At 43.0% G+C, this 144179-nt stretch overlaps 1 protein-coding gene across 1 annotated transcript; it reads right to left on the minus strand.

Annotated features, from left to right (window-relative positions):
• Positions 1-26633: 26633 nt before the first annotated feature.
• Positions 26634-105353, minus strand: ELOVL6 (ELOVL fatty acid elongase 6). Its single transcript, XM_058803560.1, has 4 exons — positions 105152-105353; positions 55806-55937; positions 34733-34884; positions 26634-32841 (listed from the first exon to the last, which is right to left on the minus strand). Exons 1-4 carry the CDS (start codon positions 105238-105240, stop codon positions 32417-32419), a joined length of 798 nt encoding a protein of 265 aa, XP_058659543.1. The 5' UTR covers positions 105241-105353; the 3' UTR covers positions 26634-32416.
• Positions 105354-144179: the final 38826 nt, after the last annotated feature.

Here is a 144179-nt window from a genome sequence, read left to right on the forward strand (position 1 = left end):
AAGTATCATTGCTTCCCCATGTCACAAACTCTGCTAGTCTCTAGGATATTAAGTCTCTCTTCCTAGTAATTTAAAGCAACCCTTTTACATTAACTTAAACATATCCCACTGTCAACCTTTTGAGTGTCCTGCATCCAGGTATCAAGCTGGGGTGGTGTTAAGAGCAGGATCTCAAGGAGAGGATCTTCACATTCTTCAAACTCTTTCTGACTTTGGCCTTAACAGTCAAAATGACCTGAGGGACTGCCTGAATCAATGTGAACTAGCAACTCTCTGTTCTGGTTCCAGGTTCACCACTTACCTGCTCTTTGATGCTGGTCAATGAGGTGTTTTATCTCTGAGTCTCTTGTTTGTACCTCTCAAGATAATCAGCTCTGGTGCACAGCCTGCCCATGCCATGCCCATGCCCTGCAGTCCTGTGCCCAGGGACTTGTCCGTGTCAGCCAAAGCCAGGGCCAGAGGGAGATCACCCAGCTGCTGTGGCAGGCAGGGCATGAGGCTGGGCCATGCCTTTTCTGTGCTGAAAGCAGAACAGAAGGATCTGAATGCAACAGGGAATGGCCTAGTAATTCCCTTGCTGATCCAGAAATGGTAAGAATAAAAATGATGGGGTTGCTGCAGGATGCAGCACGAATGTCTGTGTAGAAAAAAGATCATGTGGGGTTTGTTATCTCTCACTGAAACTGACAGATATGTTCTTGCTAGGAAAGAAGTGTACCAATGAAATACCTACAAAATGATCATTTGCACCAGCTCACCAGTCATTTTGCAAGTTCCAAAATACATTAAAATTAATGTATTTTGGGGAGTGTCAGCTGCCAGCATATTTTTCATTAGTTTGTAGGCTGTCACTTATTGCACTCAACACTAGAAAGTGATGGCATTCTGAGGCCCATGGAAAGCTGCTGTTTGTCAGCCTGTCCTTCCCCACAGAAGGTCCTTTTCCATTACATTGTACCATTTGAACTTGGGAGCTGTGTTTTACCTTGCTATGGATTTACTTAAGGCAGACATTGGTGTGATGGGCATCAGTGACAGACTCTGCTCCAACTGTGATGTCACAGCAGCTTTGTCACTTCACTTCTGTTTTCAACTTCTCTGGCATCACTCTTTAGGATATACTGGGGAAAAATAAACCAAATCTAACCACAGAGTTCTTGTGCAAGCAAAATAAGATACTGGGTTAAACTGCCTGCTAGATCTGGCTGAAAACTTTGCAATAAGGGGCAAGCTGCTTGTTAGAGGAAGTTGGAATTTGCAGAAGGAGACTGTACATCTGTGAGCTCTGTTCAGGCTTCTGGAGGGAGGAGGGAGGTCTCCTCTTTTATTATCTGATGAACATCAGTCCCTTTGGTCAGACTGCTAGGCGCCTCCTGGAGCTTAACCTCAGATTAGCATCTGCTTCATTTCAGTGTCTGTCTGATAGGGATATCAATAAACATCATCATCTTACAGTAAAAACTGATAATTAAATCTGTGTCTGCTGACTCACTATCTATTGTACCCTGGGGAATAATTCCAGATAGGGAAGATTTAATAGATAAAGAAATGTATTTTGTATATCACTGAGTAATGAATATGAGGCTCTTGTAAGCACGATTAACTGCATATAATATGTATCTATAAATCATATGAAATACAGCCAGAAGCAGGCTGAATATCCTTGTGCTGGTGTAGACCTGCTGTAAGTGGGTAATTCCTGTTAACCAGAGTTGGACCTGTTACACCAGGATGGTACCCTCAGGCCTGATCCATCTCCTTTCTGCTTTGCAAAGATCCGTGGCAACTAAAAGGAGTACAGGAGGAAAGCCACAGATGAACCCCCTGTCACACTGCATGTACATTTGCATGTCCTTGTCCTCTCTTACCATCAGACTGTAGTTGGACAGACCTGCACTTGAGCTACAAAAATCAATTTTCATGATTTTCCTCTAGAGTGCCCCGTGGTGTCTGGTGAACAGCCTCTTGAGGTGATGCAGCTGCACCTCCCACAGTGACAAGGAGTAAGAAACATCCTGAAGGAATGTGTGAGGCACGAAATGCCGTGAGCAAGGACAGGGCTTACAAGCACTTTCTAGGGTTACACGTGAGGCCCTGTTACAAACCAAGCCTGGTTCAGCTGGCAGCAACAGCTCTCCAAGGGGCAGGGCACAGCAGTGCTGAGCATCCTGCTGAAAGAGGGCTCAGCCCCAGGAGAGTGACGGGGCTGTGCTTCTCTCAGCCCCATCCATCGCTCCAGGGCTGGGCTGGGCTGAGGAGCACCAGGAGCTGCAGAGGGCTCAGCCTTGCAGAGGCGGGTGCTCAGCTCTGGGGGCTGCCAGCAGCTTCCTCACTGGTGCTGCAGGCAGGTTCAGAGCCTTAAACTGAGGGGTTTGGGCTGGCCTCTTGAGAAGAAAGAATGGGAAAAAGAGGGAGAAAGGCAACTGATTCCAACTGAGTGTATTCTAAGATTCTATGATTTTGTTTTGTCATCAAACCTGCATTAGGATTTGGCTCACCTCTGAAATAGTGTCTGCATGGTGTTTGGGGTGCTGATATCCACTGGGGCACACAGAACCTGTGCCTCTGAGTTTGGGATCTGCTCTGCAGGACAGGTCACAGAAGCAGAACTGAAACTCTCCCTGGAATATTCCAGGATTTAATCTGAGGGTCTGAATTTAGTGCAGCTTGAGTTGTTTATGAACAAGGATATTTAAATAACTTTTTAGACATTCCTAGATTGCAATACATTAAAAGCTTATTTATATTTAATTTAAAAGCCCAGACACTGACAACCCCTTCACCCCAAAATCTCACAGTACTACACTACACTGACTGTCAGAAGATTAAAGCAGAGGGAGGTGAAATAGCACAGTGCTCTTTATGTGAGAACACATAAAATAGGGATCTGGGGACCCATATTTAAGGAATCTTTAGAGAGCAGAGATAAGCTGTTACTACTTTAGCTGATCTCTTTCATTAAAAGATGCACCTTTATCACAGATTAACACATATCATCATATCATGAAGCCACGATCCTGTCAATATCAAAAGTAATTTAGGCCTTAATGGGCTATCAATTCAGTTATTGAAATAATTTGTATTATAAAAAGTTCTGTAGCTCTTTGTGTGTATTTAATGCAGAGATACAACCAGAGATCAGTGACTTGACCAGTATTTTATGCAGTGCTTCAAACTGATGTTAATTTGGCAGTGAAATGGGGGACTAAGGAAATACAGTAGGACACATTCAAAATTTTCACTGGCAGGAAAAAACCTCCTTTGCTGAGGTTTATGCTAAAGGCTTTTGCTTTCATTTTTCCTATGTGGACAGTCCTGTGGTTCAGCCATGTGCATTAACCCCCTTAGCTGGCCAAAGGTGTCTGTCTGATGAAAGAAGGGAGAAACTTGTACCCTCTCCACAGAGGACAGGAGGGACACTTGAGCTTTGTTTGGCTTAACCTCTTTATCACAGGATTTTGCATTAGGAAAAGAAACTTTGTGTTTAGTGGTAGGTGAGAGTGGCAAAAGCTTTGGGAGACTGTGGGTGGTCTCAGAGGGTCCGAATTTCAAATCATGCCTTGCTGCAGGTCCATCCCACAGTGGGGTCCTGTGCCCCTTGGAGGGAACCAGGAGTTCCTCCAGTGCTTTGAGCACATGGAGGCACCTTCAGTGCTGGCTGTCAGGGGCATCCTCACCTGTAATCTGGGGTTAGGGCACCATGACCCCATCCTGCCCTATTTGCTGAACTTGGTGCTTGGACAAGGGTTTGCCCTTTCTCTGGGTCCTGCAGACTGCTGTTGAGTTTTGCTGCAGAGCTGCTTTGCAGCCCAGAGAGGGGCAGATCCTGGCAAGTGGCCATGCTTGGAGAAGCCTGCTAGGAAAGGTGGTCAGTGGAGAATCATGGGTGGCCAGGTGGGCTGGAGGCAGCTGGGCAGCACATTCAGGGCTGCACCATCCATCCTCCTCCTGGCAGGGGCTGCTGAGCCACGCAGGCAGGCACGAAGCTGGCCAGGGCAGTGGGGCAAGAGAATCCCCCCAAGGAGCTGGGATTAATTGGGTAACTTAAGCCAGTTGCTTTGAATATAAGAAGAGATGTAAAAAGCTAATTATTACTATGAGGTGTCGAAGAACCCTTTTAAATTTACTGGTTGCTGTTTTCTATACTATGCAATAATAAAGGGGCTTCTGGCAAATGGGACTGTTATTTTTAAAATCCAGAAAGTAAAATCTTGGGTTGTCCAGTGCTGTCACGGAAAAATTATAAAATTTCCCAACAAAAGTAAGACCAAAATTAAAGGGCAGGACTTACCTTACTTACATGGAGCAGAGCCATCTCATAGCCTTTGCTCTCTGAGCCATTCTGAAGTTCCTGAAAATATACAGATCACCCAGACAACTTTCTACAACTCTAAATGTATTTTAGATGTGTTTTTTTAGAGGAATAATAGCTCAGTGTGTAATATCATTGGCCATATTTATTGAGAAAAATCTTCCATCCAAACCCTTAAGTGTTTCACTGATCTTAATGAATCCTGACTGGAGAGAAACATTATTTGTATTTCTGAACAGGAAACCTGAGGCATTTGGAGAGTGAGTAATTTTTGTGAGTGCAAAAAGGCACTTACATCCACCTGTGCAATCTGCTCTTTGTGGCTGCATTTACTAAAGCTGCATTTACTAAAGCTGGGTGGATTCTGACACTTGGGTTCAGTAGCACCCTCGTAGATGGTGCCAGCGTCAGTCCTCCTCTGTCCTTCTCTCCTTGTCCTCAGTGTCCTCCACCTAAAGCTAAAATGCCAAACACTTTCAAAGGTCTGGCTGCTTGTGCAGACTTCTGGGTGCACTTTTCATTGCTTTCAGTATTTTCTGGTTGTGTGGGAGCTTCCACAAATTGACACGGTAGAAAAAAATAACGCAAGATACCAGGATTTGTGTCTAAACTGGGATCAATTCCCAGGTCCCAGGTCACCTGCTTGCCTTGGCCAAATGTGTCACCATCACTCAGTGACACCTGCACCCATTGCTATGCCTGGTTTCTAAGTGATGGAAACCTCCATGCACAGGAGAGAAAGGAGCTGTGCCAGCCTCCACCAGGTCACTGCACGAATCACCAGGACAACATGATCCTGGACCATGCCAGGGGCACATGTGCCACAGCATGAGCAGAGTCAGAGTCCAGCAGCAGCTCCCTGAGTCCAAGTGGAGCCCACCTGGTCTCCGATTCTCTTCAACTTCTGGAAGTGTACGAAGGAGCCGCCTGGGGCAGGATCACAGCCTGTGGGAACTGTTGGGCAAGGGAATGGTACAGGCTCTCTTCCAGCAGGTGGTTTTCCATGTGGGAAATCAGAGGGAAAATAATTTTTTATTGAGGTGATGTCTATTTATTTTCTAGCTCCTAGTAGACAGCTTGAGCATGAGAAACTTTGTGCCAAGGCAGCAGATGGATGGAGCATCATAAAAGCTGGGGCATCTCAGGTGAGCTCCCCACTGGCTTTACACTGCACATTGTTTTGTCCTTTATTTTTACTTTCACTTTCCCAGCTCCTGGTATTGGCAATGATCGTGTCAAAATGCACAAGTGCAAGTTGCCAACCCAAGGAGCTTACATTTCCTTTGGAGCTGTAAAATAAGATGTTATTAGAAGCCCAACCTGTATTGCTGCCTGACAGCGCCACTAAACAAAGATGTGAATTAATTTGTATGTACTTAAAAAGCTGCTCGGTGTTTCTTCTAAAGCTCATATCAAACCTTTCTTGGGATAGGTTGAGAGAATTTGTCAATAATGACTATATATTAGAGAAAATGCATAGCAATGGCATTGAATATGTTAGGGGATTTGTGCCATTTTTTCCTTTTTGGGAAAGAAAATATCTACATTGCTTTGCTTTATATTCTCCCCAGACTATAAATTAGTTTCACAAAATATGCATTTAAGGAATAGAAATGAGAACTATTGTTTTAATATGGCAGGCATGAAGGTAAAGAGATAAAGAAGGGATTTGATTTCTGTACAGAAATGTGTAACTGGGAAAAGAAAAAGGGGGTTTGGAGAGTTTGATTTAGAAAGAGGTTCTTTTTCCTGCAGGAAAAGTTGAAGATTTGTGCTGGGCTTTGTGTGATTGCCAAAGAACTTTTTTGGGTAAGCAGGAGCCCACTGAGCTGCAACCTGGGTAATCTGCCCATGAATAACCAGAAGTTAACTGCAACTCTGATAAAACAAGCTTTAAATTGCCAAGGGGTTCAGTGTCTCTGGTTTTCAGAGTATTTTGCAGAAAAATCAGGAACAAGGCTCTAAACTCCATTGGAGGCTTGTCATGTAGTTTTTATTTGTAAGATAATTGTGTGCTGGAGTCTGGTTATGGGCATTTGTACTCAGTGTTAACATCTTCCTTCATTTTATTGTCCAACCCTTTTAGATGTGAGGTTTTACATGGATTAAATTAGGATATAAGAGTTGTTTAGTCTTCTGTTCAAAATAAGTGCATTTAAAAAAAGGAGCTGCAGCATTTAAATGAAGGGCAGTAAGGAGTGCATACCCAGAGGGGCTGCCACTTCAGATAAGTGTGAAGGCAAGTTCTGCAGCAAGCTAACACAGAGAGCTGGTTTCCTCATGTGTTAGTTTTGCTCACCACTCAGTATAATCAGGAGTCCAGGGGCTGTTCAACCTGACCCAGAAGAATAAAAGCTCTTTGGAAGCACACTGTAGAAGAATGCTGATAGCCTTTCACGATTTGTTTTATATCCTGTAATATAAAGGGAAAAGATGACTCCAATTTGCATTCAGCACATAACAGTAAATATTAATGTTGTTATTCACCATCTTCCAAAGACATATACATTCAGTAATGACATACAGGCCTGGATGACTGGGTTAATCTTTACACCTGGATTTATGAACCTGTTAACAAGCTTTCCTATTCTCTCTGAAGGAGGAGGCCATAAACACTGTAATTTAATCAGAAAGCTTTTGAACTTAGCACTATCTGTTGGACTCCTTGTTGCTCACCAAGGGTGTATAGGAGTGTGCTTGAAAGTATTGCAAAAATATGTTTGCTATGAATTAACATTTGAGTGAATTTTGGCGGCTACTTTACATCTGGTTTTGTCTGTTCTCTGGTACAAAACTTTATCTGGAATATCTGAGAGGAGCTGCATTCAAACTCTAAATTCAAAAGTGTTCAGTGAAACAGAAATACATATAAGCTACACAGTTATTTTTGGTCTCTCAGCCAAGGGCTGGAAGCAGTCCCAAGCATGGCCAATAACAGCTGAGCAAACCTCAGCCTGGAACATTAAGTATTTCTTTGCACTCTGACTTAGTAGATAATTATGAATTTACTTATTGAAGTAATTGGTAAATTAAACAGTTGCATAGATGTTTGCAGAAGGGTGTTTGCAACTAGAGTTTTACAGAACAAAAAAATTCTTTTGGCAGTTGTAGAAAACAAAATAGATTTGAGAAAATTACAATTGTCAGATATTCTGCAGATGGAAAGAGAGTCTTATGTCATGGGATGCATTATTTGTTGAGAATCGGTTATTCCAGCTCCAGTTGTGGGTGAAAGAGAAAATTTAAACTGATCAAAAATTACAGAGCTGTTACAGAGCTGTAACTGTGAGGTTTAATCTTCAAGTAAGTGGAAGCTCAGAAATGAAAAAGAGCCATTTCCACATGGCTGCATTGAGATGATGACTAGGGATGAGATCCCATTGACACAACCTTGGTCCAAGCAAGAAATTGCTTGGAGGGCTTGAAAGAGCGAAATTTGTGGAGTGCATAGAGAGAAGGAGAAGACCAAAGGGTAAAGTTAACTGCACTGTTTCAGAACTTAGCAAAACCTCTGGATGTCAAGGAGATGCATTGTGAAAGCTTTGGTCCTACCCTCTTCTGCCAGATATTTCTGTTGTCTCCTGTTTCAAGAGATGGAAAGAGAAAACTTTGGAAATACTGTGTTAGCTAACACTGCTGACCAAGATTTGTGGGGTTTTTTTGTCAAAAATTTGGTGAACTTTAAAAGTAAACTTTGAAGTGGGTTTTACTGATCTGTTTGATTTCCACATGAGTTCTAAGATTGGCCATCAGGAACAGACTGTGACTACCACAGCAAAGCAGCAAACACTGCCCCTTATTCTGGCTCAGAGGGGTGGGATATTCATGTTTGGAGCAGAAGGCTGAGACTGCTCTGTGCTCATCTCCTCCGGACACCACTGTACCTGAGCCCTTGCAATACCAGGGTATTTATCTTTGAGAAGGTCTGATAGAGCAGGATAGTACTACTATTCTCATTTTACAGGTGGTGGAATCAGGAAGAGGATGTGCTGTGACAGAAGCATGCTTGAGGCAGAAAGGTGTCATTACCTCACAGTTCGCCCATATGGAACACATGTTCCAGAAAATAAGTCATTTGGGGGCTCAGATTAATATACTGATTTAAAATGTGTTTTCCAAAAGAAATCAGCATTATTTATTTTCATTGCTTTCCAGGTCTGCTGATTCACAGTCAGTAGTTTGGACAGCATTATGGATTGCTCCTTCTCCAACCCTGTGATTCTCTTCCATGAAACTATGCCACCTCTTCCACACTTATGTCTCTCTTGTACCACCTCTTAATGCCTCTCTGCCATTTTTATCTGCACTGAAAATGTTGGTTACATTTGTTGCTCTACTAATTACTCCATTTGCAAAAAAATTTAATTGTGAGCATTTTTCTTGAGTATCTTGGCTCACAGGCTTTTCACTTGAGTCCTCACAAAATTACAGGGCTCCTTTCTCCTCAGTCATGTGTTTCGGCTGCTTTTTACTCTCACCTCTCAGTGGTTTGTGGACCTTTCCCCTCCAGTCCTTTCCTCTGCTCACTGGAGATGCTTTCTCTTTTGTCTTTGTGAGATGCTGTCACACAGCTCCAGCAAGCCATGTGTGAGAGAGATTCATTGCAAACTAATGATAGTCCCCGTGTTTATTTGAGTTGCTGTCATGTTTAGTCTCCATCAAGGCAGAGTGAGTGGCTGCATCACCGCCTCTCACTTACAAGCTTGTGTTAAATGTCATTTTCAGCATGTGTTATAAAACACCACGTGGTGAAGATAATCTATTTTGTTAGTCTGAAACTTGAAACCCCTGTCACCAGACGCCAGAAGGAAACCCACATAAGTTGTGTAAATGACTTTGTTATAGCCAGGCTATATGCTGAACCCACAGATTTGAGCCATTGTTAACTGCTTAAGCAGAAGCGCCTGGCAGGAAAATTCACACTGACACAACAGCATAACTTGGTTTATTATGAAGTCAGGAGGTAACAGCATTTTCCAAGTTGTGTTTTCCTCCTTGATTTTTCCCCTGCTTTTGCAACATCTGCGAAGTTAGTTTTGGTATCTTTTGGTCCTTTACACCGTACCTGATGTAATTCCTGTCCATTTTCTTGCAGTCACTAAATTTCCCAAATTTTTCTCTTTTTTTCCCTTTAATTTTATTTCCCTTGGTGGTATCTCCATTCCAGAGTGTTCTTAAGTCCTTTTTTTCTGTTTTGGCCTTCAAGGGGGATCAATTTGGGCAAGCTTCGGTGCATGCCCCTGCACTTGATGGTATGCCATGCTTTTTCATGGCTTCCCCTTCAATGAAGATCTTTCTTTTTTTTTTCTTTTTTTTTTTTCAGTATCCATGCCATGTCCCTCATATCTTCCCCTCCAAATTGTGTCTTCCTCCTTGATTTTTTCCCCTGCTTCTGCAACATCTGTGAAGTTAGTTTTGGCCTCTTTTGGTCCTTTGCCTTTTGTCCAGCAAGCACTCACAGCGCTTCACCCTCCTGCATGTTAAAAGGCACTCCTGCTGTAGGCAGCAGCTCATTGACAAAAGCCATATTGACTGATGTCCTAATGCATTATTGACCCTGGACAGGCTGATCCCTGGGTGCAGCTCAGATATTGGATGTGACAATTGTAAGGAGAAGGGGCAGTTGGGAAGCTTTTGCTGGAATCAAGGTCCAGCTGAAAATGGACAGCTCATAGTGATGGTGCTTGTCTAAAGAATCAGATAGTAATGAGAATATATCAAAGGTAGCCTTGGAGTTCCTTTGTCTCCAGTGCCTTTTGAGTGAAGGGGACACAGACAACAGTCACCTAAATTAGAGCAGAGTAAGACACATTCATTTCTTTGTTGCTCTCTCTGCCCAGAGTAAATAACTCTTTAACACCATGTTCAGGAAAATAACAATCTTTACTTTTGCTCCAGGACTACTCTGATGCTGAGTGACTTCAAGGTATCAGAGTAGCCTGCTCACCTCACTGGGACACTTTGGTATTGTTTCACTCTTCAACCTTCTGACATCTCTTCCAGTTTAGACGTTCCTCAGTGTTAAGAGGATCCCCTCCATAAAGATGAAAGGTTTGGCAGCACAAAACATCTCCTGGGGAATGGCATTGCCCTCCACCAGGTAAGAACTGCCCTGACAGGATATCAGGAAACAGCCTGAAGCTCAGGAGTCCTCCACACTTGGGACAAAGGCCTTGTGTGACCCCCACACGTGGGACAGGTGAGGTGTGTGTCCATCCAAGCATGCTGTGTTTTGGAAAACCACTCTTGTGACTCGCACAGCATCTGTCAGGGAAAGGGCTCTGTCCTGGGTTGACTGTATGATGCTTTTATCCCCAATCGTCTCATTCTGTTTATGTTGAATAATAAGTTTTGCACCTTTAAGAGTGTTCCAGAGAGTGAAGGGGGGGAAGGAAGAAGCGCGCAGTTTGTTTTCAGACACTGCACTCCTCCTCCACATTCCTGCTCCTGACTGTGTTGTTTGTGGATGGGCAGACAGAAGGACAGAGCTCTTCTTTTGCTTTTTAGTTAGTTTTAGCTAGCTGAGGCAAAGAAGTTCCCTGGACTGTTTGGGTTTTTTTTTCCCCTTTTTCTTCAGACGTCTTGAAACCTGCTCTGGACTGAACACCCAGGAGAGCACCGGCAGCTGCAGCTGTGGCCCACCAGGCCGGGCCTGGCCTGCGACAATTCCAGCACCGGAGGGACTGATCAGAGACTGAGTGAGCTGAGCTTCAACCCGGGGTTTTATCAGTTTGTCATCTCTTTTAGAGTGGCAAGGCGTCTCATTGTTTGATATTGTTTTGGTTTTATTGTTTAATAAACAGGTTTTTTCCACCTTTCTCCAAGGAGGTATTTTTTCCCTCCCGGACCTGTTGTGGGGAGAGGCCGATTGGATCTGCTTTTCCCACCGGAGCTCCTTTGGGGGATTCTTCCCCAAATTTGCTCTAAACCTGGACAGGCTCCCTGCAGGAGGGACACCTGATGGAGAGCTGCTTTGCTGACTTGCCCATTTCTGGGGAGGAGGTGGGACGGTCAGCAGGTTCAGCGTTCAGTGTTGCAGGGCTCCCATGTCGGGCTGGCCCAGCAGAGGGGGCTTTCACACCGAGCAGAGGCGCTCCTGCCGCGGGAAACAGCAGCAGCCTGGGCAGAGCCCACTTACAGCACCTCCTGTGCAAACACAGCCGTGGGCTTGTTGCATTAGATTTGCCGTGCAGGGAACGTTTCCCATTTTTATTTGTGCCTAGAACACTCACCTGGTGCAGTATTGTTATGTCTGTTACCGAAGTGTTCCCCCGTCGTCACTCTCCACCTTCCCAGTCATAGGATGTTCCAAAAATTGCTGTAAAATATGCTCACACTGATGAAAAGTAGGAGCAGTGATTCGATCTTGGAAAAGGTAATTATATAAAACCTCAAAATGTTTTAGAATTACATTCATGCAGCACCTAGAATTGACCCTTTATAGCAAAGCAAAAGTTCTATTTGTGGCTCTGACATGTCTTGTTTGATAATTAAGTTAGATTCCTACACATGGAAAATTGAAACCCCATAAAATAAAAGTTAGTTATTAATGCAAGCAGGGCCTCCGTGAATAAGTGAAGCTTATGGCCTCATTTTTGACCACTAAGCCCCAGTCCTTGCTATTGAGAATCCATGAAAATTCTGCCACCATGACTGGCCAAGGATGACCACTGGAAAAATACAAGTTAATTTTTAGAGAGTTACAGTTTTTCTATAATTTGCTGTATATGACAGTAAGATTGATTATGCTTTTTATACCATCTTCCCTAGTAGCTGCTTGAGGACTTCTTTTGGCCTTTTTCTGCAAGTTAAGTACACTGTCTTGGTCATACATAATCCTCTACAGTAAAACCCATCTGTTCCTGTTTAGAAAGTGAACTCTTACAGCTTTACTACTGACCATACAACTTGGTAATTGTGAGTTTTATGTTTCTTAGTAAATACTTTGCTTGGAAAAAATAATTGAGGAAAACCCATTGAGGGTTTCAATAAAAATCATAGCAGAACAGGGCTGAAAAGAAATCCAATAGCTTGCCTGATTCTTTCTGCTGCAGGATAAGAACAACCACCTTTATAAAAATATTTATTCTGTTATCATATTGTATCTTCCTAATACATTCTTCAATACTTCCAGTGATGGAGGCACCACAGCACAGCCTTGCCTGCAGTACACACTGCAGTACTCATCTCCTCTTCCCACTACCCTTTGGCTCACCTTGAGACAGTGTGAGCTGTAAATCCTTCACTCAGTCTGTGGATGCTTTGAAATATAATAGATGAGCCCCAAAAGTCAAGTCACACATGTGTTTTAGAACAAAACTTTCTGACTGACCTTCCTCAAAATGGTGGGTTTGCAAATTAGCATCACTGAAATGTGGGGCTTTCTGATTTACGAAGAATCAGGAGTGAATCAAGAATCAGGATCAAGAAACATGATTTCATTTTAGCTTATGAGTGTGAGTGGAGAAAAATGTCCCCCCCCACAAAAGCCTTTGTACATGCCATGAAATGAATAGCCAAATGGCAACTTGCATATTTGTGCATGTTTGTGTCTGAAAACAGAACTAGTTTCCTCCAGAGACAGAGATGTTCTGTGGTTTGCATGCTTCAGAAAAAGCTCTTTGAGGGTTATTTCACAAAGTTTTGAAATTATCTGTCAAAATGGAACAAGATGTTCTGCTGTGTCCAGTCATTTTGACTGAAAGACACTGGAATATTACAAGTTATTGCTGCCCCTGAAAATTTCTGCCTATCCCCAGAATAAGTTTATAAAGAATTAAAGGAAGTGGATCACTATTAAAAAAAAAAAAAAAAATCTCAGCTGATACATAAATAGTTAATCATTCAGAGTTAATCTGTAACCCAGGGAGAGCAGCAAACCACTGATCCTTGTTTGCTTCTTATCACACTGAGTAGTGACTGCCTTTGGACAAATGGGAATAACCTTGCCAAGATTTCCTATAAGCTGTTTCTGTGGTTTGTTACTCTAAGGGAAAAATTATACAGTGAATTAAGAGAAGAGCTCAGGCTGTGTTATGTCTTGGTGTGCTGACAACGGGTAAAAAAAATGTGTTGAAAGGATGCAACTGTGAGAGTGGCCTCCCCTCAAAGTTTTACATAAAACCAGACAGCCTACATTTGGGCAACTGAAGACCTGGCCACCTCGTAGCAAAGCCCAACCAGCCCTACATCTCAGCTGAGGCTTGCAATGCTGCTTCAGTGCAGGCACGAGGCATCCTCAGCATCTCAGGTGTGCCTGGGGCCAGAAGGTCCCTTCTGACCAACCCCCCAGCCTGGCACTGAGAGCAAGGACCCTGGCAGAGGAAGGGCTGGGAATACAATACAGAGCCTGGCTGAGCTGGGGCAGCCCTGCAGGGTGGTGCTGCTGGCTGCTGCCTGGCTGGATTAAAACTGAGGCCCCCCTTACCACTGCCCCAGATCACCCACCAACCCCCCCCAGCAGTACCCAGCTGCTAGGAGTAATAGCAGGGGAGTGGATAGGCCTAGGAGGCAGATCTCCTCCTCTTTCTCACTGTTTCTTTCTGGATTAGAAATAAAAGAATAACAAACCATCTAATTTGCTGTGTTTTACACCTAGATACCCCAGTTAATGCTGCGAATTTAATTCTAGTAACGCTCTTTGATCTTTCTCCGTTGGCAAGATTCTTACAGTCTAAACTGCAAGAGTGAATTGTCATAAAATAAGGATTCTTTTGACAGTTTTTAGCATTGCCATTTAAAGCAAATTTTTTTGGATCAATAATATAGCACTTTGTTATTTTTAGTGTAGCTGCTGAAAATCCCTGTGGTAGTCAGGCTGTTAGGAAAGATATATTTGCTTCAATATACTTTATGTCAGATTCCTGTAAAATAAGTAACTGCACCATAAGAAAGGAAAAGAGGGACTTCTATTCCCAAACAAGAGTCTGTCTTGTTGAAAGCTCTGAGCATCCACTTTGCTTTGATTGTGTATGTTCATTCTTTCCTTGATCACCTCATTAAAGATGAAGAAATGATTGATTTGCTCTACTTCGTTCTGGCCTTAACAACATTGCAAGATGTGTGAGACAAACAAACACTCCTCAGAAAGGAGAAGAAGGAAAATGAGAAGGAAAGAAAATACTGAAAGGTCTCCTGGCTTTGTGATTTGAAGCAAAAAATATTGATACTGACAGTTCTTCTTGTGGCAAAGCATAGACCTGCAGAAATTAAGTGTTAATTTCTCAGGAGGTTGGTCTCCTGGCTGATGTATTGGCTAACAGCAATGCAAGCCTTTCATGCTAGTCCACGTGCTCACCATGCTTGTACAGATCCTTTCTGCAGAGGGAAAGATCAAAGATCACTCTCTCAATTCAGAAAAAAATTAATCCTGGTAAAATTCCTTACATCATAGCATAACCGCTCACCTCTGCTATGGAAAGCAATGGAAACACAGGACAGCAATTTGTGCTGGTTGGTTCCCTGCTGTGAGATGAACTCATGCTCACTTGGAGGCCAAGTCCTAATCAGAGCCTCTGTTTGCTCCTCTCACTGCCCATCCCCACATTTGTTCCAGCCTCAGTGCATCCATCTCCCCACTGGCTGTGCAGGATTACAGTCCAGAGGAACAGACTGTAATCATTCACCTCTGCCTTCAGCATTTCCTAAGGGCTGCTCTGTCCCTTTGGGCTGCTGACCTTCTGGGTGTCTCCTTCCAAACAAACCTTCCCAAGGCCTTAGTAACAGCTGTGTGTAACATTGATTGATGAAATATCAAGAAGTCTTTAAATTTTTCTTAAGGAAGAAAGTGACACTGGAGTACTTAGTCCTAGTGAATGGAAACAAGATTAGCTTTTTCCCTCAATTTAATTTTCTGACTCTTCTCAAGGGGATGCTGCCATCTTTGCCAATTTGCATTGGGTAAGTAGTTCCCCACTGACTTTCTGGCTGGCCTGTATTATTTATGTGAACACCTCCTACTCTGTCAAACATTCCCCCACATCACATAAGCACCACATTTAATGTAGAGAAAACCCTGGGGCTAGCTCCCAGGGTTAGCTAGTTTGTAGGTTTGGAAGATTAACTCAAAAGCATGAGTGATGTCTGAAATGTTGTTTCATGCATCTGAGGAAAGGAGAGAACTGCTGGGTTGACCCATCTATCATCCATGTGCAATCATCCCCCGCTCTGCTTGCCTGGGCCCAGGGGTAGGAGGGGTGAGAAGGGAGCAAGGAGGAAAGGGACAGCAGGTGGGAGTGAGAATGTGCATCTGAAATGCACAGATTTAGTGGGAGTCATGGAGGGAGCTGACTGACACACCTGAGAACGTTTCACCACGCTACCAGCTCCAAGCTGATACAGGTGTCCCTCTGGTGCTCTGAATGCTGCCAAAGAAATCAGAGAGACATGCTTGTCTCTGGACAATGGTTTTATCAGTCCCTTATGGGCAAGCAGGCCACATTTTCCATGTCCTACTGCCCTTCTCCTTGATGGGCCAAGGATGCTGGCTGGGGTGGCACCAGCCGTGGGTGCTGACCGTGCCAGAGCTCTGCCAGTGATCCAGCTCCTCAGGGGCACCAGCAGGGAGGAACTGCTGGTAGTCCCACCTGTCTGACCCATCTGTCCAGGACCTGTCTGACTCATCTGTCCAAGGAAGGCAGCACAGGGCTTTGGTGGGACTGAGCAGGTGAGAGCATGGCTGCTGGGTGGGGCTTTCCCAAAGCTGTGGGAAAGGCTGCTTCCACACCCTGCTCTGCTTGATTTAGATCAGGATTGATAAGGGAAGGCATCTCTTATCATCTGCTCATCAATCATACAAGGTCTCCTAATTGAAGAGAAAGTGAACAGAGCAGGTTTTCTTCACAGCTCCTGCATTCCCTTTTATATACAAAATATTTTTATGGGAGCGGGAATGTGAACTATGGCCATTTACACAGGAAAACCAGATCCACCAGACTACTGAGTGAACCTCTCCATTGCAAATTCTCTCTGGTTTTCCTAGAAGCAAATTAAACTATCCACCAGGAAGCAGCTAGTTAATGTGTGTAAAAGAATGGAAATCAAAAGTGCTTAGGGAAAGTGGGGACAAGTGGCACTGAGCCAGCCCTTACCTGGTTCTGTTCTCTGAATTTTTCATGTTCAGCACTGATGCTGTTACATGAGGATTTAGAGAGGGAATCAGTTTAGTTAGCCATTTTCTTCCAGCAGAACATCTGAAAACTCTGTTAAGAGAAGTCTGCAGACAGGAGGAGTAACATGACTTTTTCTTTAATTTGAAGGCTGTAAATTTCTATTCAAGGGACTGATGTTTTACAAGGTAGTGAAGCAGCCTGATAAGCAAATTCAGGAGTCTTGCACTTGTGAAAAACAACAACAGAGCAGCTGTCGCTTTTCAGGCCCACATTACTTTTAGCAGGGTCTCTACACTCAGGCTGGTGTCCCATGGAGTATCCAAATTACTTTTGTGCTTTCATTTGCATTTCAGACAGGTCAGACTGGCATGGCTGACAGTGCTGCTGTAACAGGGCAGGGCTGTGGCTGCACTGCAGCTCAGAGGGAGCTTCTCACCTTTCCTGGGGAGAGCCTTCAGGTGGCCACCAGGCTGGGCAAGGCAGGAGTCCAGAACTGCAGCGTGCATCACCACTGGTTTTCATTTTTAATTTCCATGGCAGAGTAAAACAAAGATTCCTTCTCTCTTGAAATGTCCCCTGAGCTCCTCTTGAGGTCTTCCTATGTGGATGATTAAAGAAAGCCCCAGAGACATTCACTTTCTTCCCATGATACATGTCTTGTCACAGATATTTGTTATTCACTCATTTGCAGACACTTCCTAGCTCCTGCCTGATCTCAGCTCTCTTGTTTAGAAAGCAGGAGTTTTTGGGAATGGGAGGTTATCCCCTTATTAGAGTGACTGAGAGGGTTGTCAAACAGGTATTTTCCCCTGGAAGCTATGCAGCATTAAGCAGTCAGGTACCCTGCCAGTCACTTTCTCTCCCAGTTTTGCACATGCCTTTCAGTGAGCTTTGGGTCACAGAGAGCCATGGCTGCACAGTAGACATTTGCTCAGAATCACATCTCACCCACACCCTCACAGGACAGCTTCATCAAAACCCAGTCCTGGTGGAAACTTGTTTCTTTTCCTTTCCTTCAGATTCTATCCAGAAAACCTCAGGTAGGCTTACATGTGAAGGAAGAAAAGGAGCATAAGAGAGAAACCATTCCTTCTTCCCTGTTGTGCTCCCAGGAGTATCCATATTTTCTTCCATTAGGGCTGTCTTTTCACATGAAAATTCCTTCACCTACTTGAAAGTTTGTACAAATGCAAACACAGGACAATCCCTTTCCAGATCCTGAGGAAGTCTTCTTTCCTCCATCTTGTGACTGAGTATGATGAGACAGAGTAAGAAATTACATCAGGGCAGGCAAACTAAAGCCCATTTGATGCCTACTCCAGAGGCTTCTGCAGGGGCTTGCTGCCTCCCCTTGCAGCTGAACTGCCCAAGCTACTCCATTTCCCTCTGTCTGCACACCCTGGCGCCTGATCCTCCACAGTCACTACCTCCAGGGCCCAGCTGGGGCACTCCCTCCCTCTCCTCCTGGGCTGCAGCAGCAAAAGCCCAGGCACACTGTGATTTTAGGGTTGGTGCTCTCTGCTCTTAGCCTGGAGTTCAGTAGCAAAATGTATTTTTAGGGAGACAAAGTACTTGGCTGATCAAAGCAAGGGCTGCTATTCCAGCCCACAGCCACTCTCACAGCTGTGAGGAGCCCAGATGCTGCTGCTCCTGCCCTCCCTGCCCAGGGACTGGGAGGCACAGGCTCTGCTTGCAGGCAGTGCACCCAGGCACATACTCGTGTTGACCTGCTCATCCAGGTCAGCACAATCCGTGTGCTGCCAGCAGGTGATGGAAGGCTGGCACAGAGCTTTCACCTTCATGCTGTGTGCCAAAAAGGAAGCTGAAGCTGGGAAGGGCATGGTGTTTCTCAGTTGGAAAGCAACTCAGGGAAAAAAAAAATCTTGGAGGCCAACTTCTTCCACACACTTTGTGTTTGAAGTGAGTCCTTTGTCTACAGATCTGTCACCCCTCTGGTTAGCTGATCACCCAGTCGCGCTCTCTTTTGGCAAGGAAACCCCAGGAGCTACTTGATGGCTTCCTTCATGGGAATAAAGTTTGTTCCAGGCAGCAGTAGAGACAGTTTTTCCTTGAATTTTAAACAAAGATAATTTTTTTCTAAGTTTCCTTTAAATCCTGGTGCCAGAGGAGGGGGAAGAAGAGTTACCACAAGAACAAAAGTCAGCTTCTTGTAAAGTTCAAGCTGAGAAAGTTGAAAACCTACTAGCTTAGGCTCTGAGCTTTTGATGAAAGCTGGGAAGTATATTTCCTGATATGGCAGATTCCAGAAATTTTTAAGGTAAAAAAAATTCTTTTATTTTTTCCAGGTCCAGCTGGTAGAAGGAAGGTAAATAATCCCTCATCCCTTAGAATACCATCTCTGGAGAGAAGGCACTTGTGAAGAGCAGCAGTCACTGGCCAGCCAGGTGCAAAGCAAATGTAGGATCACAGCACCCGCTGCCCTCTTGGCTAAGCATGGGAACAGGCAGATTGCAACAGACACAGTGCCTCTGACCCTCAAATCCCATCTTTGGGAGGGCTGGAAGAAACAGGAAAGGCAGAGCAGAAGAGGCTCTGCAGATGGACAGTGCATCATCTATGGTAGTTTTGTACTGCAGAGCAGAGACTGGGAACAGCAGCACGGCCTCTCATCAGTCAGGAGAGGTTCTTTGAGGCATTTTTGTGCACATCTTCTAACTCTTCTCCAAATGGAGAGCTGTCAGGCTAAGTGACGGCATTTGTATCCATGTGAAACATGAGTAAAGAGTGCTGAGAACTTTGTTAAAAGATGGTTCATGCCTAGAGAGAAGGTCACACAAATCCCCTGCCCTCTAATTATGACATCAAAATTTTAATTTTGTGTCTTTGAAAATGTTTTCAAGGTTCAAGGGTCCTGCTGCAATAATTACCCAAAGGCATAGAATTCATGACAGTCCTGCTGGTGAAATATCTATTTTTAAGAAAAACACTGGCTCCCACTCTACCATTGACATGACCAATGAGGAGATTAGCTTCAGCTAAAATATAAACATGTGTTTGTCTGGATCTTTCTTTATGTTTGTTTTGGAAGCTTTCCCATTTAATTATAGCAGTATTCAGCTCAAGCTGTAAATGTGGACATAAAGAAAGAACTGATGAATCATTCTTTAATGAATGCTACTTTCTAAAGTTGAAGGTCTATAGTTTGATTTTTTTATTCTAGCTATTCCACCCTCTACAGAGCTGTAATCCCTGTAAGGTATATATTGCTCAACAGCATAAATAGTCTTTGTGAGTGCAAGAAGAACTATTTGTATTCCTCTTGCACAATTTATGACTATTGCTATGGAACAGCTCAACCAAATAGCAAGCAAGTTTCTTTTCTGGAAGTTTCACGTTTGCTGCTCTTGTAAAGGATTTTGAAAGGTGGTGGATAATATTATCTTACTTTTTGGAACCAGAGAAAGGCATCTAATTGGATATGCCAAAAAAAAGAGTAACAAATGATGAAACAAAGAAATATCCCGTAGACCTGACAAGAACTTTGAGGAAGTTAAATAAGTAGCTTAAATTCTTGAGACATGTCCAATGACTACTACTGCCTTGCCCAGATAGTGTCTGTCTTATCCAGGCCATCTTAATAAAAACTTAAAAATAGAAGTTTTACCTGTGTAATTAACACTGATTGAGAGGGCAAAGATTGGGTTCAGTACAAAACAGGACCATCAATGTTGAGAGTTGCACTTAAGCCCAATGTTGTCAGGGGGAGAAATAGAAAGAAAAGAACTTATCGACAAACATATTGCGGCTGACAGCATGTTCACAACTGACCAGCCACAAGCACTTACAGGCATCTCACCAAGCAGACAATCATTAAGCAAGGGATAGAAATAATCATAAATGGAGAGTTTGGTAAATGAACAGGTTCAGTATATCACAATACCACAGTCACATCTCTGTGGGCTGCTGCATGTGCAAAGTCTGTCCTTGTTGTCATTCTTAGTGCTTCCATTTCTGTGGTTTGTTTGGGGACATTCCTGAGACTCACATTTTCTAACTCTTGCAGCAGAGAGGACCCAAGTGCCCAGCCATCCTGAGCTTTTGGCAGTCCTGGCATTGGTAGCAACAGTGGCTGTGAGTGTCTCCTCAGACATGTGGTGACTTAAAGTGACTCTTTCACCAGGCATCATTCTGGAAAAATAATTCATGTCCTTTCCCTCCTCTTTTCTCTCTTTTAGGCTTGCCAGTGTATTAGAGAGGAGCTGCACAAGGAGAAGAATTTGCTCAGAGCAGGGACACAAAGCCAGAGGTGACCTGTGTGCTTCACTCCAACTCAGAAGGGGATGACTCAGGAACAGGCAGCCCTGAGTAGAATTACAGCCGGTAGGAATTTACAAAAAATAGGTCCACAAAAATACATTACAGATCTTAAACCCAGAGTGTCTGCCATACTGAAGGATTAAGCTTATCAGTACAAGTAAAAAACAATTTCCTTTAAGCATTATTGCTTAACTTCAAAATTAAAAATTGTCAGCTGCAGAATTACCAACTTGTTGGTGTCTGATATACACTTTTCACTCTGCAGGCAGTGACCAGCACTGTGGGGTTTTGACTGCTGAGAACTTTCCCACTGAAGAATGAATTCATGAAGGACTGGCAAGTGCATGCTGCACACGGAGTTATACAAGTCCTTTTTGAAGGCAGAATCAGGAACAAAACTGTATTCTCTAAACTTGCTTTATAGTTGGTTGCCATTGCACAGCACTGCTTGTAACACTGCAAGTTCAAAGTTTGCATGGGAGTGAGCTGTTATTCATAATGAAAGTTTTATGTTCTTTAAAAAATCTCCTGATTTTAAGAAAAAAAATCAGTTGCTGCCTTTTAAGAAAATGACTCCAGGAAGTTCTGTACATCAAATATTCACCTACGAGATCTTTGCAGTTAAAATATTGGTATTTTATATATATAAATGCACGCATACTTTTGATGAGTTTTCTAGAGTTCTACAGAATTTGAGCAGCAAAGTTAGCTCCTGGTTCCTCTTATTGCCACTATTATACACAAAGGAGGTTGAGAAAGAAAAACAAAACAAAAAAAAAAGAAAGAAAGAATATAAAAAAGACTCTACACAGTTGAGAGCAATTGAATTTTCAAGAGACACTTGTACAGTTTGGAGTTACTGAAGCTGTACATGGTTGACGTTCACCTCTTTAAAAGAGCGGAAAGCTCTCCCTGCCGAGGAGCGGTGCACATCCACCAGCCCTGGGCAGGCAGAGAGCCCAGCTCAGGGGCCGCTCAGCCTCTCTGGGGCTCAGGGGCCAGCAGGTGGCTCTGGCTGCGCTGATGGACCAGAGACATCTCAGCATGTCCTGGAGTGCCAAGCTGAGGCAGAGGCTTTTGGTCAGGTGTGCAGTATCTCAGTTATATAAAAGACAGGCTTGGGGAAGTCTGGCTGGGTAATGATGACATCCAGTTTGTCCTCTTGCAAATACCAGCAGCTTTTTCTTTCAGTTTTACATCTGAAGTTAATTTTGTAGAAGTTAAGTGCTTTTATTTTCTAACCCAAGACCCTCAAGTTCATTAGCGTTACTCTTCTGAGGGAGGTGAAAGGGAAAGGAGCCTTTTTTGTTGTCCAGTTTTTGCTGGCTCCTTCACCGAATCCTCCCTGTGGTGCTGTATGATTTTAGAAGACAGAGATGTCATTGTTCCTGAGGCTCCCATGCAGTGCTGCCTTGCCAAGCTTGCTCTCTCTGAGCCATGCCATTTTGGGTGGTGGCCTGGAGCCCATACCAGTCCCATAGGCAGCATGCAGGACCTGTCAGTGGCATTTCTGCTGCTCTCCAGGAAAGCACACAGCCTTAAAGCAGCAGCAGCTACCTCCTTCCCTGCTAGAAATTAATAATTTCTTTTGCTCAGGGAAAAGCCCTTTGCCTTATGCACAGACTGAAGCCACACCTTGGGGCGGCAGAGCAGGGAGTAAACAATATTTTGTCAAGGCAGTGCAAGAAGTGAGCAGCCCTGAGTTCCAGAGTGCTGCTGCATGCTGCTCACCACCTCCCAGGGCACCAGGGATGGGCAATTTAGTGAAGGGAGGTCCAAAGTGCTCCCAGCTGCATGGGAGAGAGGAACCCGGTGCCCAGGCTGTGTAAGCCCATGGGAGCTGCCTGTTTGGGATTTCTGCATGGTTTCCTCACACTGAGCAAGCCAGGTGTTCCCAGCCTCTGGATGCAGATCCACACAAGCCACCAACATTATACATGCATGCAATGGTCCTGGCCAGCTGCCACATCTCATTTCTTGTGTTCTTCTCTTGCTTGAAGGAACAGGTGTCCTGATTCAATTCAAATGAGTCTGGGATAAAGCAGGGAAAATAGCAGCTCAAAGGTGTTCTCTCAAAGAGACATATATTGCATAGGAGCAGACACTCTGAAATTTTGTTCCCTAGATGTAGTTCATACTTAAAACTCTTTAACTCATGCAAATTTTTCTCCTGGCCCACATAGTGTACTACATTGGATGGCTTTGTACTGACAGGGCTGGCTGCAAAAGCAGGGTGGAAGCTCACAGGGGACCTCAGATAAGACCAAAATCTTAAGCTGGAGTCTTTGAGATTTTTCCCAGTTTTCTCTTGAATGTTCCATCAGCTAAAAGCAGCAGATGTTTTCCAGAAGCCAAGTTTCCGTATGTTTTGTCCCTTTCTGATTTAAATTAGCCCTGTGAAGTTAATAGCGCTATCCTTGTATGACTTTCATAAACAGCCACACATCCCCAAACTGTATCTCCGAGCTCCAGGCACTCTGCATGGCCCTGCCAAGGTCCTCTGCTGCCAGCCTGAACCAGCAGCTGCCTGGGGCAAGCTGAGGGGCAGAAACCCCAGCAAGATTAGCCCATAGACCGTGTCTTGTGGTCAGCCCGTGGTCCAAGGCTCACTAAACCTTCTCCAAGCTCCCTGGGAGCACTGGCACCCCTCTGTGGAGACTCACTGCCCACAGACAGGGCCACGGACACCTCAGGGTGGGCATTTCTCACAGCTGCAGGATGCCAGGCCCAGCTCACCTGCAGATGCCCCCTCCAGCTTTGGTGTGTGGGGTCAAGCCCCATGGCTGCATCATGCTGATTGCCACGTGGGACAAAGGAGGTCATCTCTGCTTGGGGCTTGCAAAACTCCACCTGAGGCAACAGTTTGATGAGATACGCATAAGAGCTTTAACATCCTTCCAGCCTAAATCTCTATGGACATCAATAGCTGTGGATTAAAAACTGAAATGGTACAGAGCTGCCATCATGAAATGCATAAGTGATGAGTGTTACCACTCTCAGGTGACAACAGGCCTGAACAGCTTTTATCTCCCTAGACAAAGACTCCATTATACAACAGAAAAAACATTCCCAAACAGACAGTATAGCCCCAAATAGCCATGATCTTACCTGTCCTAGAGACAGATACCCTTAATGCCCACGAGCCTCTGTGGACTAAGCTTATCTTACATGGATAAAGACATGTTGAAAGAAAAGCTGTAGTGAGAAAGCAGAAGAGGTGAACAGCAAAGTCTTTGTTAACTGTATTTTGCTGTCTGTCTAACAAACACTAAGGAAAAAGGGTTTAAATGCTGTTAGCAGTTCTAGTGGCAGCATTTGTATCCAAGTGCCAGCATTGCATTGGACAAACCTCAGATCCCTGGCACTTCCAGAAAAATTTTAAAGGAAAAAATACTGACCAAAAAAAATCCTTTACATGCGACCTTTAAGGTCCTTTCAGCAAAAGCAAATTATTCTAATGTTCAGAAACTGGTATTTTCTATTACTGTTTCCCCTCTTGTAATGTCACCTCCTGCCATTTCTGTGGTTAGATTTTCTTCATCCCCTGCCCTGTGGAGTTGCCAGCTGTGCTGGGGGGCAGCAGCTGAGATGTGATGCATGAAGAATATGAAGAATTACAGTGAGCACAGCAGCAGAAAGGATTTGAGCATTGGATTGCAAACTGCAGCTGGCAACAGTGGGATGAGGACTGGAGCAGGTGGACAGAAAAGTCGTCCTCTGTTGCACAAAGCAACGGATTTCAGCCTGGGGTGAACAGACAGACTCAATTTCCTTGAAGCAGCAGGACCTGGGGCTTGCTGAAACAGAGAGGAAATGTGAAGAGCAGTGTAGATGAGAGGCAAGACAGAGCACTGTGCCCCTAGTAGAATTCAGTTGGCTTCACTTGTCTCCCCCAGGTCAATAATTTAGGCAACAGAGCCTGCTCCATCACTGTAAAAGTCATTATAAATAACCCCTTTTAAGCCTTCTCTGGTGAGCTTCTGACAGAGCAGCAGTGAGGGTTTGCTGCCTGACAAGTTCTCAGGCCTCCAAAGGGCAGGAAGGTGGCAGAGCAGGGACAGCTGAAGGTGTTTATGTGGGGGTTTCTGGCAGGGATTTTGTGGGCACATCACTCTGAGGGAGCACAGAGGTCACCAAGCTACTTGGAGGAGAATGGATGAAGAAAGTTTATTCAGCATTTTGACATTAAGCAATGTGGCAAAGACTCAAGAAACTTCTTGGCCAAGTCCAACATCACTGCAGAATCTGTGTTTGCTTGCATGGACTTAATGTGAACTTTGTGAGGTGCTTCAGCTTTGTCTCCAAGGCACTCGCTGTGCAGGAGGGACAGAGCACGGATCAAGGAGGGGCTGTGCCCTACTCCCTGCACAAGCTGCCAGGAGAGCATCAGCTACAGCTCCACAGCTCCCCTCCACTGTGGCTGGGCTCCTGCATGTGCTCAGCTTAGGAAAATGTTTCTTCTTGCTGCAATGGCAATAAACAGAGCACTGCTAGAGCCTCGTGGTGATGGATGCCTGCATGTCCACTCAGTGCTGAAGGACAAGCACAACACAATTCCTTTCATCCTGATTTCATCTTTCTGGGTAAATAGCAGCCCATGTTTAGTGGGATGCCAGGATGACTAATTCTGATGGGGACTTCCAAGCACAAGCTTACTGCAGCTTGACAGAAGAATCTAGAAAGAAGAGCTGACTTTTGTGCTTGGGGGCATAGACAGTGTCACAGGTACTTGTCAGAAGCATAGAGAGCTGGAGGAAAGAAAATGCAGTTTCTGCCATAAGCCTGAAGCAATCCTATACTGCCCACATAATGGTTTGGTTTTTTTTCTGCTTGGTTATTGAACAGTTATTGAGCTGCGCCTACCTTGTAAACCCCCTTCTGCTTTGCTACATTATTTGCTCTTTCACTCTCCCTATGATAATACTGATGATGGTAGGCAGCACTTCCCAGTCCATATGTGCAATTCCCTCTTCTTGCTGTTTCATTTTCAGACTGCTCCTTGGGCTGATTCCCAAGCCAGTCCTCAGGAAGGTCACCAGGGTCTCTCACATCCCCATGTGTCCCTACTGTAGGCTTCTCACTCCTTTACCCTCCTCCCAGTGCCTCCAGCCTCTGCTGTCTTTGCTCAGAAAGCTGCTGTGGGGCTGGAAGGCAGCGGGGAGTGGTGAGGGTTCAGCAGGGTGATGATGCAGCCCAAACATTTTTCACTTTGGATCTTGCCTCAGATTTTGGCTAGTCCTGCAGTAGATGCCAGATGCCAAGTCACTCCATTGAATTGTGTATATAGGGCAACAAAGCTTTTCCTCTACAGCCTGCTTTAGCTTAACTCCAAAAGAGCAGGAGCAAAACCAGCCATGAACTGCTCTTGCTGCGCAGAGCAGGGCTGGCTGTGTCCATCACTCAGCAGGGGTGCCTGTCTGCACAAGCCATGCTGCTGGCAGGGATGGGTAACTGGGATGTTCAGGGAACAACAGACACAGGATTGTCCAAAGAATGGCTGGTGAGAGACGCTGCAGAGCAGCCAGTGCCATGGGTACAACAGCACACGGCTGCCAGGGCTCAGTGGCAAGAGCTGCTCTGCTCTCATGATCTCCCTGCACAGATGGTACCATGGTGGACAGGGATTCTGTTCCTTACCACAGATGCAAAGACTAGGATTCCCAAAATGTAGGTGTGTACAGTCAGGACATTTAAGCACCTGTATGATATGCACTCTCATCACACAGGTGCATGTGATGCACACGAAAAAAAAACAAGTGATGCTTCTGTGTGGTGCACAAAAATATGAACTTGGGAGGGATCTGCTGGGAAGTGACACAGTAGTCATGCTGTAGTCTCATATCAGGAAAATGACTTCTCTTATTCAACAAATGGACTTGGTGCAAATTGAGAGAAAAAATGGATGTTACACATTAATAAGACACAGAGACAGATTTTATTTTGAACCAAAAGTTAAAATTTATTTGGAATATCAATATACCCCCAAAAATAAAAATAAAAACTTCCTTTTATGTAATGAAATAGCCATTTGAAAATGGTAAAATAAAGATATTTATCATACTATTCTCTTCTAGTTATTGTACACATATTAAGGTTGTTTTTCTTTTTCTGAATATAAATCTAGCTTGAGCTTTAAGGCTCCAAAAAGCCTAAAGCATGTAGTGGCCCTTTTGAGAAAGCAGATAAGTCAATCAGAGCTGCATTTTTTCAGCAGACAGGCCTGTTTGAAGCTGTCCAGGACTGGACAGAAGGGAGATTTCTCAGGAAGGTCACTGTTTCAGGGAAGTATTATTTTATACCCATTGGGAAATACACTCTAACCTCTCTTCATGCAGCATTTTACATTATGATGTCCTGGGGAGGGCCCTGGTTACCCTTAGCTGTCAAGTTAATGTGCAGATCCAATCTTATTTATGTTGGTACAGTTGATTCAATTTAAGAAATCAAATCCTACCCTGTGGTGTTTGCTCTGCTAGAAATTAAGTCAGTAACAAGACCCTGGTCCTGCCTTTACCCCTGTAAGCAAAAGCCTGTGTATGTGCACTGCCTGCAAGGGAGCGTTCATGATAGCAGGATCAGGGACTTGTCCTTTCGCTTGCTTTTAATAAAATAAATGGAATGGAAAATGTATTGAAATAAAACCGTGGAAACCCACTGATAATTCTGAGTTACAAATCTTCCCTTGTAGAAGGCTCATTGATGCTGGACTGGAAAATATGACTGAAGACCCACGTCAGAGCTGAGTAATGCCCCAGAGGGTTCATATCACCACTAAGCAAAAAGGGAATTTAGGTCTTACATCACCCTCTGCAACTGGGCTCCAGTGGGCTGAAGCAAAGCTACCCAAAGTTGGACATCTCACCAACAATCTCACTTTAAGCAGGCATTGGAACAAGTCCTGAACTTATGCAGTATGGTCTGAAATATGGATTTCTTCCTTGATCAAAGCCATCTTCATTACTTTATGTCTGTGTTTATGGTTCCTATACAAAGATGCTGTACTTCTGCTTCCGGTTCTGAAGTAGACAACAGGCTACAACTCCTAGAGATATTACAGCACCACTGCATCTGGCACTGCTTACAAAGGCTGCTATTTCATGGTCACAATAACTGGTTTCTTATGCTCTGTTGCCTGAAATCACCTGAATGTTGCCTGAATCCTAAGGTACCATTGTTTTCAACTAAAATGTCCCAAGTTTTTACTTTCAGATGAAAAAATAAAGTACACCCAGGACTTGAACAAGTTATCAAACCATGGATGTTCGTCCAAACAAATCCACAGACCCACCTTGGCACTCAGGGAGCAACTGCCTAATTAACTTCTGCAGGAGGGACCCCTACATGGAAGCTTCATTCCACCAGCCACCCCATCCTGAGCACTTGGCACTGTGCAGCCCACCCTCCTTCCACACTGCCTTTCCTCATCTTGGAAGGGAGTGAGTGCTCACCCTGGAAATACTTTGTCCTGGGATATGGAATAGATCTCCCTCCGTGTCTCTCCTGCAACTTGTGTGCAGTATTTCATTCCTGCTACCCTGCCTGACTCCTTTTGCACACTTTGGCCCTTATCTTGCAAAAAACCCAAATCATTTTACTGTGAGATGCTGATGAGAGGTCTCTTTTGGAGCCAGCTGCTCCTAGTTGGGTGTCATCAGTGAGCCCAGACATAAATCATCTGTGACTGAGTTACAAAAGGTCTGTAAGAACCAGGGGTTTCTTTCTCATCACAGGCATGGTTTAAGGAGGCTGCAGAATTATCCAAGTTTTTGTCCTTTCACTAACTAGTTTAAAATATTTTCCTTAAAGTGTTCACTACACAGAAGTAGTTTTAAGGAAGAGCCAAATTCTGCTGGCAGCTGCCTAAGCATAAATCCATACTGACCTTTCTGGTTTTATTTCAGTACATTGCATTAATGCATCAAAACATAAAACACAGACTTTGACCCTGGTAGAGTGACCTCATCAACAGTGGAACTTTCCTGACTTTAACAGTGGATCCCATAACAGTATTTCTAGCATGTCTCACAGCTGTCACAGGTCCTATAATCCTTGGTAAATTTATATAAAGTCTGAGTTCCCCATGGCATGTGTGAACACAACAGAATGACAGATTTCTTTAAAATAACTAGGGAAAAAAAGAGTTCTGGTACTGGACAGAAAAATCTGAAAATATGACTCCAAGACCCAAGCCAGGGGAAATTAGTAGGACCCAATTAGCTCTGTTTGTATCTTGTGGCTCAAAGGTTGGAACAGCAGGAGTACTGTTGTGGTGTCATTACATGACAAGCTCAGTGTTTAAGAATTTGCAAGTGGATTAAATGTGATGTCTAAATATGATGCATGTATGTTTCAGGGGAAGAAAAGTAAGAAAAACAGTGTCAGCTGTATTTTGTATTTTTGTCAAATTCTTTAATGGCAGTTAGACCATTTGGCTCCAGTGGAAAACCTCAGAGGAAAAGCCTGCTGGTACAGTAGGGCCATAGGACCTTGTAAATGTGTGTGTTATGTTCTAATTTCCTGAAGCAAATGGTAGTGTCACAGCCAGCTCCCAGTGTGACAACAAATGCTCCCTAATTTGTCACAGTACCTTACATGTCTGATCCTGCTGCCACATCCCTACAAGTGCCCTTGTCTGCAGCCCAGTCACCTGCCAGCATGCCCCCTGCATTTGGTGCTCAGCTTCCCCTGCACACCAGGGGTGCATCTGCACTGCCTGCTGAGGAGGTCACTCGGGCTGGTGACTGCACTGGAGCTGCTTTCCAGGCAGCAGAGAAGCTGCAGCAGGGCAGCTGCCTCCCCCACAGCCAGCCTTGTCTGGGAGGGCACTGGGCATGGGAACGGTGCAGAGGCACCCATGAGGGCTTTGGGAGATGGGGAAAGAGCAGGTGAATTTCTTGCTCTGCTGAAATCAGTGTTGGCATTGCCAGCATTGCCATCCAGGACCTAGAAATATGGGGTTTAATCCTATGCAATTAAGGAAAACAGAGTATGAAAGAGGCGTGATTGCTGTTTGCAACCCACCCTGTTTCATGCCTGTGTTAAAGTTGGGCAGCAAGTCCTTGCCAGGCTGTGATGTCACTTGCCATCAATAAAGGTTTTCAGTCATGAGCCATAAGCCTCAAATTTGCAGGAGATATGCAGGGCTCCTTCCCCTCTGCTCAGATAAAGGCAGTCAGGCACACTGGCTCTGTTCAAAGCACAGCAAAGCCTCCACTGACTTCAGAGAGTCCAAGAGGTCTGCTCCAGCTTCAGCTCCAGACACTGGACCACTTCCAGCCCCTCTTGCTCTGTCTAAGAGACTTAAGACACATGGGACTGAGGCTCTAAATGGCACAATGGTGGGCTCCTACTAACACTTTATCAGCTAATTGGAGTTAACTTTAATATTGCCTTTTCCACTCTTTACTGGTCTTCTTAACCTGCTTTTTAGCCAGGGCAAAATTAAACATGAGGAAAAAGGCTTATTCAGCGTTATAATTATCTACTCCCAAGCTGTATAACAAAATGCTTTACACATTTAATTGGTTTTGTCTAATATTTCCACGTATACAGTAGTCCTATTAATGAGTATCATAGCTTCATTACTGCATATCACATTTTGCGATGGTTTGTACCATAAAATAATGTCAGCACATCAATAACTTAAATAACACAAATGTAAACTCATTTTCTGCTTTTTATAATTACGATTTGAGCCTGAAAAGGCCTTTGATTTGTAAGACCATTCACATAATATGGAATGTAATTTTATTTGTTTTTCTTTTGTATATAATGAGACACCAAAAGCCCTTGTCATCTCTTAACAGGATACTAAAGCAGCTCTGTTTCATGAATGACAGCACAATTAAAGCTAAAAATAATAATTAAAGAAACCCCTTTGTACTGTACAATCTCAAATTAAAGCAAGAAAGATAATGACAATCTTTTGCATTAGCTAGGAAATGTGATTCTCTGCCACTGGGCTGTTTTTTCTTGTTGACAATTCACAGAATGTGTATATGGGTGTAGTTATAGGTGTGTGTATATTCTATGCAGAACAGCAGTCCCTATTTTGTTGATCTAGTTCTTCTAATTGTTTAGTTAAACTACCTAGCTGTTACAATTTAGAATACTACATTAACACATTTAACATCAAGTTTACATACTTGCGTCTTTGAAATACTAGGAACTTTTACACATTTTATTTGGCTTTGTAAGGACTGGAATATCACAGATAATGCAATCTACTTGTCTTTGAAAGAATATGGCTGTTCTCAACTAACTCTCTAAGGTTCAGAGTGAAATACATTTCTGTTTACATCTGTAGCTGACTTCAGAGAAGAGTGTCTTCTTAAGCGGTCAGTCTGATGTTACAGTACAGATTCTGCAGAGATATATTTATTTAATGAAAGATCACTCTCTCTGGACTTTAGAGTCAAGCTGTTGCAGCAAAATTACTTCATTTAGACTAATTTTTTTCCTACACAAATCTCAAGAAAAACCTGTTCCAGGTATGTTTTGTAGTAGTATCTCCACATGACCAGAGGAGGGCACTTTGAACATCTTTGCACTGCCCAGGAGGCAGATGCAGAAGCACAGTGATACCCAATGTCGCACAGTCCTGCCACCTCTCCCGACTCAGGCAGGCATCCTTGTGTCTGCAAAAACACAGAATCCAGACTGTACCACAGGGCTCTGTTCTGAAAACAGTGGGCAGATAAATCACTCTCATCTCGCTAACTGCGATTTTTCCCTATTTCCCCCGTTTAATTCAGTGTTGCTGCGGGCTAAATTAAGAGCAATGGATAATTCCTAAAAATCATGTGAGGGGAGTTGTCTCCCTCTCCTTTCTGAACATCCCTCCGCTATTAGCCCCTGGTAATTTAGCAAATATTGATTGATTTAACCCTCTATGACTTATGCTGCTGCAGAAATTCCTTGCCTTTAACTGAAAAATGCACTTGGAAATGCACTCTCTGAGATATGTATTGCAACAGTGCATCTTTTCACATTAAACTCTTGTAAAAATACTGCTCCTTTCCACCTTCTGAGGGAGGTCACTCTGTATCCCAGATCTGCTCTCCTGGCAGAGTACACAGCAGAGAAATCAATCTCTTCTCTTTTCCATACATAACCACAGTGTGGAGTTCAGCCAGTTTCCATGCAGGAAACATCTTTTTGGGCTTCATTTTGGCTGAAGGTATTAACCTTCTGTGGAAAAAAATTTAATTCTGCAATCTTGTTGTTATTATAGACAGATTTTTTTGTCACCTCTGCTTTTTTTTTGTTGTTGTTGTTTAATGCAGAGAAATTATTAGAAAGGATTTAGAAACCTTTTTTCTTTTTCTAAATAGAAGTCTCTCCTCCACCTTGGGGAAACACACTGCTTATTTAATGTACTTTTTACTCCCCCCTTAACATTATTGCATTTCTCTTTTCTTCTCTCTTCTTTTCTTTCTTTTTCTTGAATTTTCTCTTCTTTTCTCCTTCTTTTCTAGAGCACAGAGGTACAAGAAGGAAGTTGTCTTTCATCAGCAGTCCTTTGAGATAGAGTAGAATTCAGTGAGTCCTCACCATGATAGGATCATAAACTTACTGGGTTAAACCAAGCTAACTTTCCCTAAGCTGCCAAGTTTTAGCTGCACCATACATATATGTGTTTCCTTGTGCCTTTTTTTTTTCTTATAATTTTGTTTTTTTCTTGATGACCCTGAGCTATAGCTTCTCGTTTCTACCTCTAGTCAACCTTCCTTTCTTTTCTGGTTTTGCCAATATAGGCTTCAAAGAAAAAATGGCAGAAGAGCACAAAGTAGCTGAGGTACATGAGAGAGGACCAGATGATGTTCTGCACGTGGGAATGGCACTGGCCATGCTGCATCCAGGAGAAGACCAGGTAATTGATCACGCAACCGATCAACATCTGAGTGATCTGCGACAGGGTGATGAACATGGCGAACTTGCGCGAGACCCTGAAGCCGGCGGCCCGCAAGGCATAGTAGGAGTACATGACGGCGTGCACCCCGTAGTTCATGGTCATGAACCAGCCCCCGCCAGCCACCATGTCCTTGTACGAGTACCAAGAGTAAAGTAACACTGTAATGTGATGGTACCAGTGCAAGAAGATGAGCTTCTGCTTCCTAAGAATAATGAATATTGTATCACCTGTAATGAAAGCAAAACACACACACAAAACAAAAAAAAAAAGGGGGGGGAGAGGAAATGAGAAACATATCAAACAATTCCATAATTAACGCAGTGCTCTCTTGCCTTTGCTGCTGCTGGAGTATACACTACTTTAGAGCATGAAATCCACCTCGGCTCTAGATCTGAGAGCCTGTCTGAGAGCCAGTTTGGCTCCTAATCCCTATGCAATCTTTAGCAAACCAATACATTGACATTTTCCTGTATGGATAACCCCATCTGAAAACTCCATATGTGTTCTTGGTAGCCTTTTGCTGCAAACATTATGCACAAAAGTCTGGGGTGAGGTAGGTGCATGTAGGTGTATCGTCTCTTACTGTGAGACTGCCTATTATGTACTGTGACTGGAAGAGAAATGCAGCTTGACAGAGAGCAGAAAACCTAGAGGAAGCAGCACACTGTCCTCTGGCTCAAATGTCTAAGTGCAAACTGAACCTAGTTAAAATTGGTAGAGCCTTTTGAGGTAATACACAAAAAAGCTGTTGCATATGCAACTTACCATACTGAAAGAGATGCTTCCAGGAAGAAATGTGGGTTATGTTGAAACATTCCTTTTCTGCAAATCAATCTTACTATTGTATAAAAGTTAGTATCCTTCATCTTGCTTGCTTTTTTTTCTTCCGTCTGCTTCTCATATTGCAATGAGCATCTCAATTAGATTTATGGATATATATGTATGCTACTTGTTTTCCACTATTACACACACAGTGTTTCCAAAAGGATCCCTGAGATTTGAACCTGGGACTTAGTTTGGTGTGTAAATATCCCGGGAAATCTAAGTCCTGAATATTAGTCATGGATGGAAGCAAAACTGCACTGTCTTCTCAAGGTCTGCAATAAACCGTAACACTGCTGTTCACTTCATTAACTGCATGATGTTGACTCATATTTTAATAAGTAATCATATGTTCAATTTATTGTTGCTGTGCAGTTCTAGCTGATGTTCCCCATTTTTAACAACTAAATTTCTGTGGGTTTGCAGCAATTTAAGCAGCATGAAACCCAGGGATTCTGACACAGCAAGGCAACTGGTGTCTGTCTCATTCTAGTTTTAATGCTGATGAATTGCTGTCCTCTTTAATTTGCTGAATTAAATTACCTGCTGAAAGGTAAAGTCTCATTTTTGCTGTACACCTGAACACAGTGAAAGCTGCTGTCCTTTGGGGCTTAATAAGGACATCCCCTGAAATGAAAGTTGGAGGGCTGCTCCTTTCCATTAAAACAATCCTTTCTTACACTAATAAGCCATGGATGAGAACACATGAAGCCTGACTTTCAAGATGGCTTTCACATGGATATCGTAAGTACCCTTGTCAAGAAACTGCTGGAGAGATATAAGTTTACAAAAATCAAGACTGGAAAAGCTAGGGATATTATGGGAAATTGGTTTCTACTTGGAGGAAGCAGGCAGCCACAGCTTTCATAGTTTAGGGAGGAAGCACCTTACTGCTCATAATTGTACACCTAGGTGTGTGTTAAAGAATGAAAGCTGCAGAACGGAGGTAGAGCCTGACTCAAAGCTTCTTGCTGACACAGTTGCTGTAGCCCACCCTCCACTTGTGTAGCCACGGGGTGTGTGACTGCCAATTATGCCACTCCCATTTGCCTGCAAGTAGCTCAGGAAAAGGTATGGACCAGATTGCTTTTACTTCTCGACTGCCCTGCTGTGTACAATCACTGCAGTTTATTCCTGGGCTAAAGCAGGTAGCTTGGGCTTGGTTATGTTTACTCAGTTTTTCTGAGACTTAAATGGGATTTTGACAGTGATGAGACCCTTCTTGAGCTGTCTGCATGGATGTTTCTTCTCTAAAAATACACAAATGCATATGAGAGAAAGAAAAAGGGTACTCACCTAGTTCAGGTGCTTTGCTTAGCACAAATGCATATGCCCAGAATTTGCTGACAGGTCCAATGTAAAAACTCTGGTCACACACTGACTGTTTCAGGCCTTTGGTCATCAAAATGTACAGCATGTAAGCACCAGTTCGAACAGCACCGAATATACTTTAAAACAAAAAGAGAAAATTAGAAAAGGTCAGTGGACATTTGAAATCACAATGCCATCACTTCAAACCATTATGAGGAAAAGGCCATAACTGTGCTGAAATAATAAGTTTGAGACAGCTTGAAAGTTGAAGAAGCTCTGCTGGCTTCTAGGAAGTTACTCTGAACTCAGACCTGTAAACTGGACTGCAGCCACATCTCCTGGTGCAAGTCTGGAATGCTAACATCAGTGTTTTTTATTTCATTACCACAGGAATGATCCTTCAGCTTTCAGGAGCAGGGAAACATTCTATTTCAGCTCAAAACAACATATAGAGTTTTGATGCTGATGGCTGGGAAACTACAAGAAATGGGTTGATAAAATGTTTATTAGCAATATAATCAGGACCAATTCACTCTTCTGGTTTCCTCCGAGTTTCCTCTCATCTTTCCCTGTATTTGTTACATCCACAGGAGCTCTGAGCACAGCAACACCTAGGCACACAGATTTTGATGAGGAATCTCAGTCAGAGCCAGTGTTTTGGTGCACATGCTTGACTTCATCCCCGAACAGGTCATTGCTAACAGCGGAAACAGGTAGTTAAATCAAGCTGTAAACAGCAGATGAACCTTCACCTTATCAAAGTGAGATGCAAGATAACAGTGTTCTGTAAATGAGAAACTTCAACAGATTTGTAACAGTATTAATTACTGCAATTACAGAGGGGATAGGTTGACATCCAGCTCATATCAGGAACAAAGGCTTCTGTCTCACCAGCAAGGAGCTCTGCAGAAGGAGTTTTGTCTCATTGTTTTATGGCAAGAACATGCCTGCCCATTGTCTACTACTGTAGCTTGGTGGCCCCACGTAAGTTGTGATGAATACTGGGTGAAGGAAGCAGCTTTCAAAAAGAAATAGAGCAAAGACAGACACAATCTATTTAGGGGTTGAGTATATCTTACTTTATGCCTACATCATACGTTCTCATCCCTCTACCCAGCTCCATCTTATTTCCCCTCTAACTTCTTTGTGACCTTGACCTAACCTGGTTCCCACTGTGCCTCACTGTCATTACATGGCAGCAGGCAAAACAAGCCACCTAAAACTGCTGTGTAAACACATGTGGGTAATGCAAGCTACCATTTATGCAAATTGTGTGAAAGAAGGAACAGTTCCTCTGGAGCTGTAAATTCTTTGTTACTTGCCCTTGTATTGTGAAGTCAGTATTCTGTAAAAAACTACTGTTTTACAATCATCAAGGCAGCCTCAAAAGCTGAGTTTGATGGCAGTTTTTATGCTTCTCGGTCAGACTAGATGGTTCTAGCAAGCCTACTGCACATTAAAATGGCTACCTAACTTATATATAATCTGCACAGAGTATTCAGATTTCCAAATCTGCAGCATTGCTACACCCAGTCAAATCTCCCTGCTGCTAAGGAACAATGCAGCTTGCTCTCCCCTGTCCACTGCATGGAATCTGCAGCCCAGTGGAGGGCCACAGTGCCTGCTGCTCTTTGGGCTGTCAGTAGCATCACAGATGGGGCTCTACAGCCAGGTCATACCCACAGAGGTATGCTGCATCCTGGCTCCTGCACCATTACCTTCTGATGCCTGAGGTTTCACTGCACCATCAGGAAATTCAGACAACTGTGAGCACTTACAAAGCTACTATTATTATCTGCTATTTGCACTGTGGTATTTGCTCATTGGGTCTGCTGCCAGATGAGTCCTCTTGTGCTATGTGCAAGTAAAAAACCACCCTGCTGTGGTTTCCAGGTGCACTGAAGAAGTTTAGCTGAGTCTGGGTTTCCCACTAGCATTGCCCAAAGCAATGCACACATTCCTAGGCTTAGGCAAGAGAGCCACTGCAGCCTCCCTTGACCACCCACCCCTGCATGCAGAGGGGACAGTGCAGAGCTCTGAGCATCCACACAGCTCACAGTGCATCCTCTCTCCATGCGGGGTGGTTTCCACCCAGAAATGTTCTCTCAGCACACTTTTCTCATGTCTTTCAGGCATCAGTTATTTAAACTCAGCAGAGTGCCAAAACCTGCAGGAGGAGTTATGAAATGAGGTGCAACTCATTCTGTATTCTCTTTGGTGTTTAAAATATGCCTTTTTTTTTTTTTTTCTTTTTTTCTCAGGAACCGCATTTCTCATTCCCAGAAGAAGACAGGAGATCCTGACAGAGATGTGATCTGATCACTTCCTGAGGCAGTGAACTCCTCAGGCTAGCCAGGGCATGCTGCTGCCTGCTCCTATGTTTTGGGTGGTTGCAAAACTGGCTGGAGGAAGATCAGGCAGAATACCTAATGATACACTGGTTTCTCCCATTAGCAAGTATCTCAGTGCTGACATTAAAATGGGGGGAGAAAAGTAAATTTTAAATAATGAACTCAAATAGCTACAAGCAATATGTCTTTCTCTATAAAGAAGCTTTATTGCTTTTCTAAAAAATTGTTTGCTACTAAAGAAAATTCTGTGCTGTGAACACAAATGCAAATGAGAAGAACACTTGTTGGAGCAGCAGGCAAACAATGATCTAACTGTGATTTGGTATGGACACCCAGGGATCTAACTCAGACTGGTAACAGAGACACAGAGTCTCTGCCTGGGGAGTGTCCCTTTTCTGTCTTTGAGATTATATTGATGTAATTCTGCTTGTCTTTCCATTTAGCAGCTACTGCAGAGCTCTCCTTGGAGCACACACACACACACACACACACACACACACACACACACACACTCACTCACTCACACACTTTTCTACAATTTCTCAGGATGGTGGCATCCTTTAGTTTCATGACTCTAGAAGTGACCCCAATTACAGTTCTACACAGTGTGAGTCAAACTAATCTGTATTTTTTTTCTCAACAGAAACCAAGTTACATTTTCACATAATTCACCAAGGAAGGCTTTATGCAAAGGAAGGACAGCAAACTCCAAGTAACTGATTCAATTACCAAAATAGACACTATGAGCAGGTAGAAGCTTTTGAGAAGTGCTGCATGCCAAAATACTGCCTTGCCAACAAGTATCTGCCACTCGAGATGGAAAAAGATCTAATGCATGCCTGCAAATGTGTCTTGGAGCCAGAGAAATAAGCCTGCTTTCTGTGCCCCTGCCACTTAATCTTGTTTGTTCTGTAAGGTAAAATCAACCAACAAATTTCTATCTTACAAAGACATGATGTGCAGCAGAGTGATGACACTGCTTACTCAGTAAATCACTTCTGCTACATCCTGTCCTCGCCCTGCTCTCTGCTGTAGCTTTTGTGAGGTACTGAAATGAACTGCTTACTAAAGCAGTCTGTCTGGTGGGAATCATCTGCAGGGATTTTCAAAATAAGGTAGCAGTGAATTACTGTACAATTACAGTCTGTACAATTACAGCTAGAGAGACTGATCAGAAACTGCATCATCTAATGCAGCTTTCTTATGTACTCAGGCTCAGAGTGCCCTACATTCTCCTCCCTTCAGGCAGTGACTTCTCTAGTAAGTTAAAAAATGCCCAATAGATATTTTACTCTCCATAGTATTATCAATATAGGTCCATGAGTAAAATACAAACAAATATTTTACCATCTCAAACATGTTTTCACACAGGGGTTGGTGGGTTGACCCTGGCTGCATGCCAGGTGCCCACTAAAGCTGCTCTATCAATCCCCTCCACGACTGGACAGGGGAGAGAAAATATATCAAAAGGTTCCTGGGCTGAGATAAAGGCACAGAGAGATCATTTAGCCGGTTACCATCAGGGGCAAAACAGAGTCATCTTGGGGAAATTCCTTTATCACCAATCAAAACAGGATAGCATAATGAGAAATAAAAGCTAAATCTTAAAAACATCCATCGCCTTCTCTTCCTCCCGGGTTTAGCTTTATTCTCAAATTCTCTACCTCTTCTTCCCCAGTGGCAAGGGGAGGAGAGGGATGAGGAATGGTCCTCCTGCTACCAAAACCTGGCCACAGAAATCCAGTACTCAGAGGGCCTCAAAACACATCCCATGCATGGGTTATGTGCAGAATTAAGAAGGGCTCGAGAGCTGGCTGGAGAGGTGGGTAGACAATGCAGGTGTTATTGTATGAAGCCTATTGCTACTTTCTGCTGTCTCCATCCTACCTGCCAGTAGGGAGTGAAGTATGTTTTTGTCAAAAGCCCACGTGAGTAGCAGGTACCTCAAGCCTTCAGTCCAACCCCAGATGGCACTGCAGCAGGCTCAGCTCCTCCTCACAGTGGAGGTCACTGCACATTTTTGCTAGGACTGCTTTCTATGGAGATCCATTGCTGCACTTGGCTCCTGACACTTCTGGACACTCCACTCTAGGCTCAACACTGCAGAACTGAGCAGGGAATGTGACTTCCAAATAAAAACTTTGGAAGTGCAGCACAGAATATAGCAACATGTCCTAAAGGACAATCACAGAGTGAAAAGTCTCTGCTCTGGCTTTAAAAAAGCTTAACCAAACAAAACATGCAAACTGTATATACAGTGCCTAGCTGGTTCAACCAGTCTCTGAGGTGTTGGCCTGCAGTGTGCTGTGGGTGTGCTGGGCTAGTCCAGCAGTGAGCCAGCCAGCCAGCCAGAGAGCTCCCACAGGTCCAGCTCCACCTCCCAGCCTGAGGACCAGTTTGAAAAGAGAAAAAATATTAATTCTGCCCCAATCTGCTTACATGGTGACTCACAGGAGTTCTGGCAGGTAACTCTGTGTCCTGGAAGCACAAGGCTATGGCAAAAAGCACAATGTCCTCCTTTGTGGAAGCCCCATCGGGCAGACAGTGTCCTGGGAAAGCAGCTGAGACAACCACACTGACTGCAGCCTGCTTGTACCATAACAGCAAGAAGAGCAGGGAAGCAGGTTCTTTAGTTTTCTGTTGACGCTTTTTTTTTTTCTTTTATTTTAGCATGTGAAATATTTACAGAGGAAGAACTCTGCAACATCTAAAGGGCAGCAAGCGAAGAGTGTGGAGCTTCCCACACCTTCCTTCATGACAAATCAAACCATGTTCACCTTACTGTTCTGGACAGCAGCAGTACCTTGGCAGTCATTCCAACCTTCCCTTCTGTTGCTGAGGAGTTATAACATAATAAAATGGCCTTTCTGTGCCCTTCTGATTTAAATCCCACAGTCCTCAGGAAAGAGGAAGCAGTTGCACTGCTTTGGCACAGGAGTGTTGGAAGCACAGCAACCCCTCAGTCTGTCAGTTCCAAGCAGCAAGACAGTCCTGAGAGCACACCTGGAGACAGCAGTATCTGTACAAAGGGGGAGCAGAGTCCTTCTGTGCTTAGCCAAGCAACAGAACACACACAAGCTATGAACCAATGCTGGAAAAATGCAGGGAGGAAGCAAGTATCAGAAACAACTCTCTGAAAAGAATGCAGCTTCATCAAACACTGCTCAAGTCCCCAATGGGACAGTAGCCAAAAGAGTAAAGAAACTCAGGAACTCCTGGTATTACCAAGCACCATATACAAGGTCAGTGCATCTCCATGTCAAAGAACACCTCACGTCATTCAGTCGTTCACTTGCTGTGCTTTTAACTTATTCCTAAAAATAAGTTTGCATTTTCAACATGAGTGGTAGGTTTGTTTTGCAGTTCTCTGGAAGTATTCATAGTTTTTCTTCTCCACCTGGTAAGGATGAGCTTCTTTCCAATCACTCACTTATTCCGCAGTCTCACAGTACCAGCCCATCAAAGATGTTCACCACAAAAATAACACAGCAGACAGGGCTAGGTGACAGACTTCTTAAGAAACTGACAGATTTTGTTGCTGGAAATTAAGCTTTTTGTAGGAGATTTCTCTTGGTCTCCCATAAGACCCTGCTCTGGCCATGCGAGAAATAACAGTAGTTTTGGCTGACTCAGTAGACACTGGGGCACCTCCAGAGGATGCTGGCATTGAAGGGGGCACTTGCCAACCAGCAGAGGAAAGGGTTTTTTCCAAGTTTTGTATTATTTTTCCTAGGTGACTAGAGATAAAGTTGGCAGACCAGTGTTGAGAAATGGCCTATTCCAGGGAGGAAGGAGACGATGACAGTTCCTACCTAGCAAACAGGGCAGTTCTGGGAACGTGCATTTGCATGGCAACCACATTGTGCATTCTGAGTTCTGGGAATGTGCATTTGTATGGCAACCACATACTAATATATATTTACAGCTGTATTGTAGAAAGATAAACCTAAACTATTACCTGTGTAGACAGGTGAGGTAGTCAGATCACAGTGTGCTTGCTGTATTGCTATTGCTGTGGTGATCATACTATCAGCCCAGTGGGAAAGATGGAAGATTTAATGAACCACTGGCCTGCTCCTAATCTAAAATCTGTCTTTGTATTTTGTGGTAGTTTCAGGTCCCCTAGGAGCAGAGTACTCTGTGAAAGTGCTAACCTTAATAGCAAAAAGAGAAGGCAGTCAAACAAAATTTTAGCAGTTAAATCAGAATGCTCATGGGAGTCTGTCCTCATCATCTGCAAAATAAAAAAAAAAGGAACTGCATTTTTTTCAGTTCTCCCAGGATGTGGCTATAGAGAGACTAGCTTCTTTTTAAAGCTGAGCAACACCAAAAGGGAATGTCCAGGTTAAAGTGTTTATCTGGGTAATGACAAATGAGGAAAGGACACACTGCGATCTGGTTTGAGCTGACCAGACTTATGGACCAACACCCTACTGACTTTTACTGGTGCCTGGGTGCTTATTCAAAGATTATTGTTCCAAAAACTTTTGTGGGCAGATGTGCCAGCCTCTTTTAGGCTGGGAAATGAATTAAGACCACAAGAGTAGGCTCCTTAAGAGTCTGTCCGACAGAGAGAGCATTCCTTCCTGCATTGATACGGGATGGTGAAAAACTGGGTCACACACCAACCTTCCAGTGTACTGAAGCAAAGGACAAGTGAGAAGTATGTTTCCTGGCTAATTAAGTTTCCTTAAACTTTTGTGTCCATGGGCACATGTTTACAGGTATCACTGAGAGAATGTGGGTTCTGTGGGTCCCACTTTCTGGGGGATTGTCATGTGCAGGAACATGGCAAAGGGGCAACACAACTCATCCTAATTTGCAATTGTTTTGATCTTATTTCTGATACCCAAGCTGCTCTTGGGTGTTTGTGGATTGGTTAGGTTCCATTGTAACTGTTCCTCCACTTCCTTTTTTCTAAAATGACCACCTCTTAAGTCTCATTGTGACTTTTTTCCACTGATGGACATATTTGTCCACATCTGGTCAGCTCTGCAGGGGGAAGGGAGGAGCAGCATCAACTTCACTGGACAATGTGCAATATGTGATGGTGCAGTACTAAAAAAAAATAAAAAAATCTATGGAACAAATCTTCTGAAAGAGAGAATGATTTAATTATGCCCACAAAAATCTTAATATATAGTGTCACGAAAAGGTTGTCAGACCACCTAAATCTCAGATGTGACTCCTGTCTTAGTTTGTCTTGATGGTATTCAAAAAAATTTACACATAAGTGTAAATTTTGTAAAGTCACATAAGTTCCATGAACTGCTATAAGCCCTGGATCTTCCTGTATTTAAACTGGTGTAGAAAATATATGGTTTCTTTAGACTTACCTTTGATTGCAAAATCATGATATTTGTATGGTGAACAGTCGATCATTAAGCACAAATTAAATGTGACCAATGACCAAAAACTATCATTTGACTGTTGTTCCACTTAGTGACCTACGTGGCATTAATGGCTCTTATTTTGATTTCACAGAGTTAATGAGATCTGTTGTTAAGTCACTGCAAAATAGTGAGTCCTCAAAACACACAAAGAACAGCCTAGAAAAGGATCTGGCACCCAACATGCTAAAAGGTCAATGTGACACAAGGGCAGTCTATACGAAATATTAATTTGTACTAATAACTGACTAGAAGAACCAGCTTTGTAAGTCTGTGCCTAGTTATTAAAAATATTTTGCTAGGTTTGTGGGATAGTGTTTAACTTTCCAAATTAAATTAATCAGTCTCTTGGTCCATAAAGGATACACAGAGATATGGTACTTAACAAAAAAGTTTGAAAATAATGGTACTGAGTATGGATTTGGTCACTCTTAATTCTAAATGTAATATTTTTGAGGTGTTTTATAACTATAATGCTTTATTTATAAGCATTGAAAAGATAGGACTTCTTAACAGTGAGTTATGTAGATATCCTAGACAGACACTTGTTCAAATCACAGCTGCTGAACTCAGCCCAACTGTTATTTTGTAAGAAACGGCAAACAAAATTAATGTAATTAGGCTATTGTTTCATTGTCTTTCAACATTTCCAAAGTGCTTTCAAGCAATGCCAAGGTTAGTGATGAAGAGGGAGACCTGATCCTGCAGAAAGACTGTTGTTTTAAGACATTTGTAAAGCACTTCTCTGTTTTACCTCCTAGAACTGATCCAATACCTCCCCAGAAGGCTCTGCCTCCTTACTGAATCCACTTCAGATGAAAAGAGCATCTCCATTCTCTCCACAGCACAGACCTTTCTCTGCCATTCCAAAACCTTGATCTTCTCTGCTTTCCAACAGCCAAGGCCTACCACCTCCAGCCTGGGCTGTCCCAGAGTTACCAACCTAAGTAATATTCAGGCCAGCAACTGCTTTTGGTCAGATGGCCACGCGTGAAGAACTGCTAGGTACAAAGCTGTTCATGAGCTGGGGTCTATTCAGGTAACTTCCTTCAGACTTCTGTCTCTGTTGGCATCTCCAAGGCCTTTAACATTTTATGTAGGAATTCCTCACAGAACTTTATGGACTTATGTGATAGCCTTGTAAGGTGATTAAGCATAAAACCCATTTCAAAGAGAGGTGGGGCAAGCTGAATTTTAATTGTTCTGTCAAAAATCTGTATCTGAGTTGGGATAAGAAATGATGCGCAACTTCATGAGTCCAAGGTTGTGGGTTCAATCCCCATAGGGGCCATTTACTTAAGAGTTAGACTTTATGATCCTTGTGGATCCCTCCCAACTCAGGTTTTTCTGCGAATCTGTGAGTTGTGGTTCATTGCCCTACCCATGAGGTCTGTTTGATGTAAGCAGAAAGAGGTCTGACCTCACTCTGTATCACTGAAAACAGTATAGTTGATATAACAGTAAACACACTCCACTAGGAGGAATTTTCTTCAGAGTCCTTTGACCTACTGCAGATTTTCTTTTAACTTCTTGAAGTTGCTCTCTAAACCTTCAAGTCCAAAGTCCTTCATCTTAATTACCCAAGGTACACCTATACCTTTCAAGATAAATAGTTTATAGACATAAAAGCTATTGGCACACCTCTTAACAACACTTCATTGCTTGTACATTTGATATTTTGGCAGCACACTTTCAAGATCTAAAAATACAGAATGATGTGCAGAGACAGTGCAAATTTACGAAGCTGTGCTGTCCTAAAAACACCCAACAGCTGAAAACATTCTGACCCAGTCTGAACACCAGATGTGCCTTCCACAGAGGCAGTCAGACCCTTGCCTTCCCTCTCTTTTCCCTTAGGAAAGGACACCAGGGTAGATTTGGCCTGACACAGCAGGACAGAAGTGACAGAGTATGTGACCCTACAAAGTGAGTTTCAAGAGCATCCGTGCTTCTACCTCCTCCCCACTGTCACACGTCCTGAGTTTGCACAGGACCAGACTGCAGCAACTGACCTTAACTGTGGCAGAAAATACTTGGATTTTCTTCCTCATGGAAGTTTTGCAGCTATTTTAACTACTGTTGTTGTTTTGCACCAGTCAGCTCCATAATAAAATCAGGTATGGATCAGAACCCATGATGGAGTGCTTAACTGCTTGTGACATGGCCAGATACAAAAGTGAGGTGGAAAATTCAATGCCAATATTCTTAAAAACTCCTGTTCTCCTTTACTTAAGGATAAAACCACAAAAATGGAGTTTTAATCCTATTCATCAGCAACAGAGTATGTGGAAAATCCATTTTTAAAAGGCTTCTATCCAGCCAAATCTATGAAGGAAATGCTTGAAGACACAACCATTGAGTCAATTATGGACAAAACCAGAACTCTAAACTTTCACTGTAAAATTAAAAAATCTGATTATTTCAATCTCAGTCTTTCAGAGGACTGCAACACTTCTTTTTGTATGTCTGGGATTTAGGACCATTGTAACATTTCAGAGCACCTAAGCCGAACTCCCTTCTGCTCTACATTGTTTGCATTTCACTGGGAAAAAAAATCACACTGGCTATAATTTTCTCACTTTTTCCTTTAAGAAAAGTAATTTTGGGCACAGATGTGAAAAAATGTTACCAAGTTTTCTCTGGTGCTGATGAACTATGGTAACTATTTACATGCTCATTCTATATCTAGCAATTTTAGTGTAAAACCGTCAAAACAAAGAAGGAAGTTTTGCCGCCATATTTTAGCCCTTGTTAACTGTGTTTAGACAACACCTTATTAACTGTGTTTAGTCGACCATGTGCTCAGTTACAACAATTCAGTTGCAGCAAATAACTGAAAGCACAGGAACAACTCCCTCATGCCTGTATCCCCCAGGTCCTAGCCTATATATAAAATAATTTGTGACTATTATTTATTCTCTTACAACAGGCAGGAAAAAGAAAAAATAATGGAATAAGCACCCTGGTTCCATGATACACTTTTTTCTTATGGTAACTGAACACCTTTAAAAACACTTTTCCAAAAATTACCATAACAGTCATTTAACAGCACTTACGTTAACCTCATTCTTTAAAAAGAAGACAGTACCCATCCTCTTCATCCCATGTGTCCCAAAGGCTACAAGGTATCTAAAAAACGACTAAATCATTATAATTAAGAGCACTATTTTCACAAATGTTTCTGACTAGAAAATGTCTTTAACTTCCTAAACTGCCTGAAAGCTTGCAATGACTAATGCCTTTGTTCCCACCTGCAATTTTACCTCTCCAGCTGAGAGAGGAGAGGGAACGCACTATTAGAAAATGTTGGCTTTCCTTGGGGAGGTGAATGTGATTACTAGCAATGGGCACTCTCTGTGGCTGCCCTCTGCTCTAAGTTCCTGTATCCATGTACCCCACAGTGAGCTCCAGCCCTCTCCTGCTGGAGCTCTCCCACCTCTCCACCCACCCCTCAGGCAGGTGCTGCCTGCAGTGCCTTGCTGCCCATCCTGCTGCGCTGCTCTGGCTGGCTCCATGGCCACGCCATTTAATCCTGGACTGGTGAATGATGCAGCTAAAACAGTCTGTCCTCCACTTCTTAATGACATGATTTCATTGCTCTCATTCATTGTGAGGAAAACAAAGACTGGGAAAGGCAAAGACTTTCCAGCAGCCTTGGCACTAGAGAGTTCAAAATGTGGAGCTGTGCTCTGAGCAGCTCTCTGCTCTAGGAAGCCACTGAAAAGGAGCTCAAGACAGTGGTTGGCATCTCTGCTGGATCTTGTTTTAAATATGCTCCTTTACAGGGTGACAGAAATACACAGGCTACAGTTGAGAATGCAGCAGGAGGAACATGCTGTATTGGTAACCATTATGTTTATTACAGACTCTTATCTCTATAATCCACTGCTCTGGATTATAGCCCCAAGAGTGAAACCTTCCTTCTGATGTTTTGCTGCCCAACTGCTCCTCAGCCTCTCCCCCTGACCATTTCCTAACTGGGAAGGAGAACAAATCAATCTTGCAGTTCACCCACGCAGTCCTCCTTTATCAGACCTGCAGGTGAAGGAGACTCATTCAGGGTGAAGTCCAAGCCACAGTAATGTTTAAAAAAAAGGCAGGAACAGGGGAGATGAGGAATAACACTTTTTTCAGTATGATGCTTTCTTATCCTAAAACCTGCTGGCTAGCAGTACTGGAAGTACTTTATAATACGGTTCTCTGGCTCTCAGAACCATGTGTGTGAGCACAACTTGTGCTGATCTCTGCAGTTATCATCAGTCTTCTTGGCAGAAAATTTCTTGTTGCATAAACTCACACATACTTTGAGGTTTGGGCTCAGTCCTATCAAAATCCCAAAGCAAATTTGAGAGAATTCCCCTTCCATTTCTAAAACAGACCCCTACCACTGAACCAAGCATACAAGCCTTGCTTTTCAGACCTGTCTACTGTAGTGATCCAGATGCATTTCTAGAAAGCTTTGCAATGCAAATCAATTGAGTTTTCCGGTGGGACCAAAATCTGAAGACAGGCCAGCTCAGACTGATTTAGAAATTGTGCAAATATTTTACAGGGCTCCAAAAAATAATACATCATTTGTACAGCTATACAGACCCATAAGAATATGCATGCATGCCTGGGTGGTGTTAGGATCCCATGTGGTAAATTTTGGGGAAGGTAATGAGGTCTATCAAAGTGATGGCTCGCTCTGTAGTTTCCAAGTGAGGGCAGATACTGTGCATCCTGCATCAGCCTTTTTTTTCTTCTTGGCAATAAATTCCTCAGTGTGGGACCACTTCCTTCAGCCCCTCCCTCTTGTCAGCAGATTTCTTAGTCACAACTCACCTGGCTCCCCAAACCATTTCTTTGTCCTTTTTATTGACAAAACTGGAAGGAAAGCCAGACCTAACTTATTTCTTTCCCTCCCCAGGGACTTCATTAAGCATACCAAGCAGTAACATCTCTGCAGGGCTCCCGATCAATGGACACTGTCATCTGGAGATTTTAATCACATTAACACCACAGCAGAGGAAAATCCATCTGACTCTCCCCTGCTAAAGTGGCAAACTCAACAATTCTGCCAATTGCTGCAACTACTACTTGTAAGGCTTATTTGTATGTGTGGATAAAAATCAATCTACCACAGGTACTGCCTTCCGGTCTCTCCTCATGGAGCCTGAATAAATGTAGTTTGATTCTCCAGATCTGCCTTCCTTATGATTGGGAATAGCTATATTCAGGCAATCCCAAGAGCAGAGCACAAAACCAAAAAATCAGTAAGTGAAGCTTTGTGAGGTGGTGGAAGAACTTGTACTGCTTAAAAAGCACAGCAGAAAAAAAAGAAGCTCGGGTGTAGATCCCTACCAGTAGTCTGTGCAACAGAGGGGAGGATAACTGGTAAAAGTGAAGAGAGTTATTCTTGCATGGAGAGCCTTACCCAGAGCCCTCAGCAGCTGTGCAAGGCCCGCTGGGTTTTGGCAGAGATAATCAGGGAGCAGTGGCCAGGCTGAAGGGCAGCTGCCCTCAGTCATCGCCCGAGGAACACCAGAGGGACACTCTTGTACCCATACACTGCCACAAATCACATAACTCTTTTTGTACAGAGAATGAAAAATAATCTTCCAGCTCTAACCACGCATCTTTGCATCTCCTCTGATTTCCAAAGAGTCAGTTATAAGCTAATCAATAGTAATTACCTATCACCTGGTTTTAGCCCATTCATGACATTGCTTCCTGGTTGACCTAGCATGGAGGGTGGGAACTTGCAGGAACAATATTTCCTGATGAACGTTGTTACTTCTTGAGCAATACCATCACTAAATAATAATAGGACTTTGTTGTAGCTGAAATTCGCTGGCACCCTGTGAAGGCTGCATAATCAGTGAGATATTTTTCTTTCAAGAAGTATTTCCTAGTTCTTGGACATTTATTTCGACAAGTTTGGACTGTGGCTCAACTACTAAAAAGGAAAAAAAAAATCAATTTTCTACTTAAGCCTCGTGTTTGGTGCAAAATCTCATAGGAATAAAGGAATCCATCTGAGGATTTCTAAAGTAGCCCATGAGGATTCATAAGCACACTGTGCCTCTTAAGCAGTCCTTAATGAATGCATCAGGGGCATTTGCATTTGTTCCTCTGTTGTTACTGAAAATTATTCTCAGCATCCAACATCATCTCAAGGCAATCTTAGAGTAAGTACAGAATTGCAGTGATTTACATGATAATCCAAAAAAGTGGCATTATCTAGTTCTGCAGGATAAATTAAAGATACTTACAGGATCAAAAGTATCAACTTGGCATGTATAGCACTGAAATTTATGTATTCAGGAGTTTGAAATTATCCTATGCAAATAAAGCCAAACAGTAATAAAGTAAAAGATTTAGCAAACAATCAAGCCAAACAATGAAGCCAGCCATCAGTAAAGCTGTAAAACTGGCAGATAACAAAGTAAGAAAAATCTAAGTTACAGGGAAACACTAGCATTTGACAGAATAAAGGAGGCTTAAAGAAGCTAGAAGTTATAATACAATTGTAATGAGCTGCTCAGATCCATAATTTAATACCAATTGCTGGTCTGGAGCCACTGATCTTCTTTTCCATTCTGTCCTCAGTGGGGTGATGCTCCTGCAAGCACCTAAAGAAGTTCACATCTCAGGGATTCGCCTACAGTTAGCAAATAATTTATTTTTCTTTTAAATTCAACAACCTGGGGGGAGGATGCTGAATGGTACAGGCACAAGGAGACACATTTGTTTAGAAGAAGCTGAACTTGCGACAAAACCAAACTGTGACTCTGCTAAACCCTGGGCCGACGCCCGTGCGCAGCCCAGCCCTGCGTGCGAGCCCTGCTGGCCCTGGCAGGGTTTATTTGCAGCCTGGCTGCAGAGGAAGCGCTGGATTTGACAGGTCATGCAAGTTAACACCTCTCAGCACTGTATTCCCACTGCCTCCAACAAGCACAAGCTGTCAGAGACTTACTCAGAAGGAAACACATGGAGATACAGCTCCCCAGGGATTTCTGCATGGAGGAGGCCCTTTCACCATGCTCATGAACCAAGTGTTGAGGCTGAGTAAAAGGCAGAAGTGACACCACACAGGCAGAGATGGATCTGATTGATTCCTTTTAAATTAATTATATACTTTCTCTCTAGTACAGTTCCCTACTTAAGCCACCAGACAGACGTTCTTTATTCTTCAAATGTGCACTTCAGTCTGATCCCTGTATAAAATTGAGAGGCAAAGTTTCACTCTCGGGGGCTTTGCTCTGGGTATTATTCATGCTGGGTGGTGGGTGACCTATGAGAGCTCCTGTGGGCTGGGAGAGGGTGAGCCCATGAGAAAGATGTAATTCAACGTGATACACTGAGTGTGAACACACTCATTGATTGTGAGAGAGGGGAAGGAACAGGGGCAAAACGAGCACAACAGTTTTTCAAATGATGTAGTGAATTCACTTCACTAAGATGTTCATTTTCCAGCAATAAAGGCAAGCAAGCTAAGTCAGAGAAAAAGAAAAGGTCTTAAAGAACCTAGGTGCAGCTTAGCACTGAGTAGAGATTTTTCATAATAATTTTTAGACAATCCTATCCGTATCTCCTGTAAAGTACCATCAGCCAGGTCTCACAGTTACTCCATGGTTTACTTTTAATTAGGCCTGAGTAGGTAAAAAGAGTAAAATCAGCTTACATTCAAAATTACTTTGATGAACACAGGAGTCCACAGCAGTAACAGCAGAGTGAACAAAGGGGTGAGATTTCAGAAGATGGGCACAGTATTTTGCCACATGGCATCAGTTACAAATCTGGGAATAAGGTTAGTTATAATAAATAAGGTAGATATTGGAGATATATCTTCTTGACAGTTCTTTGTTTTATGACAATTTATTTTTCTTAGTCTGTATATTTTTATCACCTCTATACAGTTTTTTTAATGCCAGCTACCATTTGTCTTGCACTGTATGAATTCACTCTACACAACGCTGTTTCTATTTTCCTACTGGAATTGGAGTAACTTGTGGAAAATAAACTTTTCTTCTTAAACTGTTAAATTTTACCCAATGGATTTTTGTCTTCTCTCCAATCATTCTGAATTTCTACTGTTCACCCAACATTCAACTTCATCTCCAAAATGGTAATTAAAAAAACGTTTCTTTATCTGTCATGCAAGAAAATCAGGTAAGTACGTAAAGATGAACATGGTCCTATAGAAATAAATTGTTAAGTAGGTGCATATTAAGCCTTTTACTGATTTGGGTTCTGAGAAATGTCCTGAGAATATGCATTAAAAATGCTTTACAAATATAGGGAATGTTTCACTTTGAATTAACTTCCTTTTAAATTTATAATTGAGAAGAGTATTAATTCACCTTAAATGTGCTTATTAATTTCAACGTTATTTGGCAAACATTCCTCTTTTCAGTAATTAATTTTCTCTTTGAATGTACTGTCAGGACCTTATACAATTTCAGAGTATTTTAAGATTTTGATGGGTTGCTCAGCAACATATGAAATTAAGTTGTGTTTAAATCTCCACAGCAAGTATCTGTGAACAGCAGTTCTTACAATGGGACATAAATCTCAACCATCTTTTATCGATTTTCCTACTTACACGCATGACAACTAGAAAGTATTTCAGAGTCACAAATCCAAGCAACTGAATCTTTTCTTTAAATATATGTTTTGTCTTTTCTGTTTCATTCAGCTCAGAATTGAGCTCTTCACATAATGGCATGTCTTGGATTCCCTTGTCAGGATCCCTCTGTGGGTGCAAACCCCTCTACACGCGCTGCTGTGCTTTCAGTAGGAAATCAGTCAACACCAGTTCTGTAAAGGCAACGTGAGTCACCTTCCTTTAGTGTGTCTTTTGGGGTTTGTCTTTCAATTATAACACCTGTTGTTGCAGGAATTTGCTTTTGAGGCTCTGGTTAGCTCTGTGGTAAGCAGGTAGCAACCTTTTAGCTATATTTGATACTATTTCTACTGCTTAGAGAAAGTGGGAGAAAGACATTTGGAAACCCTGTACTGACACCTACTCATTTCCACCACAGCTACAATGCATAGCTGGGTTTGGATTAGAATCTAAGTGATCTCAGGAGATGATAAGAGCATTATAGTGATGTGGCTTGGCTAGATGAAGAGATATTCTTCCTTTCACTGCACCCACCAGCCAAAGTCAAGCTAAGCCTCTGCCTACAAATGATTGCATCACGTTAGATGTTTTAGCTTCCTTGCCTGCTGCACTGATGTGACAGCACTCCCTAGGGAAGACAACCTTTTACTATTATTAGTTAGAGCCTTGACCCTGAAACTTCTGTTGTCAGCCCCTTAAGGATACATAGGAAAATGGTGCCATGCTGCTGTCCTCTGTGAAGATGAGGTGATCAAACATGTTTAAGCTCTTTGAAAGAAAAGCTACCCATACACAGGCTCTGTGGCCTATAAAAGGAATTACAAAAATCCATCTGAGATGTAATGAAAACATGAATTAATGACTTGTATCCTTCTGTGAATCCTGGCCTCAGCTTTGATTGACTCCAAGTAAAACACTGAATGAATGGCCCTGACTTTATGTTCAAAGTGTCACAAATATAAAACTGGCAATTCAGGTTTGATGTGTTTTGCCCCCAAGAAATATTCAAAAATACAGGACTGACTGTCACTCTAATTGTGCAGGTGAAACAGCAATGGTTTCCTTGGGGTCTTATGGGACTGAAGAAAGACCTTTTGTGTAGCTGCCTAACAGCAGGTTCCTGTTACCACAGAGCAACACGGTTCTGCTCCCCAAGGACCTCAGTACATAACCAGGCTGGGTAAACACACTTAATTAAAATGTAGAAAACAAACCAAAACAAAACAGAACAAATCTTCAATGACTGAAACAAGTCAACAAACCTGTTAGGGACCAAAGACCAAACCAGCCCAGCAACCCCAGTATCTCAAAATGATTTCTCAGCCAAAGATTTCAGGAGATGATGTTTTCACAGTGGCTTCCAAATGAAAAGCAAGATTTACTGTCATTGCTCCTACTGAAGTTTTCAGTGACAAAATGTTCAAAACCAGTCAATGCTTTCAAAGGAAAACAAAGCTGCTTTTTCTCTCAGAAATCCTGCTGGCTGCCAGTGTTGACACAAAACTCGCTCTTGACCAGGCTCCTGAATGCTCAGCAAGCTCAGCAGGGTAGTGTAATTGCTTTGTTTATTTATAAGCGTGGCGAGTTTCCTACTGTAGGAGCTACCACATTTAAATGATCTTGGCAAGCGTGAGGGCATACAGGATACCTTCTGAAGAAGGACCATGTGATTGCCTGGCAGGCAATTTCCTTTTCTTTTAAAGCCCAAAACACATCTTTTCAGCCTCTGCTAAGTGTTACTATTTCTGAGGGTATTTGAAGCAGGTAAAATAGTAGGACTGCTAAAAGCGAGATAAACAAGGAGCCCAGAAAAAAGCCTCACACTGACCTTGAGGCAGAATACTGAGGGCTCTCCAAGCAGGTTTTTCTTCCTCAGTACAACCACTCATGGCCGACAAATACATTACTTAGAATTTCTGCAAGGTATTGTAAAAGTCAGAGCATTTTAGCATCCCAGAAAGGCAAAGAGGAAATCTTTTGAAACTTAAGGAGCATTTTTCTGGATCCGTAGTAAGTATCCAGTCTCCTAAATGTACCTGAATAGACCTTTGGAGGAAGCTGGAATGCCTTTTAGACCAAGCATATATAAACAACACCTAGTTACAACAGGAACCAGAAAAAACCAAATCCAAGTTGCTTGGCAAGTTCACAGCATGTCAAGTGCTGCTTGCTGAGACAGTCAGTAAGGTTGTGACAGATGGCCCCAGAAAGGACACTGGTGCTGAAGCACCAGGTAATGGATGTTCCAGTGAACACTTCTATAAGTCTTTGTCTCATGTCTTCATGAATTCTTTGTCACCTCTCCTGTTTTCCAGGGAAGAAGTCAAGGGGTTTTGTATGGGATTTCATGTTGCTAGGGAAGCTACAAAGGTTTCATGCTGTCTTACTGCAAACATTTGGGGTTGGTTTTTCCCTTTCCCTATTTCTCTCTTCAGCACACTACTCAGCACCTCAGAAGAGCAAAACATAGTCATATAATTTTCATAATCAGTTGATGCCCGTGGCAAATTCAGCAGGTTAAATGCACAGTGCTTCTGTGCAGGCCAAACATCGGACACACCCCCTCCATTCTGCTGTCTCTTTTCCTAACACACGGAGAAAAAGGTGAGTTCTGCAGGGCTTCAGGAACCCTTGTCCCTAAGTGGTGTTATTTGAGCTGACAGAGGAAGCAGACTGTGCAGTTGTGAATCCCTCTCCTAACTCTGCCCTTCTGGCCAATGCTTCTCATCTGCACAAGCAGAGCTCTCCTTGAGTGCCTGCCCTGAGGTGCTCTCTGTGGCAGATTCATCCTGGCAGCTTGAAGCTTCAAAACATGAAGTCCACAGTTTTTTATCAGCCAGCATCGCTCAGCAGCTCACGCTGGCCATGAGTTTTTAGCTACTTCATATGATTATAATGGGAAACTCCAATCAGCAAGCAATGAATCTGTTTATGTCAAAGTCCATCTAGGCAGTGCAGTGTAAATTCATGCTATTCATTGATCACTGCATTGATTACTTGAGATTTTGGGAGGAAATTAGCCAGTGAAATTGCTTTAAAATTCTACACTGTGAATGCCAGCCCACATCTCAAAATAATATGATTTTTAAATTCTCCCTAGACATCTTATGCAAAGGAGAGTTCCAAAATCATGCTTCCCCACCTCAGATTGAGAATTAAACTACAAATGCTTTGTGTAAGCCATCTAGTTCCTACTGTCCACATTGATTAAGAAAGTACTATCAGAATTGGGATCCTGCTGGCTACAAACAACTTCACAAACTGATCCAAAACCAAAATGCCATCTAGGATCCAATTCAACAGCTGCTGAGATTCAGCCATTTCTGGAACAAACAATGACAACTGCTTACAGGACCTTAAAGCAAAATGATGTTAGACACACAGCCAGAAATACAGCACCAAGTGCAATCAAATGAAAATTACAAATTCCCAAGGTGTTACAACTTGCTCTCAAAGTTATCCAGACCACTAAAAGTTTTGTCTGCTCTGAGATATTCTTTGATGTGCTGATGAGCTATTAAAACCAAGCCAAAATAAAGTTCTTTTGTTAGCATGCCCTAGCTATTAGAAATACAATTTGTTTTCCCCTGCCAGAGTTTTGGAAAGTTTCAAGGTGATACAATTTTGGAGAACAAAAGGAAAAACCATGAAAAAATTCCAAACTTCCCCATTCCTGCTTTATTTCACTCTGTAGAGTCTCTCAGCAAAAACTATTCCCATTCTGTGAGAAACAATGCACCATTCACACCTGCTCAGTAAGCAAACACGTTTTATGCAGTTGTGAAGTAATATAATCAGTAAGTATTATATTGAAATTAGAAAAATATGAGTAGCAGTGTCTGATAATGGTTTGTGGATGGTCTCTATGTTGTTCAGTGAGCTCTAAATTACAGTCCCAATAGTCCCTGAAATGAAGGATAGTCCTCAGGTTATCTGTGTACTGCTACTAGTAATTTGTACCAAAATTTGTGTGTTTGTAAGGGCTGTTTTTATCAGCATTTGTTTATTCATTCATTTATCTTCAGCCTCATTAAAATTAGCATATTAGCATGTAAAGTGGAGTTCAGATTGGCCAATTTGACTTCAACAACTACCAACAATCCGAACATGACATTCCCCATACTAAATACAGAGTCAACACACAGCCAAGAGATGTGCATCACTAAGAAACAGCCTTTCCCTGTGGAGCCACCTTTTTGCTACAGTCACAAGCAATTGTGATGGAATAACCAGAAGTCAGCTCCTGATATCAGTTACAGTGGTCTAATTTACCTGTCATCAAAGCAGTGACTTTTGTTTTACCTCACTGTAATGGGGATCAGAGTCCTGACTGAATATTCCATACATACACACCACATAAACATAATACTACTAGCACCTGAGACAAGACTAACATCTCAATGTGTTTATTTCCATTTGTAGCTTGCATGGTAAATGTATTGCAATGATAAGTGCTTTTTCCCATGTCCTCCTGTATTTTCACCTTTGTTACTGATTTCTCCCCTCTTCAAATGCTTTATGATCTGCTAAGTCAAAAGGAATAATTTCAATGTTAAGGAATGGATCAGGACGCAACCCTGAATAGCAGAAGCAAAGAAATGCCATTTCTGTGTGAGCCTGTTGTTGCATTAGCAGTGCTGCTGTAGGTGAAGAAGCCCAAACCTCTCCAGGGCCTGGTGTCAAGGCAGGTGGTGTGAGGAAGTGCCTACCTGAAGACGGCGAGGCTCAAAGACCAGAGCACTAGCGGCTTCCTCAGCTCAAACTTTGCTCGTTTGTTCATTAGGTGCCGACCACCAAATATAAAGGCAGCGTACAGAGCTGAAAACAGGAATGATTTCTTCCTGCAAAACAAAACCAAAAAACACTTGTCAAATGTTTAATTAATATTAGATACACAGCAGAGTCACATATGGACATCATGGCTAAGGGCTTGTGTGCTTCCTTGAAAGGAAACTCTTTCAGAGACATTCCTGCATTCCAGCTGAGCTTATCATTGCAGTATGAAACTACATGCCTGCACGCACTCATGGCTGGGTTCAGGCAAAACTGACCCTGGGGAAGTTCTGAAAAAGGACAGACAAATTTGGCTCCCGTTTTTCACCAGTTTCAGAAGACTGAACTTCTGTGAGGAATAGAATAGATGTGGCAGAGCCCAGACACACTTCTGCAAGCAAAACATGGCTGGAACTTGAACCAGCTGATCACATTCTGTGCCTCATTTATCTTTTGCATACAAATTTTTGTTTCCTGGAGGATCCTCCCTATGTGGCATTTTAGTTTCCCACCGTTTCCCCTAAAAAGACACTTAAAGATCAATAGCCCTGCAACACACCATGATGAGTCTCACAAGAGGCAGAGGATCAGCAAGGAGAGGTCAATAGCCCCATCAAGCAGCAGAACCATGCTGGTTGGCACCGCCCTGTGGCATCGCCCTGCCTGTGACTGCTGGTTCAGGAAATCCAGTGCATTTGCTGAAAGGTCAAGCAGAGCTCTCTAAAGGAACTTCAATTATACTCCTCAAATTGCGAATTTTATTTTTAAAACTGCCTGATAGTAGTCCAGCTCAGCAATAATCACCAAATATTTGAACTCTGCTACTGTAACTCATTTTAAATCAACCATTAGAGGTCCAAAATAGACCAAGCCTGGGACTCCTTCCCACACAGCACAACATTATACTGACTAAGGCTTCATAATGTACATCATTAATGGTGGCCTAACTGGAAGGGCATCTATTCAAAAATAGAATTTTCTCTACATAATTTATCATTGCATTCACAAATATAGGAACTATGGACTATGGTTTTGAACCAGGAGTTTCTGGCTCCTATTGTACACCAAGAAAGAATGACAAATACTCTAAAGAAAGGTAACTACTTCATTAACCTGACTGAAAAGAACAGCAGCAGGCTACAGGACCTTTATTTCTTTCTGACACTGAAGGGTAGCTGTGGCAGACAGGCCTATGATCAGGGCATGGCATACTGCCCAGGCTTCCCACTGGGAGAGAGGCTCAGCCATACTGAGGTGTTCAGACTTTTCACAGGATTTTCAACTGGTGTTTAAATGACAGTATGTTGCTTCACCTCAAGATAAAAACAAGTATGTGCCATGGTGTCACTACTGGAACCAAGTAGATGCCACCTTTGGGCTCTTCCATTGTGACTGGCTAGCTGAGGTTATCTCATGGCAAGGAATCTGTCCAGCATAGCACAGCATGATCCTCAGGGCCAAGCAGTGTGGTACAGCACAGTATGTGCCTGTGCCTCCTCAAGGCAGCTGGTAATGGATCATGAGACCCTCGATGGCCAAGGGTCTTCCTGGAAGGTTCAGAAAAACTAAGAAAGCTGTAGCACATCTGACTGGAACCTTCAATGCAACCTTCAATCAAGATAAATGAATTGAATTTTATATAAGTTTGAAAGCTAAGTAAAAACTAACCCAAGAGAGTCAGATGCGTATCAGTAAGCATTCTGCAGCATGCCATTTTCTGCTCACTGAGAAACTGTGTTTCTACTGATATCTTTATAGCTCTGTGTTGTAAAAGGCAGGTAACTGCATGAAAATACACCTGATGCTCTGAGAAGGGGAGGACCCAGTGCCTATAATCCACTGGGTGAGCTTTAGCATCCATGCTGGCAAAAGCCCCAGGAAGACCCAGGAGCCAGCACCCTCTCACCTTGTGCACTGAGATGGTCTAATTGCCAGGGCAATGGTTATCATGACCAGGGTTTGAAAATGACAAAGCATCAGCCCTTATTCATATAATACAGAAAAAAACCTATTCATTTCTACTTCACTGGCCAGGGAAGGGACAGAATCACCAATTTGAAAGCATGACTGCACTTTAACTTGGCTGGAGATCAGTAAATATTTGTTAACCAGTCTGGGTAATGATGAACCACCTCAAGCTTGCTCGTACTGAACCACCTAACTGTTTACACAAGATTTATGGGTTGAAAGATAGAAGCAGGCTCTTAGTGTGAGTCTGGACTGCATTCCTATCTCCTCCCTCTGCAGCCTTTTCAGCAGCAGTGTGAAGCCCAGCTCAATGCCACCCTGGGCATGGGTGAGGTCTGTCCTGCACTGATCTCCAAAGCAACTGAGAGCAGAGCAGGATGACACCCCAAGTAATGCAGGGGAAAAGAGTGCCATGCAGCGCTGCCATGCAGCTGCCAACACAGCATAGGCCATGCAGGCTGCCATGGGAGGATGTCAGGATTCAAGAGCAGGAGCTAGAGACACTTTGCAAAAGGCAAGTTGGAAACAGTTCAGTTCTAGATCAAACACAGCCGAGACTTCAAAGTAACAATTCAACTTCAGCTCCAGTTCAAGACAAGAAAAGCAGTCTGTATGAGTTAGCAGTTCAGGTCTATGTTCTGTCTCCACTTCACCCTGAGCTAGATAATCTATATATTTACATCAAGTAACATTTCATTTTGCTTCTTATTACTGAAACTATCTTTTGTGAGTTCAATCAATTTATTGAGGTCAATAGCTATGTTACAGTAGTTAGAATAGATAAATTTTAGGTCACTTTAGAGCTTTGTAACGAGTACAGCATTATTTACAATGATGGTAAATGGTACTCCCAGAGTATGCAGCTTTGTATCAGCAGTGGCAGCTTTGTATCAGCAGAGGCAGACATGGCAAGATTTGACTGCAAACATGATGTGAACTGCAGAGAGCAGTTGTCAGCAGTTTCAGACAAGGAGGGACACAGTAGTATTATCTTCCATCAGAGGTAAGCACAATACTGAATAATGATTAGGCTGATCTTGAAATCATCCACTGTTTTGATCCCTGCTACTTTTTGCACTCAAAGGACTTTGAATTTTCCCCATTTTTTCATCCTAATAATGGTTAAAAGAACTGGGCAGGCCAGGTGACAGAGTTACAAAGGGGTTGCAGAGGTATGTACTCTTAAGATAAACTGATAAACTCCATTAGACTGGTATTAACCATTTCCTACTAGTGTTTTTATGATGGATTTTCCCAAAGGTTCATACTACAATCTGGTGCTGGGGTAGTGACATAAAGCAATGGCAATATAACAGAATTCAATTGGGTCTGGTATGATTTTAGCCAAAGGAGAGAAATATTGAACAAGCATTTTGGAAGACAGAGGTTTGGAGTTGTTCTGTAATGTACCTTTTCTATACTATTACCCGAAAAGAAACTAAATAGAGCAGAACAATGACCAAAAAAATTAACCTTGAAACTAAAAAAAATAAAATTCCTCAAAGTAATTCGGTAACAGACTTGCATCAATAACTTAAATGTTAGCACATTCATATGTTTGTCTTCAATTCTGTTCTGCAGGGTAACACAGTAGACATAAAGACAGGGCTGCCAAATCCTCCACATTTTTCTGGCATTTCTGTTTCTCACAGTTGTCTCCCACCTTCCTACATTTTCAGACTTCAGGGACTAAGTACTATCTGTACTGAATACAACTCCATGTTCCTCTGACAAAAGTTGCCAGCTCTTTCCCCCTTTATAGGCTTCTGGAGAACCTATTAAAAGCTATATTTGGGCTTTCTACAAGAGAGGGAGGCAAGAGGGACTATGGGCTAAAGATGTGGGACAGATCTTCCAGGACAGTAGCAGAGAGATGGCTGTGTCATGAGGCAAAGGGAGAGGAAGAAGCTGGGACATGTGATGTGAGAAAGAGAAGAGAAAGGATGAACCGTAAACATGGCAGCAAATGATGGGAGCTGGCAGCCATGAGATGGACATAAAGCTGGGACAGCATGGAAGGCCAGGAAGCTTGAAGTTCTTTCTGTGCTGGAACCCCTGGAAGGATCCTTCCTGCATCCATGGGCAGAGGAACAGAGACAGGAAAGAGGAAAAGTATAGCTGAGAAGAGGGAGGCAGAAACTGAGAATGATAAAGAAAGACAGAAACAAAGCTTCTACTCATTTCCAGCAGGGAGTCCCACGCAGGAAAGCCCACTCAAGGCACCACAGAGTGACAAGAAGAGATAAGCCACCCAAGCCTTAGGCAGGAAAACACAGCACTGGGAAGGGGCAGCAAATAATCCAAAGAGGAAAGCAGTTGTAAACAAATGGCTAAGGATTAAGAAATCTTGATTTCCACAGAAGCACTTATTTATAAAATGATGAAAATGCAATATGCAATGTTACCACAGTATTCTAAAATAGGGGCCAAAGCCTGAGGGTGAGCCTCATGTGCAGCAGCATGAGACATCCCCCTGTCTCTGATGCAAAGTGAAATAGCCCTGAATATTGCACTACGGCTGAAGGAGGTGGTTTCAAGCCCAGATGCACTGCTGCCATTTTTCCCCCTGAAAATAGCAGCCTGAGTCATTATTGTAGAGTTCTCTGATGTTAATGAGTAAACAGATATATATATGTGTGTGTATGTGTGTGTGTGTGTGTACAATAAAATTGACTATTTTCACTGGATTTTCCTTAATTATTAAGGAAAGTCCTTAGAGAAATGCCCAAAAGACAACCTTATCACAGATTGTTAAACTCTCATTTATCATGCAATATAGGATTATCTGCATAACAGCCTTCAGTAAAGGAGTAGTAAAGTGGTATTAGCCCCTCTTTCTACATTCCGTAGGATTTTTAAAGCTTTTTTAAATCAAGATGTATTTACTTTGCACATTCAAGGCTCATTTTTAAATTCACTATCACTTCATCTGTTGTAAAAGGAGAACAACAGGTTAAAAAAATCCGACTGCAGTTGCCAGAGCAGAGTGTTGCTTGAAAGTAAACAAGCAGTTTCAGGTTCCTGACGTTATTCTCTTGGCCTTCATCACCATTTTATTGCTGCAAAAAAAACCCAACCAGATTTACTGAAAAAAAAAAAGAAAGAAAATAATGTCTGGCTATATGAAATATAAGGGAATTTTCCTACTGTTTTCTCCCAGCTTTCAACAGAAAGTAACAACAATAACTTAGGTTTATAATTGAAACTGCTAACTTGAGAGTCCAGCTCAAGTGCTTTAACCTGAACCCATGCGAATCACACAACATACCCATGTCCACAGATCAGGCAGCAGGGCTGGTAGTCTTGGCAAAGTTACTTTCTCTCTGGTGCTTATTTAAAAATCACACATTCTGTATAAAAAAGGGGTGTGAAAACGCTTCTCAGTCTCTCAGTGTTTCTACCTCAGAAATACTGTCAAAGCAAACCTTCTCTCTCTCTCCACTGATGCAATTTTGACAGAACCAGCAAGAAGAGATCCAATGTGTGGATATGCCAGATCCATGTATGAAAATATAACCTGTACTCCTGGCTTAGATTTGAGTTCCTGCAGCTGCTTCCCATTGACCATAGCAGCCTTCATAACAGAGAGAGAAGGACACACAGAAGAGGAAGACCTGTCTGATACCCACATGCCAACAGAGTCTGATTTACTCCTGCAGCTCAATACCCTTTGACATTTATATTTAGCACAGCAGTGATGACAGTCACACAGACATGTAGGTGATTCACTGATGATGGTCTCTGACGTAAAAAGCTATCAGAGAGTAACCACAGATGTATCTCATACCAATCATCTGATCCCTTCATTTCTAAAGCCTGTGTCTCAAAGGCCATTCAGCCTCCTTGTGACAGGTACTGTTGGATGTGCCAGTCTGTGCTTCCCCCAAGGCTGGAGCAACTCTCCAGGCACCTCTCTCCTGTCTGAGAGCAAGGGAAGAGGAGTCAGGGCCCTGGAACCACACATGGGCCAGGGACTGTTATTCCCCCACATGTGCCTTCTCTCTAGGCTGCTGTTCCCATCACCCAATTCTGTCGTTACTGCCAGATGTAGCTGTGTCACTGCCCTGATCCTTAACCCACACAAAGGAAAGAAACATGGGCCTGGGAGGCTGCCAGGAGGACTGATGTGAGACCTGTCCCAAGCACAACATTGCTGAAAAGGATGGAAGAAGGATGAGGAAGACTTGTGTATGCACTCTTGCTCTATGAGTGCCAGTGGCTGAGCGGAGGGGCAGTGAAGCCCAGGTCCCCACTGCCCAGGTCAGAGTGCCAAAGGTGAGAACTGCAGGGCCAGCAACCTCCGAGAAGCAGAACAACTATTTTTTTGTGGTGTCTCACCAGCTCATAGCCTGCTCTGGTCCAGTGGAGATAGCCCCAGTTCACCACCAGCCAATTTGCAAGAGCTAAACTATTTAGTGCAATACAACACTGTCCCAGGGGAGCAAGAGGCTGTGCCCACCTGAGCCTCTGCCCACACTGCATTCAGTCTGACCCAGGGGCAGGAAGCCACTCCTGCCTTGGCAGGGCAGACAACAGCCCTAAAATTACAGAGAGGAGAAACAAGGGCACGGAAGTGTGGGGGCATGGGGGGAGGTGGCTCATGTCCTACACCTCCCTGATGGTTGCATCTGTTTTGTTGAAATGTTTGCCAGTAATTTATAATACTCATGTTTGTAAAACATAGGTGTTAGAGAGTATTAGACATACACTTCAAATGTGGGCAGCTAGGGACAAAGAAAGCAGCAAACTTTTGCTGTCTTCTCTGTGAGTGGGAAAATATAAGAAAAGCATAAGGGTGGGAAAACGAAGTTAAAATTCAGGAACAATTTGGGGTTTTTTTCAGATAGAATGGGCAAACTCAGCTCTGAAGCATGGTCCCCTGTTCTTTATAAGCCTCATACAGGCTTGATGGAACAAATCATAAATCTGTAAAAAAGTTACAATCCCAAATATAAGCCATGTCACAAGAGAAAAGAACTTCCCAAATAGAAAGCACTTCAGAAAAACACCCCAAAACAAGTTCCAAAATTTTGGGTTTTGAAGTCAAGTTGCCAAAATTATCACTGAAGGAAAATCAGCTTCATCTCTGGCTCTGCCCCGGACTTCCTCCACTTAAGCTGTGAATGGGGACCCACCCAGTGGAGATGGCAGGTGAGTGTGCTTGCCATGACAAAAGCCACCCCTGAAGTTTTCACCTGGCACAGACAAGAGTGGAAGTTGCAGCTCAGTGGGTTGGGTGACTGGGGTGAGCCACACCATACCCTCCGACCCAGTTGGCATCCCAAGTGACACGGTTCAGCCCAAGTCATAGCCTGCACCACCTCATTGTCAGTGCCACCACACATCCCAAGAATGGGCCACATCCCAGGGAAGGCATCTGACCCCACTGTTACTGACACTGATCATAGGTAACAACCATTTTTGCACAACTCCCTCCAAGATTTACAGGGCCAGTGCTTAGACTTGAATCTAGCCCCACAGGACCCTACGGGAAAAATGATGGCTATCCCTGTCCCTGTTAAGAGCCTTTACAGGAGCTCAGGGTAGTCAGAGAAACTCCTTGAATGGGAGCCTCTGCTAAATCCATTGATATCACTCTGACAACATACATAGTTTTTAAGACAAATATTTGGGGTTATAACAGGTGACAAGTCAGGGTGTCCCAATTCCACTTGATATTTCCAGGCATTGTTGAGACTTTCAGGCAGTTGGTGGAGAGATGGCAGAAAGCAGAGAAGCTAATGTAGGTCATAGGCACTGCAGCTCTAATGAAAAGCTAGAGTACTTTCACTTTTAATTTCATCAAAGTAAATGTAAACCTCTGGCCTCCACCATAAAAACCTGGAGCTAGTAAACACAACTGCAAGTGAACTTGGCGACTACTAACCTACATCCCTCCCAGCTGAAATCATTCTGTTTGTTCCTACCTCTCACCTGAAAGCAGTTAATGAAGATGCTAATAGAGGTATGTCATAGAGAAATAGCTGAAAATAACTAGATTTCCAAACTGCCTTACTCCTTTGATCTGTTTATCTGATCAAATTAATCAATGGTTATGACATTTCATGATTTTACACTTAAAGGAGTACATCAATGTAAATCCTTCAAATCCAAGAAGATCCCTGAAGAAACTCAAAATATTATTTATATAGACAGGTGTTGTTTTTTTAAACTGTTGAGCAAATAGATATTTGTTTATTAAACAGAACAAAACACAACTCAACTAACAGATCAATAAGAACACTTTACTGAAGATGTCTTTGCCTGTGCACCTGCAGAAAGCCTCAGCACCACAACGGCAAGTTCACGTCTCTCTACCATTGCAAAGGCAATTTGTAACTATTCTGGCAAAGTGTCTGTTGGATCCCAAAAAATATTTAAGTAAAAATAAAAGCAGTCATTTAAGATGAAGCATGGAAAATGGAGGGGTTGCAAGCAGCAAGTGTGTTACTTTTCTATCTGCCCTAAAAGACATTCCAGTAGACATTGCTCCCTTCCAGCCTTCTGCAATACAGCCTCAGAGAATGATGTTGCTACAACTGTCAGTGGATTGCAAAACACAAACAAATAAAACTGTTCTGATTTCCCTGAGAGCGTTCTCGGCCAAAGGAGTCATGCATGATTTTCCCATAGAGCAGAGTGCAATGGCAGAAACAGGACAGCAAAAAATAATACACAATTAAGACCTTACAGCCAGAGCTTGTTGATCACCTTATAAAAAGCACCACCATATAACTTTTTCAGTGCTAGAAAACATTAAATTATCCTAGAGGAAACCAAACTAAGGGGATGCCTGAAAAGCATAATAATTTAGAATGCTGTCCTGGGTCTGGCCAGGACAGGGTTAATTTTGCAGTAGCCAGGAGAGGGCATGGCTGGCACCCAGAGGTTATTCTTTACCACCACATGTCACTGCTGAGGTTGGAGGTAGAGGAGTCTCTTCTGGGAAGAAGGGGTTCCTTTTGGTCAAGTGAGCATGGCAGGGGGAGCTGTCCAGTCCTGCTGGCTGCTGGGGGTTTTGTGTGTGACTCCTTCCTGTCCTGTACCCTCTGTCATTAGTATTGCTGCTGCTACTGTTTGTCTTCTCTTCTCATTGCTCGTTCCAGTAAACTGTTCTTATCTCAACCTGTGGTGCCTCCAATTCTCCTCTGCAGCAGGGGAATGGCCAGGAGGGGGGTGAGTTAGAGGAGCCTGGGTTTTAGTGGGAGTTCTAAACTGGCACATACCATTCCTAAACCACGTCAGATATACGCTTACTCCACTCTTCTTCACCACCTAAAGACCTAAAGCCATACACATGGATGAGAGCAAGCCAGCAATACAATTTGGTGGCCTAGCTTTGATTAGAAGGGGATAGTGGTACCAGTGACATTGCAGTAATGGAACTGAAGAATAAAATGCCTTGCTTTCAAACTTTCTGAATGTCCAGGCAACCTGTGGAAGAGAAGGCAGCAAATGGAACTCATAAAAAAGGACATTTTGGTGGAGAAGCAAATGAAAGAATATCTTCCAGCATTCCCTACTGAAGAAAAATCAGGTCATCTTGAGAACAACTGCCTGCTCTGACTAGTTACACAGTACTTTTTGATGCATGATGTTAAGGACTGCTTGATGTAAATCTAATAGAATCTTCAAGGACATGTGACCTTTTTCTATGGGTGAGAGAGCAAGTGATAAAGGATGCTAATGGACATGCTGCAGTGAAGCCAGATCTAACTCTTGACCAATTGGAAACCGACAAAATCCAGAAAAAATTGGGGCAATCTTTTCATAATATTTTCAATTACCTCTCAAAAACAAAGAGCTCTGCCCAACAGCCATTCTGCTTCTCAATCAACTGGGAATTGGGTCAGAACAAACAGAAAGGTGTTTGAGCAGAGCTCAAAACTTGCAATAGAAAGCAGTTTGGAGTAGCTAGGAGGCAGGTTTACATGCTGCTACCTCCTCCCAGCACAATGCTTTGCCACTTGTCCGATGTGTCCACTGGCAGGGAAGGTATCATTATCTGATTATGTTGTCATTACTAAATGGCATTTTTGTTAACTAAACCTCACTACTACTTACTTAAGAGTTTCTTGCTTTTCGTTCCCAGTGGAGGCTTCAATACCCAGAATAATCTGCTAATAAATTTCCAGGTACTTTCAACCTGTCACAATTCCCATGTGATTGACTGTGACCTATAGCTTCTCCATTAAATCCAGAACTGTTTTACTTGAAATCAGTCAAGGCAGTATCTTTAAAGCAGATCTTTTCAAATGCAAAGGTAGAGGCAAACTAGCCTGAATCCAACTAATAAGTCTTTGAGGAGTATATTAAACATAATGAGAAATACTGCAAGCAATAAACTAGTGGAAGTAATTTTCTAATTACTGTCAGAATTTTCAGGATCTGAAGTGGACAAAATTTAAGAAGCAGGATGACATTCCTATACCTGTAGTGGAAAAGGTGGGACAAAGGAATGTAGCAAGAGCTGTACGCTGTACAATCACCAGCACCTGTTCCTCAACTAAATATCACAGCCTGGCTGTTTTTTGGCCATTTCCTGCAGACATCCCACTTGCACTCCTGAACAAATCCAAAACAATTGGCATAAAGCAGCAGGAGTGGCACAAAGCAGTACAAAGTACAAGGCATTAATGTAGCTTATCTCCATCCTGTCAGCAATATAGCTGTGACAGCTTGTTCTGCCTTTCCACCCCTGCCTGCAGCGTCAGGATTGGCACACTCCCCTCTGTCTCTCTCAACAGGTGGCAGGACCCACTGGCTGTCCCAAACTAAAGAGCCTGAGTCTCCTTTTGCTTCCAGCCACGATGGTTTGACCGACTGCATTCTGCCCTCAGCTACCCCCTCACCTAATGAGATGGGATACTAAACTGCTTAGCCGTATTTCACTTTCCATGGCAGCATAAGAAGACCAGGTTACTGAAGGATTAGGAAGTGTAACATGAAAGTGTTACATATACAAAGAGAGTTGCCTGTCATAGTCTCTGCTAAATCTTGCTCAGAGGGGACCTGTTAAAAGACAGGAGAAGCCAAAAGGAAAGAAATCACAGATAAACAAGGTGATGAATCTGCACTAGGGTGGAAGTGGCTGACCCTAGAAAAGGAAAAGGAGCATTATGAGGAGAGAGCAGTGATTGACATCTGGCTCTTCTGGACAGGCAGACAAATGGAGCAAGCAAGGGCATAAATATGAATAAATTTTTGGCAGGTTTACTAACTTATGGGTGGCCTAAAAAGAGGTTAAAAAAAATCTGTTCCAGCCAAGAGCCAGGCTAGTCCTACATTAATTTCTGTACCACACAGTTAACATAGTAGAACACTCTCCACTCTCATCACCTATGCTTACCTCTTTTCTTTCGTGGGGCTGTTGTAAAGTCAGCAGTAAATCTGCCTCCTGCATCTGCCCACTGTTTCTCTCATGCTATGATTAGATGACACATGAACCCATTTGCATCAGTATCTCATTCAAGGATGCTCTATTCCCTTTGCAAACAGAATACAAGAGTCCCTTGGCCCCTGCGTGCCGGATTTGGTGGGCGAGAGGGAAGAAGGTGATCTTTCCAAAGACATTGTTTTCTCAGGGCATGCCCTGAAGGGCTCTAGTGCTTTGTAACTCTTCCACCAGAGCCCACCATCTGAACAAAATCAACACCCAGGCACTGGTCACCATCACTGCCCCTGCACCTGGTGCCCCCATCACAAAACCCACACATGCAACTGGGAAATATCTGATGCTTTCTTGCTAAACCTGCATGATCCAAGCACCTACCACACTCTCCAGGGGTGAGGCACTCCAGTTTCTGAGCATAAAGTCACATTAATAGTAGCCTGCTTTTATGAGCCTCTCATTGGGAAGGCAAATGCTATCTCTTTGAGGCTGGTAATGATCAACGCAACTGCACGTTTGCCACCCAGCTAACCCAACTGCCTGGAGAAAAAGTTGCACAGCTGTGCATTCAACAACCTTTTCCACTTCCATGATACCCTAGAGCAAATGGCAGTTTGCTAATGTTTGCTGCTTTTGGTTTTGCTTCTTCTGTTGCTGTAGCTTGCTTTGAGATTTATGAATGTAAGCATGCTATAAATGCGTATTAGAGACTTCCACAATTACTCTGCATCTGGACTGACACCTCACTCCAGCCTGTTTTCCAAAAGGGAGATAGTCTTGGAATTGAAAGCACCAAGGGGAAAGAGTTTACTCACATTTTACAGAGGAATGCCAGTGATTCCCCTTCTGCCCCATTGCAAGGGGTTTTCTACTTTATCCAATTTCTCCAGATCATTGGGACTCCAGCTCACTAAAAAACATTTGAGAGACCTGGACCTGCACCACCACCAAGTGACCACCAACACAGACACATGCCCCTGTGTTTGCCTGCATCCTGGCCGTGGTTCTGCTGTGTTGCAGTCAGTCTGTACCTGCACTGACAGCCAGCAGCAATGCTCTCAGGCTCAAGCTCTGCTTTGCTTCTTTGGGGCTCCAGGCTGCTGTGTCCCCATGGTTAGCGCAGTGCAGGGTGCACCAGCTCACATGGACATGTCCAGTGCAGCCCTTCATTCTGGCCCTTTCCACTAGTCTGAATGAACAAGGTGACACCAAGTACAGAGGGACAAGTGACAGAGAGAAACCTCTGAAGAAAAATATTTGAGTCCTCTGTCTTTTGCCAAGAAGGAACAACATCCATGCTCAAAGTTTTGATTTAGCAGTTTCAGTCCCATGGGTAGAACAGGTTGGGCCAAGCAAAAACACAGTTAGTTTGTGATTCATCGCAATTTATTTTTTTTTATTTCAGCCTACAGTTTATGTTTTAGTCATTCTACCTGTCTACTCTATCAGCAAAAACAATCAGCAACTCCCCGCCTTAGACATTTAGCAATCTCATAGGACCCTGGTGACTTGTTCAAAGATATATCAAGCCTGTAGTTGCAGAAGTTTGTTCTTTTGGGAACTGAATTCTCATAAATACTGCTTTGAACTTCTCATCCATGTTTCTGGAAAATGCTGGATCTGTGTTACAGTTGCCACTGCACCCATCTTGCCCCACCCCTGATAGCTTTTGCTCTAAATAAAACAAGGACAAAGGCATGGCTGAAAAACAGATGATGGGCATAACTAGACTTCAGTCACAACTGTACCAGTCCTTACCACTTAAATCAGACTGTGCTTCCTTGTTCTTCTATCTTGGTATTTAAACAATGTGCTGATATACACCAAATTCCCTACAGCACTATAACACACTTTATTCATGTCTCACAGGTGCTTGTTTTGCTTGGTTGGTGTGAAGAACAAATTCCATTTCTACCTACTCACTCCGGTTAAATAACACCAGCACTACAGATAAAAATTAAATACTACTGATAATACTACTACTGGCAACATGCTAAATGAGCCTCTTAAATAATAAAGAAAATTGATTTACTCACAAAAGAGGTAACTAGCTGAGAATGTGGCATTCTGTAATTGAAACTTAACCCCAGTGCTAAATTTGCATTCACAGAAAGACCACAAACTTTGAGTAAAACTGTATTCAAACAACTTGGCTAAATTTGGTGCTCACAGGCTGACACCTTTCTGAGAAGGCTCATGAATTAATTCCATTAGACCTTCTAAAATGTACTGATGACAGGATGTGTTAATAAGCAATGGTTTGGGAGCTCCTTGAGACCAAGAAAAAGCTGGCAATGTCTGTGTGAATTTAATGGCTGCGCTGATCCAAAAGAGCAACAGTGCAAAAACATTCTCAAGCAGCTGCTTCTCTTCCTCACCATTGTACACTGAAGCACTTTAAACCATACAGTTGTTTAAACTATAGGAGTGGCACATAAAGCATCCTTCTGGCATACATCCTGCAGCCAAAATGAAAATGTGAAAATCCTGGTACAAAACCTAATTATCCTGCAGCTAATATAACTGGAAAGTAACAGAATAATGTCTTGATGTCCCTGCATGGCTTATTCTTACATGATAATGCACTTTGGAGAGAGTGAGCAGTCCTGGAAAACTCTCTGCACCCGAAGCTCCATGAACCCACCAGGACTAGGGCTCCTTCACAAAAGGAAGGCTCCTCCACTATTTAGTTGGTTTTCCAGCAAACTTTGTGAGCTTCCTGAATGGTGTCTCTGGGGCACAGAATTTTAGACCTAGAGCTGCAGTCTAGTCACTAGTCAAAAGCTTTTCATGAGATGTTTCCACGACTTCAGGTCAGCAGTCTGCAAGGGAGCTCATCCCAAATGCTCCCACACCCACTGCCTCTTAGTCTGCCTGGAAAAAAAATCTCAGCTTCCCCCAAATTAAACATTTTATGGAGAGGTAAAATGGGCTGGGGAAGTATTTGTCTCTGATGGGTCTGAGGAAGAGGAAGTCAGACAGGCAGTGAGAAGGTTGGGAAATTAAAGTCCCTGCAGCTGCCTGCCAGCAATGGGCACGCATCACTGCTCCCGTGGCTCCCTGGGCTGCAAGTGTGTGTCGCATGAAATAAGTCCACACCTGACGATTAAATTTCTAAATCAGAGTTTCCATGTGGTGCCTTGGGGCAAAATATAGGGCTCTGTCATCCTTCCTGGAGCTGTCAATACTGGACAAAAGAATCTGGAGGAAAAATGTGGAAACAAAAAGCTGGAAGGAAACTAAATTCAGGTCATGGCTGTGAGTTGGATCAAGCAGCTACAGAGTGAAGGCAGGTCCTTTTCTCTGCTTCCTTTCCCTGTTCAATGCCAGACTTGTTTAACAAGACTCTTCCTGGTGAGTTTTCTTTTGTAATTAACAAATGAAAAGGAAACATGCTTCTCTGCATTAAAAGAAAAAACAAACAAACAATGTAGCTGTTTTTTGTAATCCTTTTCCATTTTTAATACTAGGAAAAGGTTTTGCTGCCTCTGCTTAAGTACAGTCTTACTTTTCAGCCTTCTTTACTTTGGGAGGGAGAGGTGGAACAAGCGAGCATCTTAAATGATTGAGGATTTCTGCATACATATTCAATGATAAACACTAACAAAATAACAGTGAGAAGCAGTTTCTAGCACAAGGGCTGGGCAAATCTATCAAAACAGACACAGTGGATGGCTGCTGATCTCACAAAGTTGAAAGGATTATCTTACTCCTCAGCCTGCAATAACCACACATGCTTTAATTATTTTTTTAAGTACCTTTTGATGCCTTACATAGGCTCACACAACTCTTCCCTGACTCATGTCTATTAAAAAACCCTGGCAGGTTGAGTTTGCTCTCATGCAAGAGGGAAGGTGAGGAAGGTACATAATTGCTACCATTTTCCTGGCAGCAGAACAAACCCACAGACGCCAGCCACCACTAAGTGTAGGCAGGAAGGTGACTCCTAGGCATCAGGACATCCAAACTCTGGGAGACTCTGCTTTCCAAGTGCAAAAATATTTGCCTGCTTCAAAGATGGGGCTTGGCAAGTTTGGGGAAAAAAATAATTAAAGGCCAGATGATGGGCTGCATGACCCTTCAGGTTCCTTACAAAATTAAACTGGGCTTGGGCACTCCTGCCTGCACCCAATCACCTCCTGCATGACTGTGCTGAAAGTGCTCACTGGGAACACAGACCCAGGAGAGGAAAAGCTCGGTGCTGCTGGGTACAGCTGGATGTGACACACTAAGGTGGCAGACAAGTCTCACCTCTACCCTACAACAGAGTCATTCTGCAAACAGAAGCATGCAAGCCTAGCACCTTTAATTTGCAAAAGCTTCTCCTTTGCCTCCCAGCACTTGCACTTTGCCAATGCAAATCCCTCAGGCTGCAAGGCTGGGACTTGTTGAGCAAGATGTACACAGTGAAACTCTGATTGAGACTCCTGCACAGCACAGCAGCATAAAAATGATATACAGCCCTCCTCTGTAGGCAGGAAACTTCCTACAAACCGCATACCCAGGAGAGCTGCAGAGCTATCAGCAAGGAAGGCAAATCTAGAGAAGGAAAGAAGAAAAGGAAAAGTAAGTTTGCAAGCATTAGGAGACACAAAGATCTGGTCTTGCACAGCCACATAGTGACTGCCAGCCTATCTGCTGCATCATCTTCTGCATCCTTGTAGACCGGTGACAAAGGATGGTTTCTGTTTCCAGGGCCCCTGAAGACAAATGCTGTCTAAACTACTCAGACACAGAGACCAGACTTGGGATGAGGCTTGAAAAAATCTCATTACTCTGCACCTTGAGATGGGCTGGAGTGGCTGCAGTGGCAGTGGATCAGCAAGGATCCCAAAGTGGTCCCTGTCAAGGTATCAAGTCTGCCTCCAGCACAGTGCTCTGCAGACCCAGGGGTTTTGGCTGCACTGATAAAAGCTGGTAGCTCAACCTAAAACAAATAAATTAAAATTAGGATTCCTTTGGGGCTGACTCATAGCAGAAATGTAGTATTTTACTGGCCTGTGCTTCCCTTCCCCCATGTGCTCGCCTCCTGCACAGCAGAACAGTGAAGAACTACAATTTACCAGTGAACAGGCTCCCACACCTCCCCAAGCCAAGCCCAGTTTTGCTCAACACTCCAGGTCCCTGCAGCTACACAAACAGTTTAAAGGGCTCCAGTTTAGAAGGCAACTCAGAGCCAAATGTTTAAACCCCTTACTCAAAAAAAGCTCACTGAGCACAGATTCCTCCTTCTATTTGTTTTACCAAAATGCTTTGCTGCATCAATGCATCTTAAATGGGCTGGCAACAGTGTTCCTGAGAACTAAACAGAAAACTATTTGCTAGCCCATTCTTAGCAAGTATGTCACTTGTAGTAAGAGCACGTTTAGGTTTGGCTTGGTTTGGATCAGTGGTATTTGTTATGCATTACCATAGAACAAAAGAGGATGAAGATTTCAGGGTTTGGCCCTACACTGTTTGTGCAGAAAGGAGAGAGAGAAAGGGAGCCAGTCTCCTAGTGATAACAACATTTATCTGAGCTCAAGACTTGGTAAGTCTTGGAAGTTTTTACCAACAGATGTTGACAAGTCTTTTGTAGTTTCTCCTTAAGGACAGCATGGCACTGCCAGTCATGGCAGCTCAGCCATCGTGGCAGCCAGTGCCAAAAGGGCTGACAGGGAATTAATTAACTGAGTCACTCTCTCACTTCAGTTCAAGTCAGCCCAGGTCACAGCTGAGGTGATGTAGAGAGACCTGCACTGATCAACCTGTAAGGGTGAACAAAGGGCTGCCAAGCTGGTGTTTGCTCCCAGTGCTAAATGATCTTTTCCACCTAATTCTCTAGCTGTAACCATGCATGTGTCAAGAAAAAATAGAATCATAGAACCTTTGAGGCCAAAAAAGACCTTTAAAATCATCGAGTCCAACCATTAACCCAGCACTGCCAAGTTCTCCTCCAAACCATGTCCCTAAGTGTGACATCTACATGACTTTTAGAACCACCAAGGGGGGGTGACTCAACTACTCCGCAGGCAGCCTGCTCCAGTGCCTGTCAAACTTCCTGTGAAGACATTTTCCCTAATATCCAACCAAAACCTCTTCTGTATTTCCTTGAGGCCATTTCCTCTTGTCCCATCACCTGTTACTTGGGAAGGATGCAAAGAGGATAGAGTCAGACTCCTCCAGGTGGTGCCAAGCAGCAGGATGAGAGGCAATGGGCAGGAACTGGAAGAAAGGAAGTTCCATCTGAGAAAGAATTTCCTTACTATGAAGGTGGCTTAGCACAGGTTGAACCCCCAGAGAGGTTCTGGAGTCTCTCCTCTGGAGATATTAGAAGCCATCTGGACACAACTGAATAACATGTGCTAAGGGGCCCTGCTTGAGCAAGGAGGTTACACTAGATGATGTCCAGGGGTCCCTTCCAACATAAATCACTCTGTGAAAAAAGACCAGCCCACAACTCACTTCAAACTCCTTTCACATAGTTGTAGAGTGTGATAAGGTCACTCCTGCATTTCCTTTTCTCCAGGCTACACAACCCCACCTCCCTCAGCCACTCCTCATGGGACTTTACCCTCTAGACCCATCACCAGCTTCACTGCCTTTCTTTGGACACAGTCTTAAGTTAGTGCAACTTACTCGGAAGAGAGGGTAGGGAACAACCCTTGCTTAAGGCATAAGCTGGCAGAAAGCACCTATTTCTATATCTGAGAAACACAACTCAGCAACTCCAAGCCAAACATAAATGCTGCAGGCAAAGCTGCTCTACTGCCTGTCAAAGAACAAACATATTTTTTTCCTGTCCTTTTGATCTGCACAGGCCCAATGGGAAATAGCAGACAGAGGATGCCAAACACTGCCAAAAAATGTGGTGCAACTGCACAGAGGCCAGAAAAGATTTCACCTCTCTCTGACTGCCAAAGAAACACTTAGGTCTGGTGCAAGCTTAGGGGCATCAATGAGAAATTCCTTGAAATTTCAGAGCACTTTGAAAAAGTTGCCTATCAATTGGTGGACCCTGTTTTTTGACATCCCTAAGTCAGACAGCAAAACTCAACAGCTTTACAATCTTATTTTATTTCTTAGTCCCCCAAGTCTCTATCCAATGCTTTTTCTTGGTTAAGCAAACTTTCTTATGGGACTTAGCAGCTTCCAGTGATCTCTCTTTCTGTGTGACTTATTCACAGGAAAAAGTGTGTTGAACCCTATTCCCCTTCCCTGAGGTTTCTTGCCATACCTCTGAAGTGTTTTATTCTGCCTTTTCCTGACTGGATTGGCAAGATTACTACTCCCTGCATGGGTGTTTTGACTATATCTATATTGCTTAGTAAGTGAAAAAGAAACAATTCAAAAACTATTCCTCATCTAAAAAATTCACGCAGCCTGGCTTTCAAGAGTGAATTAAACAAAGGTATCTCAAGGGTGGAACTACACATCTGACCATGTTCCTGCTGTGGTCAACCACACGAGTCAGTCCAAGCCATTTACAGCCTCTGCATCCTTACAACAGGCATTAGCTGGGAGTCGGAAGGGGATAGACATCAATGCAGGCTTGCCTTCCTGCTTCCTCACAAGACTCCCACTCACTCCATACAGGTGGCATCATCCCTGGTCCCACTACAGCTTAGCTTCTTCCCAAGAAAAACTGGAAGACCCCAGGCTGCTGAAGAACATTCCATATAAAGCAGGAGCAAATTGCACTCCATTAAAGAAAAAACCTAGTTTCTCTTTTTCTATTAATCTTTGGCCTGTATAACCCAGCTGTGTCCACTAAAGTTAATTTCACTGACATTTGTGGCATTACAAGACTGTAATTTGCATTGGTGCCAGGTTGTCTGCATTGTGAATCTGCACTGTACAACTCCACTGTACATCTACCCTAGTGGAGGTTTCTCTAGAGTAGGTCTGAAGAACAGAAATAAAACCAGAACTTACCAGGAGCAGAAGTAACTGAGTTTCATCTTTGGTTTACAACATCTTACTGGATGCAGCATGTATGTTACATATCAAAGTGCCACCTCATGAACTTTACTGTAGGTCACTTGAAGTACCTCAATTTAGTTATCCAGAAGTAAAATAAATATGTAATTACATTTTCTATGTCTGTATCATCTTCTTAAAACTTCGGAGACCCCCATCTCCTGTAATGTCCTGGTACACTACAGTTTGCTGGAGCCTGCTTACAACACAAAAATCAGACACAAGAGAGCCAAGAGGGAAAACTATACCTTTCTGCTAATTTCTCATACCTGTGCAAACTGCCACAGCGTTATGAGACACATAAAGACATGTTAGTATGGACAGATTCACAGTAACAACTCCCCACATACAGTATTTTCCCTAACAGTGGACTGTTGGTAGATGCGGCTGACTTCTGGCCATAATTAAAATGCCTGTGTAACCTCTTCACTGCTCATACTCTTCTCACACGCTTTGTACTTCACCCCAGAACAGGCCAGTGCCATTTTACAGAGAGAAGACTGTGTTACAAAAATAGGCCTGGCCACAGTCTTACCTGTGCTTTTGAGTCTCTTTTGTGGAGAAATGCTGTCCAGTGGCAAAACTGAGGAGGAACAGATGTAGGACTTCTTCCCTTTTCTCTCTCCTCCCTGACTTGCTCTCATTATACTCAGGTCTCTCTACATCGAAACTAGTCTTGATACTGGGGTGCATTTGGTTTTACCAAATGTGAGGGTTGTCAGTGACAACACTCCTGCCCCATAACCTTCTTATCTTGCAGACTTTCTGGTGTCTGTGGGAGAAAATGAGGCACAAAATATTGCCCAAGACCCTGCCTCTACTCAAGGACACTTCTGATTATTCACTTCATTAACTGACTGCATTAGGGAACTGCTGCACCAAGCACATCTACATGTAGGGCACATCTACATTCTCCTTTTTAATACATCTTCATGATTTGCAATGTATTTATCTCATTTAGAAGCAGAATAACATTTCCTACCATGGATTGAATTTATTCAGATGCATAGAAGTCAGCTGTCTTTACCACTGACAAATGCACTTCAATGTAATTAGTTTCATGACTATTAATGAAATAACTAATTTGAACTTTTGCCACTAAAATGTTAATGAGTAAGACCAGATAGTGGCTTGGTAATGGGATATAGATACTTTTACAGTTTGCTAGTTTAGATCTGGCCCATGTCCACCATGGCCAAAGGTCATTACTACCTGAAGACTATTTGATAATCTGCACGAGTCGAGCTGGTAGCATTAAGCCTGTGCTTAGCAAGAAACAGCCTTATCATTTCCTCTCCGCAGAAACACAAAGCTGAGGAAGGTCACTGCTACTTTTACACAGCTGTGGTCAGAACATTTCAGACATTAGGACTGCTCACCCAGCATCCTTCACCAGCAATGAATTCAATGAAGGTGAAAGAGAAATAACTGGAGTTGAAAAAGCTTGTGGATTTTCTGTGCAAGACACCATTAGCCTCTCTGACTCACTGCCACAGATTGTTTGCTTTCAGCACACTTGTAAAGAGAACAGGAAAAATAAATAAATACTAAACCCATAAAAGACCATACTGCATCTAAGGTTTAGCTAGTCACTCATTAGGTTCAGAAGTACATTTAGGGATGTGACCCATGTTAATCCTGGTATATTGTGCCCTCTTGAAAGCCCAGCAAACCAAAATACACATACAGCTTTAGCAGTAGCCAATACATATTGCGCCCACCCCTTTAAAATTTATACTCTTCTGTTTGGTACTGATACAATTCAGCCCATACATAAGTACATACCAAAATTATAAATTCACCCTGACAGCATTCCAGTGCAAGCCTTAAAAGATATTGCTACCTCTTCACAGACAGTAAAATGTGACATGGACAAGCAACAAAATTATTTGCTCAAGGACTTAAATGAACTAGGACTTATTACATTTTCATGGGGAATTTTAGGGCGGGGAGGCACACCATAATTACTCAAACAGAAATTCTGAGCACTCAAGCTGGCAACCCTTCTCTTGTGACTGCACACGGGTTCGACCAGGGTTACATGTCTCACTAACAGGATGATACCTCCAGCACCATGTTCCTTCACCCATCTAACTCCTGCTTTTACATGGAGTCACAACAGACATGCAATGAGTCCTAAACAAGCACCTTCCTCCAGCACTGATTTTAACAAAATAAGCAATGTACACACTTAATGCAATTCCCTAGCTTACCTCAGCTTTCCCCTTCTTTAGTCTCCTAAGAATATTTTTATTTGCACTGGATTATTTTCTGCATGAGATTACTGGTGGGAGATCTCATAAACCCTCACCATTGTTTTGACCATGAAAAATGAAATTAAAACTGCTGAGTGGGACCCAGTCCTCTGTGGATTTGACAATACGATCAGAGCACTCTTTCAAATGTAGTTACAGGCTATTACCTTCCAATGTTCATGGGTGCAGATGCAGGATAAATTAAATGCTTGCAGGGTGTTGTTATTTCATGAATTTTTAAAAAATAACGGATCGATACTTAGCATTTAGTCATGTCATATAGGACAGTAATTCCAGCTCACCTGTTTTTTAAAAGAAAAAGGACTGCAGCTTGGGTAAAAACCAGTCACTGATCTAACTGAGAAATCGTAATTTATTTACATTTACATATATATGACTGAGCCTCAGCAATTGGCAGTACATGAAAGAGCCAAGAGCAACTTTTTGAGCAGTGTTGTCTTAGATGTCACAGGGAATAGTGACTGTAAATGCTTGTGACTGCAAGATCTTGGTAGCCAGTCTGCCTTCCAGAGCAGAGCTGCTCAGAACCTTTTGCAGACTCTCATAAGGTATTTCTGACTAGGAAACTCTTGGGGAGAATTATAACCACCAGTCACTTTGAAAACCTTGAGACACAGTAGATATCCAAGACAGAGCACCTGACTTCATGCACATTTCAAAGGGAAACTTTCACATTACACGGTGTAGCCATAACTCCATAGATACGAACCCACACACAGGCACTCTTTTCCCACCATTTCCAGATTTCACACAAATACTGCAGCAGAGTAATGAATGCCATGTGTTAAGATTCAAACAAATAATTCTTCAATTAGTTAAGAACCCTCCAAATCTGACACCACATAAACAAACATGGCTTTCCCTAAATTACACATGCACCCTTCAGTAATAACCCAGCTGCTCCGTGCTTTCACTTGCTCGTCTCCAGCTGGGTTATGGAGTCACCCCTGCAGTCCTTGCATAAACACCTACTCGTGCACAGACAACCTTCCTAGACAAAACCCTCCACGCTAAAAAAGGCTCCAACCAAAAGAACCTTGGACACACTGGAGTATCCTGGGGAGTGGCTAGAGCTTTACTCTAGGAAGCCACATCATCAGTCATCTTAACCACAGCCACACTCGAATTATTTGTTTATTGACTTTAAATAGTTATTCTAAACAGATTGGATGGCAGCTTCCAAAACATATTGATATTACAAGGCAAAGGCAACAGAAGAATTACCTCAATGTATCAAAACCAAATCTGCCTGAATTCAGAGACTTGACAGGCAGAATGTGCACTTTTACCAGCACTGCTTGAATACAAAGCTTTCATTCTCTAGAAATGGGGCACTTTATTCTGTATTTATATTTTTCCTCAAACAGCAAGGTATGGACTACAGACAGATCTTTTTATTGTTTGCAGTGATAATTTCTTTTTTTTCCAAATATTTGGGATTCTTCTGAAGTGGGATCTTCTGCACTTCACAGTGACATTCCTGAAATAACTTTGAATAAGAAATAATGAGCCTCCCCTTACTTTACAGGTTCTCTAATACAACATAAGCAGCTTTACAAGGCTTAGCTAGTCTCTGCTGACCTAACTGCATATTTTACTCCTACAATAAACTAAAATAAGCAGCCTGCTTCCACAACAATTGACTAATTGACATAGAGCTTTTGTTAGTTTCTCAATAAAAAACAATCCTAGTCTTTCAAAAACCAGGCATACCAAGTAACAGTGGAGAAGATTACTAGAAAGAGAGAGAGAGAAGGACAGACACACACACACACATCTCAATAAGCAGATCAGTGTGCTATGGTTGTTATGTGGGGTCTGGTTTTGGTTGCTGTTTTTTTTTATTTTTAATTTCCAGCCATTTAGGGTGTTTTTTTTCATTGCCTCTGATTCATTTTCTCACTCACAGACACTGTTCAGATCCCTGCTGGCTCCTGTGTTTGAGCACTCCCCCATCAGTGCTGCGGTGTTTGTATGGGATGTGTCTGCTACTGAGTCACTGTGTCCCTGCAGAGAGCAGGAGGTCACTTGCTGCTGGAGCAGAGCACCCACAGGGAATGCCCAGAGCTCAGCTGGACTGGAGAAACATCTTTTACATAAGAGACAGGCTCCTCTCTGCCCACCATCAACTGCCCTGCCTCTGCTCCAGAAGCAGCCAATAATGAGCATTTTATTAACACAAGCATTTAGGAAAAGACAAGCTTGCAAAATTTACTATTTGGAACATCTATGTATCTTGCACTGAGCAAAAGCAATACCTACACACACCCTATTTACACACTCTATGCATACTGATATTGGGATGTATGGGGAGGAGAGGGAATTTAATCGGAACAAACCCTAAAACTGCTTTCTCAGACCCAGCCCATCACACCTGTGATGGCAGACAGCATTCAGATATGATATCCCCAGTCCACTTCTTTTGTGTTTGCCCACAAAAGAGTCAGCAAAGAATGCTTTTAAATTGTTATCATTAAATTCTCAGTACTAGTGCCTTACAGAAAAAAAAAATAGGCAGCATTCAATTCAGTTCCAGCAATGGGGCAGAAAATTACATGTTGATGCAAACTTAATTCACAAGGTTTAAGAATTTTTTCCAAGTATTTAGTTTTATTTTGTCTGAAAATTTGGTTTCTGAAACCCAAGTGGCAGTTCTGAGCAGCAGTATTTGATCAAAAATTCTGTCATCCCCTGGCTTTACCCACTGCAAACATTTTCTGCTTTCAGAAAAAAAAAGGTTTGCTACCCATACCAATGCTCAATGGCCTCAGTACTTTTAGTTTCCTCATTTTCCTCATTCTAGCTTCACCTTCTGGCTGAAGAATTTAGTCAAAGGTATAAGGAAACAAACGTGATAATCCAGTGGAAAATGAAAGGCAATGATATCTCTAAATATTGTTACATCCACAGCAACAAATAAAGAAAACTAATCTAATAAAACTATACAGGTAACAGACTGAACATACATTTAAGCTGACCCTGTGAACAACAATGAGCAAGAGTAAAGAAAGGGATACATCTCATCTCCAGCAGCTGTTTGTGTGACAACGAACCTTATGTCCCAGAATGCCATCATCAACACTGGGAACACATGAAATGCTACACATGAAGAACTGTGCATGGCAGTTAAAATAATACAATTTCTGAACCTCTTTCACTACTGAAATTCCAGAAATTCTACATCAAAGGCTTCTTCCTAGGGACTGATAAAAACATATGCTTTTTCTAAAGAGGTGATTATCACAAGAACTGACAGAAAACACTTAAGGAAAGGACAAAATTTTCCTAGGTGCCAAAACATTTTACAGTAGTCTCCTTACGTAGGTTACTAATTTGCTCCAATGCATAATCAGGCTTATTACCAGCCACAAATGCTATGATAGGACTTCACCTCTCAGGCACAGACCCTTGCTCATTCACCCTTTACAAGATGGGAGAATTCTTCAGTGCTCAGTGTTTTCTTTCTTTTCTGGTGCTACCATGACAATTTGGGATAAAATCATCAGATAAATGCTTACATATTTCCTCAGAGGGCATCTTCTGCAGACCTTGAGTCATCTGACTGCTTTTTCACAACTTTTCCATCTCTGCAATAACATTGTCAATGCTGGATACATACAATTTTTTTTTTCAATATCCAAAACTATTTTTTGACTTTATTCCATTATGGTTTCTTTGGCTTGAGCACATTCTGTGGAAGGAAAAACCTGACCTGACTATAACTACAACTGCGGGTGCACTGGCACATCCTCCAAAAGCGCTTCCAAAGAGCAAGTGAGAGGACCCCCAAGCATACTGGATGTGCCATTAAACATGGGCTGTGTGCGCTTGATTTCTCTACAAGGCACTTCACCAAAGATTAAAAACAATCAGTAAAAGCTGGGACTTCCTCCTTCTTGCTATAAAAAATGAATACCAAAGCATCCAGAGGCCGAGAGGCACAAGACTAACTGCAAAATGGTTAAGCTACCCACAAATGTTTCACTGGAGGTTGTTCTCAGCCCTTGGGAAGAAATATGAAAGCAGACAATCTTAGGATGACTACAACCAAAAGCATCACCTGACATCTTAACCACTAGCTCATGAGAAGCAAGCAACACAGCCCAAAAGAGCTCCAAACAAAGTGCAGCTCAGCAGCTGTTTGACTCATGTTTTCCATAACTTTCTTGGAATAAGGCGACTGAAGAATCAAAGGAAATGCTTTGCAAACAACTCACTATGCAATTTTGAGGTGAAATTTTAGTTGCACAAAAATAAAGGCCTTTGGCATTATCATTACAAAACCAAGTTTATCTTTGTCCTCTTGCCTTGTTTGAATTGCTCTGGATTGTGCAAGTGAACACATCACCAGGTTGTGCAAGTTCCAGCAAGGTGACATTTATTTAGCAAATAGATTTAAGAAACTGAACTTCTAAAACATCAGATGCATGAATGTAATTGTTTGTTTTCCTGTAATTATTCTAGGCTGTAATTTAAATACCATCCCTCCAAATACAACTACATAAAAAGAGTTAATTCTGCGTCCTGTGCATAGGTTCAAAAGGTATTCTTTTCTATAGCTATGGATATATTATCAATCCAATCTCATATTTGTGTTGGATGATAATAAAATGCTTTTTAAGGAAAATTTAGGGAGCAGAAGCCAAATGGCATTTCACACAGAAACCTCTAATCCAACCAGTGATCTTTACATCCATATCTCAATCACACCAAGAAAAACCATTTTACCAAAGAATGCATGTATCATCAGCCAGCCAAACAAACAAACCAACGTAAAAGAATTTATTTTAAGCCTGACCATGCATTTATTTTTTACTTACCTTTTTGTGGCTTAAAGCATTTTTTGACAGTAATCCCCATGCAGTGTCATTTCATCATTTTTCCATTAAAATTGCCTTTCAAAAGTTTACATGTATGTGTGCATCCATCCCTACAGCACAGCTACATCTTCTGGATAATCCAGATGAATAATACAGCAAGTATCACAAAACCCTATAGATTTTAATTGCAGACTTACAGGAGGAGTTTGAGAACAACTGCCTGCATCTTCCTCTGAATCAGCACTACAGAAATCTGGAAAGATCTTACTCATCTTGGGCAAATCCAGAAGCTTTTACTGTATATGCAGCCAAATTCATCCTTTAGATACCTCAGAACTAATGCATATCTGAAGGAAATGAAAGAACAATACAATTCTGAGATCTTCAGCAGTGATAAAGCTTGCCAGTGGCATCAAGTTGAGTTTGATAGCAATGAAACCTGCCTCTAAACTTGCTCCTTCTCAGTCAGAAAAATGGACATACCAAGCAGTTGCCAAAACAAAGCCAAGACCAATGTTCAACTGCTGCTCTGCTTTGGTTACTGCTGTTAATTATGCATAAATTCCTTGAACTTTAAAGGGGTTATGCATACCCTGATGTCCCAGTTTCATTTTGCTGGCACTCTCTTAACTTTCAAAGGACTTGCCTGCCTCAGACGGTCTTCTCTTCTGATTTGCAGTTATGTCATTACTATTACTATGACAACATGGCAACAAACAGGAAGCCCCAAGGCAAGCAGCGCTCATCCCAGAGAGCTCAGAGGATTGTATATGGCAAGATTTATTTGTGCAACACACACAACTTCATCTGTGACCAAAGGGGAGGGGCACATTCCCCAACCACACAGTGTGGCTACCTGCAACCAGCAGAGGCCATAATCATGAGGCCACTTCTCTGGGAATGCCTGAAGGAAGGATGGTGCCAAGCTCTTACCATGCTGTCCTCCTCCCACACCTGGCAAGACGGTCACAATCTCTCTGCAACTCATCTTGCATAACTGAGGACTGAATTCACCCCTCAGTTTTTTCAGACAGCAAACTGAGCTGAAAAACCATTCATTACACATGGCAATTTGCCCTAGTCACTTCCAAGCAGGTGTGCGTATTGGCAGGTGTGTGAGGTAAAATCCACAGAATCACAGAGTCAGTTAGGTTGGGAAAAACCTCCAGGATCATGAAGTCCAACCTTTGAACACCACCATGTCAACTAGACCATAAAGGCATAAAGGACCTCTTGTCCTGTCACTTGTTGCCTGGGAGGAAAGGCCAACCCCCACGAGACTGTACCCTCTGTTCAGGTAATTGTACAAGAGAGCAATTAGGTCCCTCTGAGCCTCTTTTTCTCCAGGCTAAATAATCTTAGCTCCCTCAGTTGCTCCTCAAAGGATTTAACTCTCCAGACCCTTCACCAGTTCCACTGTCTTTCTGGACTCACTCTAGCACCTAAATACCTTTCTTGTAGTGAGGGGTCCAGAACTGGACACAGCACCTGAGGACCTCACCACTGCCCTGGTCCCACCGGCCCCACTATTGCTGGTACAAGCCAGGATGCCATCAGCCTTCTTGTCCACTGGGCACATGTGACCTCATGTTCAGCTGCCTGTTGACCAGGATCTCCAGGTCATTTTCCATGAGGCCACTTTCCAACCTCTCTTTCCCCCCAGCCTGTTGCACTGCTCAGGGTTGTTTCGGATGAAGTCTGGGACTCAGAACTTGGGTCTTGTTGATCCTCAATCAACACACCTCTCACAGCCAAGGGTGCAATTAAGGGGAAATTCGCAAATGGCTCAGCCCACAGTGTTGCATGGGAAATGCAATGGAAATAGGGCACTGTATTTCTTCTCCAATTGTTTCCTGTTTACATAGCTCAGCACTGAAGAGACCCTATAAAGACAAACCCCATAATTGCTCCCCAGGTTAATCAGGTCTGCAAAGAAAGGTCCAGACCTTTGCTTCATAGGCTGTTCTCTTTTTCTCTTCCTAATTCTCTCCATCCTGGACTGAAAGAAGAGGTTAAAAAATATATAGCCCTTTTCTACATTAAGCAAATTTAGTTTTAGCCACCTTTACACTTTGGAGCCATAAGGAGTGATCCAAAAAGATCACACAGAATTCAGCAAATCCCTTTTGGTCTTACAGGAAATGGCAGCTTGAAGTTCTTTGCAAATAAGCTAATTTTTTAAGCCTTTGCGATACTGACCAGGTTTTGGTGATTTTTTTCCTCCTGGACTCATTCTCCAGTCATACTGCTTATTTCCCTGATATTTTAACTGCCTAAACTACACTGAACTGAACTAAATCTAATATAGAATTATGTAATCATTCTATCAACTGAAAAGTACAGGGCTAGCTGATTCATTCATTATGATCTTCTAAAATGACTTCAAAATTTGCCTTCTGTGAAGACTGTGACTGAGCCTAAAAACATTGCAAACCTGTGAATTTTCTCTCCCCACACTGAAGTGCAGAGAACAGATGGATCTCTGCACAGTTCTTCAAGCATGGGAATGGGGAAAGAGCATGCAGTGTCTACATGAGTTTGCAGTTTGGGCTGTCCATCATTCTTCTACTGATAATAGATAGTAAAGGGACAGCATTATTGTCATTCTGTATGTCACTCTAGTCTAGTCATACCAACCTGTGCAGGTTCCTGCACCACCTTTTGTTACTGAGGAATACCTTATGTAAACGTTAAGATATTATTTTATCACCTTCTGAAAGACCACTATTTAAATACAGAGTCTGTCTCCATAGTTAACTCCAGTGTGAAGTCCTGCGCAGAGCACCCAGATTCACACACATCACATGTTGAAGCTGCAATGCTCTCAGGAATTTGGCTACCTGATTTTGCCTTATTTGATCTATTGGAAAATTGGCAAAACACTGCTGTGCCTGTATTTGGTCTGCTATGTCTGTTGTGTAGTAGGACAGTTATAATGGTCCCACCTATGGAGAGCAAAAACAAGAAACACTAAATAAGAGATGAGAGCCTTTGTGTCTCAAGGAAAATTATTTTATAACTGAACAGCAATTGTATTAGAGATGTCATTAGTAGAAAAACATATGACTCTAGATAATAAGCTAAAGACAACAGTGATCTTTCTCTAGAAAGCTTTTTCTACAAGGTAAGAACATTACATCTCATTAAAGCCTGTGGTTTTTTGTTTTTTTCTTAAACCTTTGAGGTTTTTGATTCTGGATGTCTGTACCTGATACTTTATTTCTTACTTACTTGACTTAGAACTTGGTTCTGACTTATGAATCTACTTGCAGAAGATGACAAATTTATAATGCTGAAAACTCTGCTAATATATTCCAGACCACCATTGCTAAAATGACAGAAGTATAAAAATTAGATCTTCTAAATTAACCTCTAATCAGACTTAGGAACATTACCCAAGTAATACCAAAAATGTACTGTACATAACTGAAGAAGTCACAGAACAGAATTATACACAAAAGAACAGTAACAGCATTGTTCCATATTTCACTTAGAAAAGTAACCCTAAAAGGTTTTAAATCTTCTCTGAATTCAATGAACCTATATGAACTTTAAAATGTACAGCATGTTGCAATTTTAGACCTAGTTCACATTCACAATAGGATTGAAGAATGTAAATCAAAGATTTTCAATATTCAAAAACTCTAATATGGTTGAAACCTAGGCCTGAATGTTTCACTTTTTGCATGCAGATTTGCTGTATCTTCACCCTGAGGTAAACTGGAGGCACCTTCCAGAGTGAGGGAAAGGGTACTACCTCATGCAGGACCACAGTCCAGGCTGATACCAAGTAAAATGCAATGATGTAAAACACAAGAGTACACACCATGCACAGTGAAATGGAAACAGGGGTTATCCCCATATGTCAGTGACTGAAGGCACAATAAAAACAAAACAATGCTCATTACATCTGCTTTTGAGTGGTGCCGTAAAACTGAGATACTGCATGATGCTACTCAAGGACACCATTATTTTCTAGTCAAGGGTGGTAAAACAATGTCTCACATTAGTGTGACTGCAGCCTACTGGATAACACACTAACATTTGGTGAGGAGTCCAAATACAGTTATTTGCCTAACCTAGGTTAGAAATAGGATTACCATTTCAATGCATTTCAGTGTCCAGTGGGATAAGCTATTTAACTAAACAGTTACCTAATGGCACAACAGACTCCTCTCTCTACAAAGCCCTTGACACATTAAAGAAGTGTTTATTACTTCTGCGTACAAGCCAAAGATCAAAAGATATACTAAGCCAAACAGATCACAACACGAGAAAGTGAGAGGCAAGCCATGAAAGTCATATGGACAAAGCACTGACACCAGGAACCAAAGACTAGAGCTTTGGTTAGATGCGTTTCTTCATACATGCCTTATCACTGAATTTAACCAGTGAAAGTGCTGTGTAGCCCTTTATGAACTAATAAGCAGCCAGGAAGAATTTAGACGAATACTAATTATGGTGTATTTATGGAAAACCATAGAATCATGACATGGATGATGTTGGAAGAGACCTTAAAGGCCATCTATTTCCAACCTCCTTGGCTGTGGGCAGGGAAATGTTCCACTAGACCACATTACTCAAAGCCCTCCCCCAACCTGGCCTTGAACATTTCCAGGGATGGAGCATCCACAGCTTCTCCAGTCAACCTGTTCCCAGTGCCTCATCACCCCCACAGTAAAGAATTTCTTCCTTATATCCCATCTAAATCTACTGTCAGTTTAAAGCCATTACCCCTTCTCCCACCACTACATGACTTTGCAAACTGTCCCTCTCCAGCTCTCTTATAGCCCCCCTTTGGGCACTGGAAAGCTGCTCTAAGGTCTCCCCAGAAAATCCTCTTCTCCAGGAAGAAACAAATCAAACTCTCTCAATCTCTCAATCTGTTTTCACAGGAGAGATGTTCCAGTCCTCTGATCATCTTCATGGCCTCATCTGGACTCACTCCAACAGGTCCACGTCATGTACCCCAATCAGCACTCCCACATGGCAGTTTGTTGTAATTAAACAAAATTTGTCACGTGCAAGTACCTGCAATACATCCGTAGGGTATCAACATCCTCACAGCTTAAGACTCAAGCAGATTTAAACAAACACTGAGATGGATTTACTTATAAACCAGTCAAATAAATAAAGTCCAGGATTTGCACACATTACCTGAAGTTGTTAAACAACAAAGGCTGATCCTTCATTTTTTAATAAGTCAGCAGACATGTAGTGCCAACATACACTAAAGAAAACAAGAGACAGAAAAGCTTGACAAAATATTTAGGAAAGCCACATTGGGATAATCTCTATAAGAGAAACAAGTATTCATACGGCCTCGAGTCCTCTCTTCTTGAGTTAGCATTCCTTTACGGTTGCTCATGGTATAGAAAACACTTGTCCTTATGGCATTAGTGAAAGCTTTGCCTGAGTTTGTTTCCTAAAACACAACCACAAAAACAGCAGCCACAGGTAAAGGCTTTCAAACTGCTTTTGTACTTTTCTGATACCAGCCACAGAAGATGCCACCAGTCAAATGCAAAGTTCTCTCTCATTGTGTGGCTACAGTTATACAATTGCAAGTAAATCACAAAACCATCAATAGTCTTTACATTAAAAATGAAACTTTGATTCTATTTTTTTAGAATAAGGTGTACATGTACATTTAGTTTAAAATCTGACTTAAAAGATCAAAATGCCTGAATCCTGGAGTACCACTAAATCCTACCTAAATTACTTTTTAATCACTGCAAATCAGGATAGAAATTGCCAGCTAGTAGAAGGCAGATTAAATACTAATGTACTCTAGAAACTTTGAAACTTAAAACTGAATTAGTGGAGAAGCACTTTTAAGCCTAAAGAAAAGATGTTTAACTAACACAGAAAAAAGTGGTGGTTGATACTTATTCTGTTGTGCTTTAGCCAGCAGGATGTTTCTCCCAGGGACTCTGAAGAGGGCTGAAAGCATCTTGTGCTAGGCTTCACTTCAGTGAACAAGGTCGCATGGTCTGTTGGGCAGCTTCTTAGGCCTCCTTGGCTGGTACAATATTTTATGCCTCATTTGAACCAAACCAAACCTTTTTCTTTCTCTCTCAATGAGCCTTCCACCCAATGCCTCTGCCTGGCAGACACATACAGGCACCATTTTCAAAATCAGCCAGTGATGCTGCTTACAACAACAGCATCAGGCTTCTTTCTGCAGATGGGTCTCAATTTTAGTCCAAATGCAGACATAAATGAATACACAGAAGTCTATGTTGGTTAACAGCAGCAGAAAGAAATTCATCCAAGTATCTGGGAAATACAGGTACTCTTTCAGAGAGCTGCCAAATCTGACACTTCAAACAAGTATCATCATACAGTGTAAGCCAGTAAGTAGTAGTGGATCAAACAGGAATGCTACAGGTCCATTAAAATCATTAAAATTAACAACTTGGACTTATAACCTCTAACCGCATTACGATGGCTTGTAAAATAAACAGCTGGAAAATCTGATCTAACTATCCATATAACTAATATATTGATATTTCCTTGATGCTGCCTGCAGCCTAAAGCACGTTCCAGAGGTACAAACCTCTTTCTTTATCTTACAGAAGAAGCGAAGTCACCAGGGGAAGGCATATGGCAAAAAATTGAAGGATCAGCAGTTTGGAGGCCAACCAGGGTGGGAGCAGGCTTTGGGTTTCCAGGCTACTGGGTACTCTGGTAAGGCAACAAAGCCTTCTCAACTCTCTAAAAGAGGGGATTTGAAAGCTGGGTGGCAAAGTCCTGGTATCCATTTTAAACTCTGCACTGAAGCGGCTTTTCAGCGCAGAAATTCATCATCCAGCTGCACAAAGGAACATAAAACATTACTGGGAGCAGGTGCTGCAGTTTGGAGGGGGTTCATCTGTTCCAGCACCACTGCTCACCCAGTACTGTAAGAGTGTGCCACACTGAAGAAAAAGCTTACTGCTCACCTTAAGCAACAGAAATGAAGAAATATTTCAGTAGAGCAGACCTCACCAGGATATGACTACCACTAACTGATAAAGATAAGGCATCATTATTAAAGCTCTTGTATTATTGTCTGTTCTGCAACTGGCTTCTGTTCACTTGGGCAAAATAAATCTAAATATATGACTTACAAATGGGTCATGCTAGATGCTCTTTGCCAGTAAGTATAACACAAATTCAGAGGAAGCTGGGATAGAGAAGATGGGCTAATTTAATGTAAAACAAAAGCTCTGCTCATCATTTAGTTCTCACCATATGGGTTCAAGGTGCTTTTGAAAGTCAGTAAAAACAAGTGGCTTTCAGAAGGATTTGGACAATTTTCTTCCCCTTTTCAAAAACTTCTGCTATATTGCCCCACACAATGATATCGTCAATGTACTGCAGGTGTTATAAAACTTTATCCCACTCCAGTGCAGTCTGGGTAAGTCCATGGCAGATGGCAGGGCTGTATTTCTACTACTGAGGCAGTGATTTCTGGTGTACTGCATGCCCCTCAAGTGAAAGCAGACTGTAGCCTGCTTTCTGCTGTCAAAGGGATTGAGAAAAATGCATTAACAAGTGTACAAAATTATGTGTACAAGCACACATTGTCCTGATATTGTTTGAATATATACTTGGTCCATTCTGTATTCAGAATCAATGACAAAAATGGAAATGCTAAAGTGACTAAAGCTGGGCACAAGTCCTTAGCATTGCCACTGAAATGCCTGGAGGGCTTTCAGAGCTTGATTCAAGAAGCTGACAGTCATTTCCACTATGAATAAACAGATAATAGAAGACACCAGAGAAGCTGCATGTTTAACTCTCTCCAGCACTTACAAAAGTCACAGTCAAAAATGCCAAGATTTTTCTGAAGTTTCTGTTTGCAAATGCTAAATATCACTGATCTCACTGAATCTGGAATACTGAAACCTGCAAAAAGAAATCCTATAAATACTGTTTAACTTGAGAAAAACAATCATGCCTAAGAAGAACCAGAAAGGCTAAAGCCCCTCAAAGTGTCCAGGCACTCAGAAGCCTGGCTCTGCTCAGCTGCTGATGCGCAGAACCAGCACAGAGAAGCTGCAGTTCCAACTCAGGGAGGGTTTTGAAGGCACCGTGGAAGCTGGATTCCTCTTGGTGATGCTGAGGAGTGCTGTCTGTCTGCACCTAGGCTGACACAAAAGTGGTGAGCAGGAAGGAGAAGGCAGAGAGGCAAACAGCATGTTCTGTTTACAGCAATGCTGCTGCAAGGTGATGCTGTGTGGCATGATCTTATGGGAACTCATACATAGTGCTCTTTGAACTATGAGGAAGAAGCTGCTAATTAGTTCCCTGGTAATTGGCCATGCAGTGTCCTTGCATGAGGACTATGTGCATATACTGAACATCATCTGATTAAAACAAGAGAAAGGAGCATCATGTGATGACAACTTAATGACATGGGCTTCAAACTAGACCTAAACAAGCTGGACAAGAAAAACAGATGGTGACTTGTTTAAAAGCCATTGAGAAGACAAGATAGCTGCAATCACCTGTGCTACTCACACAAAAAGTTTAGGAGCCTGGGATTTAAAGGGAAAGAACTTGAAGACATAATGTCCTTGCATACTAACCTAGACCCTCAAACATTTTAGGAACATCACTTAAGATCACTGGTATTTGAAAAGACATGTCAGAAATGAGCTGCACCTCCAGAAGTATATGGACATTGCACATCAAAAACAGGCACTCTGAAGTGGCAAGAGACATGGACACTAAATGGCTCTGGGTGAAGTGGGATGGATGGAAGTGGGAAGGCACGCTGGGGAGGTGAGGAGGCAGGGCTGCTGCAGCACAGCTAGTGAAGGGCAGCCAGATGAAGTCATTCCAGGAGCAAGCTACAACCAGGGCAGGACCTCTGATCACCCACACTTGTCCTAGAAAAGCAGGACAGTGGGACCCAGTAGCTCTGCTGACATTCTTAGCCATGCCCATGTATGGCTCCCACTTAGAAAGTGCTTTCAGACACAGGCTGCCTGTGTTACAGTCTTCTGCAGGTGAAATACAAAGCTGACTACAGGCCATTCACTGAAGAGTTGGACTTGATGGCTCTTGTGGGTCCACTCCAGCTCAAAATATTTTGTGATTCTGAATTTAAATTCATTGTCCAAAACAGTTTGGGCAAGCAGGGCTTTCAGAGACAGCAAGACCAAATGCAGGTGGTGGTGTGAAATGCCAGACAGGGATGCTGGGGATGGCCCTGTCCAATAGCAGAGTGCCCCTGCACTCCTTCACATCCCAGGGGTCTTCAGACCCCTGTATTTCATTGCTGTTATTCCCTTGTGGGTGAACAATATTAACGTTTGTATCCAAATGTAAATACCTCCCACCGACACAGGAGCCGAACACAAACAGGATGATTATACAGTGTCTGGGACACAGCCCTAGTAACAGAGATAAAAATCAACACATCCAGGGAACAAGAAAGAAAAGGCAGTGCAAGAGTGAGTCAGCAAATGTAAGCAATATGTTAGTCAGGCAAGCATTTCTGAATGCATCACCAGGCTGCTCACGCTGCAAAGTCACAGCCCTGATAACCTGGAAGACCATCCTCATGTGAAGGTCCCCATCCTTTTGCAGGGGGACCTCTAAATTTTCAGACTGGTTTTGGGAAGGTTTGAATGTACATTTTTTCACCTGCCCCCACCCTCCCCCCATCCTTAAGCCTGAGAAAGGACAAAATTTATGCCAGGTTTAGAAAGAAAGAGATGTGAGCATGGAAATCTGGTAAAGCAGAGGAGGCTGGCTGTGTCAGGTGTCACAATAAAGGCTGCAGGTTTCCAGGACTAGCCTGGTCACTTTGCAGGCCATGAAATGCTCCACCGAGCCTGTTCAGCCTGTGGTTTGGCTTTTCCTCCTGCCAGCCTGCTTTTTCTGCAAAAGAAGTGACTAGGTGCCTCAGAGCACTGCTGTGTCCCCATCAGTGCTGAACCTGTGCAACAGCCATGGGGAATGGGACTGCACCGCTCCTCTCTGGGGTCACACACATCACAACCCACTGCACACAGTCCAAGGGACACAGCTGCAGAAACCAGTGAGGGGGAAGAAAAAGCAAGGCACAAAGCCAGGAAGTTTTACAGAAGTCACTGGATTTCATGTCATCAGCAAACTTATTGCAGTTTTTCTGATCTAAATCCTGTTGTTCCACCGCTTTGAAAATGCAGGCTCTAATTAACTCACATGCTTCTATACTCTGGTGCCTGAAGGATACTTGCTTTTGTAAATGATATTTATAAAGCAAGAGCTATTTAATACCTGCTTAACATATATCCATAACCTTCAGAACGTCTCCTATGAGTCAACACAGCCTGAGTTAAAATGACATCTTTCCTCTTTCTGTTCTGTAAGGCTTTCTGCAGTGCACAGCCACTACCCCAGAGCACAGCAGAAGGCAGCCTAAGCCATTGCTCATATTAACTCGTTCAACACTGGGTAGTTTTATGCTGAAGGAAGAACATTTCCACAGAGATGATTGCATCTAAGCCTGTCTCTGGGAAACAAGCCCTTTTCAGTTTAGTCTTCATGCGTTCTAGTGTTCTCCTGTATTTAATCATTTACTCCCCACCCAGATCCTGCATTTAAAACTCTTCATTGGTATTTCTGCAGGAAGCCTATGGGAAGGTGGCTTAGTCCAACTTCAGCAGCACTCAGATCTCTGTCTGCACCAAAGCTACAGGTAATGGCAGAGCCATCTCATTACTCATCCTGGAAAATTTACATCCTCTTCCCATTCCCATCATGGGTATGTCTCCCACTGACTTGGATGAATCCCAGGCCCCAATTTTAATAATGAAGGTCCTTGACAGTCTCTAGGTCTCCATATGGGTGCCTTACCCACTCTTTGAATGAAGCAGGTCAAGCAGGATAGTCTAGGAACCACACCACAGGGCATTATCACAGCAGATCGTGGGATACAGTTAGGGAGGGATGTTTGCTCAGTTCACAACTTAAGAGTGTTTATCTCCCCCTCATGCAGCCATAACAAAACAGCTCAGACTGCATGGGTGCAACGTTTGGGCACACAAGCACCTGAGTGTAGATGCCACTATGCCACTATCCTAGGACACATCACCTCCATGCCATGCTTCCTCCAGGACTGCTTTCAGGACAGCTACACAGGCAGCCTCCAGGCAAGGCAGATGGAGCACTGTGGTAGTTTACTGCCTCTGCTGGTCCCTTCCACTCTGCCATAGGAGACCAGAGTCCCAGGAGGAGCCATGAAAGGCAGCTCAGTTTACCCAGCTGTGGCAGTGCTTCCACGTGTGCAGCATGAGGCCAAAGTTCAGCCCTGGGAAACTACTCCACTGCCAGCAAACCCAAAGCATCCCACCCTGACATCACCCCCTTGTGCAACCTGGCTGACCAGGAGACTGTCCCTGTTGCCTCACAGACTGGCTGACATTCAAGAGGGAGCATTTGATCCAGCAGCCAGGAAAAATGCATGATGGTACCAAGTTTATGTCTGTACATGCAATGGGAGACTCTCTGAAGTCTTGGGAATGAAAGTCTTGCTTTCTTTTACTGTCACACAGGACTTGGGAGCTAAGATGAGAGACCTCTGCTGAAAGACAGTGGAAATGATCATTTTCATTTGGGAAGACTTCCAGCTGCAATGGCTTCAGGCATCTCTCAGAGCAGCCCTCATGTGCAGATCCACCACTTTCAAGGCATCCTTCCTGTTCTTCAAAATGCTACATTACAGAACTTTGTGTCATTAAAGCTTCTAACTCACCAGGAATGTGACTGTGGAATTCTGTCTTGATCTTAGCAAAGGGAAAAAGGAATCTTAAAATACCTAACTCTTCATGGTAATACAGTGACCACAAGTGTCCCTCTCTCAAGATGTACAGCTGTTTTAGAACACAAGAACTACCCGAAACTCCATCTAGACTCAGTCTTGAAAATTTGAACAATATAAATGGGTTAAAGATGTCTGAAGCCAAATTCGTATACCCTGTGAACAGATACAACACTATCTAGTTTATGGAAAAGAGTGTAACTCTGCCATCAATAAATATGGATTATAACTAAGGTCATCAGGATACAGCCTGTAAAGACAAAATGCTGCACCACAATCATAAAAGCATAGGCAAGACACCTGTGGTCTGTCAAAAATGTCCCTCAATCCTATATGCCATTTTATTGGAAGCAATGAAAACTGGTCACAGTACTTGCACTGAGGCACAGCAAAGGACTACCTTCAGTTTCTTACACACTTAGCATGCCTACCCCAGAGCCACCAGAATTTATATGGGAAGATGCCCCATGGCACCCCAAGAGCTGAAGTCACAAGAACTGCTAAGCCAAAAACATTTGGAAAGCTTGAGGTCAAAATCCACATTCCCAGCTTCAATGCTGATACACGATCGATGCTAACAGATCCTGTTTTGTTACCCTCATCCAATTCTCCTCTCCATCAATGGCATGCCACCACAGAAAGCAGTGGAAGGGGCTCTGCTTGTTCACCCCACAATAAAAAGCTGCAGTAGCTCTTCCAGTTACAGTTTCTCTCTCATCTCCAGATTGCCCATATTATCAGCCTGGTGTATTTTTTTCTAAATGTAGGCACAACTTTTCTCTTCATTTTCTCCTAACATCTTTTCCAATTATTCCATTTACAGTAATGACCATTTCAAAATATGTGAATTGTCATCATTGTTTTACATACCAGATGCTACATTACATTTAGCCAACACACGTAAGTTTAGGAACTAAATCTTTTACGTTTTACTACAGACTAACTTTAGTATTTTTCCACTTAGTGACTGGGAAGTGGCTTCTAAAAGAGAGGGCCCTTTTATACCAGTATACCATGGGGCTGTGCAAAGGTACAAGCAAGCACTCTTCCTTGGTTATTATTGCCTTATTCCAGAAACAAAGTGATTTTATCAGAAGATAGCAGTGGGACTACCCTGACGCAGTGTTTTTTACATTCGGCCAGAGACAGCTCAAGGCCAGGCCCGTGCCGCCCAGCTCCACCAGCCCAACACCAAAATATGCACCAGCTCTTTCCCACTGTGCAGGGTGTTCTGCACAAACATCCAGGGCCTTCCCTAGCCACTTGTGCTGCTGACTTAACTGCTCCTAAAGGGGAAAAAGATATACAGAAAATGAAAGATGAATGGGAAAAGTGTGGGAGAAAGTAAAAACCAAATAGGTACCTGAAAAAAGAGAAAAAAGCATTTTGGGGGAGAAGAAGGAAGAAGGATCAGGAGAAATAACTATGGTCTAGTTTGCTCCCTGGGTCTCTACATTTGGTAAGAGAGGGAGTGGTTTTACAATAAAACTTAGTTCTCTCAACTGCCCACTTCCTGATGACTCAAGACACCTCACACAGCAGGCATCTGTGGTCAGACAAATGCCATCACCAGTGCCTGCACGGTGCTCCTAGGACCTGACTGAGTGAACAGTAATACAAACTGTCTGTAATCATCAAATACCAGAATCTCAGACGTTAAACAAAACATCCCAAGCAGGATCAAAAGATATCACACGTGGAAGGATCTGGGAAGCACATCCACTGTAACTACCATCTTTTTTCAGGGGCACCATTACACAAGGACCACCTCTCACAAACATCAGGGGACTGGTTTTCAGAATCTTTCTTTCAGCAAAATGTTTTCCTTTATTTCCTAAAAAGTGTGAGCATCCTGGGCACAACAGCCTCGAGACAGTCAGGCTCCAAGAGTTACAATAGGAATAGCTGGTGTTGATCCTATCTTTCAAACAAAATTTTAAAATTTGTTCATGATCTAAGCACTGATATAGGAGAGGAGCTCTTGGAAAATGCTGGAAAGCTTTTGTGAATTTCTTAAAACTGAAAAAATATGCACTTCAGTCCTGATACTAGAAGTTAGTGAACAAGGACACTGAAGATTCCTTTCAGTGCTATAACATTACTTTTCTTCATGGTCTTTGGCTGTTTGGAGCCGTTCTCTCCCCAGTGGAACAGAAGCAAACCTCCCCACTGGGTCACAGAGATGGTGGCAATGTAGCAGCACAGATCTGGCTGTGACAGTTCATGCAATAATTTGCCTAAACTTGTAAAAAATAGTGAGTTTTGTCTGCTTGGAGTACTAGTCTTAAACTAACCCAAAGTTAGGGGCAAGACAAGAGTTTTCATTGCATCCATGGGCAGTGCCTTGCCCAGAAGGAATCTTGCTTAGCATAATACTCCCAAGTAAGATTTTAAAAAACTATTTAATTCCACAGTATTTACACAGTGCTAAAACACCAAATAACAAAATTATCTGATCATCCGTGTACACTGCCATTTCAAGAGGCAATGTCACTTCCAGACAGTTGTTGTGTGACCAAAAATAGTATTTTCTTTATCAGACATGTGATCAAAAAAGGATATTTAAGCACACAGGAGCAGTCAGGTCAGATCAAAGGTTGAATTAGGCAGTATTTTGTTTCAGACAGTGCCAATAGCAGTATTTTATGAAAGCCTATAATGGGGAAATGCCCTCACAAAATAATGTAAAGACAACATTATGCATCCTGAAATACTTCTACCCGCTAAACAACCTGTTTCATCATGAGTCTGAAATGAATGCTGCACACTCTCATCAGCAGTTCCCCTTGGCACATCGCCACAGCCTCTGCTTTTACCTGGGAAAGGCAGTGAAATCACCCATGGGTTTGGCTGGGTTTGGGCTGGATGCTCATGAACACAGAAGACGCCATGCACACATGGAACAGGATGCATCCTTGTCCAGAGCTGGGACCAGGCTGAGGTGCAGCAGGGTCCAGGGCAGCGGGCAGCCCCAGAGCTACTGTGCCAGCCAAGCAAAAGCCTTTGTGAAAGTCAAGGTAGACAAGAGCATATAGACATTCATGTGGTGGACAAAGCAGCTTGGAGTTTTCTGCTTGGCTGTCAAGCCAAGGTGAGTGAGGAAACAAGAAGGAATTGAAATGCAAGGTGTCTACATAATGTCCTGCTAATAATTAATGTTTCTTTTGCTTGTGACCTGCAAAGACATGGAAAAGGAGTTGGACAGCCAGCTCCACCAGGGGGAACAAAAAGGAAGAAAAGCCACAGCTTTCAGCTGCCTGGAGATGATGTATGTTGGCAACAACAAAATTCCTAATTATGTTTACAGAGGACCTGCATTCAGAAGAACAACATCAGGGGACCTAGAGGGCAAATTCCCAATTAAAGCTAAAAGGAAAACCACATAAGGAAAAAGACAGACTTTCTAAACATTTGTTAATAAACCCACTATCTGAATGGCACAGTGCAACAACTTTGGCATCCCATTTTTGTTTATACTTAGGGGGTTTTACTGCTATCTTAAGTAGTTCTTAATGGCTCTAAATAATTTTTTTTAAAAAAGAAAAAAAAAAGAGAATTGAAACCAGGAAATTTTATTAGTCAAAAGATAAGAGTCCTCTTTTTTCAAAAATTAACTTGGCCCATTGTTTCCTCCCCTTAAAACATTATTTGGCATTCCCTAGGATTGCTCTTTCCAGGTGTATTTATACTACTTATGGCTCAAGACATATAGAGCAGACATTTGGCCTTAATAACACTCTTGATTGACATTAAATTTTATGTCCAGGGGTAACTGAGGCCATCAGATACCAAAATCAACACATTCAATCTGACGAGCTCACAACCCGGATGACGTCCAATTCATTTTTTATTCAGTTTGCAGACTTCACATACTGAAACTAATTACTAACAAATTTTAAAATTCTATTTAAAAGCTATCATCAGATGTTGATGCCTGAAGTTTAACTGGACTATTTGAAGGACAGTTCCTTTCATAAATTTGCAATTAGAAATGGTCTGTATTTTTGCAGTCTAATCCCATGATAAACTGCCTTGCCTCTAATATTACAGCAGCTCTTCTCAGTCCCCAGTTACCACAATCAAGGAGACAAACTTTGCCCCACATCCTTGGCAAGAATAAAGTATTCTTTGCTGCTATAAAAGTGTAAGGGTGCATAGCAATAGTGTAAGACCATTGTTTTCTGTACTGCTGTATTGTAGCTATATACAGGTCTTACCACCTCAGGATCATCTCTGTGACACAGCAGAAAGCCAACTTTGAATATTCCCAGAAAGTTATTATTCCCTATTTCACAGCAGAAGAACTAAGGAACAAAGAGAAATTTTCAGAGATGACACAGGTCCTTAATTTCCATTGAAATGATGGGACTCAGGTACCTGACTGATGCCCAACTTCTAAAAAGTAGCTATGGCTGCCTTCAGTTTGAAGTCAGGCTCTCCACATCCTGAGAGATATCATTCCCCTGCATGCCATGCAGCACATAAACCACTGCCTGTGCTCTGCAAGGTCCCTACTGCCCTGGCATGAGGTAAACCACTGACTTGCATCTCCCCCTCTTCTTCCCCACTCTGAATACCAGCTCTTCCCACAGGAGGTCAAAGACTGCTCAGCAGATGCAAGTTCTGCCCATCATTTCACGACATGTCTGCTCTGTGGGACCTGGGTCCCCTCTCCAGGCAAACTGAGGTCATGTTGCTTTTGGAGTCCTTTCACCTTGCTCCTAGTATGTAAATAAAATTCATACCAAAAAAAGTTTGTGTCCTCACAAAAGTCAACAAACGAGTCTCGCAACTGATGGTTTGCAACAGAGCACATAGTACAAGGCACACCATGAAGGGCAGTATCAGTACCATTGCTACTTTGGCACTGATAGCAATCATAATATTTGCAAACCTTGCACACAAACTGATATAATTTTCTCCTTCTATTAGCCTGGGTGCAGCATAGCCTCACTGCTTCCTGCTCTGTTGATGGCTTGCGAAACTTTAACCTGGCTGTCCCTGCAGAGCTCCCCACGGGGCTGCACCAACCTTCCCCAGTGAATCCAGGAAGCCCCAGGAGATGTGATGCTGGGATACACACAGGAACAGCACAGCTTGTAGTAGCAGCAGTCTGGGACACTCTGGCAGCACAGCAGAAGAAAAAACCCTACCACTCCAACCCAGGGCAAGGCTCAAGTGGGCTGACAAAACTGTTGGTAAGAAAAAATTTACTGGGTAGCACCACACAGGTAATGTTGTTACACAAACATCTCACATATTGATATAGACTAAGCAAGTGAAAAATTTATTTCATATTTCAGACCAATTTACAGTTAAAAATAATGTTTCTTTTCCATTAAAAGAAAAAGCACTTAAATTCTTAACAAAGCTTTCCAAAAAGTGTTTTGGAATGTCCATGTTCCCGACTGTCATATTCACTTCTGAAGATGATGGCAAGCTCCTAAACTACTCCTGGCTCCACTCCTATAAGTTTATTATTCCCAGAAGTATGTGGTGTTTCACAAAGTAGAAGAGAAGTTGTCACTCTCAAGAGGTTTAAAATCATGGAGGCAACATGATGACTGATACATTCATACTCTAGGAACAGAGAAAACAAAAGGCCAATGACTATGTTTCAGTGGTAGGCTGAATCAAGAAGACACTGATGTTTTATCTCCAGGATGACATTTTGGTGTCCACCATATTTTTAAAATTTTTCTTCCCCAAACCCACAGAGACAGAAAAACCTGAACTCTGAAAGGACATCTACTGTTATTCCTCATAGACTCCATCCTTTTATTTTCCAAGAGTCAAAACCCTGTGATAGTCCAAAACATCAGTTTTTGCCTCAGAACGGCCTGAAGGATGAAAGAAAGGCAAAGAAGTGGGATCCTCTAATCTCTGCCATGCACTGGTGGCTCTGTCAGCTTTATAGCCGATTTGCAGCAGAGAGCAGGAAAAATCCCGTCTGGAGAACGACATGTGGAGGTAGGCTAAATTTTTGGGCCAAGTGAATTCTGCTCAAGTAAAACAGTCTCTCAGTTGAAAAGAACCAATTCACATCCTTCCTTTGAGTCCTTGCTGCAGCACAGAAGAAAGTACAGGGTGACTGCAGTATCCCTCTCTACATCCTTCACTTGGCATCCAGCAAGAACTCAGGGCGGGGGGGAGAAGTAATTCACATCAGTTTTTGGCTGCTACACACATATGCCTGGAGAGATACGCTCACAGCCTCTCACTCTTGATTTCTGCATGAGGTAAGAGCAGCTTAAGTGGATGAGAAGAGCTTGTTCTGCATTTAGGAAACAAACCTGTCTAGGATGATGGTGCTTGTGTGAATTATTAAAAGGCAAGTGCATTTACAAATCCAAATTAGCTGACCCTCTGCCCTTCCACATTTATCTCTAGTTTTGACTTGAAAGAAAATCACACCAAAGGACAAATTTTTCCCAGCACTGGCTCCATTTTCTGCCTCTTTCACATAAAAGTTTTGGTAACAAAAGGTTAAAAATAACTTCCTGCACAGATGTTTTCTTTCAAATACATAAACAATTATCCTCATCCAAGGTCCACTGAGTTGATTTCAGAATTGAGTTGTCAGATACCAAAAAATTCCCAGCAGTCCTTCTCTTGTTACTGAAGCATTACTTGAGGTAATGATAACAAAACCAGCCAGTTTGTGCAGCAGAGCCCAACAGCATATTTAGGGAATAACCAGTTTCACTTTCATCCTGCTCGTCCTCCTCCCAGTACTACCTGCAAGCATGCTGCCAGCTGCCAAGGGTTAAACCTTGGCTTTTTAGGAAGCAAAACAGGAGAGGAAAGAGAGAGAGAGGAGTGAGGAGAGCCTGCCCAGGGCAGCAGCTGGCAGGCGGACACCAGGCTGGGGCAGGGATGTCCGGAGCGCTGCAGCAGCCGGCGGAGCAGCAGAGGAAAAGTTTCTGTGATTTTAGGCAAGCCCCAGTGTGACGTCAGCTCTCCCAGATAATCTCAGCGCAGTCAGCACAGGCCTCCTGCCTCCTCATTGGCGAGCCCCTCGTCAGCAGACATCTGAAGATAATTATTATTGGCCAGACAATTATAACAGGAACGACTGTCACTTCGTGCTGCTGCCTGAACCTGGTGCTCTGCAGCACGATGGAGAAGGACTCTGGCGGTCACTACTCCATCCAGGCATTTCTGTCACTTTGCCTTTCCTGAGCGCCCGCCAGCTTTTTGCTGCCTCACTGGCTGCAGCTGGGAATCAGGATCTCCGTGCTACAACACTTTTTGCTGCATGTCTGACAGAACATTTGTGAATTTTCTCCACAAATATTAAATATACTTACCCATAAGAAATCAAGGATTAGAGTTGATTAATTCTCATGGAGCAGTTTAAAGAAAAAAATCATTTGCAGACTATTTACTTCATTCACTTCCCTCTTTGAAGAAGTTTGGGAGGAGGTGCTGAGCGAGTTTGAGAAATCATTTTAAGAAATTATTTTAATAAACATTTGACTTAATCCTGAACATGCTGAAATCACACCTCCCATGATTTGAGTACAACATGAAAATATCTTAAAGTGATACTTTATTTTAAATGCAAAGCTACTAGATGGCACTATATTTAAACATGTATCAATAACAGCTTTCCCACAAAACAAAGTATAAGGAGTTTCATGACAGTAAACGGACCTGCTGTTCATTAACCTCCAGAAATCCTGCCATTGTTAATTTAAGGAAGGCAACTAATTGGCAGCTCTTATTATCAGAGACCAGCAGACTGCAGGTCTATCTTTGCAGTCTCCAAGCTGCCTCTGTGCATGAGAACCAGGCAGTTTGGGGGCTTTACCATAAAGGTGTGCGTAAATATAAAGCAAGGAGGCATGAAACCTATCTGCTCATAAGTATCAGGCAACAGACTATTCATTTCTCCTCAAAACCAGCAGCCTCTTTACAGCACTGCTACTCCAGGCCCAAGCTTTAAAGAGGTCTCAGTGCCATGCATGTTTCAGGATGGGGTTCTCCATCTAGTGAAGCAGGACCATCTGGAACGAAGCAAGGAAGAGCTCATTCACTGCCATTAGATCAATATGCCCTCTGATGGGATTTTCAGGGGCAAATGGCAGTAAGGAAACAAGCCCTGGGATGGGAAAGAAAAGACTGGATGCCAGCTACTGCTGAGGGCAGAGGACATACACTTGCCCCAGGGAGTGATGAAACTTGCACCAGGCTCAAAGGACCAAGGAAAAGAGGGGCAAGCCTTGGCTGAACAGAACCAGACCTTGCACCTGATCCTTCCTGACCAACCATACCAGTACCTAGGGGTGTATGCCACCACCCCCAGGCTCTGAGTTCAAGCTTTTCCAGCTTTAGGCTTACAGAGTTTTAATTAAAAGGGCATGATGGTGCTTTAACCAGCTCAGAACTCAAGAGGATATGTAAAAGGATTCACATCCATCCTCAAACTTGACATCTTCATATCCAACCTAGCCAGACATTTCAAAATCCAAAAGTCAGAGTCAACTCCTTAGAGCCAATTCATGCCCCCTAACACCCTACAGCCTTTTTTGTATGCGTGCCTGTTGTAAGGTAACAAGACATAGTTCTGAGATGAGTAAAATAGCAAATGTCACACCTATAGAATTTGTTTACCTTCATGTTAGACATTGTAATGGCACCCTGATTTAAATAAAAATTATAGTATAAAATCCAGCCACAGTCTTTCCTTAAGTATGTCCCCCAGTCTGTCTTCCTGCTCCAAGAGAGAAGGAACATGTTTATCCCTACATACTACTGCCTGACAACTTCATCTCTGATGGCTCTTACGTTAAGGATGTGTACATTAAGGCTACACCTACAAAGTGCAGGAGCTATGTACTCTGACATTGATGTCTGCATACACAGACCTATTGAGTGATCCTCAAGGAAGTAAAAAAAATCTGCTATATTTTACCAGTTCAGCTCACTGCAAAACCCATACACTTGAACAGGACCTGTTTCATTAAGCAAGAGTGTTTCTTCAAGATAAAAATGCACAATTTAACCTGAAACTTGTAAGTCTTCAGCAGCATCTTCAGGAAAAGCCTGCCACAACAGAGACCTCAGAGGCTGCAGCTCTATTTAATTTCCAAAAACATTCCCAGGACACAGGAAGATCATTCTCCTTCACTTTCACAAGAATCAAAGACATTAATTGATCAGTTTCCTCAGAGAGGTGAAACCAGACTGAAAAGCATGTGTACATGTATGATTGTGCCTCTCTAGCTGTACAGCAGCAGGGTAACACTGACAGTCTCCTCCTCTGAACCCGGACAGAGGGAGCCCAGCGTTGCAGAATCCCAGCTGACGACCTCTGCAGCACATCAAACTGCCAGAGATTTCAATAACACTGCTTAGTACTTATGTGGTACCTGACATCTTCAAGGCACTCGGTAAATATTACTTAAGTAATTCAAGCACCTCATAAGCACATTTCAGCATTATTATCCCCCACTCCCCTGGTCTTTCTTTGCTGGGGAAACTGAGGCCTAGGAGAGGTTATGTAATGTTCCCAAGGTCAAATCATGAAGCACAGGAGAGTCAAGGAGAAGATGCAGGAGTGCTAGTTGCTAGGCATGTTCTTTAAAATAAACTGTATCTCTCCTGGGTTGATTATTATATATACTCATGTATCCCCCTCCATCCTCTTTCATCAGCATGTTCTACTCTGATGCCAATTTTCTTCTGGAACACAGACAGAATGGGAAGTACCCAATAATCCCAGCCCGAGAATATCTATATGGTCTCCTTTCTCCTGAAACATGAGTGACACCAGGCACTCTTCAAGAGGTGATGAGCTCACCTGCAGAACAGAGGGAGACATACATGCACTTAAATGGTCATTTTAATGATACTGTCCTTAAAATTCCCCAGACAAGTCACTAAAGGATTCTAGCACATCCCTGGCTGAGATCCACCTAGGATCCTGGACCACTCTGCCCTACAAATGTAGACACGAAAGCCTGGGCCCAGAGGCAGTCCTATACTACCACTGTCCCATGAGGGTGCCATGGGGAAGGGCCTCGCTCAGGAGCTCAAAAGGGCACACAGCCCTGCCAGGGGAGGGCACGCAGGCAATGCAAAAGCTGGGGGCCAGCTGGAGAGAGACCACAGAAGCAGCAGAAAGGGCAAGACTGGGCACTAGGAGAGGGTGGTCAGGGAGAGTGCACCAGCAAGGCACAGGTATGTAGGGGCAGACTGTGAACACAAGACGTGCGCAGGTGGACAAAGCCAGGACAAGAACCGGGGCAAGGTGGGCAAGTGTCATCGAGAGAGGGATCCCGGCCAAGAGCACAGCTCAGAGGGCCCCGCGGTGGGGGGAAGAGCAGCTGTGGCGCTCTCCCCATCCTCGTCTCCCTGCCACCGGCCGAGGCCCGGGGATGCCCCCGGGGCAGTGCCTGCAGAGAGCAGCCTGCCGGCACAGCCACTCCCCTTCGGCGGGCCAGCCTGGGAGCGCGGGTCCCTCTGCGGGGCCGCCAGGCTCCGGCTCGCCGCCACCCGGGGAGCCCCGACGGTCCATGCGCAGCCCGGTCCCGCCGCGGCTCGGCTCGCCCCGGCTCCCCGGACGCACGCACACGCCGGGAAAGTTAATATAACCGCATGGCTGCAAATGAAGTTTAATACGAGCTGGGGGAGGGGAGGGGGAAGGCAAAGGGGCTCCGCGGGGAGCGCGGGCAGACGCGCAACTTGTTTGAACGAGACTGCAGCGCGGGGAGCGGCAGGGTCGGGCAGGGCTGGAGGCGAGGGAGGCCGAGGGCAGAGCCGGGGCACGTGTGCGGCTCTGCGCCGCCGGGCCAGCCGGGGCGCGGCGGGAGGGGGCGGCGGTGGGGCTCGGGCCCCGCACCGCACCGCGCCCGCGGCGGGATGCTCCGGCCTTGTGTAACCCCGCGGGGTGGACCCCGCCCGGGCGCGCAGGTAGCTCCGGCGGCAGCGCCCGTGTGCCCGAGCACGGCGGCGCAGAGCCGAGCCGAGCCGCACCGCGCCGGCCGGGCGCAACCCGCGCACCCGGATGGGCTCAGCGCCTCCTCGATCCGGGCGGGCGGCGGGGCCCGGGGGCGGCACTCACCAGTTTTCCTGCATCCACTGGATGGCCGCATGCTCGTTGAACTGCTTCTCGAATTCGTATTCCTGCAAAGTCAACACTGACATGTTCATTGGCCCGGTGGCTGCGGAGCCGCTCCCCGCGCCGAGATGCTGCCTGCCGCCGCCTCGGGAGCCGGGCCCCTGCGCGCCCGCCGCCGGAGAGCCTCTGGCCTGGCCCGCCCCGCCTCAGCGGTACCCCGGGTTTAACATAGCTCCGCTCCCCTCCGCGCCTCTCCTCCCGGGCCCGCCGGTCTCCTCCTCTTCTGCGGCCGCCGCGCAGCGCCCGGGGGCGGTGCGGTCTTAGTGCCCGCCCGCCGCCGCCGCCGCCGCCCGGGACACCCGCCCCCCGCCGCCCGCCGCCCCTCGCACAGCCCCGGCGCTCCTCCGTGCACCGCGCCGGGGCTGCGCTCATGGCAGGGAGGAACCCCCCCCACACACACACCGCAGGCTGTCAAAAATAGCTACAAAAACAGGAAGCCCCCACCCCTGTGCTGAATCCATGCCGCAGCACCCTGCGTGCCCTTGCTGGCCAGCCGGGAACTAAAAAGCACAGGTTCGAATTTAGCCAGAAGGGCAGACGCATACCCTCCCCCAGAAAAAGCCTACACACCCCCGACATGTCCTTTTTTGCATTTAGACCCCAGCGCACCTGCTGCGGTTGCCTCCATCCCGCGGCAGTGGGCTCTCGGCCCCCCTGCCCAGCCGGGTCCCGCTTGCTGCGGGGACAGGGGCTGTAGCTGGGTGTCCCCTTGCGAACGGCACCGTCCTGCAGCCAGGCTGCCCTGAGCTCCCTGCAGTGCACAGACACGCTTTTGGATGTTACAGTATGCATGGGGCTGGTTTTGCATGGGACAGAGACCCTAAGTCTAACCATCACCTGCTGAGCCGCTCTCGCAGTTGGGTCACACGGTGATTATGTAGCCTTAATTTTCCTTCCCGTCTCATCTGACACTTGCTGATGTTTCCAGCTGTGCTCTTCCGACTCCAACAGCATCCTGGACGTGCATTGCAGTACAAGCCGAGCTAAAAGAGTGGTCCCCGCCCCCACTAAACTTGCATTCTTAAGGCAGGAGGAAAACAGGGTCTAAGACGCCAGTGTAAGCAAGCAGGTCCAGCAAGGTCAGCACTCTCTTGACTTTCCTGGACTTCAGTTCTCATTGACATGGAAGTTTTTAGTATCATTAAATCCAAGCACTGAGAAAATGAAAAAAGAGATCCCTCAAGTATTGAGACATCAACAGCTAACCAGTCTGATCCTGCTTGCAGTTGGACTACCATGCTCTTCAGAGTTGTGTTTTCATTGGCACATTAGCCCCAACGTCTGAAGACTTGCTCCCTTACACTGGCAGCTTCCTAAAGTTGGTGTCAGAGCTGGTGGACTGCACAGGATGAACCTGAAAGTTATGAAATGTTATGACAAGGGCTCCTTTAGGGTTAGTATGGCCATGGGGCTTCAGATGAGGTTGACTATTGCCCCTGCAGGGTTTCTGTCTACCTGGGAGATCAGCTATCAACCAGACTCACAAAGCATCCAAGTGGCATTCAGCCTTCATTGCAGAGTGCAAGACATCAGGTAGACTTCATCAGAGTGCAAGTTCAAGTCACAGCAAGACTTGAAAATTTACTGTAACAGGAAACAGTTTCAGGAAATACATAAACAGCCTGGAAATACAAAACCCTACTGAGATTCACGTGAGTCTCAAAAACTCACTGGGGACTTTTCCATGTTTTCCATAGCTCTCACAACTTCTGCATAGGTTAAACAATCTGCAGTGAATCTTACTTCCTTTCCTGTCCTACTCTACCTGAAAATTTCCCCTAGCATGTTACTATCTACATGTTAATCCTCAAGCTTGGGGTCACTTGCAAAATCTGTGTGAACAATGGAAGAGCATAAAAACCTTCTTAGCCTTGAGGAGTTTGTAAGACCTGCTTCTAGTTGATTAAACTGATCACAGTCAAGAACATTAAACAAAAACATACAGTGTACTTTAAAGGAAAATAACTTTTATGTAACCATTTTTGAAGTAATTTAATTAGTTCTCACATAACAGCACAAACTTGAAGTGAAAGTAGGAAATGTCTCTTGGGAGAAAGGAGGTGGGGAGAATTATGTGGTCTCAGGAGGCAGGGAGTACTATGTTAGTCCCTCTGTGCTTGTTTATGTGCATACCTCTATATTGCTGTGGTTTTTTATGGGGTGCCCATCTCGTTTAGTAAGTGGATAGTTATTGAGCATTGCTTTTAATTCCTTTTATTTGTCATGTCTCCTAAGGCTGTGTAGAAGGCATAGCAGGTAAATTATACATTTTCTACCAGATATATGTTTATGTTGTTTCTGTTACCCAAGACCTTTTGGTTGAATAATGCAAGCAGCTTCATTCAGGATTTACAGATAACTCTCTAATCAGGTTGGGCATGTAACCATTATCATTGCTGCTACTAAGCAAATACTTTTCCCTCCGTGTCATAGAGTTAATTTATTGCAAAAACCATTAGGCTTCTATTGCTGCAAGAAGTAATTTTGAATAGTTTGTCTTGCTGATGTATAGCTAGGTCTTAACTAAACTCTTAGCAGCTGCTGGGAAATGAGATGCTATACTGCTTAAGTCAACATAAGGTATAGTAAGTGGCAATGAGAGTTGACATTGTGATTTAAATGTGACATCGATTGCTAAAACACACAAAGACTTGAAGGAGGCCTATGTGCTCAAGAGCTTATTTCCAGCTGTATCAATTAATGCATCAAAGGATTTAATCTCTCAATCTGTGATTTGGCATGCTTGAAACGAAAGCAACATGCAATAATAGAAGTGATGGGAAACTGGGTTCTTCTATAAACCCCATCATTTAGAAACAAATCAGTGATGCTCTTAGATAAGGTAATGGGAGATAGCATCAGGAATGAATGGTCCTAACATAGAGAAAGATTTCATCAAGTGCCAGGCAATGAACCAAAAATGGACAAAGGGCATTGATGTCCAGCCCAAGTCTACCTTATAACTCAGGCCTGCAAATTGTGCCACTGCATTTCTCCTGATCTCAACCATGGGCAGCTAGGAAGCTGCTTGAGTGAATTCCATGCTAGGTCTAAGCAACCCTATATACACAGGAAGTGTTAGCACATAATAAATTAATAGTAAACATTAACCTGAATTACAATGTTACAAAATGTAAAGCAGGATCATTGTGTCATCTTTAGGCCTGTAAAATAGTCTATGTCTCAATGTACTCCCTTCTATCATGCTACAGAACCCAGGGACTTCATCTTGATCATATGCTTACAAGTCACCTGTGTGCTCTGAAGCCACCTAGATCTGAGCTCTCCTGAAATATTTTCAGTGCAGCTCATGCCAGTTACCTAGATGATGGGCAGGAGCTAGCTGCAGAATGCATGCTAGGCCTGGGCAGCAGCTCCGGGGTGCAGCCCTTGTGGGTAGCTCAGATGGAAATCTGTCCCTCCTCCTTGTCAGGGCTATGGTTTAGACTGGCTCGATAAAAACTTACTGTTGAAAGTGGGGTAATTTTATCTTGTCTTCACATGGTTCATCTCCTCAGCCCCTCTCAATACTTCCTCCACAGCCATAAGAACCAGAAGCATTCTTCAGTTTGAGCTGAAGCTCTAGCCTGTGGTTTGTGGCAAGAAGTGGAAAATATCTGTGGGTTTAGATCACCTGACATCTTGTATATAAAGCACAATCCAACAGCAAGATCTCCCTCCTTACAGCCATTTCCATATAAATCACCAAATTTGTACTCGCTATCTTTGCACACGCTAGTAGCAGTTCTCAGCATATCCCAGATGGTATTCATTCACAGGCAAAAGACACCAGTCTTTTCTGCATTATCTGCCAGTACATCTGCAGACCTGTGGGGTGCTGCAACCATACAAGCCGGGGAAAGCCCAACAGCATCCTCCCTTCCCTAATACCTTCCCTAATAATTACCCCACTTTCAACAGTAGGATGATATCAGTAAATGGGAGAGAAAATACATTGACTTCAATTGTTCAGAACACAACAACAAGAATCTGTTTTGTAAGGCAAGGAGGCAAGATGCAGAAGCAAAAGACAAAAAAGTTCAAATATGGGCACATAATTTTGGAGCTGGATGCCTGTGCTGAACTACCTGTTTTCATGCTGATGATATGATAAAGGTCTATGGCAGAGATTGGAATAGCAACTGACTTATGGTATTTGATGTTCCATATAGTCCATATATTCCATATATTTTCTTGGCATTCCTATGTATTGCTTTTTAATTGAATCAAGTTAAAAATGAAAAATATGGTTGAAGTAATGGGGTCTGTGCAATCACATTCTACAAACTATTTTAATTTTACATTACAGTACAAAAGAGACAGAAGCAGAAAACACGGTTTCAGATGCCTAGTGCTGTTATTGCCAGTGTCTGGGTAGGTATGCCTGTATTTTGGGTAAAGAGTGAAAAGATTTAAACGTAGCAACAAGTGTGTGTACTTCAATATTTACCTTCCATGCTTTTTTATAGTTTGGATTTCTTGAAAACCTGTTTCTGCATATTTCATGATCTTGGAAAGTAAGCAAAAAGCTGACAGGTGCTTTGATAAAGTGGCCACAGAGCAAAATACTGGGCACCCTGAAAATCTTGTGGTTGGATTTTTTTCTTCATGATTTCACCCTCTAGCAGTGAGATTACCTGCCAGCTGATTACCTTTCCAGTGATTAGGAAAGTGTCATCAAACAGGCCTGGACTTTTCACCTGCTTCTGCTCTGTGCAGGTTTAACTGCTTCCAGAGTCAATGCAACTGATACTGCTATCACTCCTGAACAAATCAGTTCACTCCCTTCCCTAAAAAACCCCTGATAATGCAACAGTGGCATTGCCAAATGGCTTACAGGCTCAATCCCAACTGTTTCAGCTTGCAGTACAAACAGATTGCAATTTTGCTGCAGAGTTTTGGGCTGTATCTTGCAGTGGCTCTGGAAAGACCTGCTGCTCTCAGCAGGGACTAGATGTGGTGGCACACTTGCTGTCTGAGGTAATGGAGTCAGAGATGGGATTTGGAAATGGTGCCCACTTGCTACATGTTTGAAGATGAAAATTATCACTTGGGCTCCTTCACAGCAGGACCAGGATTAATTCCTGTTAATTATTGCTTATCTGTTAAGGTTATGATTACTTACTGCTGTTATTAGATCAAATGTGAATGTGCTACACGAGTGCCATGTAGAGATTACCAAAATGAAGGACAGGACTAAGTCATAGGTGTGCTGCATAATCTTCCTGCTGCTGCTGAGATCATACAGGTATGCACAAAGGCTCACTGATTAAAAAGAGGAAAAAGAAGGTCTCGCTCTTCCATGTTATAATGAGACATTTAACCATACAAATATTTGATCATATTCACTTTTAGGGAATTATCAAAAAAGTAATGGTGCCTCAAATAATGCTTTGGCTGATTCTTCAAGACTGAAAATGGGAAATGATTGCTGAGATTTTCTCTTGTTTTTTCACTTCATCAGTCAAACCAAACCCTGCAGACAATGAGAAAGGGGGTGCAAAAGATGAAGAAATCTTTATAGTCACCTCCTCTAAAACCTTTAGTTCTCAATAGCAAAGTCACTTGCTCTGTGCCATCTGGAATCTGTGCAAAAATATTATAGAAAAGAACTTTACTTTGCATTTTAGAGATGCATGCACTTTAAAGTACAAGAAAGGCTTTATAGAAACAGTTGCACAGTTGCACAGACAAAAGCTGTTTTTAAAGGGCTTCTTTTAATTTTTAAACACATCTTTGAACATCTTCTGCACATGTATTTTTTGGCTTCATAAGTACTTTTTGTTGGCATAAAAAAGTGGTCTATGATAGCATTGGATGGAATACATGAAGAAAGGAGAAGAAATTATGATGCTAATACAACCACAAGAATTTTTGTAGGAAGTCAGTGGGGTCAAGGGTAAGTTTTTGTACCCAACTGTATGTTAAATCTGCTGTCACTGTTTCAGAGGTTTGGGGAAGTCTGTGAGCAGTCTCTGCCCCTGCTACTCAAGCCTTGGGGTATCCTATATCCCAGCAGTTTCATCAGTGTAGCTGGAGCTATCTTCCCTCATGACTGAGGACCCTTAACATAAGTTCCTTCAGTCTCAACTCATTTTCAGAGAGGTAGGTGTCTGGTACTGCTATTTGAGATACCCTCCAGTATTCTTCTTAGTCTCCAGCAGCTGTTCCCCTAAATCTCATGTCCTCTGTACCAGCCCCAGAAATGTGCTGGATACCCTAGCCTACCTACCCATGGATGCAATCACCTGCAGTTGGGCACACAACCATGCCTGTGTGCCTCAAGCTGTTTGCATTCCAACAGAAGAGCCAGAGGAATTACAGTTGTTTGGAGGATGAATGCTATTTGGGGAGTGTTCCAAAATAACATGTCATCTTGCTCTCTGCACTCCAACCGATTGCCACACTGGCAGGAAGAGACTGCCTGGGTGGAAGGGCTGAACCAGCCTGGTTGCCGCAGAAGGGGAGTTTCTGCTCCTTGCTCTCCTGTTGGTCATGCATCCCCCCTGCTTCTGCAATCCTGTCATTCCCTTGGCCCCTCCATCAGCTGATGCTGCTCATTACAGTGGGTGGGTAATTCATCTAAAAAAAGAAAGGTAAATAGCTTGTGCAATGAATTGTACTGGCTCCCTGAAAGGTCAGGTGTGGCCCACAGAAAGGGTGAGTATTGTGCTTGGTGGTACAGCTGGAACTGGGATGCTCCCTTGCATTCTTCTAAAGGGGCCAAGTGAGCCTGCAAGTTGTAGTGGCCAACTCTTGAAACATCTTCAGAGGCTGTGGGATGGGCAGGGAAGAAAGACCACCTGCTAAGTATGGCAAGGGTGCTAAAGTGTGAGGTGTCAGCTCTCTCTGGGTTTTATACATTACTGGGCATACAGGTTGTTCCTCAGTTCCAGCTATCTGCTCGTTTTAATCTTGTTTTCCTGCTTCAGTGGTCATCTATCTACCAATCTGTAAACTGGGAAATGCATATTGCTACAGCCAGGTGCTGTCCAAGGATAAGCCCACAGCATTGCAAGCTTACAGCAGACACAACTTCTCACTCAGAGAAGCAGAGTGCTCGAAATAGATTGGCCCTGGGCCAACTATTCTGATCAGAAAGGGATAGGTTCAGGTTTGCTCAGCTTAGTTAACTTGTGCTCAGTGTGGGAGAGGGCTCTGTTTAAAGTTTGGCTCTCAATTGGAAAGGAGGGGTTTCAGGGTTTTGGTGGAGGGACATATATAAGTTGTCATATGGACATAAGGTAGGACATTATTATATCAGTTTAAGTAATATTGACTGTGAAAAAAGGGTGATAAAATCTGGAACTATGGGGTTTTTCTACAGCATTTTAAAAAGTACAGATATTGGGAAAGATCCTTCCAGGGATAAGAATTACCTTCCCATAGGAAGATACAGAAACATACCACTGTCTTTGATCCCAAGATACTTTTCCCTGTCATTTCTCTCTCCCTTGCCCAGGACAGTCCAAAGAAGAGAGATGAATTTTCCAGCATTCTTATATGACTATTGGATGAAGGTTTGAATATGGATAGGTCAGATATGAGCACTAATCAGCACGAGGAACTGACCAGAGGAAGATTCTTTGCATTTTCATATGGGACTCTTCACTAGCTCCCTTAGGAAGGACAGCAAATCGCTGTATTTCCTATCTGAACCCCTCATGTGCTCAAATCAACACTCAGAAGACAGGAAATTTCATCACTTGCTTCTTATAACGTGTGTCATGACATGATCTCTGAGGGTCAAAGTGCTGATTCTTTATTACAGAAATCAACAGAATATTTGTTGGACTTCTGTCAGGCCCCAGAAGCAGGCATGTGAAAACAATTTATGGTTACATGCCAAACCTGTGAACTTTATGGGTTTTATTCATTAAGCCAAAATGGGTCAATGGCAGAGTTTCCAAGATGCTTCTGAAAAGTCACTTCTATGCTTCATTTTCTCTCTAAAGAGCAAAACTCTCTGCTTCATTTTCTCTCTAAAGAGCAAAACTCTCCCATCACAGCTGATTCAGAAGGCTAAATTCATTACTGAGGCTTAAATGTAGGGAACGCCTTAAAAGGAAAGTGTTTATGTCCAAAGCATAATTGTTATGCTGCATATCTGTTACATACGTTTTCTGCATAATTAAAATGTGCTCTATTCATAGTGTTCATAGTGTGAATGCTTGTCTGTGATTTGTGGTCATCAGTGAAGAAAGACCTAGATGCCATAGTGCTGTAGCTAGGTGTTAATTGCTGTCATGTTGTATAAGATGACAATTGCACTTGCCATGATGCTCTGCTGAGACAAACAGAAAGCTCCAGTGTGCTTTCAATCATGCCACAGAGGGAGGGCCCTGACTGGGGAGAACACAAAGCTAAAATGAGCCCTGGGAGGCATCACAGGAAGAAGTGGTCCCTGAGCTCTCCCTTGCACAAGGAAGGCACATCTGATTTGTAACTCCCTGAAGGATGTTTATCACTTTCTCCTCACGTGTTGGCTGAAAAGGAGGAATGCCCTCCCTTTGCTTTGGTCCCTTTGAAATGCTGAACAGGCTAATAGAGGGGAAAGGAAGCAGAGCTGTCCCAGCTCAGACAGGAGGGGCCTCCATGCCCCACTTCACCTCAGGCCCACAGCTCCCTGTTGAACTAGGCAGAAAAGCAAGTTACAGGTTAGAGCTGGTGGGTTTTCTGTTTCTTGCAAGGGAAGCAAATTTCTAACCAGGTAACTGTCAAACAGCCCTGAATCTAGAACCTGAGTTTAGTGGGAAGAAATGGTAAACCTCAGCTGCCAGCTTAGGAAGCCTGCCTGATGCACATATTCAAAATAAGATCAAACATAACACTGGAAAAAAAAACCCACCAAAAAAACCCCCAAAAACCCAAACCCCCAACCCCCCGCACCAAAAAAAAAACAAACCACAAAAAACCCCAAACAAACAAACAAACAAACAACAAACCACCAAACCAAACAAACAAAAAAAAAAAAAAACACCAAAAAACCCCACCCCAACATTCTGGCTGTGCTACCTTCCTTTAACCTGCCCAGACCAGGTGCTCATATGCTGTGGTGCTAATAACAGATGCTCCACCTCTCTTGGAAGTAGCAGGGACCAGATCCTTTAGAAAAGGACCCCAGCTCCTCTTAGGGTGCCTCTGGGGTCGGCAGGAGCCAGTTCTGAGCATTGAGACTTCACCAGCCATTTGCAGTTCAACAAGGGAAAATTCTGGATTTGGCACCTGGGATGTACACACAGACTGGGGAACGAAAGGCTGGAGCAGCATTGCAGAAAGGGAGCTGGGGATCCTGGTCTGTGGCAAGTTAAATATGAGTCACTGAGCCCTGGGAGCCAGGAGGGCCAGCACCATCCTGGGAGGCATCAGAGAGAGCTGGGCAAGGGAGAGGATTGTCCTGTTCTGCGCTGCACTGGGGTGGCTTCAGCTTGAGTGCTGGGGGCAGTTTTGGACACCACAACACAAGAAAGACACTGAGCTGTTAGAGAGTGTCCAGAGGATGGCAATGGAAATGGTGAGGATCCCTTAGGGGGAAGCCTTAGAAGGAAGAGACTTGGTCTGTTCAGCCTGGAGAAGAGGAGACTGAGGAGATGCCCATTGCAGTCTATGGCTTCCTCATGAGGGGAAGAGCAGGGGCAGGCACTGATCTCTTCTCTGTGGTGACTAATGACAGGGCCTGAGGGAATGGCCTGAAGTTGTGTCAGGAGAGGTTTATGTTGGATGCTAGGAAAACATTCTTCACCCAGAGGGTGTTTGGGCACTGGAACAGTGCCCCAGGGAAGGGGTCACAGCACCAAGGCTGACAGAGCTCAAGAAGCCTTTGGACAATGCTCTCAGGCACACGGTGTGATTCTTGGGGATGGCCCTGTGCAGAGCTGGGAGTTGGCCTCGATGATCCTTGTGGGTATCTCCCAACTCAGCAGATTGTGTGATTCTGTGATCTCTGCTCCCAGGAACATCCTGCTGCTGGCACTGCCTCTGCTGCTGGCCCTGCTCCCTGCTTCTGCTGGGTGGCTGTGCCCTCTGCTGGAGCCTGCGTTTTGGACACTACTGGATAATGACCAGACCCAAATCCAGGCTTGGGCAGAAGAGCCAGTCAGTGCTACAATCCAAGTGAGCCCTCCACAGCCCCCCTCCCAGCAGCATGTGTCCCTGAGGGCTTTCCCAGGCTGCTGATTCAAGGGATGGGGCCAGTAACAGTTCTCCCCCGCTGGTTTTAAGGTGTCACTGTTGGGTTTGGGATAGACACTGAATAAACCCTTGAGTCAGGCACCTGAGTTCTGGTGTTTTGCTCCCAGCTAAATTTTAGTTGCAGAGCACAAGAGCTCTCACTATTGGTTCCTCTCTGCTCCAGTGGAAGTTTAATTAATTCCTGCAGTCTGTACGTCAATTTCCAGCCTGTTAGCAGGCTTTCTTCCCCAGTGCCAACTCCATTTCTCTCCACTGAATAGATGGATGGCAAGCACCAGCCTTAGGACTGAGAAACCCTGATAAGTGGGCCCAGCTGCTGAACTATCTTTTAGCGTTTCTTCCTCCTCTATTTTGCAGGGACTCTTGCTCCAAGAGGTAATTTGGAGGTTGGCTCTGTAAGCTGTGGTCTGTGAGAGGCTTTTGTCACAGCTTCACTGGATGTTTGAGCTGTGCTAAGCTTGTTACTCAGTACAATCTTTTGTACTGTCTTGAGTATTGTTAGGTACTTGCAGGCTATTTCCTGCTGCTTCCATGCAGTGAAATACAACCAAATTGTATTGAAATAAATGAAGCAGATACAGCAAATAAGATGCTGTGCTTATGTGACTTATTATTTATAAACCTCAGGGGAATGAACCTAGTGAAATGTATTCTAATATAGGATGTCTTACTCTGGAAAATATTAGATAGAAAGAGGGGCACAAGATGGATGAAGGTACTTCAGGAAACTCACTTGCTATTAAGAGACAGATTTGGAGAAGGACCAGAATTACTGGGGTAGATTTTTAATGAGGGTCAACCACTTTGGCTGTGGGGAAGTCAGTAGAGGTAGGGCTGTTGACATCAGCTGGTTCAAGTCTACGATGAATTCCATCACAGCTTTTTCCTCTGCCAGCAGCAATGTAGAGAAGGAATCTATATTGGCTCCATATCCAGGGCAAGCATCTCAGATCACATTTTCATTCAATGATTTTGCAAAGACCCCTGAGAGATCACAATGAATAATAAAATGTGTAACTGACTTATTCTTTCTGAGATGCTTCATTGACACTTTCATTGATCTGCATTTTGGGGCTAGTTTCTGCCATCACATTCAAGAAGGATTGTGGGTTCACCTTGAATTTGCCTTAGAATAATAAGGCATTTTTGAAGGGACACTCCTTGGTAGGAAGATTGTACTCCAACAAAGCTAATACTCATGCACGCACAATTACTATGGTCTCTGCAGTGATGGGAAAGATTTTGCTCCAGTTGCAGAATGAAACTGGAAAACTTTCCAATATTACTGGCATTCTGGCATCTATAAATGAAAGCTTCTAGCCTGACTTGCTGTGGGCAGGCTAAGGTGTTCTCTCAGGAGCCATGAAGAAAGTGCTGTATGTGTCTATGTTGTGGTTGGGGCCTAGACAAATAGACTTTGTCCTGTGCACAACTTATGTAGGTCACAGTCACTGTTTTGCTCAGATAAATAGGAAACACAAGCATATTTTTTCCATATTTGTTCTTCAATTCTCTGATAATACACTCCTTTAGGAGTTTTTCTTGGTGGTTTGCTTCTACAGGCTTTCCAGTTTCATTTCATTTCCCGATTTAGTGACCTGAAATGTGCCACCCAAAGTGGGCAAGCCTTGATTTTGGAATAGTTGAAGGAATAAGGATGACAAATATCACTACATGCTGCATAGAATAAATTACTACTCCAAAAATTTAATAAAATAAGAAACTAAATACCAAACAGAGCAGAAAGAAATCACATCTTTCTACCCATCTGCACACACATGCCCCAAAACCTTTCAAGTGAGCTTGGCATTTTGTACTTCTACACCACAGATTTCTCTCAGCATAAATACATCCCTGCTATAACTCCAGTGACATTAATGACTGCCTTTCAATACATTTAACCTCAAAGGCCTGGTGCACTTGTTGGGATCAGCCTTGCTCAAAGCAGATCTTCATGATTTTCAGTCTCAGGCAAAGTGGTCAGACTGGCTGTGAGACTGTACTTTTGATTTCTATCATCTGGCTGAACCTTTGGAAATTTCCTGTGAAACGCTGCACCTGAGTGCATTCAGAATAAAGCCCTGAATTTCCATAAAAGCTCCTAGACTGTGTGTTTCAGCCCTTACTCTTTTTTGTGACGGCCAGGAAGACGATCTGGAGTCAAATCAAGTCCTTTTTGATATCAATGGCAAAACTCCTTTCATTTGTTTTCTCTGCAGGGAAGCCATGCTTTGAGCTAAAAGAAAAATAGCAGGGACAAAATGCAGCTAAATGTAATAAAGAATTCAGTCTCAAGTGATCACACATGAATTCAGCCAAATTAGATTGGATCCCATGTTTTCCTCTGCCCCAATAACATATTTTAGGATAAGGCAAAATTTCATCTCAATGCCTTTGAAACCTAAAGGTTCAAATTTTCATTCTGAAAATATTTTTTTCATTGCTTTTTCAGCTTATGAGTAAAATTAAAGACCTTAGTTACCAGAAAACTAGAGAAATATTAATTTGTTGTCCCATTCTTTAACTGGGAGGAGAGGTAAGGAAAAAAAACCCAGACAGATGATTATAAATCAACTTCAAGCTTATTGCTTCTATTCCCAACCTCTCTCTGGCCCTAAAGGTCTGGCCTGGGTTCCCCACAATATCACTGGTGCCCCTTCCCTGCTTTCCCAGGTGCCTGTGCACATCCCAGGCCTTGCTACTACCCTGGATCTTTCTGTTCTGTGGATAATACAGGGAAGCAGTGACCGGTGTTACTGCAGGTCTCCTTTCTAGCTTTTCTGCTCTCTCTTGTGAAAAGGAATCTTTTTCTTCTTTCTTTCCACATCAGAGTGTTGGGAATAGGCACTGGCAGAGGCAGCACTGAAATGTCTCAGCTCCCCTGTACACAAACCTAATTGAGCCTGCATACAGGTACAGCTGTAATTTGTGAGAGGTGCACTGGAGCATGCAGGCAATGATCCCGGCATCGGAGCTGACAAGCAGAACAATAAGGTGTTCTGTGCAGCTTGGAAGCCAACAACTTCCTCAGTTCTGCCAGAAAAACAGCAACTCAGATTTTACAAAGCAGGGTTTTACTGCTGAAGGTGCCAGGCTTTTAAGAGCTACATGAACACACCCGGGAACTGCCAGAGTTGAAGTACTGCTCTGCTCCTACTGCATTATTACGAGGTACTCAGTCTGTAAGGGTTGTGTTTATGTGGAGTCAGAGAGTTGAAAGTGTGTGTGGGAAAACATGCTTTTCTACTGCACGAGCCATTCCATTCCAGCAAGGCAGGGAGGTGTCTTTGAGAGCCTCAAATAGGACTGAAGGCAAATCATCTGCCTCCAAGAAAGAAATATCAAAAGCAGTATGCATGATCATGCTGGCCTCCCAAACTGGAAATGCAGATCTCTTTCCATCCCTTCCTTGCAAATGCAAGTAAAGCCAGTCACGGTGACCTCTGGGACCTGGACATTTATCTCACCAGAGCCTGGATGCCAGCATTGGCCATGTGTGCCAGCAAGCAGCTGTCACACGGTCATGAATTTACAATAGCAAGATTTTCACTCCTATTGTCCCCTAAAATGACCTGGAAAACCTAAAGTTTCATAAGTAAGTTCCAGGAGAATACCAAGGCTCATCAAAGGTGAGGTCAAGGACAAAACCTTCATCCTTAGGTGTTATTACTTAATGGAAGCTGGTAGACCCTTCTTCTTCCTCTACTTTGCGCTGTACACTAACTGTTATGTGTGACTTTGTAAGGGACAATCAGTGTGTTGCTGAATTGCTTTTTAAAAATTTTAATTTCATTAAGGTATTCTGGTAACATTTCCAATCCATTTTCTGTATTCATTATCTTTCCATTCCCAAGTAATTTAGTTAGTTACAGCAATGCCACTGAGAAGAAAAATATCAACACTTTGATCTCAGCTTCTTTTATCAGGCTCAGAAATACATATTCTATCTAACCTACCTCTAAGGACAAAACAGTAGCAATTAAAGGTAGGTAGAAATCACAGTTAAAAATGTCCTCTGTCCTACCCTCTGCTCAAAGGGAAGAGGGGAGGTCTACTTCCCACAACCACTCATTGCAAATAACACTGTAATGTGCTGGTTTTGGCAACAGCAACAACAGCAACAAAACAAAAAGCATTGCATTCCTGTTATACAAATACTGTTTCCACACAACTTTGGCAATAAAATGCTCAAGCCTAGCATGTGCTCCTCAGGCTAATTATGGCTGATCTGTGGTAAATTATGTAAATTGATGTCTGCTGCCTCATAGGCATAAGATATTATTTCTTCTGAAGGACAATTCTGTGTGTCTTAACGTACTGTCTCAACATTTGAGTGGCTACTACATGTACCTGACTGCAGGCAAGAAATTGTGTCTGCACTCAGGCAAAACCAGGACTGAATTCAGCCTATCCCATGTCTAGGAAACAGCAAATGGAAAAGTTTGGCAAAGGAGGATATCTGCCAAGATATGTGGAGAATGGAAGCCCTATTAATATTGCAAAATATCCACCGTCTAGATTCAGTATGTCTGAATTTTGCACAAGCCTCACTTATGTCTTTAATTATATTATCTAAAAAGCAAGCTATCAGAATGCACTTCTCTGGGAGCAATGGTAGCTGCAATTTCCCAGGCACAATTTATGCACTTATGCATTTGCAAAAACCTTCCAGTGATTATGACAGGAGACAGGCACTTGCATTCCATAACGAGGTGGCAGCTGACGAATATTTATTTTTTCCTTTGGTACCTATCTTGTCTGCTTTAATTGGCTGCTTGGGAATGCACTTGGAAACCCAGCACAGAGCACTGACACTGTGGTGCTCTGAGATGGGGGTGGGTGCCATCAAAACCATTTCCTTTTTAAACTCAAGTGGCGGTGGGGGAAAGTTAGAAGATGACTGATAAGAAACAGCAAGGCCTATACATGTGATCCTATGGGGAAACTGCAATTTTCCTGTCTCCTTTCCTTTCTTTTCCTTGCTTTGCTCTTTTCTTCCTGAGATCTACCTCCCTTGATGTAGGGAGTGTTTTTTATCTTATATTACATAACATAGTGGGACTGCCATACAGAATTAACAGAAACAACACCACTAACAATAATAGTAACAACAACAGAAGTTTTCCTGGAAAAAAGCCACTGACTTCCCAGAAAACTGAGTTATTTTGTAATAAATACAATTACTTCCTCCCAGGCTGAATCTGGCCTATTTTGAAAGATACTGAAGCAGGAAAATAACCTAATTTCTTCAAGCATGTGCTCTCCAATGGGAAAGTTTGCAGTCATTACCTTTTAAAAATCAGGCTATGAATTTTTCTCTTTGACAGTTTCCAATGAAAGTTAATACTCAGTAATTTTAGCTATCTTCTGGTAAGATTAGAACCACTGTGGGGAGGGCAGAACAGAGAAAACTCTCTTCACTACCAACTGCTGAATTAACTGAACCTGAAATGCTTTGCAAATGTGCGTCTGTGCCAGTGAAATTTAAAGAGAAAGAAAACAAACAAGGTCTCTTCAGCAGGTTTCTTGCCGGTCCCATTTCCCAGTCAGTTGGCAGCTCTCTTCAAAAGGAAAAGATGCCAGGTAAGCTAGTCTGCCTGGTGCACAGATCTCTGGCAGGCACAAATTTTGGGTACTTTTAGGACTGAAGGCTCTAGTGATATCTGCTATGCAGTCAACATAAGTCAAGAGTAAGGATGCCTTCAAGTGCTGACATAAAGGACTCCAAACATTTTGTTTTTCCACTTGAATTAGGACAAAAGCAAACTGTGTAATCTCCAAATCTTCAAAGGCATAGCATTACGTTTCTGTGCATATGTTTGTAGCTTTTGACACATCATGCATTAGGTTAATAAGGGATTTCTGAATGATGGTCAGAAAGAGATGTTCTCCAATGCAAAAATCTTGGCTTTCACTATGAATGCTTCCCTTGCTTGTCAGCAATCCCCTACATTCAGCATATTGTGTATGAAAACACAAGAGTACTTGTATAGGCCTGATTTTCCCCCCAATTTAAAGGTTATTCAACCATAGCAGAACAGAATTTCACCTCTATAACAATGGCAACAAGATGGCGATAGGAGTTCATTCTCCCTTGTTATTGTCTTCCCGTGGCCATGCTGTCAGCACTGCTGGGACAATAAAATATCAGGGTTCATTAAACCAGTACTAAACCTAATAGTTACAGGAAAATTGCTCAATGAGTAGCAAGACCATGCAAATATTACTGTTAATGAAATATTCTAACTGTTGGAGAATTTAAGAAAAAATATTTACAATTGCTTTATACTGCCTCTGGGCAATGGCTACTTGCATGCTGTAGTGACAAGCATGTCTTTTTAGCAAGTCCAGAGTGTAGGTGCATCAGGAATGTTAACTCAGCACAAGTGTGCCACCTCCTTTTGTTTCGAGGACAGTGGCATCTCGCAGTCGATGGCTGTGTCAGTGGTGTGCCCCTTGTCCAGGGCCAGGGTGGACGTGGCCATGTGTGCCTCAGCAGCTGCCAGCAATCCAGGGGCAGCACACACAGGCCTGTGTGCCTATGAATATCACTGTGCTGGGGATGGACCTGTGAATAATAGCTACTCTAACTGCTTGTGGCAGAGCTGAAAACTGAAGAAGTTGTGACTGATGATGCGGTAGAAGTTACTGCTATGGAGGGAGCAGCAATTCAGCATTGTGGTCCCAGGACAAGTTTTGGCCTCATCAGTATGTAGGGCAAAGCAGCTGCTGTAGTCACAAATGATGGCTGGGGATTCCTACGCTCCTGAGCTCTCTGAGAAGACTTGCAATCACAGGCTGGCCTAGTTTCCCCCTCTCCCAGAAAGGTGGAGCTCATACACCAATGCTTGCCACAGTGGTAGAGGGGAATATCAATGCTGAAGCCCCCTAAGTGAGGAGGAAACTCCTTCCAGTCACTGCTGGCCACAGCCAGGAGTTATCCGAGTGCTGCATCAGTGATGTGGAGAGGCTGTGCCTGTGCTGCTGTGGATCACATTGCACCAAACCAGCACAGGAGGCAGCCTGCAACCGCTCACAAGAGCGAACAACGCTGCTCAGTGTGTGCTGGATCGGCCTTTGGTACTTCAAACCAGTTCAAAGCAGTGCAGACCAGTTTAAATCAGTTGAAACCAGTTCAAAACAGTCCAAACTGGTCCAAACTCATTCAAAACAGTCCAGACCAGTTTAAACCCATCCAGACTGGTTTGAGCTGGTTCAAACGAGTTCAAACCATTTCAAACGAGTTTAAACTCATCCAGACCGGTTTAAATGAGTTCAAACGAGTTCAGACCTGTTCAAATCCATCCAGACCAGTCCAAACTGGTTCAAAACGGTCCAAATGGATCCAAACTGGTCCAAACTGGTTCAAACCAATTGAAACCGTTCCAAACCAGTTCAAACTAGTCCAAACTGTTCCAAACTGGTTCAAACCAATCCAGACCAGTCCAAACTGGTTCAAACCCATTCAAACCAGTCCAAACCAGTCCAAACCAGTTCAAATCCATTCAAACCAGTTCAAACTGGTTCAAACCAGTCCAGACCAGTTTAAACCAGTTCAAACCCTCCTTCGAGCCAATTTATGTAGCATATAATTTTTTTAAATACTAAAAATTGTGAATAGTTTGAAAATGTCTACTGAATTTGTTCTGTCAAGGCTGCATTTTCTCACATGTACGAGACAGGCATTAGGTGGCAGTGTGGGCTGGAGACTTCAGCATGGGGCAACGGGCAAGACGTTCATATTCCTGATTCCAGTTGGAAGATGGAAAGATTCTCTAAACTTTCTCTTCTGCCTAAAAAATGAAAGTGTGAGTAATGGTCCCCTGACATCCTGTGAAGATTAATTAGCTAATGTCTTCACAGAGCTCTGAGTATGAAAAATGTAATCTATGAGTACAGAAATAGTCAAGTAAAGAGTTTTTCTTTTACATCAGTTTAATGTCACACATTTTGTCCTTGATTTCTGCAGTGACACATTTGATCCATAATTCAGCCCATACATTCTCAACTATTCTATTTTTAGATTTCAGAGAGACAGATTGGAATTTATAGCTAAATCTAACTTCTCAAACCATAGACTGACAGGAAAGATCAGAGCTAAGTACACAGTAGTTAGTGAAGGGCTGACAAAGTGCTTTCATAAAGTCATCACAAAGGTGGAAAAAACCCCAGTGGGTATACTCTAATCCATCTCCTTGCCTCTGAAACATTTTTATGGTACAGTTGTACAAGTGCTGTATCTAAGATGGTGAGAATGTTGTTAGAAGTTTTCTAAGGAAATGCCCTGTCTGACAACCAAGGAAGACTCAGATTTCCAGATCAGTTTCAGAACTAATTTTCTCCAAGTTTCATTGTGTAGTTTCCTGAGCAACATGCCTCAATCCAATCTGTGTCACCTTTCAATGTGCAAATGGGAATTTGGCAAGAGCCTGTCCAATATCAGAATACCTCAGCTACATTCTGATCCAAATGTATTTTGACCCATGTCTGGATCCTGCTTGAACTAATTTCAGTTACTCCAAAATTGCCTTGTTATTGATTATTGATATCTCAACTCACAGCTTGGTATTTTTCTTCCCAAGAAAACAACATTAGGAAGTCATCTTTACCTCGTGCTGTGCTTAGGGCCTGGCAGCAGACCTTCCTACAGGTCTAGACTCTGAACTTGTGTTTTTACATGTGAAATTCAGAACTAATGCCATCTTTTAAGCTACAATATCACACTGTGGACTCATTTCACTGGCTCTGTATTTCCATCTTTGCACATTTCTTATCTTGCAGCATAGCTGCTCTGTACAATTTTCCCTTCCTTTGGATTAATTCCATCTTTTCCTCTGCCTCAATGAGTTAATTTACATATTTTCACTCTGAATCTCACACTGTTATTCTGTGCCTGTCTTATTATCCTCTACCACTTTTTTGTATCTTCTTTTATATTTCCTCCAGGGCAGTTACTTGTACCTTCACATCATCTGCAGTTCCCCTTACTCTCACATTAATGAGAACACCTGCATAAAGGTGTTCACAAATCCTAACACAAATCCCTACCTCATCCATTTTCCTTTCAGGATTAATTTCACCCTTATGTGCTTGTATAAAACCCCACTCTTCTCAGACCTCCTTTCATGGCAGGGAGTTACTTGGCTTCTCTGCTACTCTCATTGCTCCACACCTTACACATGTTATTTGCCCAACCAACCCTTTTCCCTTGCAATATTGGATTCCTTTTTCAGTCTCTTCACTGGAACTTTCTTACCTCTCTCTTGGCAGCCAGTGTGCCATAAGGTGACTGTTTTTGATGTACATGTTAACAGTCTTGAACAGTTTTCTCAATATTCAAAGCATTTGGTTTCAGGTAAGACCCTGACCTCATGCTTGTATTTATGGCTCTGTGTGGATGCTCATGCAATTTTAACTCACTCATTGTTTGAGATACTCTCAGTAGTTTTCTTAGATTTGTGGCTCCCGAGGCCAATGGGGATGACTCTGGAGCAACACTCCCCTGTGTTGACTCTTATTAAAGTGTAGCTGTAAGAAAAAAACAAGAAAAAAAAAGTTTTACAATCGCCACCATAACTTTTGATGAGAGCCTTACTGTTAGATCCTGTGCCATGCTTCTACTTCCATTTTTTCTGGCTTCAAGGCTGCAGGAGGCCATCACCAAAGCTTTCCTCTCTGGTAAACTCATGGATTGCAAATTAGGCACCCTTTAACTTTCTTTTCATAAAATACACACTAGCTTCTGGCTTGTGGGCTTTCTGCCCATAATAAGTATTTTCCAGCTTCTGAATTGTTCTCTAACCCAATTCAGTTTGCCAATATCCTTCTCTAATGACAGAACTGGACACAGATTCCATTAGTGCTCTCTTCAGTGCCAAACACAAATATCATTGCTCCATTTTTATTTGGACTACCTCTGTTTATACATCCAAGGACTGCATTAGACCCTATCCTGTCAAGGAGAAGCTTATTACCCCAGCAGCTCAAATTACCCTCCCCATCCTTTAGAGAAATGCTGCTTTCTCTAAAGCAGCATTTGAGATGGAGGAAGATTTCCTCCACTCATTTTTATTATTATAAATTGTATTTGAGTAATAAACTTCAGTTTAAGACCTACACTGTTTAGCTTATTCTCAGTTTATTCAGAGAACCACATTGTTTTGTCTGGCTTTTATGCTCAACATTGCTGTTGTTGTAAACCTCTTTGGTTTCTAGCAGTTAGGCAATAATCAAGAAGCTGCCACCAGCTGACCACTCTGGAAGAAGATATGCTTGCTCATGATTACCTGCTTATATGTGCTGAAGACTTGTCACCCATCTTATTTTTTAATATGTGCTTTGGTAATTTTGTGGCAGTCTTATTTAGTATCAAAATATTATGTAAGATCTAATCAAACTCTTACCAGATGTTTGAGCACATTATATTCCCCAATGCTAGCCAAATTTATCCTTTTATCTAGCAATCTATTTCAAATATGAAAGCATCCATTTAAGCTCTTTAATAAATAGCAAGAAGTAATAATTATACTCATTAATTCTCTCCTCTATTTTATTATTATATCCCATTTAAAATACTTTACACAGAATGAATGTCAGGATGAGAAATAGCAGTTGAAAGCATCTGAATCATGCCATCTTCTGATTGTAAACATTGGCATCAAGCTGAAGATGCCTCTGTCTCTAAATAGTTGTTTAAAATTCATCCTAGAAATACTGAGGTCCTCCACCAGCTCATTTAAAACTCTGGGATGTTGAGAAAGCAAAATACTCTCTTTCTCTCATTTTAATGGATATTTTAACAAAGTTTTTGTCCAGTGTGTCCCAGACTTCCCTGGGAACACAGTCAGACTGTCTAACAAAACTATCAGTGATGGCTCCATGTTTCAGGCAGGTGCCCTCAAGGTTTCTCTCAGTTGCTACCTACCTCTGGAAGCAGTAGTATCCCAATTGCATCTGTATTTCTGTCTCTGAAACTAATCTCTTCTGATCATTCAAACTGGCACTTTTGCTTGTGTGTCATACTTGCAAAAGCAGCTCTCACTGGTGTCATCTTGGCAAACACTACGGGCATCTCCCAGCAGAGCCCCTTGAGCCTGCTTCTTGCACCAAGCTCAGTGGGGACTCTGAGCCCTCACTGCCCTTTCCAGGAGGTGACCTGCAGGGTGAAAGGCAGAGGCACCTGCTCCTGGGGGCTTTTCAGTTTGATTTGAGGAGATGGGAGCTAGCTGTTGCCCTTATCCTCAGAGGACATTCCTACTTGGAATGTCCCCAGCGGATTACCACCAGCCTGGATTTAAAATGAGGTGAAGGCTTCAAGCTGCACTCCCTAAAGCATTTGTCCACACAGCTGGGGCCAAGGTCTAGCAAGGACACTCTTCCAGGAGTTGCTTATGGCCCAGCTGTCCCCGAGCTAAGGGTGTGTGGAGCCCCACCAGCAGCATGCTCTAGACAGAGCCTGTAAAATACCTCTTAGAAATTCAGCCTCAGGGAAGGCACATTTCCCCTCTTGAGCTGCACCATTTAGTGCATGTTTTCTGGTGGGAAGTGAATGATGAAAGAGAGATATAGACTTCTAAGTTTATATCTCCAGTAAAAAAAAAAGTTCAGATCCTGTTTCAGACATGACCTGGCCTCTAACTTTATTCAGCAACTTCTGTGTTTAGAAAACATTCAGCAGGCAGGAGAAGGCAAGAAGAGGGTTAGAAGCTGAAAGCTGTTCTGCTGCTACACAAAAGATGGGTGTGAATAAATTATATAAAAATAATCCACCTAAAAAATAAGTAGAAAAATAATGCTAATCCTATTTAGATGTGGTAATTCTCACTATATGTTTTATGTATGAAACTGTAATCCTAGAACAGTAAATAGTGCTGTTCTTTATCCTCCCATGAAGATAATGTGGTAGAAAGAAAGGCATGAGGCATGTAGAATGCAAAAAAAGCACACTAAAGGAAGAAATTGATCATGCAATTAAAAGAGATTATTTTCATGGAGCTTAAGAACGTTTTAAGACAGCATTACATAATGGAGATTTCTAAGTGGTTGCTTTCACAAAACATATAGTACAATAAAAATAGAGGAGAAAAACCCCAAACCTGTTATGTTTCAACTATTTGACACTGCACAAACACCCTTTGTCAAGTATAAACCCAATGTTTTCAGCTGAGACTTGTTAGTAGGCACAACTTCAGCTACTGCAACTGAGAGCAGGCTTGTGTATGTCTGTACGAACGGGCTGCACACAAACTCCTCATCTGCTCCTCAATTATTCTTTCTGCACTAGTTCCCAAGAACTATTTAGCAGTCCTGGTTGCTCAGCAATCTCCTGTGGTTTCCACACTGAGGTAAACACTGTCATGTGGGGCCCAAGTCTTTGCTCTCAATGTGCTAATTGAAACTTGGCTTTAGGAAGGAAATGAAATGAGGAGAACTCTGGTTAGAAACCAAAGGTGAATTTTCCTGGCTGGCCAAAAAGGTGAATTATTCTGGCTGAATGAGGTATGTGCTGATTTTGTGCCAAAACAGGCCTCCAAGTTGAGCTGGAAAAAATGTAAACATCTACAGTTTTGGTCTGCCACCCGGCAAAAAGCACATTATTAGCTTATACAAGTAAGACCCCTGTTCATGGCTTTGTTCATCCAAAGCTTGATTGCACCCTATGAAGCAACAATTAGTGATGGCACAGAATTAAGCAGATTTGATCTGTGAATTCAGCCATTGTAATAGCTTCTGCTCAGGATTCCCACTTTTATTCACTTAATAGCTGGGATTTTCTTTTGACATCTTAACCTTTGTGGTAAAGAATACTGTAAAAACACTTTTTCTCATAAGATGCACCACAACCCTCTCCTTTGCTGCGACAGTGGTATTCTCTGAGAGAAGAATTTCTTGCACTCTTCCTGGTTCTGTGGGAGTCCACTGGCAGCTCTTCCATAGCCTTCTGCCCTCACTTTTTTTTGGAGGGTATATTCAATGAGAACACTACCCATGACACCCTTACTCAATTTGCTGTGCCACTCAGAAGCTCACAAGTCTCTGGGGTGAGATGGGGTTCACATGAAGGTGCTGAGGGAGCTGGTGGAAGAGCTGGCCAGGCCACTCTCCATCATTTATGATCAGTCCTGGCCACCTGTGGGGGTTCCAGATGACTGGAGGTTGACCAGGTGACACCCAGCTACAAGAAGAATGGTTAGAGGAGGATCGAGAGAACTACAGGCCTGTCAGCCTGACCACAGTGCCAGGAAAAGTTATGGAACAGATCATCTTGAGTGTGATCATGCAACATGTTTTGCACAGCTGGGGGATTGGGCTCAGCCAGCATGGGTTTAGGAAAGGCAGGTCCTGCTTGGCCAACCTGTTCTTTTGTGACCAGGTGACCTGCCTAGTGGATGAGGGAAAAGCTGTGGATATGTCTAGCTGGACTTAGAAAAGCCTTTGATACTGTGTCCCATGGCATTTTCATGTAGGAGCTGATGGGCCATGGCTTACACAGGTGCACTCTTTTCTGAGTTAAAAACTGGCCAAATGGCTGGAACCAAAGAGTGGGGAGAATGGATTTCATCCAGCTGGGGCTGGTGACTAGGGGGCTTCCCCAGGTCTAAGTGTTGGAGCCAGTTCTGTTTAATCTTTATCAATGATTTGGAGAAGGGAATTGAGGGCACCCTCAATCAGTTTGCAGATGACACCAAGTTGTGTGGGAGTGTTGATCTGCTGGAGGTTAACAAGGCTCTGCAGAGGGATCTGGACAGGCTGCATCCGTGGGCTGAGGTGAGCATTTTGTGGTTCAATAAGGTGAAGTGCCCTGTCCTACACTTGAGTCACAACAACCCCAGGCAGCACAGCAGGCTGAGAACAGAGTGGCTGGAAATCTGTCTAGAGGAAAAGGACCTGGGCACAGCTGGTTGACAGCAGCTGTACATGAGCCAGCTGTGCCCAGGTGGCCAAGAAGGCCAATGGCATCCTGGCCTTTATCGCCAGGAGTGTGGCCAGCAGGACCAGGGCAGTGACTGCCCCCTTGTACTCGGCACTGGTGAGGCCACACCTCGAATGCTGTGTTCAGTTCTGGCCCCTCACAACAGGAACAACATTGGAGTGCTGGAGCGTGTCCAGGGAAGGGCAATGGAGCTGGTGAAGGGTCTAGAGAGTAACTCACATGAGGAGCAGCTGAGGGAGCTGGGATTGTTCAGCCTGAGAAAAGAAAGCTCAGGGGAGACCTTATTGTTCTCTAAAACCACCTGAGAGAATGTTGTGGCCAGGTGGGTGTTGGTCTCTTCTCCCAGGCAACCAGTGACAGGATGAGAGGAAATGGCCTCAAGCTGCACCAGGGGAGGTTCATATTAGACATCAGAAATATTTTTTTCCCTGAAAGGGTGGTTAAGTGTTGGAACAGAAATTTCCCAGGGAAATGCAGGACTGATCACCACTGGAAGTGTTCAAGAAACATCTGGACATGGCATTTAGTTCTATGGTCTGATTGACATGGTAGTGTTTGGTCCAAGACTTGGTCTTGGATATCTTTTCCAACCCTAATGTTTCCATGATTCTATATGTAGAAGTTCACAACCAGTCCTACTCATTCACACATCCTGGCATATGTCTGGCAATGACAAGAAATAGCTGGTGATTCACTTCAATAAACTCACAATCACAGGACATACAAGAGCATTTCATAAATTGATATTGATGGTGAAAGACAAAATCCATCCGTATTTTGGTTGGACTTCTCCTTGAACCTGGAAGAGGGCATGAAGACTATTCCAGCCATCTAATTTAAAAACAACAATTCAATCTAATTTCTTTGTGTATTTTCAAGCCCATCCATGTCTATGGATCTCTGAAGGCTTTAAGATGACTGCTAACCCACCAGCATTGAGGAAAAATACAAAGGGAAGATAGTTCTGGGAATTCTAGGCATCCTCATTTTTTCATAACAAGAAATGCTGTGTCCCTCCCTCAGCAGCACCCCGTGCAATGCAAACACAGAGTCATAAGCATCCTTTGCCTCACCTGGAATGAGAAAGAAGGATACAGTCCTTGAGAAAACTGAACAATGAAATATTCACCTAGACTACCTGAGATTGCTGTGAGAGACAATGCTACACACTCACACACCATACAGACAGACTGATGGCTTGGAGCTGCAGCAGAAGCAAAAGTGAGATGGGAAATAGAGAATGGTTTGGGATTCTGTAGATCTGAGGGGACATGTGGAAGGAAGAGTGGGAGCTTTATGTTAGTTTGACACAGGAAGGGCAATTTCTAACTGGGACTGAAATCACCTGGAAATGCTTTTCAGCATCCAATTTCCTGAAAACATAATTTCTTTCAGTGCAGTCCTGTACACATTCCTATTTTCTATTTACACCAGATGTAAAGTTTGAGATGCAGATTCATTATCGTTACCAATGGTGAAAGTTGCACAGCTCAGTGTTTAGCTTCCTGACAGTGACTCTGCTGCCACAATGACAGAACACAGCAGATGTACCTAACTTAAAAACTCTTTAGCTATTGCTGCAGCTGTAAAACTCAGTGTTGAAATACCCACCCTACTGCTCATTCAGTTTCTCCGACTCATTTTACAGCATTTTCTGCAGTCCCTGATGTTGTGGGTACAACAAACAGATGTTACCCACTCTGTTGCAAACTAAGCCCTCCTGAGCCAGCTGGAGGCACCTCAACCCTGCAATGCCTGTTGGGAGTGAATGGAGAACCTGTGTGATTAACAATTCATGTCTCTATGCTGCCTCTCTGCAAGGATACTGAGGATTGTTGCTTACCTTTGTAGTGCTTTGGGGAAAATGTAAGCCATTTTCTACCCATCTAAATACATTATGCCTTAGGAAATTGGCTGGTGCACAGAGAATCTGATTTTGCAGGACGGGAAACAGTGTCTACCCCGCAAATCGGAAATAAAAATCTTGACCTTAACTTCTTGCTTCTGCAAAGGCCATCTGGTGGTCAATTGGGCACTGGTTATGCAAGTGATGAAGTGCACACACTCCAGAGAGGCTTTAGAGACAAGCATAGCACTGCAGCAGAGCTCCTCCAGCCCCTGCTTCTCAGCTTCTGAGGGAGTAGAGCAGAAGTCTGCTCCCCAGGCAGCAGTGAAGAGGATGCTGGCAATATTTCCAAACCAGCAATATCTCCTCACTGCCCTTGCATGCATACATATGAACTTCAGTCAGCTGTTTTCCAAAATTATCCATTCTATTACTTGAAAATTTGTACTTCAACAGAAGCCAAAATACTGCCTGCAGTCATTAGAAGGATTGCAAGCAGAAAGGAAAGGACTGCCCAAATTGAAAGGAGAAAACCTTTCTCTCTCTCTCTCTCTCTCTCTCTCTATATATATATATATATAATTGAAATAACCTGTGTGGCTTAATTCCAAGCAATCCAAGTTTCCATGTATTTTTTTCATATTGTAACCAGCCATTTATATGCAGCATAGCATAGTTTGCAATCAGCACTAAGCTATCAGAGAAATTTTGAAACTCCTGAGTAACATATGAAATAAACAGGCTGATTTCCAGTTTTCAGTCTGAAAAACCAGCAAGCCATCCCACACTAGGGAAATTTGGATTTCATGGTGCACATGCTGTCCACATTTAAACTACTGCACATTTCAGTGTAGAAACCCCATCAGCACTTTACCATTGTCAGTGGGTTGCCTGGCTAGGAATTAATTCCTGACTTAGATGGCTCCCTCTCATATGCCTAAACAGCAATCAACTTCTGTTCTCACAGCCAGTGACAACATCAGTATCAGTCTCAGCCGACAAAACCTCTTCCTTTTCTACTTGCTGGGCTGTAGCTCCTGGCTGGAACTCTACACTGCAGAAGAGACATCAAAAAACATTTTTCTGGAAACTGTACAGCTCAGGGAAATGTCAATGAGTGGCTGCCTTTGCTTTTCAAGCACTAGTAAGGCTCCAGCTGGTGCCTTCGTCTCCTGGTTAAAGGCAGCTGAAAGCAGCTACCATCTGCTTGCATAATGTTTCTCTCTGAAGACTTGGTATAGACCAGTCAGTCATAAATGCCTGTGTCCATACAGACTGCATATTTCATTTTCAGCAAGAAGTTTAAGGAGTCTAAGTGGCATGAAGATCTATGAGTTAGAGTTTTAGCCTATGGATAAGCAGCAATTTTACCTTGGCAGTAGCTGTATGGGAAAAATATGTTGACAGTTATGCAACATAATGCCGACAGCATTCCATCTGCTGTGTAAGCAGGTAGAGAGAGAGAACTGTGGTCTGGGCAGAAGGTTGCATGTACCACCAAACTGAATTTGTCTTTGGAGCTATCTATGCACAGGGAGAATAACACTTTGGATCTACCAAGGACTTGTCCATCTTTTCAGCAGAACAAGGAAGCTGACTCATGGAGCTCCATCTGTGCTTTGCCAAGAGCAGTATGCCAAGGGAGATCCCAGCCCCTTCTTACATGCTCTTTCAAGCACAGTTCCTTATGTATTTAAAAGTGTATATGCCCAGTACTTTACACCTCCATTTATAGCAATTTCTTAAACAAAAAAATTATTTTTGCTGTTATTGGCCCAGCTCGATTCTAATTTTCAGAAAAAAATTTAAAGTGAATATCACAGGGTATATATTGTGCTCCAACTTCCACTCAAAAATTATGGGGTTTTCTCCCAGTTAATTCTGACATCTGGACTTAACAGTCAGAACTGGGGCTGGAACTGAATTAACTTCTCCTGTAGGACTGTGCCCATAGCTGTCCCTGAGAGTGCGAGTATTGATTATCCTGACTCCTTTTCATGTAATGAAATTGCTAGAATTGTTGACCACTTTTCTCCTACCAAACTGAACTCTGAAATTAAAAATCCCAATTTGTGGCTGGATGCTGTATACAGCTGAAGGATATTGTATTAGATCACTGTCTATCAGGTATAGCTACATGCAGCTTCATGCCAATGTCTCCTACAGTGTTTTAAGTGGGCTGTAATTAACTATTGGTTAGTTAAATATTTTCATTGAAATTAAATCAATTACACTTCTTCTCCCAGAATGAACATGCTCTCTGGTATGAGTGAGTACCTTTGCTTTGGATATTTATTATTTATTCAAGTATGCAAAGAGCCCTTCTACTCCTATAATTCCTACTCCACTGTCCTAACAAAACCACATCTTTACTCCTGTTATATATTCGTGATGGGAAACACAGATTTCACCCATGTGCATGGTGTTGTCAATTTAGAAATAAAGTAGTAATACTTGGGAACTGATATTATCTTCTCCTTCCATTATAGAACTTGGCATCAAAGCTGGTCTGACTCAGCCAGCTCTTTCCATTTAAAAGTTGACCATCAATCTTACTCATTAAAAAAAAAACCCCAGAGATGCTTATCATAACATTTTATCCATAATCAGTTAGAAGCTGCATTTGCTTTTTCCAGGTCATTAAGATATTTGAGGCTAAGCAGCTTCCAGGTTTCATTTTTAAAAAAAGTCTACAAAGTATGAAATTTGAACCAATGTTAATTCATTGCACACTTCCATTGGTGTGACTGACAGGGAGCCTGGGAGGTCAATGGTCTCAGAAAAATGTAAACACCTTACATGTTTTCCCCTTGGTATAACTACTTGTTTCAAAACCTTATCTGAGAAACAAACCCTCCTGCCATGGCAGAAATGAATGGGATTAAAAGTAACATAAAATTAATTTTGTGCTCAAAGCACCTTGATAGACAGTCCAAGCGAGTCACTGGAAATGCACAAACTTCCTCCAGCACTTTCCCATAAATATCCCTCAACACTTGACAGACCTCACAAGTAAATGGTGGATTTGTGACCTTGACTATCTCAGCTTTAAATCAGTGCCTAGCAGTACTACCAAGCTCAGTTTATATAATCAGATAAAAATAGGTGGCAAATCCTATTTACTATTAGGCAACTAAGTGCGAAAGGTATGAAAAAATACATCTGGTCTACTCTGTTTCCTTGAACAGGTTTATAGGACTGCCTTAAATACATGGGTGATTCCAGCAGCCATACTTTAGCAAACCTATGGAGACCTGTTAAAAAAGCAATGGGAAATAGCATGGTAAAATGTTTGGCTTTGTTTCTTTCTGCCTTCTGCTAACACAAAACTGCAGCCCTGCCTGGTGACCTGCTGTCTGAATGAGCATAATCAGAATTGAAAGATTATTTTCTGATCAAAACAGCAGGGCTGTGTTTTGCATATTTAAATTGTGGGGATTATATTTCTTCCCAGCAACATCTCATGACTGCTAACTAACTTACTGCTCTGTCAGATTGCTGCGGCTTCTCATGAGACTGTTTCCCACTTGTAAAACCAACTCAAAATAGAAAGGTACTGCTGCTAAAAATGGATGTAGGCAGGTAGCAAAGACCTTCTGGTACAATCACTGGGCACAATATACCGGAGCAGACTTGAATGTATGAATTTATTTGAGTGAAGCAGAAAGGTAGTGCTAAAGGACCTGCAGAAGCATTGCCATTCCAGGTTCTGCGACCTCATTCAGTGTTTTAAAACTGTCTTAGCAATTTCTTCTATTGTACTTGCCTGGCAGACATGCTGCCTTTCTGCTAAGTCACTGGAAGGAAGAGGATGGCATTTACAGCTACCACTGTCTGCCTACAACACACAGAGACAGAGAAAAGATGGTTTATTACCTAAAATAAACAATTTTCTCCAGTAAAGCAACTTCATAAAAAGAAGAGCTAGTAATATGATGTCTGTAGTCTTTTTATGCCTGTATTTCTTCAGATTTTATCCGACAGCCTGCCTATAAACCTTGCCAGAATATCTGGACTCCCATTTTATTTGGCAGCAGATAAGGTAGAGAGGCCCTTAGGTTTAATATAGCTTAGAGATAAGAGGTGATAATACCCCTAAATGAAAGTGCTGGAGTTGAAGTTTGCTTACCTACCCTGACTTCCTCCAAAACTCCAGCTGTAGCACAGTTATATCTCTAACAGTCCCACGGTATGAAGTTCTGAAAAGGAAAGTGCTGGATTCTGAACCTGGGATGGAGCAGCCCTGGGTGTATGGACAGAGTGGGGAATGAGATGATGGAAAGGAGCACTGTGGAAAGGGACCTGGGGATCCTGGTGGATGCCAAACCAAATATGAGTCAGCAGTGCCCTGGCAGCCAAGACGTCCTGTCCTGGGGGGCCTCAGGCACAGCATCACCAGCGGGGCAAGGGAGGGGATTGTCCCACTCTGCTCTGAGCTAGGGAGGGCTCACCTCGAGTGCTAGGGGCAGTTTTGGGCACCACAGTATAAAAAAGACATTAAGCTGTTACAGAGCATCCAAAGGACGGCAATGAAGGTGGTGAAGGGCCTTGGGGGGAAGCCATATGAGGAGCAGCTGAGGTCACTGGGGCTGTTCAGCCTGAATAATAGGAGACTGAGGGGAGACCTCATTGCAGTCTACAACTCCCTCATGAGGGGAAGAGGAGGGGCAGACACTGATCTCTGTGGCAACCAGTGGCAGGACCTGAGGGAATTGCCTGAAGTTGTGTCAGGAGAGGTTTAGGTTATTAGATACTAGAAAACTGAAATTGAAAATTAGAAAATAGGTTACTGGATATCAGAAAAAGGTGCTTCCCCCAGAGGTTTGGTAGGCACTGGAACAGCTCCCCGGGGAAGTGGTCACAGCAGCAGGCTGACAGAGTTCAAGAAGCTCTTGAACAGTGCACTCAGACACAGGGTGTGACTCTTGGTGTGTCCTGTGCAGGGCCAGGAGCTGGAAGCCTGGTCCCTGTGGGTCCCTTCCAATTCAGGCTGTTTTGAGGTTCTGTGATTCTGGGATGCCACAGGACACCAGAAGCACAGGACAAAGGGCAGCCACTGCCCCAAAGGAGGCAGGACAGAGTGGATGAGAGGAGAAGCTGGCAAACTCAAGGAAGGCTTCAGAGCATGCTAGCAGGAGTTCTCTGGTCAGCTCTGTCTGATACTGCAACATCTGCCTTTGCAGAGCCTACAAAAGACCCCGATGTGTGCTTTGAATATCTGTTTTCCGGCACTTGACTTGAACCTTTGACACTAACACTTGAAAAATAGCTGCAAGTCTGCTAAAAAAAGTAGTGGTTGGACTGTGCTGCAATTCAAACCATACATTGAACATTGACTTTTACTACTACTTCATAAATAAGTTTATCAAAGACATTAATAAGAAAAAAGTTGTGTGATGACAAAATTGATATATCCTGCAGGAGCAGGATGCTCTTCTGTTACTCTCATCTCCTTTTTGAAAAGTAACTCTGAGAGTTTTGGTATCCAAAAATAGTGTCTCAGAGTTGACATAGTAGCTGTTTCCTACAATGATGTATTTTCATGGCAAGCTTCAAACCCCCCCCCCACTTGCATGAGCCTGGTTAAACACAGGAGAAGGTAACTTTGCACTCAGTGAAAAGGAAGTTCCTTGCTCCAGCACAGCCAGGGCCACACAGTTGCTGCTGCACAGCTCCTTCTGCCAGCCTCGAGAGGCACGAGGACAGCAGCACCTCTTCACCACCAAGGCAGCTGCCACTGCCAGCTGGGCTGTCCCCAGCAGCAGATACGAATTGGTACAGCACAGGATGATGCACGACAGCTTTTCTGCTTTCTCCCTCATGTCTTCAAAGGCCACTGATGATGCCAGTAACAGGTGGCCTTTCACAGCTTGAGTTTATTTTTTCAAGCTGCTGTGTAGTCAGCTGAATGGGTGGAGGCCTACTTCCTTTCTCTTGATGCTGCATAACTCACTTTTCTCTCCTATTTCTTTTCACCCTTAATCTTTTCTGCCAACTTTCTGATCCTATGTCACTTCTCTTTACCTTGCTGATAAGGAAACAATTTAAATAGTTGGCAATTGCAAAGATATTCCAGCATATGCTGTATCCTTGCCAGATGCGTTGCTAATTTAATGTTGTATATTACTGGGCAATTCCTCCTTTGTTTTATTTAATTAAAGTTTAATTCCCACTATTTGTAAAATATGCTATTTTTCTAACTCAGCTTGTGTTCAAGCATGAGACGATATTTTCAGGTACAGTTTTATTCCATTTGAAGAAATCCCAAATCTCTCTATGTCTGTCCAAAAGAATCCAGCTTAAAAAGGAGCTTAAATTCCATTTGCAAACATGCACTGTACTGTCATATTTTAAGAGAAATATAGCAGTTTTTTATGAACAAAAGTACAGTCAATATCTTTTTAGGTATTTTAATGAGATCTCGTCCCAGCTGAATAAATTACTATTCAAGAAAGTGAATTAAATTAAAATTCCCAACACCAAGGTTAGTGGTATGGTTGACATGCCTGAGGGATGAGATGTCATCCAGAGGGATGTGGACCCATATGAACTTTGTGAGATTCAACAAGGCCAAGAGCAAGGTGCTGCACCTGGGTTGGAGCAACCCCCAGTACCAGCACGGGCTGGGGAGGAGCAGATCAGAGCAGCCCTGCTGAGATGGGCTTGGGGTGCTGGTGGGTGACAGGATGGACATGACCCAGCCATGGGCACTCACAGCCCAGAGAGCCAAACCTGTCCTGGGCTGCATCCAGAGCAGCGTGGGCAGCAGGGCAGGGAGGGGATTCTGCCCCTCTGCTCTGCTCTGCTCTGCTCTGCTGAGACCCCACCTGCAGGGCTGCATCAGCTCGGGGGTGCCCAGCACAGGAGGGACAAGGACCTGTTGGAGTGAGTCCTGAGGAGGCCAGAGAGCTGATGAGAGGGCTGAAGCACCCCTCCTATAAAGACAAGCTGAGAGAGTTGAAGCAGACACAGATGTTCTCAGTAAACAAGCAGGAACTATCCCTGCACAACAGCAATGACCTCCTCCCTCTCAGTTGTCCCCACAGCTAAGACCAGCTATGAATTCTGAAATGCCTCAAAACTTCTCTTAATGGACTACAGGTCAGCCAAAACTAAGATCTCAGTGTTCAGGGCTATAGCTGCCCATCCTGCAGATTCTACCTGATCTTCCATCTTCTCTGCTTCTGACTTGTCTCATGTAGGAAATCTTCATTCAAAGCAACTTTTCCTCCTCAACAGAGCTAGGGTGCTCAGCTAATAGAATGATTTGTTTCTGAGGTCTTGTTTCAGACTCCCAATACACTTCACTAGGTGCCTCAAAGGAGCTAAAGAAAGAATAGCTAAAGAAAATCAAACTTCCCTGGCAATGTAACACCTACAGAAGTAAGGCAACACAATATCAGCACTCCCTGGGACCCGACCCCTTGAAACTCTAGATGTGCTTGAAGTTTGTTGCCTTTGGGACAGGGCAGCTTGGCTCTATGCAGCATTCAATATGCTTTAGTGGTGAGCATAGTGGTGCTAGATTAATGGTTGGACTTGATGAGCATAGAGGTCTCTTCCAACCTTAATAATTCTGTGATTCTATTGAGAGGTACTGACAGAGCTTAGCCCACTGAACCAAACACTTAAACTACATTTGCCACTAGGAAGTTGGATGTGGAGAAGCAAAAAACTCAGCAGTATGCAGGCTCACCTTTTGTTTCACACAACAAGAAGAATTTTGCTGTATTTTTCTTTAGAGAAAATCTATTTGGAATGGCCTCCTACATGGCATAGTTTGCTCTTTGCTTCCTTGGAATTAATTTTTCTTTTGCCTGTTTCAGACAGAGGATCACACTGCGCACTCACTACTAAAAATACAGAGTAAGTAATATTTAACATCTACAGTCAGCTTTTGCTTTGCACTGAGCCACCCATAGGCAGACCCCTACAAAACTGAAGAGAGGTCAGTGCAAAAAATATCAAAATGCTGCCAATCTCTTTGTATTAGCTATTCCCACAAACACAGATATCCCCAACAAGGGAAACACATGTGGCTAAACAAAGTAGTTTGAAATCCTGCCCTTATACTGCACATAGGAAATGACTATGAAGTTGCTATAATGAAGACAGCACTATTTTTCTGGCAGGGAGTTACTGTTTCCATAAAAAACTATACCACTGAAAGAAGAGACCTGTGCCTCAAGATACTACAGTGGAAGTGGCAATTAAGAGTACATAGCACATTACCCTCTTTATGATATACACAATTGTATAATAACCAGTTATTACGCAGTGCTATTTTTCACAGTCTGCTTTTCCATATGTGCCATTTTAGAAAAACAATAAATAACCAGAGATGTTCTTCCCAATAGATTGGACTGCCTGAGGTTATTTACACACTAGAGATTCAATGCTCAGAATGCTTTAAATAAACTGAGCCCAAATAAAGGAAATCAAATGCACCATTAGAGGAATAGAAGAGGATTTATTTTCTCAAGGCAGTGCTCTGCATGATCTGTGCATCAATTGCAGATGTAAGCACAAAATGAACACAGTGGATTCCAAGCTAAAGTGTGCTGGTAAATGGGAATTGCTAATAGTAGGCTGGATACATGTTGCTTCACACCTGCTACTCTGTCCTTCACCAAGCAGAAAGGGACAGCTTTTCTTCTCAGTTCCTCCCAGTCTCACAATCCATTTGCTCTTCTTTGCAAAGGATAGAAACAAGGACAATGGAAAGAAAGACATAATAATCACTCACACTGAACTTCTTTCCCTCAGGTCTGTTTAAATTTATTTCCCTCAGCTCTGTTGTGCTATCTGCTGACAGGAAAACAAAGGATGTGGGTAGACTTATAAAGGGGATTGATTCGTTTTGATGTGGGAATCAGAATTAAAATGCTGGCAACTATTGATGAAAGTTTCCTACTTGATTTGTAGGAAAGTCATGAAAAGTCATGAAAAGCTTGCAAGACTTGCAAGAGTGTGTTGATCTAGTCAACTATACTGAGTAAAAACATTATAGGTCTTCACAGAGAAAAGGAAACTACATGTGTTTTTCCTTCAAAATAGACATTTTCAACAGGATGTTTCAGATAAAAATTCACAATTAACAACAGATTCTTCATCGCCATGAATCCTATCTGAGACTTTAGATTTAGATTGATAACAGTTCACCAGTTTTCAGGACACTGTCATTTTCTACACAAACTCTAAAGCAGTATTCCTTAAACCTTTTGCAGATGCATCTCTTTTTGCAGTTTACACAAGCCATGATAAGAGCTACTTTTAACTGCTGACAGGACATCAGTCACACCAAGGTGGATATTAGACTGAATTGTGAAGATTTCTGACTCCTCCTGTTTGATCCCCAGTGACCGCAACATACTGCCTGAGAGATATTGACTTGGAAAATAAGAAATAAGAGGGTTATTAGTGCAGCTGCTGGTTTTTTCTGCCATTCATAGGACAATACTTTTCACATGAAGTCTATAATTTCAAGAACAATAAGCCTCTAGAAATTCAAATATTTTTGGGGCTACTACGAAGAAGCCTGAACTCCCAGGCAGTTCTGCTGTTGGAAGAATTCCACACAAACTTATGGTGTTTCATTAGCAGACCCAGACAGGGGCCTGTTTAGCAGGAAAACAGGAGAGAGATTCTGTGGTCTAGTGAAAAGTATTGAAGAAAACAGTCCTAGCCCTTGCAGGAGCTTTCACAATAGAACCACTCCAGAGAGCAGTGCTTAGAGGGAAGACACTGCAATGTTTAAAGGGTGTTATTGTACAGTTCACCCTCGACTGTAGATAAGATCTATGATTGGATGCATTATAACTGGGAATTTTAAAGCAAGAAGCAAATGTTTACAAACGGGGGGAAAGTGTCACTCTCCAATATGGAGGTTGTTTAATGAACTGGGTGAAGAGATTTTCAGCTTTATACAAGACATTTTTATAGTTGGACTGTGTTTGTTAAACTTGCATTAAATTCATCACTGATGTAATCCCAATGACATTAGGCACTAAAATCACCCACTGGTTGGGGCTTTCCAGTTACTACAGCTTCAGTTAGACTAATTTCCTCACCCTGAGACTAATTAAGGAAGCACACAGGTCTCAAAGAGGGAAAAGAATGGATAAAATGGACTTAGTGCTGGAGGCACTGCTTTCGCATAGATATTTCACCCCTGGGCTTGACACAGATGAAAGATACAGCTCTACAGAGTGTCCAAGCAAAATAATGATTCAGAAATAAGCAGTTCTCTAGCTAAAAATCAGTGCAGTAGATATTTCTAGATTGCTGTAGAAATCCTGAAATCAGCCTCCATAACAGAATCTGACTGAAAAATATATTCCAATCCATTAAAAGAGCAGGAAAAAGGCAACTGTGGGTGGATCATATGGTGAATGACAGAGTGAACACCTTGTTATGCTCAGGTCTGCTCAGTGGGTTTAGGGCAAGGTTGTTTGATTCTCTCTGGGTGGTGTGTGGGAGAAACAACAATATTCTCAGAAGCTTCAGTGACAAACTTTTATTTGCAAACTTTAGAACATTAAGGTAGAATAATGTACTAGGCAAATTTTAAAACAGCATACAGACAAAGTAAGGTACTTCATAAACTTTAAAATGCAAACTTATCCAACTTTAACTTATTCAGACATAAGGCACTTACTGAGGCATTGACTGGGAACTTTTAGTCTGGCTTGCAATATATTTGGAGAAGAAGTTAGAAGGAGACAGAGAGAAAGAAGGAAAGAGAAAGAAAGGATAACAGTAGAAAAATATCCCCACGTATCTTTACCTAGATTTCATTTGTGTTCAATCTATTGATTGCATCTACCTTTTACCCAGAAGCTTATTACATTAAATGAAGTATGCAATTCCCTTGTACTGTATTTAAAAACAAGATTTATAATTAAAAATAAATGTTTTATGAGAAAGACTGACTATATGAAATTCACCTGAAGTTAATGGATACTCAGCTGGGACAAAAGAGACAGGTGAGGGTTTTTTCAAGCTTAGGCAGCAAGAAAAAAGAACAACCCCAAGAAAAATATTAAAATTTCTATCTGTATAGAGGAACAAAAATCTTTGTGTAAACTAGTTGCAATGGTGTTGGGAGATCTGTTTTTATTTCTATTCTGTATAATAGAAAAATTCACAGTCTGACAGCTAGGATACCAAATCTAATGTAAAATTCCCATTCTGGCATCAACTCCTTATTTCATCACTTTAATAGAGCCTCAGTAACTTCAAGAGAACCCTAAATTGTCTTCACAAGTCTCTCTTAGTTTCTTTGATCACATTTCAGTCAGTTATATGATGAGAACTGGTGAAGTATACTCGGTGTAAATTCAGACTTGGCCTTTTGTACAGATTTATAATTGGAGATGAACATTCCAGAGTGATATAAATAGCCATCAAAACCTAATTGAGGACAGTCTCCGTGTAAAGAACTGAGAGATAAGAATGAGACTACACAGAGATACTCAAACTTGTGATTTAAAAACTAATTAATATATTTTTTTTTTCTTTGAAAGAAAGGAGAGAGTGATAAGAAAGAAAAAGCTCTTCTGACATGGTTTGCAGCTGAGAGAACTGTGTCACCCAGATGTAACAAATGGGATTCTACTGCAAGGAGAGGAATTCAGTAAACAGGAGGAGGGTGTTACTTGACCAATTAAATCTGCCAAAACTCTAAAATCTCAAAGGTCATGCCCAATATAAAGACAGTGCTAGGATAATTAATTAAAAATTTAAGAATTGATTTCCTCAAAGAAGCAAAAAATGAAGAAAAGACAAGGAAGAAATTACAATCAGCAGACAAAGACGTACAAAGTTTCAGGGAAGAGAAAAAAGAGGACGCGTGAAATGTAAAATGTGGACATAAATTGATAAAAATTAGGAAAACCCCAAAGAGTTCTGGAAATTCACACTGACTTTGCAAGAGAGATTAATGATTTAATTCTTTGACATCAAAGCCTTATCTGTCCTGAGGATGATACACTCATGGATTTAATCTGTGGGTAAATGAAAACTTAGTTATTTTGAAAGACAGAACACTTGGTGGATGAGAATTTAATTCCAGCTCCTCACAAGTAAAATTCAGAGTCAGAAAGGGAGAAATTCCTCATTACTATTACACACTTGGTTGTTGCTATTTATGTGGAAAGTGATGACACTAAGGTGAAATGTTAGGATGCAGAAGTGTGAGACTGGAGGATTTGATCTAATAGATTTGCAAGGGGAACTTTTTTAAAATGACCATTATTTTTAAATTAAAGCTGGGTCTGTTAGTTCTCTGCCTCTTTAATGACTTTTAAGATATTCTAAACTATTTGTACTTGTGAGGAAGAGGAAAAGACGCAGTGTGATATTTTATGTGGTGGTGCTATAAATGTTCACTAGTTCCATATACAAACATCAATCTAGTTCTGCTATTCAGGGTGTTTAGGTGTTGAGCTCTGGCAGCAGCCAGTGGATGAACTCTGGAGATCTACACCACTGCTCATCTTCTAAGAATCCGACAAGTAGGTTTTTAGATATTTGAATGATATTTTTAGGACAACCAAAGTTTTCAGAAGGAAATCACACTCACTCAGAGAGCACTCTGAGGTTATGGGCCAAATTCAGCCCTGGGAATCCTAGTGGAAGCCAGCCAGTACTTTTATTGCCAAAAGAGAACTCTGTGTAAGTTTAGGAGGTGACATTGAGAATGCTAAGCACAACAACAAGGAGACACAAAACAAGAGTAATTTAAAGACAATTGTACCACATCCCTGCTGTGTCACTGAAAAAACTTTTCAATGGTTTCAGTAAGTCATGGTCAAAATTTAGTGGAATAAATGCTCCAGGACAAGGTTTGCAAGGAGAAGGGGAGATCCTGACTATAGGCATAAAGGAAATATAACTATTATTTAGTACACCTAGTCTTAGATTGCATAGAATCTCCTAGAATTTCCTGCTCAAAGTAAATCCTACATAGCCCTAGTTGAAGCAATTCCTGCTGGAGGTAC

This window comes from Ammospiza caudacuta, chromosome 4 (assembly GCF_027887145.1).
Source record: "Ammospiza caudacuta isolate bAmmCau1 chromosome 4, bAmmCau1.pri, whole genome shotgun sequence".
NCBI lineage: Eukaryota > Metazoa > Chordata > Aves > Passeriformes > Passerellidae > Ammospiza > Ammospiza caudacuta.

Excerpts from the sequence above, each read along its gene's own strand:
- ELOVL6 (XM_058803560.1), bottom strand. The coding sequence starts at position 105,240 with ATGAACATGTCAGTGTTGACTTTGCAGGAATACGAATTCGAGAAGCAG. Across the intron at positions 55,938-105,151 it reads CAGTGGATGCAGGAAAACTG|GAAGAAATCATTCCTGTTTT; the intron begins GTGAGTGCCGCC and ends TTTGTTTTGCAG. Across the intron at positions 32,842-34,732 it reads AAGCAAAGCACCTGAACTAG|GTGATACAATATTCATTATT; the intron begins GTGAGTACCCTT and ends CTTTCATTACAG.